The 121,896-nt window shown below is 42.8% G+C and overlaps 2 protein-coding genes across 2 annotated transcripts; one reads left to right on the forward strand and one right to left on the reverse strand.

Annotated features, from left to right (window-relative positions):
- Positions 1–24,099: 24,099 nt before the first annotated feature.
- On the forward strand, positions 24,100–24,844 carry SAYSD1 (SAYSVFN motif domain containing 1). Its single transcript, XM_082480577.1, has 2 exons — positions 24,100–24,271; positions 24,355–24,844. Exons 1-2 carry the CDS (start codon positions 24,110–24,112, stop codon positions 24,643–24,645), a joined length of 453 nt encoding a protein of 150 aa, XP_082336703.1. The 5' UTR covers positions 24,100–24,109; the 3' UTR covers positions 24,646–24,844.
- Positions 24,845–29,427: 4,583 nt separating this feature from the next.
- GLP1R (glucagon like peptide 1 receptor) lies at positions 29,428–121,429 on the reverse strand (the record flags this gene model as incomplete). Its single annotated transcript, XM_082480245.1, has 15 exons — positions 29,428–29,595; positions 34,233–34,274; positions 35,170–35,308; positions 39,136–39,224; positions 39,914–39,983; positions 44,139–44,199; positions 53,066–53,225; positions 54,793–54,946; positions 58,407–58,513; positions 61,133–61,242; positions 89,934–90,044; positions 91,348–91,444; positions 96,909–97,071; positions 116,987–117,101; positions 121,339–121,429. 15 exons carry the CDS (start codon positions 121,427–121,429, stop codon positions 29,428–29,430), a joined length of 1,677 nt encoding a protein of 558 aa, XP_082336371.1.
- Positions 121,430–121,896: the final 467 nt, after the last annotated feature.

Here is a 121,896-nt window from a genome sequence, read left to right on the forward strand (position 1 = left end):
AACGCCGGGTAAGTGTCATGTGTATTTTAGAGCTCAGGAGTGTCGATGAGACATACCTAAGGCCATAAAGTGTGTCAGCAGTGCAGATGAGGATTTAATTTAAGAACCTTTCTGTGACTCACTGTAGTTAACGTGCCGGTAGTGTCAGTCTGTGGGTTCTGTGCGTGAGCCAGGAGTTGCAGTATTATAGAGATTACATCTTTATTGTTCTAAAGCAGCTCTTCCAGGTTGCGTTCATTTTCCTTTCGAGAAGTGGGTATTTTTGAAAGCTTGCTTCTACGTAACTGAAATGGTAACTTTACTTGAAAGGAAGCCCGATTTACAGCCAAAGCAAAACATTAGCTGTTTCAATATCGGCCCTAGAAATTAGACTCCAAAAGGTGAAAATCCACTCTCCTTCTCCCACTGACTGGGCATAGAGAGACAATCTCTTCTCTTTCCCACTGGCCTGTCTGCAGGGATGCCCTGAAACAACTTGTGTTGCTGAACCCCAGAGATGGTCCCCAGTCTTGCGCAGCAGAGCTACGGGTGACATATCCAGAAGGAATCCCTCATCCCACCCTGCGTGTGTGATAATGCAGCCCCAGACCCAACAGGCTCGGCGCTGAGCAGCCTCTTGGCACCAGCACAGGCAGACTCGTTCCCCAAAAGGCCTCTTTGCACTCCAACTCACAAACGCAGCACCCTGCTTTTTCTGGGAAAATGAGGAAAAAAAACCCTTCATTTTATTCTAAAAATGACAGAAACTTCACGCAGAAAAGGTGTCACTTGCTTTACTACCAGCAGCTCAAAGCTGGTAGAATAGAACATAAGGCTCCGTTGTAGCGCTGGGTTATTAGAGTTGTAGCACTATACTGGGACATAAGGTGCTTTTATTGCATGTTTGTATTAAACAGTTGTGTTTCTGTTATTTAAGCTTCCTGACCTCGGAATATGGCTGGGTCTATATTCACAGCCCGGACTTAAGTACATGTGACTATGGCTATGATTTTTTTTTTTTAACAAGTACACTTGAGATTCCTTCAGTCTCTCTTTCAGAATTCTAGGTAGAAGGAAAAATTTGCTGAAAGAGATATATGGGGTGGGTGGGTGGGATTTTTAATTTAAAATTTTAAAATTTAAAATTTTTTAATTTTCCAATCGGATATTACTTTTTCCTCCATTTTTCCTTCACCACCTGTTGCTAAATGAAACTTAGAGCTCAAAAATCTAGAGGTAGGTTTTTGTAGCTGAACATCTTGTTTAAAGGCTATTTCTTTGAGTGAAGTAATAATGCCAACTAGTGGTCAGATCCTTCATAGAGAAGAGGCTTGGTATTCTGGCAGCCCCCCCCATTTTAATAAAAATATATGTAAATCATAACAGCTTTTATGACACTCTCACTAGTCAGCTTTCTGATAGGGAAAAGATTGTATTTATTGATTTTGTTTAACAAGGCATTGCAATTAGTAATATAAAAAGTATATCATTAGATCAATGATGTGTTGTCCTTTGACCATGCGTTAATACAATATTATGCTTTTCATTCTTTTCAAAATTAATGCATCCCTCTCATAATCTGATCACCTGTACTAACAGTTGCAAAACCAAAGAAAGGAGTATCTTTTATCTCCATCCTGTTTCACAACAGTATCTGGATTCTCCTCTCCTCAACTATAGATGTGCAGTGAGGCTTCAATAACCCACTCTGGCCGGTAATTGAAAGTGCATGGTTATTCTAACAACAAAGGATATTCTTCCACAATCACTGGAATTTTTTTTTCTTTCCCCTCCCTAACTCAGTCTTAGTTTTGAATGTATATTACCATATCAGAGTTCATAAGGTGCTGTGCCACAAGTTGCCTTTTTTTTTTCCTCGTGTTGCTTAAGGACTCTTCTTGTATCGAGATATGTAGGTTTCGGGATGCACACATAAATATTATTGGCTATAATCTCGATATCAGTATCTAAATATAAATATCATCTGTATGTATTAAAGAGGTAAGACCGTAAAGCAGCTATTTGGGGGTGAATTTTAGGGTTTGGGGTTTTTTTTGCTATCAAAACTGTGTCCTTCCTATAGCGTTCATCTAGAACCCAGTTGTTTCAGAAAACTCATGTGCTGATTATCAAGGCAAGTTCACTAGATAATATAGGAAAAGGCACAGATCAGGAAGACACCTCTCCGAGTTCTACAAACTGGTTAAAATTAGCGTATCTTTTTACTTTGCATCAGTTAGATGTTTTCAGAGTCGGCAGTCTGTAGGTGCTGTGTCTTCAGTATCCACAGTTCTCTTGATGCGCAGGATTTCTAGTGGCAGTCTGATGTTGCACTCTACTCTTTTAGTGTCTGACTATGGGAGACATTCCATGGTGTTTCTCCTAGAAATTGGCTTGACTACCTGACTTTTGAAAAGCAAGCTTTCCACATGTTATCACATATTTATAATTATTAATTTTGCATTCCTAACTATTTTGAGCATATCTATGCTATTCATCCTGTTTCATGGCTTCTGCACATAACAGTGACCTTATATGTTCTATGAAGTCAGCTAGTTTGTGTGTGCCTCTTATGCCTTATAAATACAAGTTACCTGTATTTTATTGTATCCAAAGGCTAGTCCAATGCACTTCTCTGATGCTCAGTGAGTTTTGGATCAACTCCTTGATCTCACGTGTTTAGCTGTGATGCTGAGACTGGGAGCTCTGATCTGCTTTGGGCCACAGAAAAACGTGGACCACGCTAAAAGGAAATATTTGGGGGCTGATTTTGATTTTCACTAAAGCTCCAAATCTTTCTTCCCCTTTTGGCAGGCTTTGGTAAATGCTGTCCTCTCCTGCCATGGAATAACCCAGACAGAAATTTTCCCTCTCCTTCCTGCAGCATCAGGAACTAAAGCCTGCTCTCTGTGGCTGTGAAGTTGTACAGTTACTGCTTATGGCACTGCTGAGTGTCGGCACTGTATGAGCATCCTTATCCAATGTGGTCTTTATGATCTGCTTTCACTCCCTGACAGATAAATACTGAGCTTTGGAGTTCAGTGTTTCAGACATCATATACTCCAAGGCAATCCTGAAGTTTCTTATGTGTTTTGGAGGAATGTGGGGATATGCCACATGCTCTGGCTCTTCTGCACCCTCACAGGGTTTCTAGGTTTCATTCTTCTGACTCCACACTCTGAGGTCTTGATTTTTCTCCTCCTACCTTGCTCGTTCAGTGCTGGCAAACCCGGAGGCCACAATTATGGCAGCCACAGCTCGTTCATGTATTTTTTAACCTGTGACTACTCTGAAGATCATTTACTAACAACCTTCACGGAAACAGCGTTCTAGCATTACTGCTGAATTCGGAAGTCCTCTGTGTTGGTAGTTGCTCAGCTATCTTCAGATCTGGGTTTTTTTGCTTTTTTTTCCCCTTGACTCCAAGCTCCACGGTTTGCATATTGCTTTTATTCTTCAATTTTGTTTTGTTTTGTTTTGTTTTAATTTTAGCTCAGAGACATCAAACACTGACTGCATTTCTGGATATATGTATTCCCTGCTTTCTTGCCCTTTGTAGCCTGAAGGCAGCCTAAGTTCATTATTAAACTATGGGCAAGATGGGAAAAGAGAACTGTTTGCTCCGTGAACCATTAACCATTAACTATGTCTCTGTTTGTTTATTTTTACTAAGGGAGGCAGGGGAAAAATTAATAACATCTGTCTCTCACCTGTATTGATACATGGGTTTTATGGAGGGGGGAAGCTAGAGAAGAGAGAAAGATGCAGCCATTGCTTTCTGTGATCTTTTCCACCTCTAGTCCTGGAGAAAGGATTCCAGAATTTATTTTTCCCACCCTGTTTTTTTCTCCCCTCTCCCCTGACCTTGCGTTACCAGCAAGTTTGAAGGCAAGGAGGAGGGAGTAGAAAGACGAAGCAGTTGTCGATCCACCACCCTTCTCCCCATCGCAGCCTTTCCTCTTCCCTTCCTGGCAGAAGAATGCTGCTTTCTTGCTTTTGGGGTTTCTCAGTTGCTAGGAATTCAAAATATTTGTGGCTTTTTAAAAAATAATTTTGGAAATTGCGTCAGTGCTGAGGCCCTGGGGCTGGAAATGCCAAGCGTTACCGAAGTGGAATACTTGGCAGCCCAGCATGGCACCGTGCGATGGGAGACGAACCTGGGGCAAGAGGAGCCACGCACCAAGGGTAGAAGGGCCCCCAGCCACTTCTGAGTCAGAGTCAGGCAGAGCAGCAGTGTCCTGATTGCAGAGGGTTGGTTGGCTGCTGCTGGAGCTAACATTTGTCCTTCACAAGAAGCAGCCCACACACAGATCTCAGTGGCAGAGGGAAACCAGAGACTCCATGGAGAGGTGAGCAGATAAGGAGCAGAAACATTTGCCTGGTAGGAAGAAAAGGCATTCCTGAAGAAGGACCAAAGCTGAGGGAGATCCAACTAGCCTTAACCTGTCATGCTTCCTCCTTTCAAGACCACTGTTTGCCACGGGAACCTGGGCAAATGCAACAACTTCCCCCCACACACACCCCACCCCGTACAAAACTGTCCTACCTAGCAGATTCAGAAATGAATGATGAGCACAGCCAGGACACAAGGAGACTTGTCACAGGACAAAGAGCTCCTCACTGGGACATAAGTGGAAAAAAACCAGAGGTGTTGTCCCTCCCTCACATAGGCATAAACAGGCAACTCTGTGGAGTAACACACAAACCAAGGGAATCCTGCCATCTCTAGGGAAGGCTTAAGACGTTAAAATTCCTGTTTGCTTTGGCATGTGAAGGAAATACTGTTTGTTGTTTTAAAACCTCTATTTCAGTAATGCCAGCAGAAGAAATTTACAAATCGCATGTACAATAATGAGGAGGGTAGTGTCTGTGCGTGTGCCATCTATGAGAAAGAATGTGGAGGGTTCGAATATGCCCTAGCCGTCTGCTGTAAATACCCAAGTTTGTTAACGTAGTGCTCTTTACAACATATTAATCGTTCGGCTGTTTTGTTTCTCCTCCAGAATTTGCATGCCTGTTGTCAGCAGAAATTACTCTTCAATCGTGAAGACCCCCTTTATTCTCTAAGGAAATAACTTTACATTGTCAAGAAATTCTACTCCAGCAGAGTGGAGACTGCGTTTTTTTTCTCCCTTCATGCAATGGTCCCACTGCTTCGCTCCTCAGCATTGCCTGGTATTCTGAGAAAGTTTGGCTAAACCTCCACAGGATTAGTCACTTTCAGTGGTGGAAAAATGTTCAAGGATATACTCACAGATATTGCTCAGTACCATTTTGCAACAATATACATGAAGGAATTCTCCTGTCGCCATCATAATGCCTTACAACTAACACCAGGCCGCTGCAGTGCAGTTGTTCATACGTAGCTCTGGGGAAATTTTTATGGCCTGTGTTGCAAGCTTCTCAAAATCCAAACCAGAAATTTCTCCTGTTGATTCAGTTGGCCCCTGATGGCTTGCTTCATTCTGTTCCCAAGGAATTGGGGGTCCAAGGCCCCATTTCCTTCTGTCCAGAGTTGGAGCTCATATGTGACGCACGTAGGACAGCCTGGGCTGTGGTTCTCCAGGTGCCTTGGAGATCGCAAGTGTAATGCAGTCTTGAGGGAGATGGGGGATACCCTGCTCTGACCCCTTCCTTGCCAGGCATTTGCTTAGAGGAATGCTGACCTGGCCAAAGTCTTCTGCCCTACTTCTTCCTCTAGGCAAATTCCCTTCTCTACTCTCCACTCCTATGATGAATTAGGGCCAGATACCTGGACTACAGAGGCTTTTCTTGATAAATATGACTACCCTACATCCTCTTCCTCACCTCACTATTTTCTTTTGAAAACTATTTGTTCTGATTCCTGAGCTTTGATTCCTTCCTTTTATCCTGCAAGGACAGCCAAGAAAGGGGGAGGCTTTGGCTGACCACCCAGCTACAGAGGAAGGGTATGGCAGATACAGGCACATCACTAAAGCTGAGCAGGAAAAACTAAAAAGCTGCAGCAGGTTTGGTCATCGAAGGCGGGGACATAGGTGGGAAAAGAGTTGCAGGTAAGCGGGAGTGTGAGTATGGGGTGAGCTGGAAGAGAATTTGGGAACAGGATAGAGGATTGGGGGTGAGGGGAGAAGTGATAAGAGGGTGGTAAGAGGCTCCAGGGTGGGTTGCGGGGTCAGGACTAAGAATTTGAAAGAGAGGAGAGAGAGGAGAGCATCTCCTCATTAAACCGAGGAGATGCTCGTGAATGGGAGAGGCTGAAGGCACTGTGGTTAACTTATGGGACATTTGAGAAAAGGGGAAGTGGGGTATTTGAAACAGGAGTAGTGAGAAGGTATTTGGGATTGGAGGAAAGCTGGAAGGAAAGAGGGTGGTGAGGACAAAGGAAGGAGCTGTAGAGTGAATGCAGTTAAGTCATTTGAGCTGTTAGTGGGTCACTGCAGTGCAAGGAGGTGAGGGATATGATGTCTGGGTCAGAAGAGGGAAAGCATTGGGAACTTGGAGTGTGCGTCAGAGGCAGAATAGGTCAGAAGGATGCTCAACACTGCAGGACCCTCTGACTCAGGAGGTACTGTGATTACCAATGGCAATTTTTGTCCCTACTCATCCCCTCGTCTCACCCAGACAGGACTCAGGAACAAGAGACACCCAGACCCACTTCCTTACCTCTCCGCTCTGCCCCTTCCACTTGCTCAGATCAGCAGGAGACACCTCTGAAACCCTTCCACCATCCTCACCTTCTCTCCTACTCCCAAGTCATAGAGGTGGCACACCAAGCAACGCAGCGGAAACTCAAACTCATAGAATCCAAAGTTCTCGGTGCTTCCCGTTCCCTGCAAGGGGAATGTTTGACCTTGGGCTGACTGCTTCTTTGAGGTAAACTTGGGCTTTGGACACATCTTCAAACATGCACAGCACAGTTCTGAATTGTAACAATGGCCTCAATCACAATTTCTTGTTTCTAAATATAAACTGCGGTAGTGGGAGATGACGGCAACTTCATCAAGGTTTCTGTACATTCCCTTATTGTTTGCCATTACTGCAGATGCAACGCTACATCAAAAACCACTACACTCCTATTTTCAGTTTAAATGTTTTTTATTCACAAAGTCTGAGTGTGTTTTAATGAGTCTGTAAAATGAATTCTACAGAAATTATTGAATGCCATGTGAAATCCAAAAAATTGCAAACACGGCCTACTAATTTACTATCAGGTAATGTGAGAGAATATCATCATGACCTGGCAAAAGCTATTAATATATGATAATTCTTTTAAACTACTATACGCATCTTACAACCAGAAACAAGCACTGTGCATTGTTTTAAAGGAATCTGTATTCGTCTTCAGTGGGGTGATCTGTTAGAAACATCTACTAAAAATTGGATAGGAAAAAAAGTCTGTGTATATGCATGCCCCAACAACTATAAACTCTTCTTGAAAAACAATGTTTCCCTTGCCAGGGGACTAGACAGTTCCCATGTGGGCTGTACCTACAGACATTGCTGTGACTATATCCTTAGGCTAGTTTTAATATTTCTGTTTGTTTCAATTATGTTTCAATACTGGAAATTTTAAATAGGTAATTTGTAAAAGTAGAGCAAGAAAGTGAATAAAACATGAAACGTTTTATTTGAGAAGCTTAGCCTGTGAACGTGGCCTGTAAGCAAGCAGCTGTGGAGTTGTCGGTGTCGTATAAAGAGGAATACAAACTCCCTGGAAGAATGTTGATGAAAAATGGCGGAGATGTGTTTACGTCACCTCAGTAAAGTACATCTGCAGGTAAAGTAATAGGAAAAATTGCAAACTTTTTTTCCAGGGCTCAGAGCACAAAAATAAAGGTTTGCCTTCAGGTGGTATGTGATTATCCAGAGTAAGAAACTCTCTGGTGGGACTCAATTAATACAGCAGCCTGAGGTCCATCTTGTTGATCTTTCATTTTTTTTTTAACAAACTGTTAAGGTTCATGTATCCTCTTGGCCTTGACTACTTGCCCTAACCGGTACTCTGTTAAATAAAATATCATCCAGGACCGAAAAAAAATTTGAAGGTTGTACTGTAGTTATATCTATGACATACAATTTAACTTCCTAAACAACTCAGGCAAGAGATCTACTTTTTTGTTTGTTTGTTTGTTTTAGAGTAAAGAGCAAACCTATGGAGAATTTATCTAATCAATGCAGTGGTAAATAAAAATAAGGAAAACCAAACAATTTCACCTGCAGATGAATTTCAAGATTATTTGTCCCTCTTCAATGGATGTCCTTTTGTCTACTGAGGATGTTCAGGCTCATGTTTTGTACTAAATCCATTCCCTGCATTAAACCCAGTTTCACGTACTAATGATACTAATTAATCTTCTGTTGCCTTTTTATAGAATCCTCCAATTCAAGATCTTTGTGTTAGTGTAACAATCTTTTGTGCTTCCGGTGTCCCACAGTAAGCTGTTGTTGGAATCCAGAACAAGGGACTGAAGCTCTCGATCCAACACTGTTATATGGCAAAATTACTGAATATTTATGTGCTGGTATCTACCCAAACGCATACTGATCCATTTACCTTCCAAATATTTGAAAAGCAACCAAATTCAGGTCTGCAGGCAGGTCAGGGCCCTGCTCAAAGTCGGGGCCCTGTGAGTTCCAGGAAAACACTTGCTGACTTCATGTGTCCTAATCCCCAGAGAAACACCTATCTGGAGCTTTTGGGATAGCGGATACAAGTGAAAACACACATCACTAAGGTAATAAGCATCCTGCTCCGGTGAGAAACGTGGATTGGGAAAAATCTTCACTTTTAAAAATGTTTCTATTTTTAAGTTTTTGCAAAGTAAAACATGGAAAAACTTAAGCTTTTCTTGCCAAATTCTGTCCTGATATGCACAAACATGACTTTCATTGACCTTTTGAGGAAGATCTTTGGACTTCATTGAGCATAGCACAGAATAGCATAGGCTTGGAGTAGGAAAGTTAAGTAACTAACAGGGACTTCAAGATACTTATTACCAAGTCAGAAGTACTTGATGAGCAAAAAATGGCCAGTTATCTCAACATTGGGGTGTAGAATAGATAAAGACACAGTAAAACATATAAATCAGCAGGATCAACGCAACATCACAAAGCCAAAGAAATAGGAAAATGATGGGGAAAGGTCAACAAAACCAGAAACATCAGGAAGGTAACAAAAGATGTGACAAAGAAGGGTTGAAAACTGTCTGTGAAGACAAAGTAGGACTTTTATAATTATGTCAGGAACAAAAGGTCTGTGAGAGACTTCTTGAGCCAAGGGGAAGTTGTTCATGGATGTGCTAGACAGTGCTGGGAAACAGAGCAGTTTCTTCACCTCAGCATTCACCAGGAAGAAAAGAGAAAAACCTGCCAGAACCAAAAAGACGCTTTGCAAAGCAGAAAATGGAAAGTGACTGAAAACTAAGTCTGCCCACTGCAGCTAGCAGAAAAGTATAACGGCTCAGCAGAGTGGTCCCAGGACAGCTGGCATCCTCCCTCACTCCTCCAAAAGGTAAAGATGGCAAGCGGTGACAGGCAGACTGGCAACAGCCAACTGCAATATCTGTATTGCCCCAGCACAGTATGGGTCATACTCAAAAAGCAGCTCTTTCTTCCCTGTCTCCATGCATGGTGTGCATGGGTTTTGGTGAGGGGTTTTTTTTTTGGTTTGGGAGGTTTTTTGTCTCCGTGTATGCTTGTGTGTGTGTGCAAAGCCTTTGTATTTAACTTTAATTGAAGTCTTCTGCTTGCTTTCCTTATGGTCTCCCCTTTGTTTAGGATGTTGTCTTGCTCTTACTCAGGCAGCACAGTGTGCTCAGCAAATGTTGGATTTTACACTCAGGGCCAGCAACCCCATTTGTCTAGGCTCTGTGGTTACCCAAAAGCTCCGGGGCTCAAATAAACATGGTTATGTTACATTTATAAATAAAGCTATGCATGACTAACTTGTGCATCTGATGGGAGAAAATAAGGTGACGCTTGAGGTTGCAAAGCTCATAGTCACAAATTGAACAGGGTTAATGAAATTGCACAGGGCAAGAGAGTTTATTGCTACTGCTGCTCCTGGACCATCATCCATGAAGAACATGATAACAGAATACTCTATTTATCCATGGGATAGATATAGTTCAGGCATGCAAAAAGGGCACCTTTTCTTCTGCTTGTATGCTAACCCTCATTTGGAGAAAGCACTGGTAGCCATTAGCACAGAGGCAAACAATAATTAAGTGCGAAGAGGATGCTGCAGTCACTAGCCCCTTCTTGCCGGCAGAAGGTAAAGCAAAGGTATTAAAGCTGCCATTAGCATGACCCATGCAGGATGTGCTTCTGGTCACTAGATACCCTCTTCCTGACCAAATCTAAAGTCTGTTAAATCTGTAAACCACTTCATTGCATGACTTACCAAAAATTTCCCCTTTATTTCATAATTGAGCTGGTCAAACTTCAGTTTCTGATTATTAACTCTTTGGTTAGCAAGGCCAGACTCAAAAGAAAGGGGCCAAATGGACTCCTTGTATGCATTGTAAACATCTTTTCCCTGGAAATTAGATCAAGATCCTTCAACTCTTGTAATCTAAATTGTGGCTCTTTGACACTTGTTTGGCAACTGAGAAGGGCAGGATTCAAAACAGCGTCATAGAGGTGAAAGGCTACATATCCTGTTAGTGGGAAAACTTTCATCTACAAACGCAATGGTATTTGTCAAGAGGCTAGAGAAGATCTGACATCAGGAAAAGCCTTTGTGAAGTCCACCACAGTAACAGAAATGTATTCACCTTGATTTAAAGCATTCTTTTTACAGTGAAAACTAAAATTGGAGCAAGACTGGGTTATAACTTAAATGCAGGAACTGGGACAAATAACAATTTATATGAGGAAATGGAGGAGCCACAGGGATTGGGTTCCGAGGCAAACTTGTCTTGTGAAAAGTGTATGAAGTTAAGCAATGGTCAAATAAGGCAGGGATTTTTTGTTGTGTTTTTAATATTGCCTTTAAAAAAAATTATTTAAAAAAAAAAGCGGAAGTACAAGACTGCATGACATTCAGGAAAGGCTTGCTTGCAATTAATATACTGAAGAAACTGCTAAACAGTTTATCCCTGTGAAAGTATTGCCTCTAGGATGTTGTTAAGATCAGGAAAAATGTGGATTATTGATTACCTTGCATGTGAATCAAACCTGCAGGAATGCAGGAATGAATATCTAATATAGTTGATCCTGTTTGACTTGGGACATTTTCTGAATTTTTGTTCTTGAAACAATTCACTTTTAATAAAGAGTTACTGGTTTTGTTCTGTGTTGTTTTTTTTTTTTTTTTTTTTTCCTTCCATGCTCTGCTTTTCTCTTGTAGAACAATAAGAACACAACTAAATTGCAGTCTGGTGAGGACTTCTCTCAAGAAGGCTGAGCTGCTGCACCTTGAATGCTAAGGAGCTGGAGAAGAGGAACAAATTGCATCCTTCCCAGTGTTACTTGGTGGGTACCAAACAACTGCATAGTCATTCTGCCCCTCCTTTCTACTCGGCTCCAGCAGTAGCTGGGAGGTTGTATGTGCGCAAAAGGAGGCCAGGCAGTCTGCTGAACTTTGCTTTTTTAGTCTGAAATCATAGCCTTCCTGCTCCATTGAACAGAGATGGTTGGGAGTTCCTGGAGCAATTTTCCAAATAAAAGATGCTTTCTTTGTAATCCAAATATATTGCAAGAATGTTTCAGCAGAAGATGTTTCCTGTAGTGGGGTAATTCAGATTAACATGCTGAGAGAGACCTGCAGATAAACAGGGGCTGGGTAGAAACAGACTGCGTCACTGTGTCCCATGAGGTGACACAGTAGCACTAAAGCAGAGGTCACAGTCTCTGGTAAAGCTGCCCATTGGAATCAAGTGCTTGCCCTGAATCAAGCAGGGCTGGGATTTGAATGAGAGGTCTTTCTTGGTTTATTTTCTTTCTTTTCCCATGTAAATGCCCTCATTATTTTGAGGCAATTCTTTTGCTTTGTTTTCACCAAAAATAATCTCACCTTCCATTTAAAAAAAAAATAATTGATTTTGTCCCCATATGGAAAATGTCTACGAGATCAGAAATCTCATATTTTTTTTTTACTAAGCTCTAGTGCTAGCAGTATTACAAATGTGGAGCAGAAGGACATCAATGTTTGGGTCTTTATTAATTGTAGGTATTTTTAAATGAAATAATAACACCACCGGAACACCAAGAACTGCCTCAACCTTGCTCCCCTCTTTGGCCTCTAGCTCTTTTCCTAGGGATGGTCTTACCATATGTAGCATATCTTGACTAAATGAGCTGAACATGGAAACCTCCACATATTTGACAACTTGCGTGTGGGACAGCATCACTGGAGGAACATCACACCAGAGCGTTCCTCTGCAGGTTTTGGGGATGCTTTCAATGAGAAAGTCTCCAAGCTCTCCCTTCTCCCTGTTTTGTAGTTCTGAAAAAGTAAAGCATTTGCTGCAACTTGCCTTCCTCGCATCTTCCTGAAGTTCCAGAAGCGTTTAATCTTTAGCAACTAGTCCAGGACCTATACAATTGAAGGCCCTCAGGGTTCTGTCCCCACCTACCCACCACCACCAGCAGATTGACTCCAGGTCTGCCCTGCAGATGTATGGGGGCCCTGGTGGAGAAGGGCGCGTTCACCCGGGTGGAGAGGAGCCCGGGAAACGCTTCCTCTCCCAATAACGCCATTTTGCTACCACCTAGTGGACACAAGCAGGTGTGATAAACCAGACTTTTGTAGAGACGTTGACGTCCGAGACAAGGAAAAGATGTGGAGAACAGCGTACAGAAATTTCCCCTGATTTTGCTTTGCGGTTCCTGGGCCCTGACCCTGCTGCTGGTCCATGGTGCAGCGCAGGCAACCCAAGGCAGAGCTGCGGCATGCTCTCATCTGAGATCTGCCTGCCATGATGCTACGGCTCCTTCATTTGGTGTTCCTAGGTGCCTGATGCTTGCTTGTGCTTAGCTACTTTGGGGTCATGCATGCTGTAAGACCGCCTGAGATCCCAGAAGGTCCCCAACGCTGTTTATATTGAAGGAAAGACTACAGCTGTCTTCTGACTCTGCACTGGGGTTTCATCAAGAGCTCAGAGGCACGTTTGCTCAATGTCCTGGACCATGATATGAGTGCCACATCACAGAAGATGTCAGTCAGCAATAGCGAAACACTGTAGCAAGTTGTCTGAAGGCCACAGAAGTGTATGTCAAGTCAAGAACCTCGATTTATATGCTGTGAAATGCTGCCTCGGCCTAAAGAGATTACCACCTATCAAATGGAAAGAATATTTTTGTCTTAGGGTGGTTGTATACACCAAAACTGTAAGTGCAATAAAGCATTAACAGAAACAGTAATAATGAAGCACCTAAGTATTGTTAGGTGGAAGTAGCCTTGGCTGTGATCTGCAAATGTGAATTTCATTTTTCTTCAGTCAGCCAAGACTGGAGAAAATGAAAAAAATAGAACAATAGGGGAGGGAATCAACTCACTTGTGAAGTGAGGCTGAGGTGGTAATATGACAACTAAAGACAGACCCCAGTTGCGATAGGTCTGGAGACATGGTGCAAGTTCTTTTGGCTATATAGCCTGCAGGTAATGATGCATAGTAAATACAACTGTAAAGCAGATGCCATTTTGTTCAATCTCCTAGGATTTTTCCACAAATAAACATAGACACTGAATTGAGCCAGCCATATGAGTCTTAGCATTAGGCCTGTACCTTTCACGAGGAACGCTGGGCCAGATACTTGGTAACGTATGCGTACACAGTGCTAGCGATTTTTATTAATTTATTTTTATATAGCTGATACCTGCTGAGAACCTACTTGGTTCTGTCCTGTTGATACTCCATTGGGTTTTTTGTTTTACTGCTTGCTAACAAATCTGAGCAATGACACGAAGCAAAAGCAATGCTGGAACAATTATGTCTTTGTCCTCTCTTAGTAAAAATTCTATTATTTCATGTATATGATCAGTATTTACTTTGCACTTCTCTACTGAAAAGTACTTTTGTTCAAGAAAGTGAACGAGTACTGATACCCAATGTTTTAAAACCACTACCAGCAGAAGAGCTTCTTTCAATGAATACAGGAGAATCTTTCCTAGCACTTCAATTAAAAATGTTGATATTAAACATTAAAAAAAAAAAGGAAAGAGGACAGAATACCAAATTTCCTCTGGAAAGAAAAAGCAATAGTTGGAAAACCTGAAATTGAACTCTGAAATCCATTTAATGAAACAGACATTATATGTACAGGAAGACTTGATCCATTTTTGGCTCAGTACACCATATAAAGTTTCTAAAGGGAAGGATTTCTTGGTATTGGTCCAGAGTTCCCTCTTCAGTATCCCACGGTCTGGAGACACAGATGCTTTTGTGCAGACCACAATTGTATAAATCAAATATATTTCACTCTGTTCGCGCATGTGAGTGAATTAAAAACAACTTGAGATCTATCAGCTCAGTTCCACAGCAAATAGGTCCACCTCCATAAATACATAATGAAAGAGTCTCTGTATATGTGATTTTATTTTTACTTTATAACTTATTTACCCCAGAACCACAAACATATCTCCATCATGGAAGGGAAATGGGAATTTGAGAGAGAGGGAGCGTATATTCATCTAATGTAATGTAAATTGTACTTCAGTCCCTAATCCTGGAATTAAATCCCTTCAGGCCTCTGTAGTCAATACACAAATATGTCTTTGGGAGATCAGTGTCAGAATTGGCTGTGTCTGCAGCAGGGAAAAAGGGAGATGTAAACTCAACTCGTATTGCGCTGCTTTCCAATGTTAGCTCTATGAATTACAGAAGTGAAGATTAAAGCTGTCTAGCTCTTGGGCTCGTCAGTCAGAAGGTGGGTTTTTGAAAGCTTATGTTGAAATTCAGTGTGCACGTGAGAAAACCCCCACGTATTGAAAGAGAAGGTACGTTTTGAAAGGTGCCTCTTATCTCACATAAGCAGATGGCACAGATTTAAAATTTCAGTTCTATTTAGATCCCAAAAGATAAACTAATCTGAATTGTGAAATACTACAGAAATTTACAGAACAATAAAATAGAAATAAATCACAAGGCAGTCACAGTCTGTCTAACATGAATTAAAATTTACGAACCAAATATTCTGGAGGCTTTTTTCCAGGCAAGCTAAAACTACTGAGATTAATACAAAAATCTTTAACGTAATCACCTATAACGACAGCAGAGGGTGCTACCATTTCTCCTTCAGTTCCTGGTGTCATGACTGAGCCCGTGGCTCTGTTACCCCTTGTGTTGTTACTCTCAAGAATCTTGAAAAACTAATTCTGAAATTCAGTGGAAGTTATCTAGAAGGGACTTAGAGACCATGGGTGGAGGAAGAACATACACACTGGTATGTATTTAAGGCCAGAACTCGACTTCTAAATGTGAAGGCTCTACAACAAGCATTTTGATTTTACAAAACTAAAATGCAGAGATTTTTGCTGTTGTCTGTTTCTTTTTTCTCTAGAAACATAAATGTCAGACCTTTTAATCTGTAAATATTTCTTATGAAGGCCACTTAGTCATCCTCTGGAAGAACTGACAAAAGAACGTATTGCATCCTTTGCTGCCCTCTGAGATAAACAAATGACCTAGAAACAATCCTCAGTCTTTTCTGCCATCTGAAATCTCTACTTAACCAGTACATACAAAGCGTGGTTTCCTTGGATTTGGGCTTTTTCTGCCTTCCTTTCAAAGCTTGATTGCTCAAAGCGTGACCTGTGAGGTCCCAGTCAAGTGAAGTACTTAAACTCTGGTTGAGTTTGACTGAAGAGACAGCCCAGGCATGAAGTTACATGCTGAACTTGCTGCAATGCTGTGTCCTTCAGGGTCAGCCCAAAAATGCCAAAACACAGCATAAGGTTTCTAAACCCACCAGAGGTGGGATGAGCCGTCCACATGCCCACCCCTTACTGCACTAGAACCAGCCAGACCCAGTTTTGAACTTTTCTTGTCCTAAATTTAGAGACTCAGCCCCACTCCAGGTTCTCTTTACAATGCAATATGTCAGAAGCTAACCTTGGTTAGGTCTTAATTGTCCTCTTAATGTAATTTATCTTATTTTAAAACCCTGTATACATAAGGTACAAAATTTGTGGGGAATACTTACGGTATAATAAATAGAATAAATTGGCTCGATTTGTCACTGTAAAAAAAAAAAAGTTACAAAGTTTTTATTGTTGTGTTGGTTTGTTTTTAAGGGAAATAATGCGAAACAATTTTGTGTGAAGCCCGCAGGTCTCATCAAGCAGATAGCAAGGTATGAGCTCATTTCGGTCCCTCAGGAGATGTAATCCCAACCTCAGTGTAGCCCTTGCAAAGTTCCCACTGCCTTCCGTGGGGTCAGGATTTCACATCGCAGGGTCTCATCAGTTCAGGAAAGCTGAGGGTCTGGCTTGGTGTCTCCATTTCTCTCAGACCCACTGGACTGTCTCCGTCCTCACCTCTGCTGTTCTCACAGGAATTGCCTTGTTCTTCTCTCCTACCTGTGTGTTCATCTAGTCCCACCCTACTGGGCTTTACACCTGAGATACTGTGTCTTGATTGCTAACCAGAGGAGACTGCTGCTTGATGCGGTGCTTGCTGTTGTTCTGCAAAAAGAACTGTGTTTTTCTGGGCTCGCAGTCAGCCCCAAGCCAGAGAAATAACTTCAAGAGAAAGTGGTAACTGGTGGAAGACTGAGGATGTTCCACTTCTGAGGATGTCAGAGGTAGGCTTCTGCATTATGTATCGGATTTTGGAGTACCGAATAGATTTTTTTTTGCAAGTCAGGGTTGGCAATGTGTTTAATGCAAAGAGTTATTAACCTGTTTCAATAGGCAAAGTTGCCTTTTACTAGCTTTCAGCAATTAGTAAAGGCTATCCTGTGAGTCTTTTGCAGATTTAGGATTTTCTTAGACCTTGCTTCTCTTTTCTCATTTTGCCTCACATAGGCTTTGCTTCCAGATCTGTATTCCATTTATTAGAACAAATATTGGCATTAAAAAATACTCTGTCTGTGAATTATACCCTATTAAATTTAACCTACAAAGCAAGGAACTCAGATTCCTAAGAGCTCTCTACCACTATTGCACCTTTTACTGTGTTTGTATCTGTTTAGGTTTCCGTGTTTTCTTTACAATCATGAAGATAAATTTGTTGGTATATTCTTACTGAATTAAAAGTCAACATTTAGGAGGTAAAATCCAAAATAGCATGTAATTACCTAGAGTGGGGCTGAAAGTTCAATTAGACCCTTACACACAGATCAGTTGTGCTCTGGACTCTGACTTGATCCAAAATGACAGTTAGGAGATGCTAGATGAATAGAGGAGGTGCAGTCACCTAAACAAGGGTGAGGGACTTTGACAGAATTTAGATTGCATGGCTGCAATCCAAGACAGCCATATACAAACTCTTTGCCCTGGTGATTAGCTAGGCTTTGTCCAGAAATCTTTCTTGGTGGCTCCTGTGTCTACAAAAGTGCTGCTGTCTTAACTGAGAAGAGCATCTGCATGTCCTATTTTCTATAAAATTAATTTGGGATTCTCAAACTACTCGTTCTTAGGGTTGGTATGTTGCTCTGGTATATGGCTGAGATATCTGACAGCTCTGGATTCAGCACAGAGCATTAAAAAGTAATCACCATTTCCAGCAGAAAATGAATGAGTACTTGGGGAACTTTGTACTGGTGGTGATGCCCACATTTTGTATGACAGTGTAACAGCTGAAGTATTTCCCCACCGAACTCCAGGTTTTTCACAGCTGATTCTGATGATGCCCCAGCCTTGACTCATTGCATTGGTGGGATATAAAGCTTTCTGCTCCTGCCTTCCTCCCAGGGTTCACAAACACATAAAAATTCCTCCTGTAACTGACAGATGAATTTAGGGATTAAATTCATTACTGGTGTAACTGGTTTATATTTGTGTGTGCCATCCACTAATTTCTTTCACTAGTGGACCTCGACACAACATTACTGAGGGCAGCTTAGAGCTCAAAGCCTCTGTTGCAATGACAGTCAGTTATTTGTATGACTGTAGCAGAGTTTGGGAAGAAGTAGTTGGTATATCATATGTTTAAATAGCGATTTGGAAAAATGTTTTCTTAGGTCATACTGAAAGGCTGAAGTTCCCTCGGTGGACTGGCTAGTTTATCCCCGTCTTTGAGAAGGCTAGGGAAGGCTGTACCCCTAACCTTTGTCATCTGTCAGCTGTGATCTGGCTGAGCAATTTCACTTCTGGTGGCAATCATCATAAATATTCCAAAATCCAGTGTAGGCGTTGGGGCTGAGAGGACACGATGATGATGAGAAATTGGCAAAAAGAGTAAACTGATAGTATTTCCGTACAATGTGACAATTTGTCAGAAGTAATAGTACAGACTTTTGTCCCGTGGAGATATACATGTGCAACTATTTTATTTGAGGTAAGCTCATTTCTTTCATGTCAAGCCAAGGAGGAATAGGACTGCCATGATCTCTCTCTCATTCATCTTGCATTCTGCTGAATAATTTGTGGGAATTAAGAAATAGCACTAAGCCCTAATGCCTGGTATATCTATCTCAGGGGTACAGGTGCAGTCTCACCCCCATTTGGATTGTTTATAGGCAAATTATATTTATCAGCAAGAGCCTGAGGCTCCAACCAGCTGGCTGGAATGCACATTGCCAACTGTGATCATGGGTCGGTGCTCCTGGATGATGATTTGCTCTATTATACAGGACAGAGATGTGAAGGCACGAGAAAAGGTTGTTTCTGGGCATTCTGCTCCTCTAAAAATGAAAACGGTCAGTGCTTTGCTGCCCTTTGTGGTTTTGTGGAAGTGGCTGTATAAAACTGGCAATCACTGGGAACATTAAAGTTTATGGTGTGCTCTTAATGAAAGGCTTCTGAAGACTGAGCGTGTACATGCGTAAGGGGGTAATGTATTCCACTTTTTTCTTCCTCACTCTTTATTCACCTTCTAGCATATAGCATTTTCTATATTTTAAACTCCAATGGATTTGAGGGAAATACATGTGGAAGCAGAACTCAGGTGTTAAAGGTGTTCTCTGGCATTCTCTTTACTTCATTTTCCCTGTCTGTAACATGGGCGAAACGCTGTTACAACACCTAGTTATGGACTGTTGTGGTTAGGTGCTATGCAAACCTAGAATAAAAAAATATTCACTCCAAGCCCAAAGAGCTTTATGTATTTGCAACCTCACAAAAGTGCTCTGATTGATAGTTGATTTATAAAGTATTAAAAAAAAAAAAAAGTTCTGAAAAAAGTAGACTGGTTAAACTCAGCATAACAATGTTGACACATAGGAGAGACAAATCAGTGTTCCTTTCACTTAAGTTATAGGGAATTTTAGGTGGCAGCTGCATTTTTTCCCTCTCTATCTGTATGATAAAAATCAAAAGGCAGTATTTTGATCTTTTGAAGTTTTAGAACTTCAGGCCCGGTTTTCAGAACTTTGAATTTTGAATCAGATCAGTTATGAATATGGAAAAACAATCCCAGCTAGGATGCTCATTGGGTGTTATCTTCTAAATGTAATAAAATAGCTTATCTCCCTTTTCTATTACAATGATTTCACTAAATATCTGACATTTACAGCTGACATTATACTAGTGAAGGATATTTACTGTGTTCTTTTCCTCAAATGGAAGTTTCCCATGAAATGATAAAGAACGTTTCAGAGTTGTGACAGAAATATTAATAATTCTGCTTTGCCCATGTTTTAATGTGTTTAAAAGCAGAGCATTTCAGCATATAAAGCAGTAACATAAGTGCTAGTATCTCAGCACCTTTTAGCATGCACTGGTGAATATACAAATATACGCATTTTGAGACCACACAAATGTGAAAATTTGCAATTCATAACCTTAACTAGTTCAATAAAAAGACAGACAAAACATTTCCTTTATGTCTAAAGGTAAAGTACCCTGATGCTGCTATTTTAGGAAGGAAAATAATTGATCCTTTTTTCACAAAGAAAGCATCTCTTCTCTGCCATTTAGAACTGATTAGTAAATGGATATGCAGAAAGCTCTGTATGGAATCAGACAAGTATGAGTCTGTGCACTTCAATCTATTTTATACATGTTCTCCAAGACCTCAACAACTAAAGCTAATGTTCCCTTAGCTCCATTGAATTAATTAAGCTAGGTCGTTATATTAATGATAGGTTGCCCTTCTGTCTGCATTTATGGCACTTAGCAAGTCAGTGTGTGTGTGGATGCTTATCTCATGAAGGAGAAAACTCCTGTCAATGAATTAGATTAATCCATCAAGAGAATTAATATGACTTGATTACTGTTGATATCTGAAAAAGCCGGCATGTACAAACAGATATCTGCAGCTGCAGGGAGTGAGGAAGAACACTCCAAACCACTGAGCAAAGCCCTGAGCCTAGGCTATTGAATAAAGAGGCTGCTGACGCCAAGACGTGGTGGTGGGATGCTGATGTGATAAATGCAGAGGGTGCCACGGGATCTGAATGTTGCTATCAATGCTTAGCTTAACTCGGTTGGGTTGGTATTTTGCCACAAACAGATCTAACGCCTTCTGTCATGTAAAAATATTTCCCCAAATCAGTTTACAGTTCTCTTGCTTCCTTAAGGAGCATGAAAGAGCAGAGACACTTGAAAATTAATCAAGAAAAACTCTGCAGTCACCCCCCCAAAATAAAAATTTAATAGCACTTCGGACATGGCTTTGATAGTTTTCTTCTTTTGTCATTTTTTTTAGCAGTTACTTCATCTCCTTCAGGTGTCTTGCTGATGGAGTGCCATATCCAAGGTTGCTAATGGTTTGGAAGATCCCAAGTACCGAAAAAGTAGTCTTAAGCCGGTGATAATTGACTGAGAGCAGAATGCAAAGTTTCTCCTGTGTCATAATATTAAAATATAAAGAAAAGTTGATAGCTGGGATAAAGGACAAAGTTTCAAAATTGCTTAAGTGGAAATATATAAAGAACAACAGGTTTTCTTCTTGGCAGAAAGAAACATACATGTGGGCTTCTTTGTATTATAGACATGACAATTATGATTTAGCATGAAACCAAGTTAAAAAAATCACAAGTTTTCAAAGTGATCTTAATGCTGCCTCCCAAAAGTTGATGGGCAGTTCCTGAATTTCAGTTATCAAGAATGAAGTATTAGAAACCTATTAATACCACCCAACATTTTTAATTAATCATTTACTTAGCTGCAGCAAAGGGGAGAAAGACTTGGCTCATAGGCTCACATCTACAAAAAGACTATATTTGATTTGTTTTTCTCATGCATAGTAAGAAAGGCATGAAGAGACTCAAGAGTCCCAAAGAAGTGATCTCCCAACCACTGGCTGGGGGTCCAAAGGTTTGGCTTGGTGAACTGTCCAGGACCTTTTAAGCACTGGAGTAAGAAACAAATTGTCCAGATGATTTGCTAAACAAACGAAAAAAAAACTGTCTATTCAACAGAGCTGTTTGTTTATACACAGGATATGTTGAAGTCATTTAAGACTTTATGGATACAAATTTGTTTAGGTATTTGTCTGCAGTGTAACACTCATTTACAGATGAGGTTACTGTAGTGCACTTAGGCTTCGAAGGCATGGTTCAAGGCAGTCTTTTATGTGTTTCCTAACAATACATGGCACTATAGGTAGCCCACCACAGCCATAAAATAGTTATTTGGATACACAATAGCAAATACTTACTAAACCCGGTACATTTTGAATAAAATCTGATAGCACGTGAAGCACTGGGTGCACCTTGCAAAGGTGGTATTAAGCTCAGGTATAACCATTAGTTTGACTAATGATGCGTACAGAACATAACGTGGATTTATCCAGCACTTCTTGGAGAAGCCGTTTGCATGGACAGTAGTACAAAAGGAAGGAAAAAAATCAAACTGAAATAATGTCCTATGCAGGCTATCTTAAAACATTTTGGACTGTTATTTCAAAATCAAATTTCCACAAATAAAGAGAAAAATGTCATTCACTGTGGCACTTTTCGCAAAGTTGGAAGGTTAAAAGAAAGTTATTTTGTAACCAAGCATAAAATAGGCATTTGAAAAATGATTTAGCTGGAAAAAATTGTATTTTTTCCACATTAAGATAACTTAAGAACACCCAAATTGATTTTTATTAGACTTCTCATATTCACTTCTGAGCTGACACATGCATGAGATATTCAGCCCTAAAGGTCACTTCTGAGAAAGCTATAAGTAACTGGAAACAGCACTGCAAGATGAAATGATGTCTCATCACTAACTATTACTGCTAGAGAGTGATAAATATTTTAATCCTGAGGCTAAGAGCCGGCTCCTGTAAATAAATTTCTATTTCTCAACTGTACCAATTGCTGAAAGATGATGTGACAGAGCTGGCTTTCCTGATTTTAATTTTGTGTTTAAAGAGAAGGTGGGATGGCCTGACCCAGTTTTAGCAGACATCCGTGCCGAGGGAAGCTGGCAAGGCCCACCGGCCTGCATTTGAGGGAGCCCACCGTGTGCTTCTCCACAGCCGGGAGCAGGTGGTGCAGGGAGAGCCCCGGCTCCTCTTGCCCCACCAAGAGTGGGGCCTGCTGGCCATCCCCAGCATTGGTGCCCTCCTCCTCCATGCCGCCCCTGCCCAGGCTGCTCAGCGCTTCTCTAAAATGTTACAGTGTTGGTGGATAAGGGAAGAGCACCTGATGTCATCTACCTGGACTTGTCCAAAGCATTTGACACTGTCCCACACGACATCCTTATCTCTAAATTGGAGAGACATGGATTTTACAGGTGGAACACTCGGTGGATAAGGAACTGGCTGGATGGCCACACTCAAAGAGTTGCGGTCAACAGCTCAATGTCCAAGTGGTGACCAATGATGAGTGGTGTTCCTCAGGGGTCAATATTGGGACCAGCACTATTTGACAACTTTGCTGGTGACATGGACAGTGGGGCTGAGTGCACCCTCAGCAAGTTTGCCGACGACACCAAGCTGTGTGGTGCAGTTGACATGCTGGAGGAAAGGGACGCCATGCAGAGGGACCTGGACAGGCTTGGGAGGTGGGCCCATTCAAACCTCATGAGGTTCAACAAGGCCAAGTGCAAGGTCCTGCATGTGGGCTGGGGCAATCCCAAGCACAAATACAGGCTGGGCAGAGAATGGATTGAGAGCAGCCCTGAGGAGAAGGGCTTGGAGGTGTTGATGGATGAGCGGGCAATGTGCGCTTGCAGCCCAGAAGGCCACCTGTATCCTGGGCTGCATCAAAAGCAGTGTGGCTAGCAGGTTGAGGGAGGGGATTCTGCCCCTCTGCTCTGCTCTGGTGAGACCCCACCTGGAGTACTGTGTCCAGTTCTGGGGCCCACAACATAGGAAGGACGTGGACCTGTTGGAGTGTGTCCAGAGGAGGGTCATGAAGATGATCAGAGGGCTGGAGCACCTCTCCTGTGAGGACAGGCTGAGAGATTTGGGGTTGTTCAGCCTGGAGAGGAGTAGGCTCCAGGGAGACCTTACAGCCACCTTGCAGTACTTAAAGGGGGCCTACAGGAAAGATGGGGAGGGACTCTTTATCAGGGAGTGTACTGATAAGACGAAGGGTTACGGTATTAAACTGAAAGAAGGTAGATTTAGATTAGGTATCAGGAAGAAATTCTTTACTGTGAGGGTGGTGAGACACTGGAACAGGCTGCCCAGGGAACTTGTGGAGGCCCCATCCTTGGAAGTGTTCAAGGCCAGGCTGGATGGGGCTTTGAGCAATCTGGTCTAGCGGGAGGTGTCCCGGCCCATGGCAGGGGGGTTGAAACTAATGATCTTCCAACCCAAACCTTCTATGAGTCTATGGTTCTATGATTCCATGAACATGGCGACTCGAAGGCCTAACACAAATGTTGCTAGTCACCCCGGCTGCAAACGTTTCATTCACCCTCCCCAGGCTTTGGTCATCCCATGCTTTATTCTCTCCCTCCCCTTTCTTTCCTGGTGTCAACATTAGTCGCTGAGGTTTAAACAGGAAAAACCGCACCCGCGCCTCAGCCCCTCCACCCACTCGGGCCGGCCCGCAGGGCGGCGCGCGCGGCCCGGCAACGCTCTCCGGCCCCGCCCCCTCGCCCCGCCGTCAGAGGCGCGGCCCGGCCACCGACCCGCCTTTGCGCAGGCGCGGGGCGGCCATGTCGGCCGCCGTGGAGCGGCGGTTGGCTGAGTTCCGCGCCGGCCGCCGCAGCGCCGCTTTCTCGCCGCGCCCCGCGGAGCCGCCGGGAAAGGCCGCGGCTCCGGAGGCCGCCGAGGAACAGCGGGCCGCCGTGGCGGCGGGCCCGGGCTGCAGCGCTGAGGTGAGCACCGAGGTGGGGCGGGACGGGGCCCGTGTGGCGGTGTGTCGGTGCCTGACCGCCACGTCTCGCTGCTACCTCCACAGGCCCGTCCCGGCGGGGCGGCGGCTCCGGTGTGGGCGCGACCGCTGCTGCTGAAGGTGCTGCTGTGGGCGGTGCTGCTGGCGCTGTTCGCGGAGCTGGAGCTGGGGCTGCCCTACTTCGTCCTCTCCCTCCTCTACTGGATGTACGCCGGCACCCGCGGCCCCGCCGAGCGGCGGCGGGGCGAGCTCAGCGCCTACTCTGTCTTCAACCCCGGCTGCGCCTCCATCGCCGGGACGCTGACGGCCGAGCAGCTGGAGCGGGAGCTGTATTACCGGCCCGCCGCCGGCAGGTAGCGACCGGCCCGGCGGGGACGGCCGCTTTGCGGGGCGGCCCCCGGCCACCACCTCCGCCCCTCCGGACCACGGACCCGAGGAAGGGCTGGGGGAGGAGGAGGAGGAGAAGGGGGTTATTTCTATGCAAAACGCCGCTTGCGCCTTAACTCCTGGCCCGGTTTGCTCGGGCGTGGTCCGGTCCCGAATAAAGCCGTAGCAAAGCGGGCGCTGTGGTCTCGTTTCCTGGGGGGCCGGGGCCGGGCAGCAAACCCGCGGGCAGCTGGTTTCGCCGCTGTAGCAGCGGCACCCAGAGGTACGGCCTTTCCCACAGCTGTAGCTGTCAACTTGTCAGCTGGTGCATTTCAGCTCCTGCTGAGCTTTGCCACGAGTGGGTAAGAGGACGGTCGGTGTTTGATAACCCCTTTATAAAGTAGAATGGCCAACTGCTTGCCTTCCAACCACTGGCTAGAATCCTCTCTCTGAAGAAAAGACATGAGAAAAAGACTATCTGTATAGCTGAAATAGGCAGCTGCTGCTGTTTGCACTCACGTGTTGTATCTAACAAGGACATCTGATTTTGATTCAAGTTCCCCGTTCACTTCATATTACAGCTCTCATAGTTTGCGGTGTAAGCAAAAAAGATTTATTATTCCTGGCAGGTAATACACATTTTTCTCTAACCATCATTTTGAAAAAGATTAGGGTGAGTGTGCAGCAGACATGGAAATGCAAGAGGCCCTCAGGCAGAAGGGGATATGGCCTGTCATTAGATTCAGTCCCTCTAGCACAGCGCAGCTGACAACACTTCTCACCATCATCCCACACACTGTCAGGTATACTTCTTGTATGATCCACTGGTATTTTCAATATATAGATCATTGCATTAAAACAAATCATTAATTCATAGTGAAAAGCAGCTGATAGAGCTTATACCTATGAAGACTGAGGTGTGAAGAAAAGTCACAAATTGTTGTTTCAAATCCCGTTTCGTTATGCCTTTTCTAATTTAAGTTACACAGGGTACTCAGGCTTGACTTACTCAATGTTCCATAATGGTTAGGGAAACAAAAGGAAGCGTCTTTTATTGAATTTAATTGGACTGGAAAGAGAATAGTAGATTAAAGCACAAGTAATGTGTTTAATGTTCCTAAGCATCTCTCAGTAGCTCTCCACAGCACTCTCTTAGCTTCTAGTGTTGGTCTCTCGTATAAATTCCAGCAGAATTTTTGGATTTGCACACATTCCACCATCCTTTGGTAAAAACCCCTCAGAGTTCTCACTGATTCCTTCTGACTCTATGCAAATAACAGGCTGCATTTTGGTTTTTCTTAACATAGCCTCTGCAAGTTCAAAGGCCTTTTTGTGGCAGACACAGAGTTGCAAATATATCTTCTTTTGGAGAACCATGAACTGCGAGTCTTCCCGTTCTTATAAAGTGTTCTTCTAATTTCAGAGTTAGAAGTAGTCAGGTGATAGTTAAAGTAAATACATGAGTAAGTGACAGAATTTTGTGAGTTGAAACTTTATTCACAAGGATAAAAACAAACATAACTAATGTTTACAGGGAGTTGATAATCTGACATCTTAACAGTTAGATTCTGTGGGTGTTTTTTAAAACAAGGAAATACGTGCAAATAAATATTAAATATAAGGTAACATCCATGAAATTATAAAACTTTACAGCAGCAATGCTAGAAATGAAGTTCATTTGCTATAAACTCTAGTTACGTTATGTCCAGGTGAATTTATAGACTCTTCTATTTAATGCTTCTTGAAAAAAATTACCACAATAAGTGAGCATGAAGCTGAAAGGCACAAGAAATAAAAATTCACACACTTCATCTGTTCCAGTGCTTTGTGTTGCTTTGCTTATTTCATGCTACTAAAATAAATGCACATTATAAATTCAACAAAGGCTTATAAAAGGTTTTACTAAAGTAGATAAAGTATGATGGAGAAATTGGTGTTTAGGCCTTGCTGAAAGTACTTCTCAAAATACGCAGTTACTGTAATTCCGCTTTGGAGGCAATTACTTTCACTGAGTTGTTCCCTCAGTACTTAGAGGGGATTTACAAAGGTTTGAAGGAGTGAGAGCTTAATCAGAGAGGAAAAAAAAATTCCACTATAACCCTCTGCTTGGCTAAGATCTCACTTTGTCATCTTATTTTTCTCTTGGATTCTAACAAGGCAGAAGTTACAAAGGTAAGTTTGACATCCGGTGCTGGAGCTGTTCTCATGGGCCCAAAGCGCTCAGTTCTTAAGTGACAAAGGAGGGGCAAAAAGAGCCGAGTAACTCAAAAGCATATCAAACTGTTGCAAGAATCTTGTGACAGCAACTAAGTACAGGTTTATTACTATACATGTAAATACTCTTTATTCCTATGTCTGCCCTCTTTTATTTGTTACATACAGTTTTCCAGCATAATAGTGAGTTGAAATACCTCCGTAACTTCCTAGTGTCATAGCAAAACTATAATCTTGCTAACATCTGCCGAAGTAGCAGAAACTTTTTTTTTTCCAGGTTTGCACACAACTAAGCAGGGCCCTGGAAAACTAGCACCCACTCTTGAATATTCATGAGTGAAACGATTCCCTCCAGTGTGCATTATCATACAGCTGTAAATTTCATCTGTCATCATGCTGCCTGTTCACCAACCGGCGACTAACTATCAGTCTTTTCCTATTCAGAGCACTTAAGGGTAGATGTTTAAACAGAAACATCAAGCGTACTCTTTATGTATAGGAGGCTAATTAATTAACTTGCAGGACAGCAGTTAACATACAAACGTAGTAGTCAGGTATTGTATTGATGGTGACACGACACAGAAGCTAGTTATTAAATTTACAGAAGAACCTGAGGTGTTTCATTCCAAGGTCAGCTCTGCAACTGATGTTAGGAAGGCACGGCCTGGAAGCGGGCTGTGTAGAAGCCAGCATGCTTAGTGTACATAAGCCAGCCTGAGAACTGTGGTGGATTTCTACAAACATGTCTGACTTCCCCCCTGGAGCTCAATTACAAGCATTATAGCAGAAGAAGGTAACCCATCCTCTCTAATTCAATTCTAACCTGATGATTGTAAAACTAATCCACCCTGTTGGCAATTTGGATTCTAATACAATGATTAAATAATGCCATGCAAAGCAATCTAGCTTCAGGCAGGAAAGATGCTGAATTACATCCCAGAATATCCATCCAGTCCCCTTTCTTGGCAATGGGGGATGTGAACGCAACCGCAAAGAGACTTGAAAACTTTTTTTTTTTTCTCTCTCTCTGCAGTCTAACTGCTACGCCATGGAAGTTAGTGATTACAAGGCGGCTATGGACAGGGATATTCTCAGGGCTAGTCTTTGGCACCTTGCCTCTTTGTTGTATAGGGAGCCCGACTAACAGCTAAGTAAAGATATGTAAAGCTTGTTACTAAGTGATGTAATGCATCACGTCCTGCTTGTAAAGGTACCTCTCCTTTTTCTCCCCCAGCAACTCTTGTAAACATCAGGGAGGGTAACAGACAATGAGCAGTGTAGACGCGTTCACTGCAAGAGCCCTCGCAGTTTGAAACAGAGAAAATACCATTGAGTTTAGGATAGTTGTTTGGGGTGGATATTTTTTGAAACCTGCTGACGGCGGGCAGGCTGTGGAGGCGAAGGAAGAGGAGGAGGAGGAGGAGGAGGAGGAGGAGGGCAGCGCGCCCCGGGCGGGGCGGGGGTCGGGAGCTGTCCGCCGTGCTGAACCCGCAGCCTGCCGGAGAGCCGCCCTTCCGCCAGCCCGGGCGCGGCAGCCTGCGGGCACCTCTCGTCGGGAGAACACGAACAAGGCTGGAGGAGGAACAAAAGCGAGCCCAGGCTGTGAACTACCGAATCTTCTCCAAATAGGCGAAGGCTGGTAAGACCAGCTGTGGCCGCAAGCTGGCTTCTGTGTGTTTGCACCCACAAGAAGTAGAGTATAGCTTAGAATGAAAATACCCTCTTGAAGTGCAAGTCATAATCCCATCCCTGTTAACACCTGCGTGCCAGAGGCAGAGTACCATATAAAAACAGAAGAGCTGTGCATTTGCATTCACCTGTGTATTCAGCCCCATCCATGATACAGAGATAACACGCACCTATTAATAGCAGAAGAGGCCCCTACCAGATACTGGTTTTGGTTTGGTTTTTTTTTTTTTTTTTTTTTCAAGTGAAGCTTAAAAAGAGCATTCAGAAATGTACACCATGCTACCTGCTGTATTGATAGACCTTCAGGATGCTGTTACTTCACCTACCCAGAAAAGAGGTAAGCATATTTTCAACTTTAGCTTTAGGAAACTCTTACTACAAAACTGATTCTTCCCTAAAACACAAGTTATGTCCCAACTAAGTTCTTTATTTCTAAAACTGGTGATAGCACCTTACCTTATCCCCATAAAAGTCTAAATGTATTTTTTGGCAATAATCATATTCTGTATCCTTGTAATTTAATCAGTTGATCACTCAGCTCGCCCACTCAACAGTAATAAGCCATTGACCCTGTGGTTTCAGACTGGATCAATGCTATGCTTAAGTTTTGGACACCTGGAGGCCTTGTGTGCAAATAGGAAGAAAGTCTTAACTTACTTTAGATGTGATAAATTTTTCCTCTGATGTGTTGATTACATTAGCAGATTGCTTTCCCTAGAAACCTTTGTCCAACAGCCTGCAGGCAATGAGTAGCATATGCTTAAGTTTCTTGCTGGAGATGGCATACTTAAGCCACTTGCTTGGGTATTTAAGGGTTTTCAGGTATATTATACAGTTCATTGTTCTCAGTCTGATTCACCTGCAGAAGCCTTAGCTGAATGTGGCCTGACAAGTGGCAGCATAGACACTACTGCCTACTGTGCCTCCACTACTGATGCTGTTGGCTGGACACTTCAGAGGTTTCATACTGCTGTCTCTCTGGACATACAAATGTTCCAATCTCCAGCGCTCCCAGCTTTTCCGAAACTCCATCTGAACCTAACAGAAGCAAAGAAAGAAAACAAAAGGAATGAATGTAGAACTAATCAAGACCTTTAAGTGACTCCACTAGAAAAGTGCAAGGAAAAATAAAGACACCAAACTACTGAGAAAAGCTGGCAATGCTTTAAACCTGCAATATTATTGCTTCAAATTATCCATTTATCTTATTAGTCCATTGTAGGGTATTCTATATTTAAAACAATGACACCATTTACTTTCACTTGTAGAAATACAGCTCTTCTATGCACCAAGAAATCTTATCTTCATTATTTTATTCTAAATTGTATTCAGCTGCAATACTGAATGTACTCTATGCTCTACCACTACTAACAATCAAGTTGATTTTGCTTATCAGCTATGAAATGACTGAAAAGACTGGCTTCCTGCTCAATACTGTCACCACAGGTATCCTTAAGAGTTCCATTTTAACTTCTGGTTTGATTTAAACAGCATTATGTCTTGGATTATTTTTGTTCTTTGAATATTTACATTTTTTTTATTCCATACAAAAATGAAGATTAATTCAGAATTGAAAAACCAACAATTAAGCAAGTTAAAGACTATACCTTCCCCCCTCTTTCTAGATAACAGTTATAATCTCTCGTTCCAGATACTAGTTTTTTTTAAAGTTACAAAATATGCTCATCCAGTCACAGATTCTGGATTAAACTGTGTAACCCCTATACTCATTTGGAAGTTTATCCAGAGTCTTGTAATTGCTGCACAAGCAAGAACACAATTTAGATCTTCCTGTTCCATGGGCAAAGTTCTTAGCACTTGACTGAAGTAAGAACCTCCATTAGCTTTTAACACATAAGGCAGAGGACATAAAATTGAACCTTTTTTACCCTATTTAGAAAAAAGCAGGAGTGCAACTACAGCAATCAATTCATTATGGTGCGTACTTCAGCCTGGAAGTAACTTCAGTGTAGGTGGGTCACTCAAGTGAGCCTTCTCCGAAGGCTCTTTTTCTTTCCTTTTAGGGTCTGGTAGTGACCACCAAGAGACTAAATAGGTTGATGGTAGTTCCTGCACAGGCCTGTCATCATACCCACACTGCTGAAACCTTCATGCTCTGAGGGAGACTTCCTAAGGAACCAGGTGCTGTATGTCTGTCTTCTCTGCTTGTTCATTGAGAAATACTGAATCTGGGAGGCAGCCCTAAAAAAGGTGCAAAGCCTTACAGAACCAATTGTCTTCCCTTGGTGGTTACCTCTAGCAGTGCTTGTCAGCTCTGGGCTACAGCCCTTGCACTGAATACTGTCCTGGTTGGAACCAACTGCATCTCTGCATTTCTGACAATGGAATCTGTCCCTCCAGTATCACAACCAAATGGGACGGAAGAAAAGATGCTGAGGTAGAAGCTTGCATTTTAGTGTGATAACTGTGGGTTGTGTCAAAAGCTGCACAGAGACACCAGAAAAAGACAGTGTGTCTGGGACAGCTTGGCATAGAAGAATGAAGAAGAACATCTTGATAAAGACAGAAAAGGAAGCAGGGACCATACTGTCCGCAGGGTAAGAACTGACCGTATTACCACCCCAGTACTTGGTACCTTCTGTGGGCATGGAAAACAGCTGGTTTAATAGGCAGCACTGGGAAAAAGCAGTTGTAGACATTTACAAGCAGATCCTGAAAGAAGGCATGAATGTACTTACTGACAGAGTAAGTCAATGAGCAATAGAAACGGGTATCTTAGAATCAGTCAAAAAGAGGAAATGAGTCTTCAATCTGGCTGGACATGACATGCTGTATCCTAGAGCTATGATACAAATAGCCTGCAAGATTGAGATGAAGCGAATGGAAAGACCCGAACAAAAAACTATATCAGAGATGATGACTTAGGAATGGATCTAGATGACAGAATATTAGTTTTCTCTCCAGAGGTTAGGGAAAGGGTAAAGGGCAGTTTTGCTGTCTGTGTTGAATTGAGTTTTTGCCTAGACAGCTGTGAATATATGACCGAGGGAATAGGTTAAGGTTTATTTTGTAAAGAGGCAGTTCTTGAGCACAGAAGTAGATCTACAGATCTTTCAGCAAAATAATTAGCCTAGTAACTTCCATGTGTGGGTAAGATTAACCAGAAATAAGCTATACAGGGAAAAGGGAACCAAGAACAAAGCTCCCACGAGAAAGGGGAAGAAGGAAATTTTTGATGTAGAATATTTTAAAAGAGAAAATGAAGAGGCATGAGAACTTAAAAAGATGGTCATGGAGGTTAAAGGTGGAGAAGACTTTTCACAGAGAGCAGCTGACTGAACTTAATGCAGCTAATGGGCAAGGATGTTGAGAGTGTGCCAATGAATTTGGAGTCTGATGACAAAAAAGTTCAACTTTGGAAAAATAACATCTCAACAAATCATAGTGAAAGGAAAGCAGGTCTGAAATTGGGTTGAATGGAGCTGGTGGAGGAGTTCAATGGATAGTCTGTATATAGAATGAAAAGAAAGAAAAGACGATTGGGCAGCAATTAAAAAAATTCAGGAGTCCTGGAGTCAGGAGAGATTCTTTTAAGGTAGGATTCAGTGAAATGTACTTCTATTGTGATAGGAAGGAGGCAAAAAGGAGAAGCAAGAGTACAGAGAATGAAACTTCATTCAGCTTAAAGTAATTCTGGAGGAAAGCAGCAACATTTCTGGTTAGAGTATTTCTTGTAGAAAGCAACACTAACTACAGAAAACCTGATCATATTAAGCCCAGTTTATTTTTCAGAGAATACTGGTGATAACAGGCAATCTGATGAGACCCTGCCACTTGCCTCAGAGCATTATCAGAGAAAAAAACAGAATCTTTCAGGTGAAACATGACTGAACATATTTTAATGTTCCTCCATAAGTAGATACTACAAATGGACAGTAATATAACTTCTAGCTTTGTTTCTACTCTTGAAGGCACCAGGACTTGCAAAAATCCTTTTCGTGCTGTATGGTTGAGGAAAAAGAAAAGGAGTCAGTGAGTGTCACAGACAAAAATAAAAATATAGACCATATAGCAAACAAGGGTAGGCTTCAGGCACATATAGTCTGTCAGAAGAAAAACAGTTTGAAAACCAAGAATTTCGCATATCATTTAGGAAAGAAATAGAAAGGACTTGACCTAATCAAATGCTTTACATGAATTTATTTCATGGATGCTGATGACTGGGCTTGACAAAATCTTTCTCCCTTCTTTTAACAGGAGTTGGAAGGAGCAAAATAATTCATTCTATATTGTCTGTCAGCTTTCTGTGAAGCTGAGCTCATTGTGGTTAGATTTTACATTACGTTACAAAGGCAAGAGAACTATAGCAACAAGAGATTTGGAGGACCCCTTACAAATGTAGATAGGCTACTTCACAGGAAGTTCCCTCAAATGAAAGAAGCCTACCAGTTTCAGGGTTTGGAATAAAGTTTGGGCTATGGCGTAACTTTGCCGTTGTATCACATGGAGGAAATTATTGGGCATTACTCATGAGATGCCTGGCTGGAGCTGCAGAGGGGATGTATGAGCAAAGGCCAAAGAGAATCAGAAGAACTACACGATGCACCAGCAGACAGTAATGCATTTCAGACCTGTAAAGCTGTGCAAGGGATTTGAAATGAAAATTCTCTAATTCATGCTTGAGCAAAGCCTGCTGCTACCCACCTCTGACTTTTGTAAGCAGTACAATTAACACATTCACTTAAACAAAATCTTACCCACAAGCTACAAAAGTGAAAAGTCTCCTGCAGGGCTTATGTCAGGATGCCTGCTGCTTTTCTGTTGACTCCAGCCTGGCTATAATGACACAAGTAGAACATTTTTCCACTGATTCCAATTCCTTGATGAGGCCTATCTCTCAATAGGTGACCCCGAATTACTATGTCAGGTTTAAAAGTAGATTTAGCACACGTGTAAAACACATTGGTGTGCATTAAGCTTAATAATGCGATGCCAAATTAGTAGTGTTTGCTTCCCTTGCAAACCTGGCTGCTGAATGAATAATAGTAACCACTTGGAAGGTAATGTGAGAGATTCCTGCAACACAGAAACAGAACAATACTCTTTCCCCCAACAGGGCTGGGATTCAGCAGAAGCCATAGAAGATGCTACTTGCAATCAGTTAACTCCTGGCTACATTTCTTCTGGGCCTGTGGGAGACCTCACCACTCCATTAAGTTCAGTTTGAAGGGGAGCACGATGAGGTCCTTCAAGTAGCTGGGCCACGGGAAAACCAAATGAAACCAAACTGCGTGGGCATTAGCCAAGAGGACTCTACAACCTCACCAGCCAGTTGAGCTGAGCTCTCAGAATAACACGACCTCTACTCCCACATCCACCGAAAAAAAGCAAGTAAGAAACACTATGAGACAGATTAAGAAGAGCAGCTATAATTCTTAACAAAAGAAAAGCTCCAGCAGTGCAAACTACACAATTTTGAGCAAGACAACTTGCAAGATTTCACGTCTACAAATAGTGGCCCTAAATTATACTGCCCGAATTCCCTCCAACAACATTTGTCTGAGGAGTCATTCTGTGTAGCTGTACAGAGGAGAGTCTGTAACAAAAGTAAAAGTCCTGAACAAGAACAATTTAGCAGTTCAAGACCATTTTCCATTTCCTTTCCCTATAGTGGATGTTGATAAGGCAAATTGGAACACTAGTGTCTTTCTTACCTCATTATTGATGAAACAGTAGAGAATTGCAACCATCAGCCCCTGAAATCAACAAAAACCAGAAGAGCAGTGAGCAGAGCAGTTCCCCTGCTTTGCCAAACAAACTTGCAGAGTGCTAGAGGCTCCACACTGGCACGGTGAGAGAAAACCAAGGTGGAGACAATCTGTGGTTCCCAACAGGTCTGATAGCAGAGGAGAGGTTTGACCAAACTATGTCTCAAAGCACGTGATCTTAGGGGAAAGCAAGTACTGTTTTCTTCAACTTGTTATTTTTTTTCTAAAGATTCCTTTCCCCTTCTTTTTCCTTACCTGGTTTCTAGTTATAAGCACTTTGTAAGGAAACAATTCCCAGTGATCTCAAATAGACCTCTGTGCTTGATAAACAGGGAATGAGTGGGTGAGCAGGGAAGCTAGAAGAATAATGATTCTCTTAGACAAGGAGACTCTTTTGAAATGGTCTTACCTAAGGTAACAGCTAAATAAAAATCACAGTAAACCTACATCCTCCTCACATGCAGTTACAGCTGTAGACAGCTACCTCTCACGGCACAGATTTTCCAAGGAGCATCAAAAACACTAGAGAAAGCACAACATTTGCTTTCAGCAATGCCATTATATAATTACAGGAAATCACAGGCAATTTCATTATTGCCTTGAGGTGTCCCATAGGAAGTAGATATTAATACGTGGATAGGAATACCAGTTTATTGCAGTAAATTTAAGACATTGAAAATAAGAGTAGGGGATACTAACATCTAAGTTGGCTATTAAAATTTAGTCCTCATACATTCCCTTCCACTGCCATAATCCTGTAATACCCAGTGCTAAATTGAGAAATATAAAGAACAGGGAACATGCAATGAATAAGAGAGAAAGCAGGTCCCCAAACAGCAGTTAAGAAAATATCTTATCCACATACGCACAGCGTAAGCGCTACCTGGAAAGAAGCAAAGGAGAGTTCAGTAAAAAGCTTCACAAAGCGCAGCATCCCTCTGGCATGCTCATCAGTAATAAAGGCAAAGATGACCTCATGGGTCCCCAGCAGCGGGATCAGAGTCAACGTAGACTTGGCCAGCCTAAGATCACAAAGAAAGAAAAAAAAAGACAATGCCACTGAGTAGATCATTGCCGATCCCAATGGTCACTGGGAGTCACTGTTTCTGCATTCTGCTTCTGACACGCTCTCAACTTTGGTAAGTGACTCCACCGCTTTATGTTGCAGGGTCCTCCTCCAGAGGCTGCAGAAAAAAAAAGTAAAATAAAAATCCTCAAAATAACATTAGTAGGTTCCAACATGTTTTAACTACCCCTGCCACTGCACTGCAGACCACTTCCTGCTGTGAGCAAAGCTCTGTATTTAGCGGTTGGACGCATTTCACCTGGAAAAGCTTCTTCCAAACTCAGGAGCAGTTCATGTGCTTTCTTGAACCCAAGATATCTTCTTGTGTATCTGTTTCCCCACCTATAAGTGGGAAAGCTTAGCAAAACCTACCTTGTTGACGGCCTGAAAAAATAATCAATTAATTGCTGGAATCTTTTAAAAATAACTTGGCAAAGGGGGAAGTACTTGCTATTCCTTCCCACCTCTGTGGTGTGTTAAGTCTGTAAAACATTGTAACTAACCATAACCGCAGAACACTTTGTCAAAGCAGTTAAACTGTCTTAAAGTGAATGATGACTCCATGGTTTAAACAGCAAATTCAAAGACACAGCTAGCAAAGGAAAAAAGACAAACCAACCTGAAATAAAACATTTTTCACCAGTGAGAGAGCAATGCTCAGGGATACAACCACAGGAAAACATTCACAAAAATGGTCCTTAACTCTCTTTTGATAGACATACATGCTAGCCACCCAACAGGATAATGAAAGATGCCTGAGTCTCACATAGGGCTACCCTGGGCCTCAGAACCTACCAAACATCTCACAAAAATCTGTCTTGAGACAATTCAGTAGATACAAAATCACTCAACTAGCAGGGCTGCCAGTACTTCATAGATCTTGTGTGCCCTAGGGCTGTTGGCTGCTATTCTGAATCATGTAATCATTCAGGTTGGAAGGGACCTCTGGAAATCTCTGGTCCAAGTCCAGTTCACAGCAGGTTACTCAGGGCTGCGTCCAGCCAAGGTTTGAATATCTCCAAGGTCCTCCACAGCCCCTCTGGGCCTCTCTTCCAGCGTCAGACCACTCTCACTGTGATTTTTTTTTTTTTCACCTCTGACACGCAATTGAAATTTCTCTTGCTACAACTTGTGACCTCTGCCCCTTGTCCTTTCATTGTGCACCTCTGAAAAGACTCCAGCTCCATCTTCTGTATAACCACCACTAGGTAGCTGAAGACTGTAATTAAATCCTTGCTTAGTCTTCTGTTCTTCAGACTGAATAAACCCAGTTTTCAGCACCTCCTTCTATGTCACCTGGTCCAGCCCCTGAACTAGCTTGGTGCAAAACTGAGGCAAATCCCAAGGGGTTGGAGGGGCAGGACACAATGTCTTTCTGTACCTGGACACAGAAGCAGTGTCGCAAGTGCTGAATGGAGGGGATCAGTCACTTTCCTTGACTTTCTGGCTACGCTCTTGCTAGTGCGGCCCAGTATACGGACAGCCTACGCTGTCACAGGGGCACACTGCTGAATCATGTTCAACCTGTTGTCCTGCAGCATCCCTGGGTCTTCTGTAAAGTTGCTTTCTACCCAGTCAGCGCCCGTCCTGTACTGCTGGGTGGGGTTATTATATACCAAGTGCAAGGCTCCTCATCCACTGACCTGCCACCGTCCTTGGTACACAAGGACCGAGGGATGGCAGATCAAAGCAACTATTGAAATTAAACAGTTTACACATACAGGCAAGCAGAAATATATACGCCTGGTGGACCTAGATGGATCGTTGCACTGTGGGGTAGGGAGCTTGTTTAAATGAGCACCTTACCAGCAACTCTTGTGATGGAGGCCCTGCTCCACCACCACTTGCCTGAGATAGAGGTAGAAGCAGGAAGCTGATGCTGAATTGGCTCTGGAGACACTGCCTGGCTAAAAAAAAGGGAGTTGTGTAGGTGTACAGCAAACCTCTAGTTTATTTAATGAATGCTAATTGTTCTAGATGGGATAGTTGGAGAGCTCTGCATTAAACAGGAAGCCACCCAAAATCCTATGAAAAAGCTTCCTGGGTAATTAAGACCTCCCTAAAGAAAATCCTTTCCCTAAGTAAGGGAGAAGTTTCTTCACAACTCCACTCCAGCCCTTCAACAGAGAAAGGATTTGCTGCCATACCATACCGAACAGTGAGCTCTCTTTTTGTCAACTGAATGGGCAACAGGAGAGAGACAGAGGAAAGACTGGCCTGAGGGCAAAACACTCTTCTTTCCATACACGAACTATCTAAACTAGTGGCTTTCTAGGGCACCTAGACCAGTCCTTGTTTAAAAGAACACTTTCCAACATGGCAGTTCTGTCTTCCCTCCACTTAAAATCTTTCCCAGTCTTTTTGAGCAGAAAAAAAAAAGGCGGGGAGGAGGATTCTGATTCAGGAATCTCTGGCTACTGGTCTTGTTATCAGATGCACACCAATGAACTGAACTCTTTTGGGTAAAAGACCTCCCCCCCAAGGCTTCGGGCTATAAAAACTAACCTCCATAAGGACATCCAAGACTATAGTCTTTCTGTGAAGAAGGCTCTGCTGGGTAAATCCTTTCCTGATGAAGCCTTTCTGTTTACACAGCAGATTCTTGAACGTGAAACATGAAGAAATGAACAAACATGCACCTCAGAAATGGCTCAGCTGCATCAAACCTTGCTGCTGCTCGCAGAAGTCACGAGGGCAAGGGCTTTCTCCCTTGACAGGGTAACTTTGCAGTCAGATTTTTAAATGGCTTCAAGCTATCAGAGCTGGAAAATCCTTCCCTTTCCACCCCAGCAAATTTTACCCTGGCAAATAAAGGTCACGCGTATTCAAAATGACAGTAGGCATGAAAGCAAAGCCTACACCTCACTAAAAGGAGTCCTTTTCTCTGTTTTGAGCTCTAAACACACATTATGATTTCCGAAATTTCACGGAAGGTAAAGAAGGTAGGTAACATAGAAGGCAACTCTAAACTCAGATGAGAACACACCACAACACATGCTGTGTCTAGCTTAGAAGGCTGCAGCAGTGAAATACTCAACTTCAAACTAGCAAAGTCAACCATCAGGAGCAGCCTGGCTACCACAGCATGCAGGCTCCCCACTGTTTAATTCACCCTATTGCTAACTTGTTATTTCTACATTATTTTTCAGACTGCAATACAGAAATATTCTCCAAGACGCAGAAATGAAAGATGTGACCGTCAATCTTAGCAAGGTGATTAAATAACAGAAAGAATACACACACGGACAGCGTGAAGCCTGCAAAAATAAAAATTGAACACTACTGTGGTAAATCTGACATGTCTCTTGAAACATCATATGCATTCAAGATTGAAAGTTTGTCCCAGTAACAACTGGAAAGAAGAACAAGGAGCAATACTTAAAATGTCCCCCCGTCTTGATCTTCACTGAAGTTAAAAGCTTTATTTCCATCACTCATGTTTTTTTCAAATTATGTGAAGTACTTGCATGTGCTGCAAGTATTTAAAAAATAGCTGCTTAATTAATATTCATCCAGTATTATGAAGGCTGTAAAGAGATGAACTCAGAGATCAAGCCTTCTGTTTATCTAGAACATAGGTATAACACCTGCCCTGGCTTCACCAGAAGGCTTCTCTGGGGACCGATTGTCCAAGCAGTCATACCAATGTGTGACACCACACCTGTGCATTACTCAAGGCCTGTGATCTTCAATCACCTTTGTCAATACACTACTTTTCACCTACCTCCTTGTCTACTTCCATTTTGAGAGGCACAGAAAGTGTCAGACCACTAAACGACATACCTGCATTTTATGTCAGTTTTGCACATCAAATTAGCCTGTAGTTTGGAGATGATGATGCATATAACTCTGATAAAGATCAGGAAATTTACCTGGAAAAAATGAAAGATGGATCTATATCATCATCAAAGAACACATGTGCGTAAGGGTTTAAACCAGCTGGTTTATGGATGCACGTGTAGGTCCCTGTGCATCCTGCTACTCTGCAGGTGCAGAATTTGCCATGGAATTCAACTCCTTGCTAAGGAATTGTGCTCTGAATACACCCCCTGTGAATGCACAAACACAGGCAGCTCACTAAACAAATAGGGGAGCTTCCCTACATCTCTGGGGAGTGAGACACAGTAAAGGTGGGGGCTGTCCCATTTGCCTCGTCTGGAGGTCTAAGACTGCCACAATATCGTGGCTGCAGAACATGGCATTTCTCCACAATGCCACATAATTTGTACCTGGACAATTATCTTCTGCCTCCCTGTACTACCTGTCGCAGCTTTCCCCGTGCCGTTAACTGGCTTGCTGCGGCATGCTGTGTTGTTCTCTCGTACTGCCACTGCAACAGCATGTGGCCAAATTAAACAAACAAAACGCTAGTTGGGAATTCCAGTGACAGAAACCAATTTGGCTTCACAAAATCACATTTCTAAATGAAAATGTCAATACCCTCAAAGGTTATTTAGCCTTTGGACATACACAACAGCCACGTGCACATCTGCTGTCTGCACTACATCATGTCCTGTTCTCATGGAAGTCTGTCAGTTTGCCGCACACGCCCCATACTCACCCCAATGGCGATGAGAATGGGCAGTCTGATGATCAGCCAGTAATTCATGTTATAGTTTCTGGTCCAGCAACTAGGCAGACGGCAAAAAGAGGGAGCCAAGAAGAAAAAGTTTCAGTACGTTACTAAAATCTCTCGCTTTTCATTCGGTGACAGCAATGCAGATGGAAAACAATATTGAGGACTAGATACCAGGAAAGCACATCACATGCTGACATGGAAACAGATGCATTGCTTCTTAGAAACACTGAATGCTTTGTGCTATTGCAGCTATCATAATCCAACTGGATACTACTCGGCTGCCTTTCTTGCCCACTAATGGATAGCTCTCCTCCACAATTTGCTATGAATTATCATCAGTTAATTGTGAAGATTCACTGCATTAAAACCAAGGTCAAATTTGTCATGTGGCTGAAAGGAGAAGGGGGGAAGCTGAGTCAGAACTTTCCTGTGTGGTTCCTATCCTCCTCTTTCCGCATTATTTTTTATTACTTTTCAGTCTCCAGTGTCAGGTCATCTTATTATTTAACTGTTTGTCAGTTCCTTATCCCATTACCTACCATAACTTTTATCAATATTTAGACCATTCATCTATTTTATTTGTCCGTACTTTCAAAAAGGACCTACTAATTTCAACTAGGAGAAAAAGGCAACTAAGGCAGCAAACTCCAGTTCCTTCAGTGCATATATGTAGGTTTCAGGCCCAAAAGGAGTTTTAAAAGTTATAAGCGAGTAAAATCAAAGACGGGAGCAATAGTTCCCGACTTCTGTTGGCCAGCTGTGCCCTCTGCCGAGACAGTAACATGCTGCAGGCAAGATAATACTTCATTCTCCCCGTAAGTCTCACTTTAGCTTTCTAAATTCCTATGTCCTTGAGCAATACTGGAGAACAATCACAAGAAAAGCGATGCCTGAAAGCCACGGTTTGGGATCTCTGGTTCAAAGTGAACTTTACGCTGGGAGGTTTGTACATCTGGTTCTTTTAGGCCCCACCCTGGCCGCAGCCAGCCACCCCCGACTGTATGATGGCCCATGCGAGTGCCCAATGGCCCAGGCGCTGGGGCAGTGTTCACATGCCACTTCGCTTGTTGCTGCAGCGACGGCGTTCTTAATATTTCTATGAAGTAACTTTGTTAGCCTCCTGCCATATTGCTCAGCGTTACTCAAAAGCAACAGTCTTTAGGAAAGCCAGCAGGTTTCTGAGCTACGCAGGCTGTGCAACATAAACTATGAAAGAGGACTACAGAAAACATAGGTTCCTTCACAAAACGAGTTGCTCTTCGTCTCCAAATCTCATCTGCCAAAACATATATACGCTCAGTTTTCCTCAAGTTTTCTCAACGGGCCTATGAAACTTCAGTTAGGGTGATGTCGGTGGAGAGTAAACCCTCCTCAACCTTGTAGTGGGACAGTCAGCTTGGGAGAACCTAGCAAACTGTGCAGTACGTGGTAGGGATCCGGGCTACACCACCACACCCGCAAGCGCTCACATAGTGGAGAGGAAGGTGAAGCAGCTTGGCTGCAGCAACTCTGTGTTCCCCTGCAGGTACCACACGCCCAAGAAGGGCTCAGGATTCCATTTTTCCTTTCAATTTCAGTTCGGTGCATATAACAAGCAGATTATTGCAACCTGCGGCTCCACAACCTACGATGCAATTGCATTTTAGATACCGGAGAAGAAAGGTGTGTGTATTGTATGCAGTCAGCATACCTGAGGTGGAATCTGAGTAACAGAAGAACTTAATTGGTACGCGTGACTGTGAGCTTTCAAAATTAATTTTGTTCAAACCTCTCAAGACCAGTGGGATAATAGGCATGGCTGGAAGCGGAGTTCTAATTTTCTGACTAGCTGCGGTGGAAGCAGAGGCAATTTTAAAGTTCCTGATAATGACAGAGGCTAAGATGATTCTTTACATCAACTCTGCTACATTTCGGTGTGTATTAATTTGCTTCCTGTGGCACAGAACGGTTTTCGCTACTTTTAAATTTATACAAATATGTGCAATAAAACTGCCATTAGAGCCCAATTAAAGCGTCACGGCTATTAAAGTGTCCAGAAAATAAAATTGATAGATCTGTATGATTTCTTGTCCATTTGTGCTTTCTGGGATTGCCACACTGATAAATACACCAACATCTATTGTGTTTGGGATCTATCCCGGCAGTTTACTCAGCATCACTCAGAAAACGCTCGGCAACTAATAGCCTCAGAGCCGTGAATGGAGAATTGGTCCTGTGAAACAAACACTACTGGGAAGTCTCTGCCTTTGTTTACCAACCTGGTATTCTTTTTCTAAAAATGAAAATGCTAAACACTGAATTTTTACCTTGAAGAGGTACAGCTGAACGGCTCAATTTTTTTAAAAAGATTGTAGGCTGACTGTCTTGCTCCCATAATTAATTGTAGATAGAAACAAAGATGTATAAGCATCAGCTCTTTAGGCACAGTCTAATAACTAAGAAGCGCAGCTTGCCTTTAATTGCATTTATAGTGTAGACAAATTCTTTTTCAATAGCTCACTTTTTAAAACAGCAACTGCTTTCTAAAGGAGTTTACACTTGCACACGTAGGGAAAGAAGAAGCCACTCTGCCAGTAAGTCTTGCAGGCTTCAGTCCTTCATTCAAACGGCTACGTTCGCAGGACTGCTTCAAATTCCCAGCCACGACCACGTTTACTTCCAGTTATTCCTCACAGCCAGGGAAGTAGTTAAAGTCACAAATGAAATTTACAGCCTGCTGCACATCCATGGTGACAGCACTATGGCAAACAGCATGAAAGATATCCCTAGCTGCTCCAGCAAATGCCCGCCCAAGGCAAGAAATTTTGCCTTTCAGAGAAGCTGCTGCACATGGTTATTTATTGCTGTATTTTACAAATATTTATACAAGATTTAGAAAATTCAATAAGGTGCAAAATTGCCCCTTTTAAGGTCTGCTGAAGGCAGTGAGTGACAGTTTTCCTTAATAGAAAACATAAATCAGCTCTAAGCATAACGTAGAAGGCTCAGCATGAGCACTTTGAATACGTTTTCTACATCAATGGGAAGATATGCCCATGGAACGTCGCCTGTTCAGAGGCTGCATGTTCTCTACACCTATTCTGATAATTTCAACAACACTCACAATACATCAGTACGGCCACAATCTTGCTACAGAATATTATCAAGTCAACCCGCAAAAGGAAAGTCAGAAAATCCTAACGTTGCTTAAGCCAGAAAAGGCAGCTATGACCGAACTGGTTCAGTACAATGAAAGACACTTAAAAAAAAAAAAAAAAAAGGACAGTTCTTAATACTCATGAACCCCAGAAAAAAAGTCTGGGGGTGGCTCTGACTATGCTGAATTTTCACATTGCAGCATCTCTTTAGCAAGGATTGTGTCGGAGGGGAGAGGGGGGCTCTACAAAAGCGCTGGCTGAGTTGTTTGGAAATTAGGTAAGAGGAAGGCCCAATAAACAGTACATTAAGAATAAAAAGGAAATAGCATCAAGTTATTCATTTCATCACAAAGAAAGCTACCCAAATATTTCCAGGCAGTCACTGTCACTAAGAAGAAGAAGCCACTTTCCTCCTTTTTTTTTTTTTTTTTTAAAAAACAACAACCTACAACGCTATTTGGTACATAAAGCATATGCAATTTTTCAGAACAGCCACTATGGTAAAAGCGGACAAAAAGCGTTTTGTGTTTTGCAGCAGTTTTGTGTGTGGTATACTTGACTTCAGCAAGACTAACGTAAGCAGAGAGAGAACATGCCTTTATTTTAAGATGATCTAAATAATGGAAGCTTAAACAAGAACAGGCAATCACATCTCTGCTGCTAGGCATAAGCTAACCACTACAAATCGCAGGCAGAATCCCGTGGGAGGTTTTTGGCTTCCTCTGAAGCATAACTGACAAGGCTACCGCCAAAGGCAGAGTATCAGGAGCGGTCTTGGTTGAGTATGATGACTTCTACTCTTGATACTGTAACTACAGGAAAACAAAACATACCTTTCCTTGACCTGCAAAAGGATAGATCCATTCAGACATGCAGAAAATTCTGATCAGAAGGAAACACATGCCCCTTTCTGAAATGTTATGCAAGACCTTCAGACAAAACAGAAGCAATTATGTGAGGTTTCAGCACATTGCCAAAGCGAACCACACTGAACAGAAAGCAAACAACGACCTGCCGGTGCACACATACAGCACAAATGAGATAGCTAGAAAAATCAGAACTAAACTAACCCCTCATCTTCATAAAGGTACTTGACAGTTCCCCAGAGGATAACAAACAGCATTGGCACACCTGGGAAGAGAGGAGACAAGGTTGACACTGACATTAAGAGACAGGGAAAAGCAGAGAGAAGGATAAACCCCCCACATAATGATGAGCAACGTAATTAACTGGTGGCAGGGTTGCAGCTCCTACCCAGTGCAGATGGCTGTCAGTGGTGGGAGGAGGAATTTAACCTGCAGGTAACTAATGCATGTAACTCATTTTGCCTAAGCCCCCCACCTAGCCTAAAAGGCAGGAAAAATGAACAACAGACCACCGCCCCCATACTTGGCACATACCAACTTGTCCATGGAAAGTTTCACAGAGGGGCCAAGGGAACAAAATTTCTGGAAGCTCTGCTAGCCTCTATACTCATGCTAGAGAGGAGCGCAGTGTGCTCTGACTCAAACCTTTGCCTGTGGGTCAGCTACCCTGTGTTCAGGCAGCACCAGGCTCAGGCCGTCTGTTGGCATCAGGGCTGGAGCACAGTCAGCCCCACGTAGCCCCGATGGCAAAGGGGAGCGTGGGCACACGACACGTAGCAAATGTGCTCAGGGCTCCCCCACAGAGAAGTCCCAATTTTGGGCTGCAGTATTGGCATGGATTTGAGTGGCTGCAGCAAAGACATCGGATGCATCTGGTCTTGAGAAGAGGCTTGGTCCTACGCTTACCTGAAAGTCCACGTGCTATGGTTGGCCATCGTAAAGGGAACCAAGGGAAGAGAGAAAAGCCAAAAAAGCTGGCAGTCATTACTTGCTTTACAACCTCAAAGGCTCTCAAACTAATTTCTTTCATTTATGAAATGTCTACGTCTCAAAAAATAAATTTTAAGGTGCCTCTACCAACCAATACTCAACACAGGGAATGCCAAAAAAGCCCACAAGGAAGGAAAGCAGGTTGAGACTCAATGAGCAGGATGAGGAATTTCTGCCTAAGGATGGATAAAGATGGTCTAATGCCTCTGTGTACCTCCTTGGATAGTGTTGGATGCTATATGTACATTGTATAGGAAGGGCAACATTTAGTGTGCTTTGTTATTGCATTCTTAAGAACCAATATGGTAAGGGACCATAAGAAGATGGGTGTGCAGCAGTAAGCACTGCACATGGCAAATACACAATTCTTGACAGCAGGAGCCACAGGGAAATCAGTGATTTCTTTTTTCAGACTCTTGCACTCTGAAAAACTATAAGTAGTATCTGTAGTGGGTATTACCAATAAAAACCTTCTCCCTTTTTGTACTTGTGATTTAGGCCAAACCAGCCATCGGGCAAGTGACACATACTCCCCCTTACTCCTCTTCAGAGAGAGAGGGACAGAAGAGGGGAAAAAAGAGACTTATGAGTTTAGAAGGAACTAAACTACTTTAATGAAATATTAATAATAAAATAAAAAGAAAATAATGAAATATATACAAAACCGTATCAAGCTCCCAGGATGACAATCACGACACTGGCAGTCACTGGGAAAGTCCCAGACTGGACTCAGTGACAGATGGGAACTGGATTCTGGATCTGCATTCAGGATCAGGATCAAAGGCAGACGAACAGAATCCTCCTTGGACATGAGGCAGATGGGATGGAATACCCCGATGGTCAGTTTTGGGTCACCTGTCCTGTCCGCTCCCCCCCACAGGTGGGACCCCTTACGCTTCTCTGCTTCTGACCCTCTAACGGCGCAAATAATAAAGTTAGCTGCCCTTGGGTGTTATAGCAATAAGTATAAGCAGGAGCCTCTCTGCATACCATGCCTGGGCATCAGCTATAAACAATTGGCCTTATCACTCTGAGAGCAAACAGTGTTTGCAAAAGATGCTGCCAAATTCAGTAGTTAGAAGAGGCCTAGCTAAGAAGCAGTTACTGAACAAGATTGAGCCTGTTTTACTTCAAACCAGGACAGTACTGTATTTCTTTCTCTACTACCAGAACAGCTGAATACTACAGACACAAAAGACCAATTAATCTCCTCAATTAGTTAAAAAAAAAGAAGGGAGAATAAAGAGCAGCAAGAAAAAATACCAATAATTAGAATAATAGCAAAGATAATGAATTCAGTAGAGATTATTGGGGCAAGAAGTTGAACGTGTTCCATAGATGTACCTGATGCTAAGAGTACACAATATTTTGGGAGCAAAGTTACCGAGAACTCCGTGCTGCTTTGATAGCAGTGCAAGAGATTAAGAACAGGCTCATTGCAAATCACTTCCAAACACAAATGAGCCTTTGATTCACAGAAACTAATTATAGTTTGTATTATTCCTTTCTTGACTTTGCTGAGAATTAAGACATCTTAATGTGAAAGTTACAGGATAAGGCACAAACACTGAGAGCACAAAGGCTGTATGTCAGCGGAGGGAACGGATATATCAAGTAGTAACGATAATGATTTGTGGATACCTCCATCTTCTGGATACATCAGAAATCTCTCTGTACTTAATCACATTATTTGACATTTGAATTGAGAATCTGTTATTACTATTGTATTTCAAAAGAGCCTAGCGAGAGAGAGGCTGGTATTATTGAACTGCATCAGCATATCCTGGTATGTAAATATTATACAAATTAGTAGGCAGCATGTACAAGGTGACTTGTTCAACATCCTCTGCTCATTCCTGCTTGTGATGCAGGCCGCTGGTGCCTTGGTCTTGCAACATCATCATTCATATTATTTTCCATGTTAGCAATGCACATTTTAATCTGAGACACCAAGACTTAACAGCGCAATGTGTACATGTAAGCTTGGAACGTCAGTGCAAATTCTACGTGGATACCATCTGGCAACTACCGAATTCACAGTCTTGTACCCTAAGAAATGGGTGGTGCCAAAAACTGCCTGGAACACGCTGCCAGCAGATGGGAATGCATCCAGTTTTTCAAAGCCCTAGTTAAGATCTAAAGAGAAGACTGCCCCGAGAACATTCCCTAATCCACCTTAAGTCTGTAGAAGTAACCCACAACAGCAAAAGAGTAAGTCTGCAGCATCTCTGCAATAATTGTAGTTTACAAGGATCACTGAGACTCTCCATAGATTAATTTACAATCTCGACACTTAATTAATCTGCATTAACTGGCACAAATGCAAATATTCTGGTTACTTCACTCAGTCAAGAGAAATTTGGCTGACTTGAGCAGGCAGTGGAAACAAATTGTATAGAGCTCCTTGAATAAACTCTACAGATGGTTACCGTTCATTAACAGAATCAGCATTGTATTCCAGTCCTGGGCTTCCAACACGCAGCTCTTTTGAGGCATTTGAGTTTCAGTCATACACCTCTTTCTCCTGCTGCTGCTAATCAAAGAGTATAATATATCTGAGAAAAAAAATGCACCCATTTATAGGTTGGACTTGTTTAAGATATAGGCTGAACTCTTTCTGGTTTTGGAAAGCTCCAAGATTGATCTTTTCCTAGATTAACGGACCACAGAAAGGTCTCTGAATTCTGGAAATGGTAACGCCTGCTTTTGGCTGTACTGCATCACTGCTGAAGATGCCAGAAACTGCAACAGCCTGCTCATAATAGCCTCTGCCATTTTCTTTCTTGCAGGCTGATAAGTGACCAAAAATCTTTGAACACTACATGGTGATTATGAAATCTGTTGAGTGTACTAGGAAATAAGCATGCCAACTCCTCAGCTAAAAAAGTTCAACTTGAAACGACAGGGCATTTGAATTATAGGCTGCAATAATAATATATATTATAGATGATGAGAAAGGGAATGGCCAAATCAATATCTTAACACCCCGCTGCATAAATAGGCAGCACAACCTACTTATTTTCACTCTAGCTTACATATTCTACACCTGGCCAGGTGTCCGCATAGCAAAAAAAAAAAAAAAAAAAAAGTTGAAAAAACAGACCTTACCCAGAATGATAACATCACAGGAACCACCATTTGGTTGACATTTTCACAATGCTCCACTGTCCCTAGTGAGCGGAGAGGACAGCAATGTGTGTTGCTGCTAATGGAAGCTACCATGTCCTGGTAACAGCATGTAGAAATCACTCTCTCCGTTTAATGGGTCTGAGATATTTTGGTAATAGAACAGAAAAGCTCAGGGTTGTTCTGGAGTCCACTAAGTAGCAGTTACCATGAAAAGTGTCACCAGGTGGTGCTGTTCCATACCGCCTTTCCTTCTTTCCCTTACCTCGATGTTCAAGCAAGTTTTCATTCTTACAGACACACGATATTTTTAGCTTTGCATTGTACATAAAAACAATTTCAGGGGAGAAAGATGTACGAGGAGCAAGAGAGGCTCCCCTCATCCTCACCTGCTGATTAGAAATTCTTCCTGAAGTAAATTGGTCTCTGTAGGACCAGAGCACTGCCATCCTGCCAAGACCCGTAAATAAGGACACTTTCTGAATACAGCATTTTAGGACAGATGAGTTTGCATATAAGCTCCTATTTCAGATTTAACCTGACATCACTGATTTCCACGCGGTGAGAAGTTCAACCTCTGAGATAATCAGGCACACAAACCAGAAGGACACTACTGCTGTCAGAAGAACTCTGACCCTCCCCTTTCTCTCAGAAACCATCCCGGATGGTCTGACTTGATCAACTGCTTGATGTATGAATGCAAGAAGGACGTGACAAGGAACTGAAAGAAGTGACAAATAAATACGTCTAGGTGTAGAAAGAGTAAGAGCACTGAAGATGTGAGAAGAAAAGTTGAAATATTTTTATTTCTAAAAAAGAAAAAGCACAAGAGTTGAATCCAGAAGACAGAGCAAAGAGAATTAAGAATACCTCCTGACAAATGTGTTTCCTACCAGGATCAGTGTGGACTCAAACCCAATTTTCATGTCCTTGTCTGAAAAACAGTTTTTATTTGAAAACAGACAAGAAATGGTTAGTGCAATGAATGCATCCTGTTGCTGCAGAGTTCATACTGGGCTTCAGAAGGAGGTTTCTTACTACCTCTGTTCCAGTCAGATCTTCCTGGCAATCAGGATGGAGATTGCCACCCTAGCTAGACTTCCTGCCTTTAATAGCTTCATTCCCTCAAAGTATTCTTCCTTAGAGCAAGTTTGGATTGCCAAGGGTTGGAAGGAGGGGAATTTATTTTTTATGGCAGTTTCCCTGCTGCAAGTGCAGCTGGGTGTAAAATTGCCATAGAAGCTCAGAGAACGTTTAGCTTTTTATTAACATTTTCTTCTTAGCCTTTAGTGCTGAAAATTTTCTCCTCCTGTCATTCTTCCCGCCTGGATGTCGCACACAGTCACTGTGGGATGTTGCTGTTATTTCCCTATTCCTCCCTCCTTCCCTCTTGTGAATGCGAACAGGTCCTTCTTCCACTAAAAGCTGCTCCAAGATGCATACTGCAGCGTTACAATATAAACCCCTCTTCTCCGGAGACTGCCTCGTACAGCGCCGCCACAGCTGCCTGAAGTCAACGTCAAGCTCAGCCACTCTTCACTTGGGCTCAGACGCGATGAACAGTCAGTCGGTGTCCCCAACACCAGCAACAGCTTTCTTTTTTTCTGCAAGTGATAATGACTATCTGAATCAACATCCTGTTTAGCTGCGGTTGTGCTGACCTCCAGACTGAAGGGAACAACTCATCTACCTGCTCTGCCATTAGCCTATTAAGAATTTTGTTTGTTGATGCTGTTAGTGTTTCTGCCTTTTTTGTTTTTTCTTCTCTCCCCCATCAGCTTTGAAAATGGCATAAACCATTGTTTTTGCAGTAAGATGTGTGAACTCGGGGTTGACACAAATGTATGAAAGTCCGCTTTTACAAAGAAAAAGAAGACATAAGCAAGGCATTTTCTACATTAAATGAAATAGGAAAAATTTAACACTGCCATCTCAAAGCCTAGCGCGGCGTGAAATCTTGGCAAGGAAGTGGCCATTACAGGAATAAAGTGACCTTACAAGTAATCAGGAAGGTTTATAGAATCCTATCGATATACATGATGTCGATATAAACAACTCCCAGTTTGTAAAACTACATTAGTTTCCCGAGGCTTATCAAGATTTTATAACTTTTCTAGCTTTTTCAAAGGACAATAACATGAGATAAACAGTTTTTTTTCCCCTTATAAAACAATTCAACAGCAAAGAATAATTACTCATCTAAACTGATACTAAATGGGGTACTGTCTAATAACATCAAGAACTGACCTGAAATTATCATATAGCAAAAACATATTTGAGAAATATTTATTAATTTTTCTTTACACTCCTCACTGTTTGCTAACAGTTCCTAGGAAGACACAGACTAAGTATGGTATCTTTTGCATGTTTCTATTTGAAAAGCAGGTTTACCTTTTCCATGTTTTGAATCGAGATGAAACGATCGTGTTAGACATAAAATGGGAGAAGTATTTTTTTTTTGTCACACAATTACGTGGACTTTTTCCCCTGTTATAACAAAATATAGCACTATTTAATATAGCAGTTTAAAAGCTTAGAGAGAAATAGGTATGGGGACATTTCTCCCTATTTGAAAGCTCACCCTTACATTACAATTTTCCTTGGGATTACCTGAGGGAATAATTTGCTCTAGTTTCTTGTTTGTTCTGTGACCTGTTGTTCCTCGAAAGAAGGGGAACAGGGCGAACATCATGACCAAGAGTATGTGCAAACACTCAGGTGGACAAAAAACTTGAGGAGAATACACAGTTTTATTCATATGTACATTTGAGAGAAGTACAAGTGCAAACATATGTGATCGCACGGGGGATTGCAGAAGCTATTCAGACAGCAAAAGCAATACCATATGGTCTGTTAGTAGAAATAACAACATGAAATGACTAACGCCCACTAAGTTTCTGAACAGTGCATATATCAAATTTTAAAACATACGTATTCATCAATTGTTGAGTAATGAACAAGTTAAATTATCCCGTAAGAGGACAATTCATTAACAGAACAAAGGGTCAGGGTATCAAATCAGCTCTGACAATCAAATAGATATTTATTTTTTGATCCAGCTTTATTTTTACAGTTGATGAACTATTTCAAAGGGTGGGACTCTCGGCTCAAACAAGAACCTACTGCCTCTCTGAAGCCTCGGCGCTCTGCTGAGGCTGTCATGCTGTTCGTCGCATGCTGAGCATTCCATGCAGCAGAAAGGCACCTGGTGAGGGACATAAGCCACCAAAAAATGGAATCAACATTGAAGAAGCAAGAAAGAGTGGAAAAAAGAAATCTTCACCTTTTTCCACCTGTTAGAGACGAAATTGTTATCTGGTATAACTAACCTGGGAGCACTGAAATAGCAGATGCTTCTGCATTTGAAGATGGTGAACCGTTGGCAAGGTTTGCACATGCAGCCATGGCTGGAACAGCAAGAAACTGGACAGATGAGGATTGAATGGCACAGGCAGAGCTCTTCTAGGAAGCTCAGATGAAACCCATGTATCCAGTGTGAAGTTCTGGCACTACTACTCTTTTCCGCAAATTCATCCAGAAATTCAACATACAGTAGCAAAACTTCCATTGTAAAGGAAAAAAAATATAACAGCTTTTGCTGTTTCTGCTTTTGCAGCAGACAAACTGTAACTAGAAGTGATTCAGATCAAAACCATCCTAACCCTTATAAAACAACACAATACCCACAGGATTTGGCTAGATACAATTTTGCTCTAATTTCTTTTCCATTTCCCCTCATGACCTCACTCAGCGCTTCAGGATAGCTCACCCATTTTTTTTTTTTTTTAAATTGAGGGTACGCCTATTCATAAAATATGATTAAAACATACATGGTTCAAATGTTATACAAGATGCTGTTGCTTTTGCGGCATGTCCTATATAAAACAATAATGGAAGACAGATCTTAACTCAAACTCTCCAGCAGGAAACTGCTAATATTTGCATTTATTTATTCCCATCAATATGCCAGAAAGCCTTTGCACCTCATATATCGCTGTTGAGTAGAACTGGGTAATTCACAGTAAGCCATTTATACGCATTTTGCCAGTGAACTAATTTGCTAGAATATTCACAGTTGGCAAATCCATAGAGAAAGAAGGACAGTCAAAGCAATTTAAATTTCAAACTAGTATCTGTGAAAGCACTTGCAGTATTTCCTTGGATTTACTTTCAGCTTTTCAAAAGTCACCTGATTTCCACCAAAAGGTGAGGGGGGGGAGAGGAGAGGAAGGGAGAGAATGCAACAAAAGCACACAAGAGAGCATTCCAAAAATAGTATTAATCCTGAACAGTAATACATTTTCAGGCTAACTGGACAGTGAAAGACTCGAAGCTTTAGCATTTCTACAGAAGGCAACTCTGGCTCAACCAACTGATTTCAAAGCATCACACAGTCCTTAATCTCAAGAACACACATGCCCACGGCACGTGCACCCTGACCACTCTTCTGCCCAACAATCATTACTCGGCCTGCTCTGCCCACATAACGAGCCTGACAACTCCCTGCTAGCCATCCCTTGCTCACCAGCCCCTCTGCATCCCCGGAGCTCATGCTGCCACCGTTTCTCTGCTGTTACCCTTGACCAGATACGAGGTATCGCCGCTATTTTGCGCCACGAGTAGTTAACGCATCTTTGAGTGCAATGGGGAACCTATCAGGAGATGAAGCAGGGCAGTCCAGGAAAGCCCACGCTCTCCTGGAACCACCCCACACATCTTTTGTATTTGGAAGCCGACGTCTTGCTGGGAAAGTACCATGCGGCTGCCATCGGCTTGGGGAGTTTCTGCGGTGCTGCACATTACGTACCCACAGCTTCGATGCCGCAAAGCATCCGGGAGCCGCGCTGGCCCAGCACCCTCCAGCTCAAACAAGGCAAGGGATCGGGAACAAAAAGGGATGGGGGAGTGCAGGACCTGAACTGGGCAGCACTATGACAGACAGACAACGTTTCTTCCTATTATACCATCTGCCAGTGCAGGCAGCCACGGGCAGACATACAGAAAGATCAACTTACCCCAGCCAATGCAGAGATAAAGCCGAAAAATTCTCTGCTCAGAAAAGACTGAAAGTACCAGCAGCGTGTACAGGTACATGCCTTCCACCAGCAACCAGTAGTAGTTTGCAGCCACACAATACTGCATCATCACAAAGACCAAGCGGCAGCTGAGCGACTCCTGCGACAGAAGAAAGGACAGCCCAAATGAATGCAATAGGGGCTGAGAATCAAAGGATGCTAACCCAAAAGGCTGGTTCTATCTGCTGCTTTCACGTGCTCCTCAAAGCAACGCTCGCCAAATTAATCGCATTTGAGTACTGAAGGGACAGAAGGCAGCAATAGGTGCTATACACAGCAGATAGCTGCTTTCAGCAGCATTCCTCCTTTAAAAAAAAAAAAGAAAAATTACGTGTTCTGCATTTTCCTCTCAATAAGCAATGAATTATAATTTGAAAAGCACACCACAAAGATGAAAAGAAGAGCAAGTGAAAGGTACTGTATCAAGTGCAGTCAGTGAATTTTTTCACTTCCCCAGATATTCTATTCTGCAGCTGAGAATTTCTCTATTAAAGAGCAAATAGTGGATGACATAATGTTGACTGTTTTCCAAAGCAAAAGATCTTTGCTAGAACAGCAATATTGCCCGGTGCATCACATTTAAGTGCAAAAATCTCTCTTGGCTGGTAAATTACAGAGAGGTGGTCAGCAGGGCTTTAGATAAGTATGAAACTTGATTACCTAATTAATATATCCATCAGATCTGATGAAACCACTATTGGATAAACCATGTGTGAAAGCATAAAGCCTAGTTTTTTTCTGAAAGGAGGGAATGACTGACAATCCAATGCCAACGTTTCCAAACCATTTAAGATATGTATTACAGTATTATTTTCTGCCAATTGATAACATTGCAGATGAGAAGAAATCAACCATCATATGAGATTCGCTATGTGGTATTAGTGCTTAAGCCTTAGGCAGGTTGTCAGAAAAGGATGGGTCCTAAGCATGCATCAGAAAACACAACCTTTATGACCACAACCCTGTATTGCAGCAGCAAACACTGTCCCCATGTTCCAGAATCAGGATAGCTACACAAATAATGAAAATCCTTTTCTTTGAAGATTAAAGTACATTTTGTATTTCAGATCTGAAGGGGGAAAGGCATGCTTTCATCATATTCACAAGAGAGTTGTATATCCTCTCCTTCAATTAGAAGTATTTAATTAGCCTGTTCCTCCAAAGCTTTTCTAAATGCTTTCAAATTTGCATTTTAATCAGATGCTTCCCTTTTTTCTGTCATTAACAGATTATAAAGATCTCCAAGAACGACCAACTAATTTGGTCATTGTACAAGATAGACAGTCCTATCACAAAAGGCGCTGGCTTAGGGAAACGAATGCCCTCTCATCACTGCTACAAGAAATGAACCTGCAGCATGGGAAGAAGATATGGGCATTTGTAGGCATATCAAAAATCCACCCCTTCGTGTTTCCCCTGTCTAGTAGGAGCAAACTTCCCATGGGCAGAGACACTTGCCATGGCATCAGCTACTTGTCTGTGTCAAGCCCGGGCTGGCACAACCACAACCACATACATTGTGCTACAAGTTTCGGCGAAACCTTGTGGACTGAAGAACAGCATTTTGTACAACCCTTGTTGTACAAAACGAAACTACCTGCGGTCACGCGAACACACCGCAGTGATGACTCCAATATCTTGAGAATCACCGCAGTGCCTGCCCCTACCTGGAAGGAGATAAGCCCTTCCCACTGGTGCTCTTGCGTGGCTGTGCTGTACATCCACTTCACCACTGAGTCTTTAATGAAGACAGATATAGCCCGGAGGATAAAAGAGGTGAAGAGGTTCAGGTGAATATAATTCCTCGTGCAATGCAGATGTCTGTAAAAAGGAAGAACCAGTCATGATCCACTAGCTATGTAAAAGCTGCAACATCACAGATCGGACTGAGGGAGGGAACAATGAGCCCTGTTGGAAATCAGGAGGTACGAGAGGAAACCCCATAACTTGAGAATGGCTGTAGGCATTTCAAACTGTCTTTGGGAAGAAATCAGTATCAAGGAAAAGGCATTCAAAACTTCAGCCCTAAGTGTGAATGTTTGGGGGAAGGAAGAAGAACAGCACGTAAAGAAAAAAATATTTTAAAAGTGTAAAAATAAAGTCATTTTCAGAAGACACATCTGAAAGGACTAAAAAAGTCAAGTTTCACATAATGCTGAATCTAATCTCTTTGAACTGACCCAAATGTCACTGCACAGGTTTACCTTGGCAAGGCTCAGGAACTGGTGTGCAGTACAGCTTCTGGCTGTGCTCAAGCCCACAGTGAAAAAACATCCACCTGTAAATTACCGCTTTGACAACAAGAAAAAAAAAAATTGCCTCCTGGGGGAATTGTAAATACTTGCCGTAGAACTAAAAGGAACAGAATTTTCACCTCTGCATTCAGAATTGAAAACAACAACAAAAAAAAAAAAAAGAAAAAAAATCCTCTTGAATTTCAGCAGCCAGCTGCAAAGACAATAAAATCGCTACTTGTCAAAAAAAAAAAGAATGTTAAGGGACAGCAAAAGAAACTGCAGTCGTGTAAATGGCATCCAACTGCAGAGTGCTGCCAATGTTTTACCAGGCTCATCCACAAACTTTTTTCTTCCCGTACTGCAGGGTACACACTTTGCTTCAAAGGAAGTTACACTGGGTATGATTCTTTTTTGCTGCTAAAAGATACAGGTAACATATGATAAACAGCAATTGTTCCAGCAAGAGTTTCAGTGAACTTATGCTTTAAATGTCTATTTTAACTGCTCTATAAATTTGAGTAGAAAAATAGACTCGGTCTGAAAGTTAAGAGTTTTGCACCAAATAGGAAGGAGAACTTTTTTTCATGGGTCAAATAGAATTTTTTGCATCACTTTTAAGTCATAGTTTATTTCAAAACTTACCTATGGTTAATATTTATTTTCCCTTAACTCAAAATGTATCTGTTGCTACCCTTCAGAACTGCTACAAATTTAAATCTGATTGCAAAATTATGCAAATGAGCCAATTGAAGAAAATAGGTTGCAAGCAGTTACTGAGTATTTCTGCTACAGGCAATGCAAGTTATTCAAATTGTTTCAGTCATGAAGTTATGGACCTAATTCAGCTTCCATCACTGCAATTACAGACTTTTCTTCCATTTCTTTCGGAGGATGCAAAATTGGACACTAGAGATATATTGTTTCCTCTGTTGTATCATTATTAAAAACAAATATAAAGGTTATTCTGTAGTCTAAAAACTTAAAAAGGCCTTCCTGTTACAAAAGTGGAGAACATTAGCATTTTGGTGCCACTGAATTAAATTTCAATCTGCATTTGTTGAAGTTGCACAGCTACTGGGGAGAGGACACAAGTAGAGGTTCCAGTCAGAATCCAGCCATTGCAATCCACATAGGAGTAGATGTCATGTATTTCATGAAATCCAGGACCAAGTTGTCTCCAGATAAACAATTTAGACAGGAAAGCACAAAATTGTTTGACGGCATAGTTGTAACAAGGCTCTTCACCCCCTGTTACATCTCTGAAACCTCGTTTTTCAAAATCAGAAGCACACACTCGTGTACACTTCCGTGCTTCACAGCTAAAGGAAAAAATACTAAAGCATCTCTCTACAAAAGTCAAGGCATCAAAATGTCCTCTCTCCTACCAGTCCTCAGTGACAAACTCGCCCTTTGTTCCCTGCCAAAAACATGCACATCCTTTCTTTTTCAAAAAGTATGTGGTTGCACTCTGTGACCTTTACATTTGGGCTGCTAAGGTTATGACACTCAAAAAAGTGTCATTGATGGGTGAAACAAGGAGAAAGCACTTATTCTGGGAGAGGTCTGGAGACTTCAAGACCATCTGGTGCTTTGTCAGATGAGTCCCAAAGTTGCACAGGTACAACACGTGCACAATCATCATGTGGTATTCACAGAGTGTGAGCATGTCTCCGCATTTCTGTAGTCATTTTAAACCTTCTTTGAGATGGCCAGCCTATGCTCCTCCACTGGTAGGAGAAGCGATAATACAATGCTAAAAGGTGTGGTACATTATTAGAAGGCTTGGGTCATTTTAGTTTTGGAAATTAGAAGCTAAAAGGCATGACTTATCTTTTCAAATATGTAAGGGGTATAAACACTTAGGAGGGAAGAAAGGAGAGGGACCGGCATGCTAACAGAGAGTACTGGCACCAGAGCAAACCATCATTAACTGGCAATGATAATTCTTTAGTCAGGGAAGAAAGTTTCTCAAGCAGTGAAGGTACCTGACATGATTTCAAATAAGAGTATCAGGAGATTAAAAACTATACTTTTTGGGGAAGCAGCCCCGTCAGCGTTTAAGAAGGATGATGAGCCCTGGCTATGCACAGCAGCAGGGAGCACAACTTTATGGCAGAGGGACTTCTTTCCCACAACAGAGCAGCACCACATCTCTGCATTTTCTAAATATCAGTCTCCTGCGCTCAGTACCCCCAAACTGCAGGAAAGCCTGGCTGGAATCAAGACACCTCTTGCATTTACAGAGGAAAAAATACATCTCTTTGTTGGAGTCCAAAGTTGTTTTCTTTTTTCTTTTCTTCTTCTTTTTTTTTTTTTTTTTTTTTTTTTAACCAAACCTACACAGTGTAGCATTGGCATGTGCAACCAATAGTCTCTTAATTTTGATGCACTCCATGCAATTTGTTGGTGCCTCCCTGGATGAACCCAGTATGCCAGTCTGATTGGGTGACAGCAATTCATTTCACAGAAAGTTTCCAAGTTTCAAAATTAGGTTCCCTTCTATATTGCAAAATAAATACAAATTTCTGAAAGTGCTCCAAAAAGAGAAATTGTATCAAAAATCAATTTCTGCATTGAAATATACCCTGCACGTGAGGGCTAGGAAATAGGCCAGACTGAGCTTTATGCTCTGTGCAATTCCAAGCACGGCAAGATGAAAACTTCTGTCCTAAATATCCTCTCACACCCAGCTAGCGCCCCATCTGCAAAGCGACAACATGAACGAATGCTGGAATCTCTCTCTTTTTCCATCTCTTCCAGTGGAAATTTCATTGAAAGAAAAAATATTACAACAACATATTTCAACTGCTAAAAAGAATCTGTTCCACACATTCATACTGGTAACACTGCAAAAATTCAGGAATTTTACTTGCATTTTGAGAAGAAATCACTGTAGGAACACAGAAATGATATAAGATGGAGAAATAACAAGGTGATAGAAGAATGGGGGGAAAAATAATCAAATGTTTCTATCGAAGTCTGGTACTATCATATAGATAAACATAACACCTTTTCTCCACTCTCTTCAGAGTTTCGCCAGTTACCTGAATCCAAGAAGAATGGCAGTTGCTATTACAAGAGCAGAGAAGGAAAGAGCATATCCGATGGTGTATATGATGGACAAATTCAGGAGCTGTTCTTCTGGTGCATCCTGAGAGCATATAAAGGAAAAAAAAAATAGATAAAAAAAAAGAGGGAGGGGGGAACAGACAGAGCTCACGGGCTTCAGTTCTTTTCTCTCAGCTGCTTTCTAACTTTTCTTAATGATAACCAGAAGTTATTCTCCTACTTTCAAGTTTAAATGCATATATCAAATCAGTCTTCCACTTGTTGTATGTTCTGAAGAAATAAAAATTTAATCTTAATTCCCCAGCTGCTCCCAGGTGTTCACTCAAACGGTTGGGCTTTGCAGCCAGGCTAGAAAATAGATAATGTGACATTATTTCATAATAAAATTGGAGAGGCATAAACTACCACACAAGCGAGTCTCAAACAGATGGCAGGAAGCACAAACACAACTCAACCCTGCAGTAAAAATGGCAAAGCTGATGTTTTCAGACTTGAACGCTTAAATCAAGTCTCCTTACTGCTGCAACAAGGGGGGTCCTTTGGCTACATCTATACTTAGAAATCTAACAAGCCAGGTCCCATTTGTTGACACTGAGGCAAAGCATGCCTTGTATTCATATAACTAAACTCTTTTCTGCCCCCTAATAGTCTCTCTTCTGCCCCAATTATGCAAGCTCCTGGTACCAAACCATAGCCCAGCACCATCTCATGAGCTAGGTGTTACACCGCTGCCTGGGAGGGAGGGAGGGAGCCGACGCGGGCCAGGGCAGGAGGGATGCTCACACCTCCCCGACAGTCCCGGGCTGTGGCTCTCTCCAGGTTCACTGTTGAAGACGCAACCACTGAGACCCTTGCCTGAAAGCGCTGGCCAAAATCTTTAGGGAGAAGTATCTGAAAAGTTACTGGCAACACAGGCTTATTGCTCAGGTTCTGAAGCACATTCATATTCTGGTTCATTTCTAAGCATGTATCTTTGTCTAAATAGACTCAGGCATTTTACTTCCCTTCTTCAAGCTGCTAATTCTGCAATTGACTCCCAAGACCTGTGCTCTACAGAGGAATATACTCCTTGTACTTCAGAAATAAGTACAGCTATTCAAATGTACTTTGCACAGGCAGGAGGATTTAAGATGAACATACAGGCTGTTCCTCAGGGATTTGCTAGGTTAATGGTTTAAAAGGAATGATATGAGAGCTGCCTTATGAAAAGAAAAGAAAAATCTCTTCAGTATCAAAGCTCAGGCAAACTATTCAGACCTGAATATTTAAAACATCTACGTAGATCAAAACAACATCACACACTTAACGTGAACGACGTTATTTTATAAGGATTCACTCACAAACCCTTTGGATCTTGTTTTAGCAACAGTTGTAGCATAATACACGGCAAACTTATCAAAACAACCTCTTGTTCTCATGTACAAGATGCATAAAACAAAGTAAGTTATTAGGGGGCTTTATATACATTAGCTGGAAAACCAACCAATGCTGTTCACTTTTCAGGGAGTGACACTGTGCATGCAGGGCTTCAGAATCCAGATCAGTTCATGGAAACTTAGAGGCAGGTGACAAATGACCATGTGTTACCATTAGGTATCTCTCTCCTTGGCACGTCTCAACACAGGTCTAGAAGAAACCATAATGGCAAACAAGGGAAAGTCAAATGACTAGGCTTACACTTGAGATAACACGCCCTGCTACGATATTCCAGAACGTGGAAGGGACAAGGAATAAGGCTGCAAATGAAAGAATAAAGTTAAATCTAGCATATCTGGAGAATCAGAAACTCTCTCTTGTCCCATCTCCTTCTAGTTCGCAGCCATCTATTCCTTCTGAAGAACAAGGCACCGAGCAACGGGAACTCCAGAGGACACAGATCCTGCAGCGCTTGGGCATGTCATATACTTGAACTGTTTTGGCTAGGTATGTACCAGTTCCCAGTACCCTGGGACTGAGAGAGCGCACTCAATTTACGTGAGGGAAAGCATCGCCCTTGGAGGCTCACAGCAGTAACGGTATCACGTGTCATGGGAACGCACACCCTGCACTAGCTGACGCCAATGGCTGACAAAAATCCCCTGGAAATCCCTACGCTCTCCTTCATTCCGTGCCAGGTGTCTCAGCTCCCTGCAGAGCATAAAGCACTAGGGCAAGAAAATAACACTGACTAGCCTAATTCCACTGCCCGCAGCAAATCGAGGTAAAAAGACAAAACACCCCAAACAAACAAAAAGCAGGGGCTGCCCCCTGCCGAAAGGTGAAAAGCAAATATCCTTCAGTTCAGTTCATCTTAATCACCTTAATAGCTGCTAACAAGACAGAGAGAACAAACTGTCAATTCACGGTAATGATGTGCCAATGGAAGAAAAGACAAAGGAATAACATTAGGTCACTCAGCGGGTTGGGGTGGGCTGCAGGTGAGCCCCCTGCACTGCGCCGCAACTGGGACTACCTGGTTCGCTTCTCTCGGCTCTTTCACGGGCATTTAAACCTGCTCTCCTCTACCCTGCGCACCCCCTTTGTTGAAGGGGAGAGGCCCGATGTCCCTTTTAGCGTTGGGCTCACTGAAGTGAAGCACCCAGAAGGAGTTGGTAACCATTACTCTGACAGGACAAAGACATGTGGGCATCAATGACTGTATTTTTCTCTCTTCTATTTTGTCCTAAACAACAACAGCAGAATAAGAGACCAAAACTCTTACCTGGTCAGAGGCCTCGCACTCAGACAGGTTCCTCCAGGGCAGGGTCGAATTCTCCTTCAGCAGCCACGTCCCCTCCGGGGTGCAAAACCGGTACACCTGCCCGTGCAGCACTGCCGGGAGCAAAACGAGCCACAGGGTTAACGGGAGGAGAAGCCGGCGCAGAGCCGCCTGAGGCTGGGAGCAACTTTTCTTCCCCACCCATCGCTCTCCTGGCCGGTGAGGGGAAGCCACAGTGTTGCTGGAGAAGTGCTTTGCCCGCTCCCTGCCTGCGGCAGACGCTGCTGCTGGTCCGCAGGGCCAGCGACCAGCTTGGGAGGACACGGCCGCAGAGGGATCAGGCAGAGCATCCTCCTGGACAACTGCTAACCCTACAGCAGCAACAATAGTCTGAAATAGTTGCTGCCATCTTTATGTGGATTTTACAATATGGAGAAATTCCAGTTCACCGAAACTCTAGTTTCGGAGATGTTAAGCCGCAGCTACAAAGTTCACAGGGAAAAAACGGCACGCAAAGAGTGCTTTATCTTTTCTAAGATCATGCAGACCCAGAGACAGAGAAGCCTCAGAACAGGTATGCTAACACAGGCTCCCCAAAACATAAAGGCTTATACAAACATCTGTGCTACAAAATCAAGCCGTAAATCTTTGTCTAAACTACTCATGTACTCTTTTTATTCCTTCTGTCGTGTTTGAATAACAAAACCAGCGACAAATAAAATGCCTTTCCAAAGCAGCTCGCATCTTGGTCTTGTAAAAGCAGGTACGATGAAATGGTTCCTAATAAAATCATATGAGACTGAAGCACCAAAATAAAAGTACGAAGGGGAAAGAGCACTCAGCCATAGAGCATCAAAAGAAACCCTCTCTCTGGTGTCTGGAGCACTGGGGAAGCCTAACAACTTTTACTGCTGTACCTAAGCAACCTGGAGGTGCCCCTGTATCAGGGCATAGCTAGACATCGTTAATGTTGGCTGCTTTACAAAGTTTCTTACTAATCACATTTCTGACCCAGAAAACTGACCTATTCTACGTTATGAAGCTACACCTCAGAAAGCAGTGCCGGGACAATCGCTCAAACCAGGGTGAGCCTCTGCCAAGGCAATGTTCAGAAACAGACACAGTGTTTTGAGGTATGAGAAGCTGAGTTAGGAGAATTCAGTTCTACGCAGGTATCAAAATACCTCTCGATTACAGGTTTTGCTGAAACCCAGCCTTGCCTGCTGCAACCTCATCCTGTTGTCAGCTCCCTCATTACTGCAAACCAGAACTCGTTAGAATTTGGCATTTCTGTTCAGTGGGAAAATATTAAAACTTATTTGAAATTATAACAACCCAGTAGGCTATTTGCATACTAGTTGACATCTGGTAATTTGTTTGATAATTGTCAGCGGTAGACTAGTAGTAGGTACTCTAAGCAAAGAATGATCTTTTAAAAAATAATATAGACATTCACATTCTAATAAGCCATTTCTAATGAGTAGGCTAAATGGCATTGGTAGGCATAGTCTATTTGCTTTTGTAATTGGTGTGCTGAATAAACCAGTAAGAGATAATATAAAGTTATCCAAGATGATAAGAAAATTAAGTTATGCCTCGTGGAGGTTTTTCCTTACTATTACAGATATCTGTTGGCAAAAGTTTACACAAAAACAGAAGGAGAGATTAGATCAGCACATGCAACATATACATTCACGTCCATTAACTGCTTATGAACATTTTGTCACCTGCTTCCATTATCTACAGTCAGCGCCAACCACTTCCTTGGGTCGGGATGTCGCTACAACATTAAGGATATCTCACCCCATGGAGGGTAGCAAGTAGGAAAGCATCATTCCCCGCCTGCCTTCCCTCAGCCCCCCAAATTAATAGACAGCAAATTAAAGTAATCAATACAAAACATCTATGAAAAGGCAGCTCTAGGAATCAGGAATCAGTAAATACTACGTATTAGAAGCCAATAAAGCTGAAGTCCAGGGGGTTAAAGTCCAGAGGGTCACAGGACTCAGAAACTCACTCTGACTGTCAATGCATGAGCTGCAATCAAGAAGCATTACAAGACAAAGTTATTATTGTTATTATTGTTATATCTCACACAAAAAGAAATTTCACAATAGTCCTGAAAAAAAAAACAAACAGAAAAACTTGCTAAAGGAAAATTGATTTTTTTTTTAAACATTATTTCACATTCTCTGAAATTGTGATTTCCCCCCCCTCCCCCCAGTATTTCTTACTGTCAGGGTCTAATTGTGATGAAATCTTAGCCTCAGTGTATTTATCTTCTCTCCAAATCATAGGGACACATTTTTAATTTTCTTTTTATTGATAACACTACTTTTGAAATAATGAGGAAAATCTATTGTGCACTGAAACCTGGCATATATTGGAGAATGAGAGAGTTTACAGTAAACGAAACATGAAATTTGCCATCAGACAGAAAGACAAGGCAATTCATTTAGATATGAAGAAAAACAAATGTAACCCTATTACACTGGAAAGGAGAATTCTTGCCACATCTAGGAGTCACAAACCCTCAAACTCGACTGACAGCTTTTATGGACCTCTGGGTAGCCACAAGCCAGCTGCACCAGGTTGTTGTAGCCTCACCACTTGCCAAAACAGTGGTGGTCAGTGCAGGACACAGAGACACCTAAAGACCAACTGGGCTGCCTGTACTCAGGCAGAGCCTTAAGAAGCAACAAGAATGAATCAAACCAAAAATCCAAACAGATGAGACCATATATGAGAGCATGGGAGCGTATACATGTCTGGTCTACAGAACCATTTATCAAGCAAAATGCTTATGAGATAGAAAAAGTTAAAAAAGAAAACAGATTTTAAGGCAGCGTTGAGATTCTGATTGATATATGGAGAGATGCTCATGGAAGACCCAAGAGAACGCACAAACCACAACATGAAGAGAGCACAGGGCTGATGTCCTGGAGGCAGCCAGCCATTCTCAGGAATGGGAAAACAAGTCTCACTGTTGTGGAAATATTTTCACTTATGTGTCGAACACTACAGAACTCACGCAAACATCAGCAGAGGTTTACTGTAGGGGCCCTGAAGGGCTGGGCACATCCGACACCAGCATTTTGTAGGACTTGGGAGACACCAGCCCATGAGGTGGTGGCATCTCAGCATGCTCAGTCACAGAAGCCCCCCAGAAAGGAAGCCCAGAGCCTCAGTCCCATGAGCCCCAGCCTTAATGCGGCACCACTGCTGCGGGATGCACCTTTGGAGCAGACCTCTCCTGAACTGCATCATCCTGCACCCACTCCTGGTTCCTCTCAGTTCCCTAGAAGCACAAGGCAAACAGCTTCCATCTACTCATGCTCTGGGCACCAGGCTCCATCACAGGCAGCTGCCTGCTACTGCCCAAACACAAGAAAAAGGCTGTCAATGACTGACAGCTCAGAAGAGGTGTTACCTTAACTGAACGCTCTTCCCTGGTCTTGCCTCACTGAAGAGAGGGATAGAGAACGATCTCAATGCCAGAAACTCTGTGCTGGCACATCTCCAAAATAACCCAGAAAAACCTGAAGTGGAGACTTTAGATCTTTTTTGTTTCATATACAAGCTTGTCATGATTTCAGCTGGGATGGAGTTAATTTTCTTGCTAGCAGCTGCTGTAGTGCTACATTTTGGATTTGGGATGAGAAACAGTGATGCTAGCACACTAATATTTTTGGTTGTTGCTAGGCAGTCAAGGCCTTTTCTGCTCCTCACGCCGCCCTGCCAATGAGCAGGCTGGGAGGGCACAAGAAGTTGGGAGGAGACACAGCTGGGACAACTGACTCCAACTGACCAAAGGGATATTCCATGCCATATGACGTCATGCGCAGTATATAAAGCCGGGGAAAAAAGAAGGAAGGGGGGTTGGACACATTTGGAGTGATGGCGTGTGATGGAGCCCTGCTTTCCTGGGGATGGCTCAACACCTGCCTGCCGATGGGAAGCAGTGAATAATTTCCTTTCCTGCGCACTTTGCTTGCGTGCACAGCTTTTGCTTTACTAATTAAACGGTCTTTATCTCAACCCACAAGTTTTTCCTCGCTTTTACTCTTCTGATTCTCTCCCCCATCACAACTGGGGGGAGCGAGCAAGTGGCCGCGTGGTCCTAGCTGCCAGCTAGGGTTAAACCACGACAAAGCTAAATTCTCATCTTTGCTTATTGAAAGCAGTTCCAACTAATTTCACAGGGATCCACTGGCTTTTAATCAGGGATGTTTTGATCCAAGCACTGCAAGTATCATATCATTCATACTGCTTAGGGGAAAGCATGTGGTTTGCATTAAAGCTACCTACAAGTGTTCTTAAAATCATTTTTTCACATGGACTCTTTATGACTCCTTCTCTGCACAGCTGGTCATGGCTTAGGGTGGCAAAGATCTTCAACCTCCTAAAATGGATAAAGGGATAATATTCGTACACATTCTCTCTTTGCTATGGGCCTGATCCAAAGCTCACCAGGAATCTCATTTCCTTCAGCTTTCATATGAAGCCGCTGCTGAAAAGAAAAAAATCAGTTATTAATACATGCGGAGACAAACTAACAATGACATGCTTGGAGGTTGCCCGTGTGCTATGACAGAAAGAAGGCACACACATGGCTTCCCCCTCAACCGCTGAGCAGTTTCAGCTTCTTGCTTGCAGGTGGTTTAGTCAGAGGTGATTCACTTTTGCCTGTGCCTGAATTCTGCGGAGTGACTCAGGCCCTCTTACCTTTAATGCAGTGCAAATACCAAACATACAAGGATCAGCTTCAGTTCTAACAGACCAGCATGATGAACAATCTCTTTTGAAGGTTCGAGTGGGTTGCTGTCTCCTTGTTATCCTACAATATCTTTTTCCTGCCTTGTAATGCCTTTTGTTACCATATAGTCAATGTTTCAAATCACACTGATTATTACATTCTAGAATTGGCTATCATCCTCTGCAAACAAACAAACAAATAATAAGATCTACAGCCAGTGCATAGGGAGTCTGATTTTATTTAACCTGTAAGCTAAACGCGTTCACTCACAAAGTCTTGCAACCTTTGGAACAGCAGCTTAAAGAAGCCAGTTTATTTGAATAGTGTCAATCTCACTTAATTAGAATTACATGTTAAAACATGGATTGATGCCCCAAACTTGGTCTCTGTAAACTGATAAAAGACAGAGAGGAGAGCCCAAGAGTTAGCACTGAAGTTAATAACATCTATCTAGTTTTCTGATGAGCCTGTAAATCAAATCAAATACTATATCTAGCTAAACACTTTTATACATGGAGAAAATATGTTATCACATGGGCAGGAGGCTCACAAACATTTCCTTATTAGCCCCCCCCTTTTACTAGAAATAAAACCAAATTAAATGATTTCTCTGCTTAAAACGACCAACCTGATCTGCATTTTACAACATCAGGGTGTCAAAGTCAGTGTGAGATTACTCACCCAACTGTCCCTGAGGATAAAGTGGAACATTATTCATTGTAAAAACAAATTACAGTATGTTCTATCCAATCAATTCTATTTAGGCAGAGAGACGAGAGAATGAGAAAAAGAACAAGAGAGACCACAGTTTTGTCTAGCTGCTGTGTGTCAAGTATTATAGACCTCTCTTCTGTCAATGCCTCTTCTCTATTTCCAGCAGGGGAAATGTTTTGGAAAAAGTAACAATTTTCTCAATAAAACAGGAACTTTGCAGTATGAGAGCATCACAACGGTCTTCGAAGCAGACTGGTTTGTTCCTGAAATGAGCAACTTGCCCTCTGAAGGGGACAACAATTTATCAGGACTTAGGAGGTTACAACCCCATCAGCAGCTCTGTTCAGTTATCACTTGGCGTGACCGGGGCACTGCTCCTGGAAGGAGCCACTCTCGGGCTATAAAAGCTGCTGCGTAAGTGGCACTCAGCCCCAATCCTGGTGCTGCTTACAACAAAGACATCCTGAACCCAGGAGTCGTGCACTCGCCCATGAGCGCGCCCCTGGAAGTAGGATACCAAGGAGCAGCCTGATCACGGAGCCTCTGGGGAGCAGGAGGAGCTCCAGCCTGCACTACTGTCCAAGAATCACATTTATCAAAATGGGCATTTATGCTGGGCTCACTGCCACATCGTCCGAAATTATATTACCTCAACAGGCAGTTTAACTACGAGTACTTTATTTAGTGTCCCTTCCCACTATTCCTCCTCCCTCATAGCGTATTAGTCATCCAAACTCCTTTCCTTTAGCAATGATAAAAAAAAAAATCCAAACCTGAAAAAGAACTACGCCTTACATTTTGCCTTGAAGGCAGAAAGGTTGGTGGTCACTTCAAATGCTGGCAGCAGGAAGAAAGTCATTTTCCATTATATTCTATAGTTTAGGTGAGAGGTGGGGAAACAGATCTGAACATCCCCATCACTAGCTCCTAGCCTGAGAGATCTAAGAATCCCTCCAGGCTCTTCCAGTAGAAAAAATAACTACCGCAAAGAAGAAGAGTGACAAGAGAAAAGAGTCACACATCCACAGTCCTACCAAGAGATGGATGTGAACTTATGCGGACCCAACAGATACCCTTATGTGGTGGGAGAGGAGATCCAATTAAGTGAGTGCAGGCCACCCCACAGGCTGCACAAGCCCACCCTGCGTGCCCTGGAAATCCTCAGTGCCCGAATCCTGTGCTTTGCTATCAACATCACAAAGCCAGAGACTCTGCATACGGAGGTGACGCTGTCCGGCATCACCCAAGGGATATTACGTGCATATAAATTCTATTTTTAAATATTCATTTTGGAATGAAATTATCACAGTAAAACTAAACATTTGAGAATTAGGAAGAGTTAAGCTAAAGCTATTTGTGTGGGTTTTAGTTCCACCCGGTAACACTGTTTCTGCATACACAGCCATACATTTTTTTCCAAGAGAATCCACTGTTTCATTCAGGATAGAGGGAAATAATTTAATGGGAAATTATTCATCCTTACCACTGTGAGATGTCAAATCATATTTAAGCATGCTGAACCAAGTCTTTTCCAAACACAGCATTTTCTTATTTCTATGGTCTATCCAAAGACCACCAATTCAGCTCCCCAATGAACACCGAGTGCTATTATCTCATATGTGTACACAGATAACCGGAAGCATAAAAAGCATATTCTAGTCACACAGTAAAGCCAGATTCATACAATAAAGAAAATCACGCAGCCACAAAATTTATTCTGCGTGGGCATTCAGTTCTCTTAGTGCAGAGACCATCCTTGCCAGCTCTGCAATACCTTGCCTCCCTCAACAAACTCCCACAGTTAACGAGGCAATGATCCTGCAGAGGGGAGCCCCTTTACTACATATCTCACAAGCGGATCCATTCTGTATAGTGAAGGAATAAGAGAGCTGTGGAAAAGTGGCAGAACATAGCTTCATAATTAAAAACTGCTTGCATAATGGTGGCCAATAAAGGTTGTGTGAGCAAAGCAGACCATGCCAAATCACAAAGCATTCATTAAGTTGTAACCTTATACATCATTGGGTAGGAGTTATTATCTCATAAACATTTAAAATGTCTTCCTGAAAAACAATACCGTTTGTTAACAAAGAGTATTACCCTAAAAGGAGCTATACTCTCCAGGTATTTCAGCTGAGTAATTTGTATTGAGAAAAAGCTGCATTAACTATGCAAGACCACACTTGAACCCTAACAGAGCTTTTTGAAATAGACTTTAAAAAACAACTCATAAAAATGCACGTATGTATGTGTGCATTAGGTTTAATAGAGAGTGTTTATGAACTATAAAAAAGATATGTGAATTAATGTAATAAAAGAAGCCTGTTTATGAAAAACAAGTATTTATGATAATGGTACAGCTTTGCGAAGGTTTGGTGAGATACCAAAAAGGACCATTAAAAATTTTGTTCAGAATCAATAAAAGTGGGTTGGAATAAATTTATTGCAACAACAAACGTGATTGGAAGTTTAATGCATAATAAACTTGTAAAAACCATGCTAAGAGGTTTTGTGTTTTAAAGTTATTGGATCAGTTAGTTAATGTAATTAATAGAAGACATCTCATTAACGGATGTTAAAATGAAGCAAAAAAATATGCAATAAAAAGTTTTCTTAAAAGGCTACAAAAGACACAACTAAAGTCATCCCAGGGCAGAGGAAGGGATCTATTTTACTATGCTGATGCTCCAAAGAGTTACAAAAATAAGCAAAAAAACCCAACCCAAAATAAACAAACAAAACATGCAGACAGTGAAAGAAAAACAAGCTAAAAGAAAAGGAAACAATTAGGCAAATCATTAGCATAATGCTTGCTGAGCTAAAGCAAGGAAAAACAACTTTGAGAAAGACCAACAGATAACTAGTATGTTAAATACAGGTAGCTAGGAGGGAGAGGGAGGTACACATGCAAATAAACACCAGTCGTTTGATGCAGCTTCTGAGCAAAACAAGAAGCTCCAGAAGATGCAGGCTAAAAACAATGCCAGGTGCTGCAACAAACTGCCAACCTTTGGCAATAGGGAAATTAGAGGTATTTAATTATCCTCAGAAACAATGGTATAAAAACCCAATGGTTCAATAATACTAATTTATCATCTCTCACTAGACAGTTATAAAGATAAGCCAAAAAATCCTGAACAACTGGGAGCTTTCAGCACAGGCAGCTACAAAACATATCATAAAAAGGAACCCAAGCCATCAAACCTCATTTAGAGATTACAATAATTCCACAGGTATTACCCACTATCTACAGAAAGTAAAGGAAGCGGACACTTCAAAGCAGAGCGAATACAATGAAGCATCTCATGCATTTCAAAGAGCGAAGACATACATTTTTATTGAGCAAGCTGTGCACTCTGGCATTGGCTAAAGGCTTATTACCTCTGTATACATGAGCTAAAGCATCTGAAGCTGTAAAGAAAAATTATATCAACTGGTAAAGGCTTTCCTACAGACATCACTCTTCTACTCTCTGTAGACCTGGCATTATGGGTATAAGCTGCATCTACACGATAAGAAGTAGCACTACGCAACAAAACCCCAAGCCCAGCTAGCTCAGGTGTAAGAAGAATTACAGCCCTTGATTCTACTGCTCAGGACACTGCCCTGTGCCACATCAATATAGCCACGTGCTTTGCCAATGGATTTCTCTAAGTAGAGAAATCCATTGGCAAAGCACGTGGCTTTGCCAGGGGATAGCGATTTTGAGTTTCAAGCTCCATAGCATATACATCCTAAGGCTAACATTTCTCTGCCTTCCTCTCCCAAACCCATCCTCTTCTCTCTGCCTCCTCTGCCCCTCTGTCTTTTTAGCTATTGTCACAGTGTTCTTCTTTCTCCCCTACTTGCATTCCCCTCCTTGGTTCTCCTCTTCAGCTTTATTCCTCCAACCCTCCCTGTTGCTGCAATGCTTACTTCTATGCTGCATGATCTACCTGCCCACTGCTGACCCTTCCTCTTCACCCTGCACTTTCCTGTTCCTCTCTCTCAGTTCCTATTCTGACATGCCGTTCTCCAAAACCACTGGAATTAAACAAAATAGCAACCTGACTCCAGCCCCTTGCATCTCCTTTGTCGCCAATCCATTCCTCAGCCCTTCTCATCACACCACAGCACCTCCTCCTGCTCCAGCCAAGCAGTGAGGAGGGGTGAAATCAATGAAGCGCTTCTGCTCTCCAGTCTGGAGCCTACTGTGGCCAGCAAGGGCACAAGAAGTCCCGCTCAGCCTGTGCACCAAAACCACATCTAGCCCAATAGTCACGCAGGATTTCAGGAGAAAGGACCACCGCTCTGCTCTCATGTGGCCTCTGGAGACTGTAGGCACAAACTCTAGAAGTCTAGGGAGCACACATAAGAATTCACACCCATGAGCAGCAAGAGGCTTATCACTAATAACCACAGGAGCCATCTTCCTCATCCACATGCTGAAATCACAGAATCACAGAATGGTTTAGGTTGGAAGGGACCTTGAAGATCATCTAGTTCCAACCCCCCTGCCGTAGGCAGGTACACCTCCCACTAGACCAGGTTGCTCAAAGCCCCATCCAGTCTGGTCTTGAACACCTCCAGGCATGAGGCTTCCACAACCTCTCTGGGCAACCTGTTCCACTGCCTCGCCACCCGCACAGTCAACAATTTCTTCCTAGTATCTAATCTAAATCTACCTTCTTTCAGTTTAAAACTGTTGCCCCTCATCCTATCACTACACTCCCTGATAAAGAGTCCCTTCCCATCTTTCCTGTAGGCCTCCTTTAAGTACCAGGAGACTGCTATAAGGTCTGCCTGGCGCCTACTCTTCTCTAGGCTGAACAACCCCAACTCTCTCAGCCTGTCCTCACAGGAGAGGTGCTCCAGCCCTCTGATCATCTTCGCGGCCCTCCTCTGGAGTCTCTCCAACAGGTCCATGTCTTTCCTATGTTGGGGGCTCCAGAGCTGGACACAGTATTCCAGGTGGGGTCTCACCAGAGTGAAGTAGAGAGGCAGAATCAACTCCCTTGACCTGCTGGCCACACTTCTCTTGATGCAGCCCAGGATGAGGTTGGCTTTCTGGGCTGCAAGTGTGCATTGACAGCTCATGGTGAGCTTCTCGTCCGCCAACACCCCCAAGTCCTTCTCCTCAGGGCTGCTCTCAGTCCATTCTCCACCCAGTCTGTATTTGTGCTTGGGATTGCCCTGACCCACAGGGACAAATGCAAAACAAGGTTTTGGCAAAATGTTCTTGAAAAACAACAGTCTTAAAATAGACTTCTATTGTGTTGAATGTCAGGCAAAGTTCTGCAAACCTATCAGCTACTAAACACAAGCTCTTACAAATAATAACAAGAGCACCAAGTGCTTTTATTATGGAAAGCATCATCTTTCCTGTCAATAATTACTGGAAGCCACTAAAGCTGCAGAGTTATGTCTGGATTTACCTTTCCATTACAAAGCCAATCTTTACACTGATCTCTGATTCTTACTCTACAAAGTTGGGACCTACCCTGATCTAAAAATTAGGAACTCCTGCACCATTCTATTGGTAATCTTCCCCAAGTTTTCTATTCCATTTTTGTTTCCAGTTTTCACTGCTTGAAAGGTATTTGGATGGACACACAATCCTTTCGACTTAAACTTGTCTTTTCCTGCCAAGGTGCAATCCTTCCTTGAATATCCACTGCCAACACTAACTCACATTTTTAAGAAGTTAGAGAGGCCCACTGCCATTCATCAGCCACTCAAAGGCAAGGTTTTCCACATTTTTACACATGCTTTCATTCTGCTTAAAAGAAATTGTTGATGCCCTGCTTCATTAAGCTCCAGGACAATTATCAGGCAGGTTTTGCGTGTGGAAGCCAGTTTTTTTGCTTTCAGAGGAAATATGCTGATGAGCACTTGATCCTTTTCTTGCTTAATTCATTTCTGCTCATTCCAATTGTCAAAAAGTAAATTAGTTCCAGAAAGGTCAGATGAGCCTGGCCAGGCGCCAACCACCACTATCATTATTATTGTCATTGAACTAGTCATGTACCCAGGTTCTCTCATAAACATGCTGCCCAGAAAAACTTTGTTCTTATTCAAAGAAAAGTTAAAGCAATGTATGGGAATCCTAATAGTCAACATTTGGAGCGTGCTTGAGGAGATTTAGACATACTTTCAAAATTCATAGCAGGGCCCTGGGTGTCTCAGGGCAAATCTAGTCTATTACAGAAACCTCTCACAGGGAAAGTTACCAGCAAAACCAGTGAGTGGAAAAGGGTAATACTGCAAAATAAATAAAACTGTGTACCTGGTTAACAAGTGCAATCATTGCATAGGTTAGCACGTTTTCAAGTTAAACTTGCATTTGTGAAATAGGCATGAAAGGGAGGATGTTCTATCATTAAACTGCTTGCATGCAGACACCTTTTAAGTCAGTCCACACTTTTTTGCATAACTATTCTGTCAAATGAAAACATTGCAAAAAATTCAAATTCAGAGCAAACACAGAGCTAATAACTTCAAGAGGTATAGAGTGTGATTCACCTTTACAGAAAGTATTTACACTTCCATAGATATATAAGAAGGTTGAGTTGTGTCTTCACCCAAATGCAATTGAGGATCCTGGGTGAAAACAGCACTCTTTAAGCTCACTATCGCACCAGAAGCGTATTTGGTATGTAAGAGAACACACATAGGGTGGATGCGAGAGGAACTTTTCCCATCACACAAAGATGAACTGCCAGGGATTCCTGAAAAAGGGAGGAGGAAGCGTACTGTAGGTGATATAGCTCTTCTAGCAAGTTCCTCTCCACGTATGCTGGTTTAAGATCAGGTATTCATGTTTTATCCCATCTTTGGAACTCGGGAAAATAAAAAAAGAGAAATCAATACTTTACTAATCAGCAACATTTAAGTAAGCCAGAAAGATAATAACCTGTTTTCAGCAATGCATTTAATTATGTAGCACACAAGTACTATGTTTATTCAGGCCCTTAATTAGTTCAATTTACTCTTTGCATGCTGTCATTAAAAACTGCAAGTTCTTAAGTGTGAGCAACACGAAGAAAGATTTGAGGTCCCTACATTTAACAGAGTATACCAGTACTGCAAAGAAATAAAAGTGGGCGGATAATAGGTACTTCAGTTATGCAAGACCTGTAACGCGAGCGTAGACCAAAGTTAAGGTCATTGGTGACCTCAAACACCTCTGTTGGAAGCTAAGCTACCTGCTAGAGTAGCAAGGGCAAGGCACAGAGGTAGTCCAGTAGCTTCCTTGCAGCTGGGTGTAGCAGTGTTTGTTTCACACTGAAATATCTTATTCACAGTCAGATCAGCTGGGGGCAACTCCTCAAGCTGTCGCAGACCTAGGCTCAGCTGTCTCTGCAGAGGTGTGCCTTGATATCCTTGACATCACATCTCAAGGAATGACTTTAACAAAACAAACCCGCTATACAGTTACAGCTGAAAAATTACTGGAAAACATGCAGTCCTGCCAACTACTCTAACTCCCACAGACGCAGTCACAGCAAGTTGAAATCCTACAGCGAGGCCGTCCAGCTTTTATGCTATGTCCAGCAATGCAGAAAAGTAAATTTCTCCTAGAGGTGACCAGATATCTACCTGACATATGAACAACACGTAGCTGCTCCCATCACCCATATATGCACCTCAGTGTCCAGCCACATGCAAAGTCTCCTTCTGTTTCTATCAGACATTTAATGAAGAATGTCCATCGTGTTCTGGCTGCAGCAGAAGCGGAATCGGATCATATAGCTCTTCATTGTCCCTAAAGGAAATCACATATCTCACCCCAGCTGAAAGTTTATAAGCCACTGCTCTGTTGCACGTACCTCAATCTGAAGTTAACCAGCAATTTAAAAAAAGAATATAATTATTTCTTTAAACAAATAGAACTGATAAAATGGAGAATGGCATTGCCACACGGTCCACAATAGATGCATGTTAATAATATCTATCTGTTAATGATTTTTAAAAATTATTTCTTCCAACAATCCCTGTATCTACCCTTGAGATGAGCAGCATATGTTCTAGAGTTCTCTGCTGTACTACCAGATGGGGACTAACAAACAGAGGCAGAGGTGAACTTGAAAGACTCGGGGGGTTTATTATTTTTTTTAAGCAAACCAAGATTGCCAATTAGTTTGAGACAGCTTTTAGTGCAAGGAAGTATAAATTTTGAATTGCTTATGGGTTAGCAAATGCAAAGCAACATCTTTTTCCCCTGAAAAAAGGTCACACCCCCTTTCCAGCATCATGGAGAGCTTTCTGGAAACTTGGTTTTATTAGGGCAGAGAAGGGAAGAAATGTAATAAATGTCTAATCACCTTCACTGTATCCAATATTTGAAGTGAAATTTATTTTCTTGCAAGTTAAAAGACAAACAGGTAGTTTAGCTATATGCTCACGTAGCCATCTGCTAACTATCTTGGTTTTAAGAAGATCTCAAACTATGGAACTGGATGATTAAACAAAAAGTGAGAGAGATTAAACCGGACAAGGCTGAACCAAATGTTCCAGCCATGCATATACTTCAAAACCCCCTGAAAGAAAACTCTCACACAAACATCTGCTTCCTCAGCTGTAAAGCTTTCTGTGGACTCCTCTAGAAAGCAACATTTATTGTCTCCTTTGGTCTGCCTCGCACAGGTGACAGTGGCATTTCACTGCCCCAGCATCATGACCCATAGGAGGTCTCACAACCAAAAGCGAATATGGTCTTTCTCTTTCTGCTTTTTGCTTGTGACACTTTGTCCCCAAACTCCCTCCCCAATCTGAGCCTGAACAGTGCCCAAACACAGGCAACCTTGGGGAGAAGAAGAAGGACAGGAGAGTGGATTTAATCCTGCAGCACAGCAGATGCCCCTGGAGTGCAGCTGCTTGGACATCAGCCCTCCATGACCACGCTTGATGGGGGAGAGGGGGGACATTAAATCACTTTTAGGAAAAAACTGGCTGCAGGAGCTTTTCCAGTGTCCTGCAGGTGGTGGACCCAGGAGACTGGTGGCACCATGCTGCTCATGGGACAACACCTGAGCAAGACTTACAGATAGATGGTCAGTTATATCACTCCCCCAACCCCAAACCAGCACTTATCACCAGCCTGCTCCCCACCACACTGCTGCCTGCCCAGTCCAGGACCACTCTGCTGTGGGGAGGACATTACACTACAGGCCACCCCCCCACCAGTCAATGACCCAAAATCCGGGCCAAGGCAGAAGTCTACTTGTAATCCTCTCTCACCTGGGTCGCAGTATGGCACATCACAGACCCAAAGCACTTGTGGCAACACCTTGGCAAACGTGACAAGGCTCTCTTTCCTTTTGCAGCCCTTCTCCTTGGTGGGCACAAACAACCACAGACGAATCTTTCAGATTCCAAACAAAATCAGTTTCAACACTTACGCTTCTGCTGCCTTGTGTAGCAGGGAATAGGATCTGCAGTATTACTGTGCATGATGCCATCATAACTGCATAAGTCTATAATCACAGCTTTTTGGGAGGGAAGACGCCACACAGGGGGGAAGAATTAGGGCTTGCTACGTACATGATTTAAACAGTAGCCAGGACTAAGCTAGACACTAATGCAGGGTGGGGACTGTGCAGACAATTTCCATCATCTCTGTTACACCACAAGAAGGTTTACCTATATCTCATAGCCCTAGGGAAATTCCTTTTAAAAAGCATAAAATTCTCATGGTCATACTACTAACCTCCGGCACTTGGCAGTTCTCAGGTAATGCCCCATTTGCACCCAAAGCCTCACACAGAGCCCACATTTACCTAAAGATGCTGTCAGGAAAAACAGTTCTGTCATCAGAGAGGGAATGGAGAGTGCTGGAAAAAAGGTCTCAAATGTAGGTTACAGGGGGGATTGGGAAAGAGCTGACCTGAATGTGCCCTTCCACCGAAAGGCACTCTGGAGCATCAACCCTGGTCTACGGCTTCTGCATTACCGTGTCCCCATGTGAAGCTCGGTTCATGCAGTCTCTGTGACTGGCAAAACCATTGCGCCATGTACAGCTGTGGTCCCAGATTGCCACAACACCCCTTCAATTTATTAGATTTAATAAGACACTGACTGCATCTCTAGTAGCCAGAGGCAGCCACAAAGTTACTATCAGAGATCATCTGATACTACTGCTGGGTTATTCTGCCACCAGAGAGACTTTCAGGTCTTTCACGTTACAGGTTGAAAAGCTATGTTGTTTCCAGGGGTCCCCAGGCTGTGCTTTGCCTGGTCTGCTGGGAGAGCATAGGAGCAGGTGTCACCATTGCGACATATAATGTAGTAAAGAGAAAATAATATAGAAAATAAAGTGAATTATAAGAGACAAGTGATTCAAGCAAAGGTGAATGACAATGGAAGTTATTAGTTAAACAAAGGAAAGGATTTTAAACTAGGAGAAAGGCGATTCTAGTGAGCATGGGGAATTACAAAGCATTGAGGCCTCATGGTCAACAGCAGTTAAAGGCACACAAGCCATCTGGCCCTTTACCTGGCACAAGAAACATTCCAGATTTAACGAGAGCTTGATAGTTCAGGAGTCCTCCAATGGCCTATGCATGGTCATATTGGAAGAATTCATAGGAGGTACAGACAAATCATCAGGTCTTATGTCTCCATCCAGGACTGAAGAGAATCCAACGCACACCTGGAGCACAGCTTCTAGTTTAGTCTCCTCCAAAGAAACAGACCCCAAACCTGCTCAACCTAACTCAGTCACAGTAAATAGGACAATCAGGGGGTTGCTTCAAAATTCACTACAATGCCAGAGCAAGTTCCCAATACAGATACAGACCAGCAGACAGTCAAGCCAATTCAGGTGTCAGACACCTCAAAGCCAGAGACAGGTCCTAAGCCGAAACAAAAGCATTCAAAGAGTTCAGAAGATTTTGAGTGCAGATCTAAGTAACGGCCACACCTGTATTAACCCAAATTTGCAGCCAGCCTTTGTGCAGCCCAGTGCATATAGGAGCAACTGATGTGGCTACTGTTCACATAACTTTTGTCTGAAACTAGTACCCCTGGAAGGTTTTTTAATTAAAAAGGATTTAGTGCCATTAAACAATAAAATATCAGAACCCCAGAGGGGGCATAATTGCAAGATGAATTGTGCAGCTCCATGGTTTCCAAATCCACATGGTGTTACTGGCAGCTGGCCTTCAATTATAAGAAGGTAACAAGAAAAAGCACACAGCCAGTGACAGTGAGCTGAGGTGCACGCTGTCCCTTAAAGGAATACTGCTCCCCTTGGAGGTTTCTGCACTGAGTGGACTTTGAGACAGCTGCTGCCCAAGTATAATTCATGGTCATCTCACTGACTGCAATGTGGATAGCAAAACGTGCAAAGTTTACCTGGTGACAACTTCAGTGCTACCAGAAACTGAGTAAGTTTTCCGGGTGTTCACTGAAGGCGACGTTTGGCCCAAGACACGAGAGACATATGGGAACAAGAGCTTCAACTCAGGCAGCCAGAAGTATGTGAAATTTGCTTTCAATAAGCTTTGGCCATGGTCCAAAATCTGTGCTGGAAACTTCACTGAACAAATCCTTCCAGCAATAACCTCCCTTCTACTACTTCAACATCTCCCCATAAGGACCTGCCCAATGGTGGGAGTTGCATAAGAACAAACAGAAGCAAAACAAAGAGGTGGAGTGAAATAGCCCATACAGGCTTGAAATTGCTGTAGTTTGCTGTTTCAAAGATGCGTAGTCAGGCTATTAGAAAGATAAATACAATCTTTTCTTAGCAAAAGCTTTGGGGGCTTTTTTGAGGGGGGAGGTGGAGGGGGAAGGCAGGGAAGCAAGGCACAGCAGAAATTAAGCATGCATTTGTTTTGATAATTGAGATGTTTTCAACTTCATGGTTTCAAAGCACTTCAAAACACCACTTTGAAACACAAGAAATCTTCCCAAAGAGAAAGTTTATGAATTTCACCTATGTAATCATTAACAGAACGCTCGTGTCCACGAAAATTTGATTCCTCTCCACCTGTTTACCCCATTGCCACTGCTTCTCGTCATTCCAAAGAGCTTCCCCCGCCCCGTGCACAAAGCTATTTTATATAGCACTAGAGGGACACAGATAACTTCATGAAGTACCATGTGGTTACAAGCCCAGCAGTGATTGGGCTCCTCATTTTCTACGACACCAGACCCCTGCACTGTGCTGTAAGACACAGTAGCCACCTATTTCTCATTCCAGTGACAATGGTTTAGCTTGCATTGAAAAGGAGGCTACTCTAAACCTCAGTTCCTTTGGCTTCAGTGTGATACCGAGTACCCAAATGTGGGGACTGAGGCAAAAGATGGGTTAAGTGTGGTAGAACGAATAGGGAGGAATAAGCAGCTGCAGCACTGTTTTGGCAGACGAGGAAGTTGTGTGAAGCTTCTCCCTAGATAAGGAGGTGCTGCTCACAAGGAGGAGAGATTCCCTTTTCGGTGGGAACGTGATCTTTTAGAGTAGGCGATAGTGTAAACAAATAAAGTAGAAAATTACTGGCCTTGGTAGAAAAGTATATAAAGAGCACGCTTGCTTAATAAAGCTGATTTCGATCCTGCATATCAGAGTCTGTGTCTTTCAATCCCCCACAAATGACACCTGAACAGGGACCTGACATTTCACTTCACCCAGGGCTATAATAGCAGCATCCCTCTGACTGGGGCAGAGCCCGGCTGAACTTGGATCGCTGAAAGGAACCAGCATCGTGCATGACTAATTACCTACCCCTGGATGGAGGTAAGCAGCTGGGGACTATGGGGAATGATATTTCCCAGGAGCAGAGAACCGTAGTGAACATAACACAGAAAATATTGAAGCAACACGGGAAAACCATACCCCTCCAAGATTTCAAAATGCTGTTAATGTGGGCTTGGTCAAACTGCCCGGGGATTGATTCCGGTTCTATCTATGATCCCAAAACCTGAGACCAGATAGGGGTCAAACTCTGGGACTCGGCAGCCCGGTCTGACAAAACAGCGGTGGGGTTGCTCTCTGCATAGCAGACGATGTTTGAGACCTTGAAACAGCATACTCAAAAGCCCGGAGAACAGTCTGAGACCCCTCCCAACCCCCCGTTGGATTCAGTGTCAGCCGATGCTGTGGTGAGGGCTGTGGGAGATCAGGGGTTGCCTGCAGATGACCCTTTCCATCCCAGGCCAGTCAATCCTAAGCAGGAGCCGGATTTGCTTCCCCCTGATCCCCATGATATGCAGGACTTGGTCCGCGATGTAAAAAGGGGAGGCACTTCGCCAACCAGTGTCACTCCAGGTTTGACAAGGACGGCAGGCCGCTTCAGCCGTCGGGTCAGGGAAACCACGGGGCCAGTATGCAGAGGGGGTGCACGACGACACAAGCCACCCTCCCTCGCTCCTGGCAGCCCCAGCCTCTATGCCCAAGCCAGCGGAAGCGCCGGAATGGACCTGGGCTCCGCAGTCACAGTAACACTTTTTGATACAACCGTTACCCTGATCCCTATGGGGGTTAAGGGACCGTTGGGCAAAGGACTGAGCACCCTCCTTCTCGGCGACACGCCAGGGACTGTTTGCATTGCCTGGTGTTATTGATGAGGACTTTACCAGGGAGATTCAAATTATGGTATGGACTCCTACTCCTCCGTGTCAGATTCCTGAAGGCTCACGTATTGCACAGTTGGTGCCTTTTCGGAGCCAGGTGCCGCGATGTCTGGAGGATGCTCACAGAGACGGTTGTTTCGGTTCCACGGGGCCCACGCAGATCACATGGGCCCAGACGGTCTCCACATGATGCCCCTCCTACTGTTGTAACCTCTGTCACTCCACCCATCAAAATGAGATAACACTGGAAGGAATTATTGATATGGGTGCAGATGTTACCGTCATCTCTACAACAGCTTGGCCTCCCTCGTAGCCAGCCACCAGGGCGGCTGCCCCCGTTTCTGGTATTGCAGGGGCCAGTTCTCCCATTGCAGAGTCAGCACAACATTCTGATTACAGGCCTGGAGGGGCAAGTGGCAACTGTAAAGCCATTCTTCCTCACTAGCCCAGTCACTCTATGGGGCAGAGATTGCTTGTCACAATGGGGCCTCCACCTCCGGTCGGATTTTATATCATTTGGCAATCAGATGCTGACGCTCCCTGGCAACAGGATGTCCAAATAGTCCACAGCTCCCCTCAAATTGGCGGCAGTAGTCCATGCCTTTCGCCAATGGCCAACAGATCTCAACATTGTCACTGACTGAGTCTATGCTGCTGGCCTGGTCAGCGAACAGAATCTGCCTTTTTAAAGGAGGCCGCCAATCCTCAATTGTTTACTCTTATGAGAGAATTGTTGTTTTTATTGAATTGGCGGCTGGGCAAATATTTTATCATGCATGTGCGGTCCCATACTAACCTTCCAGGCCCCATTGCTGAAGGCAACGCACAGGCGGATCTGGTGGCGGGCCCAGTTGTAGTCTCAAACACATTTGAGTAAGCTTGTTTGTCACATGAATTTTTTCATCAAACTGCTAAGTTTTCTATATCCAAGGAACAGGCTCAAGCCATTGTTGCTTCCTGTCCAGACTGCCAGCAAGTGACACCGGCTGTCCCCATTGGCGTTAATCCCCCAAGGTCTGTCAGCTCTAGAACTTTGGCAGACAGACGTTACCCATGTTCCAGATTTCAACAGGCTGAAAAATGCGCATGTGTAGGTGGACACATTTTCGGCACATATTTTTGCCTCTTGTCATACAGGCGAGCGAGCTAGAGATGTAGTTTGGCATCTAACAGCCGCCTTTGCGGCGTTGGGTGTCCTGTGACGCATTAAGACCAGTAACGGGCCTGGCTATACAGCCCGTGAGACAGCATGCTTTTACCAGGTGTGGTGGGTTTCCCATGTTACAGGTATCCCCCATTCTCCTACTGGCCAAGCCATCATGAAACAGGCCTATGGGATGCTCAAAGCCATGTTGCAAAACCAAAAAGGGAGAACGGCCCTAGGCACACCGCCAGAACATTTAGCAAAAGTACTATATGTGTTGAATTTTTTAAATGGATGGGCGGATGGAGAGTTGGCCATGATAAAACCTCTCTGCAAGCAGTCTCTCCACGGGAGAAAGCACAGGTGATGATCAAAAATACGATTAACCAATGGGAAGGTCCGTACCAGCTGATAACTTGGGGTCGAGGATATGTTTGTGTCTCCACAGATACTGGACAAAGATGGGTCCCAGCAAGATGGATCTGACTGTCACTGCAGTCATCCTCGTCACCATGATGACAACAGAACCAGGAGATGGTATACAGATCCCACCGGCACCCAAGGAAAACATCTGGGTAACTTTGGCAAACAAGACCGGCCAGGACACCTGTGCCTTTCACTGGCTAGCCCAGGAAAGCTCTTTTTGACATATCTAGTCGGTGTCCCAGCAGACAATTGGCCAAGGCACAAACAAGCAACGCATTTCAGAAACTCATCGGCTTTGGCTGATAACTGGGATGGGTGAGCTCCTTACTTGCCACCCCTGCCCCATGAGCCACAGGAGATTGAACTCCTAGGCTCAATCAAAATGGATAGCTGTCTAGTTTTTATGTACACTGGCCAGAATCAATCTATAGCGCAGAATGTTAATTCTTCTCTGTCGATATATAGAAATGACACGGCCTGGTGCAACTATACCAGTAGTAACGTCTCCCGCTCCAGCAATGTGCCTTTACAGCTCCCGCAGAGGGTCTTCTTTATCTGTGGTGATCAAGCTTGGGGAGGTATACCCTCATGTATGAGGGGAGGGCCCTGTAGTCTGGGAAGACTTATGCTGTTGACCCCAAATACATCAATGATTCTGAATTTTACAAAATATCAGCAACGCCCCAAACAATCAGCCCACGCCTTTCAGAGTGAATGCAACAATAATGTGGAGTTCTGGAGTAAAGGGGAGATACTTATGGCCTCTATACTTGCACCAGGAGTTGCTGCTTCACAAGCGTTAGCCACATTGAATAAATTAGGGTGTTGGCTTACCAAACAGAGCAATGCCACGTCGCTGGCTCTATCTAGCTTATTAATGAATGTAGATTCAGTTAGACATGCTACTTTGCAGAACCACACAGCAATAGATTTTTTGCTATTAGCCCATGGCTACGGATACAGTGCTAATTGTTCAACAAAACAAAAAAGAGGGAGATGTGGGGACTGAGGCAAAAGATGGGTTAAGTGTGGTAGAACGAATAGGGAGGAATAAGCAGCTGCAGCACTGTTTTGGTAGACGAGGAAGTTGTGTGAAGCTACTCCCTAGATAAGGAGGTGCTGCTCACAAGGAGGAGAGATTCCCTTTTCGGTGGGAATGTGATCTTTTAGAGTAGGCGATGGCGTAAACAAATAAAGTAGAAAATTACTGGCCTTGATAGAAAAGTATATAAAGAGCACGCTTGCTTAATAAAGCTGATTTCGATCCTGCATATCAGAGTCTGTGGTCTTTCAATCCGCCACACCCAAATATGTACAATATCCTTATTTCATGATTTCTTGTTGAGTTAGGGTAATATTATAAAGACCAATATACTTGAAGTAGATAAATGCTAATACAGCCACAATCACACCAATCAGGAAATGGATCTGCATGGAGGGGGAGAAGACTCAAAGGAATGAGGAAACCCCCCACATTTCAGTTGGGTGAAGTTCCCAATCTATTTTGCTGCACAGCTACACAAATGTTGAGTTTATTTAGCAATTAGATGGAAAAAAGGCAGCAGTGAAGAGCCACTGAAGAAACACGTAATAAACCAGCCTTTAGGCCACATCCCAAAAGGGCACTGATAACTCAATGCCCATTACTTCAGTGTGAGCTATAAAATAAAATTCCTCTAAAAATTCACTTTTAATTTACTTGCCTGTCGCAAAGCAAGTCTGTAGCAGTACAGGGATACATGGTTTCGAACATAAAATCTTAGTCTGAGGTTGCAATCTTTCTTCTAACCAATTATCACAGACACATTCCCAGCCTTCAGAGAATCCATCCTTGCAGACAGCATACCAATACTGTGTTTGGCAGGGATGCTTACACACACACACTAGGTAACACAACAAGAAAAAGTCTCAGGCTCAGCATTTCCAAAGAGATCCAACACACAAGCAGGACAATATTGATCGTCTCTGCTGTACTTTATAGGCCACCTTAGCAAGCGGCACTTTCAAAAAGGGCAGAAGACAAACGTTGCCATCACATGCTGAGTGATGCTGTGAGACAAAACCTTGCAACTGCACTCATTGTTTTGCACAAAAGACCTGCAGGCCCATCCTCTGTGGATTGGTCTTGTGAAAGACTGGTCTTGAGTCTCCATATGCACACAAGTCTGAATAAACACAGCGCTGAGAACACCACTTCTACGCCCAGGTTTTTCAATGAACAGATTCCCATCTCCCTACAGTTGCTCTTGTACCTTAAGATAAATGAGCAATCCGAAGACCTGGAGAAAGCATTACTGCTGAGTCCACCCCGACAACGCAGGCAGTGATTGCAAAGCTGCCACATTACAGAAGCAAGAAGAAAGTTACTACACCTCAGTGAGCACCTCTGTGGCAGCAAGTAGAGACAAGAACCTGCTAACACCATGTGGGGTTCAACTAGTGACACAGCACATACCTGCTGAGCAGGTAAAGAGTTCTCCATATCATTGTTGGCTTGCCACTCTGCTGGACACCCTTCTGAGCTACATCTGCTGTTGAGATTTGCAGAAGGGCAGGCTCAAGACTGACAGCCACTAGGATAGACACAAACAAGAATAAGAGCTGTTAAGAGTATAAGGTTTGCAAAACCTGCAATTGATGAAGGAATGTTCCAGCATTACAAACTCTTCCCATGCAAATTCTCTCCTATTCTGGCTGACACCAGTGGAAATTTGTAACACCTGACAGTAACTAGTTACTGAGACTTATCACATTAAAAAAAAAATAACAGAAACAGAGAACCACAAAACAGCCAAGACTGGATAGGGAGTCTGGAGATTTCCTAGTGCAACACCCTGCTCAGAGCAGGGTGAAGTAGGGGAAGTTGCTCAGGTCCACATCCAGTCAAGCTTTGACTATCTTCAAGGACAGACTCCCAAACTTCTCTGGGTCAACTGTTCCAGGTGTTTGACCAACCTCACAGTAAAATAATTGTGTTTAAAGAAATTTCCTGTATTTCAATTTGTGACAATACACATTGATAAGATCCCCAAGTCTTTCCTTCTCCAGGCTGAAGAATACCAGCTCTCTCAGCCTCATCTTATGAGGGACACTCCCATCCCTTAATAATCTTTATGGTCATTTTCTGGACTTGCTACTGTATGTCCATACGTGTCTCATACTGGGGAGCCCAGAACTGGACAGAGCACTCCAGATGTATCTCACAGTAGTGGGAAAGGATCATCCCCTCAAGCTGCCTGTGATGCTCTTCCTAAAACAGCCCAAGAACCTGACAGCGTTCTTTGTCTCAAGGACACATTGCTGCTCCTGCTGAGCTTGATATCCACCAGGACCTCCAGGGCCTTTTCTGCCAAGTCGCCTTCCAGCCAGTCAGTACTGGTGCATGCAGTCCTTTTGCAGAACTTCACAGGATTCCTCTCAGCCCATTTCTTCAGCCTCTCAAGTTCCTTCTGAATGGCAGCACAATCATGTGGTGTTTCAGCCACTCCCCCCAGTTTTGTATGGTCTGCAAACTTGCTGAAGGTGCACTCGGTCTCATCACCCAGATCATTAATAAAGATGTTAAACAGTATTTGCCTTAGTACCAGTCCCTGGGTACACCACTAGGGATTGATTTCCAACTGGGCTTTGCACTACTGACCACAAGCCTGTATGCCCAGCAGCTCAGCCAGTTTTCAGTTTCTCTCATTGTTCATTTGTCTAATCCACACTTCATCAGTTTGTCAATCAGAATGTTGTGGGAGACAATGTCAAAAGCCTTACTGCAGTCAAGATAAACAACAACATCTGCTCTCCCCTTATCTACTGAGCTAGTCATCTCATCATAGAAGGCTATCAGGTTGGTCAAGCATGATTTCACCTTCACAAATCCATGCTGACCACTCCCAATCGCCTTCTTGTCCTTTATGTGTTTGGAATCAGTTTCCAGGATTTACTCCATTCACCTTCCTGGGGACTTATACGAGGCCAATCACCTATAGTTCCCCAGATTCTCCTCCTTGCGCTTCTTGAAGACAGTGGTGATGATTGCTTTCTACCAGTCCCCAGAAATCTCCCTCAATTACCATGACCTTTCAAAGATAATCAAGTGGCCTGACAATGGCATCAACCAGTTCATTCAGCACTTGTTAGTACATCCCACCAAGTCCCACAGACTTGTGTGCATCCCGCTTAAGTGTTCCATAATCTGATCCTCCTCCACCAAGTGGAAATTCCCCTCGCTCCAGACTTTATCACTGATCTTAGAGGCCTGGGATTGATGAAGGCAATTTTTACCAGTAAAGGCCATGGCAAAGAAGGCAGCAAGTACCTCAAGTGATTTCCCCATCCTTTGTCACAAGATCCTCCTGCCCCACTGAGCAGTGGTTCTAAATTTTCTCTCATACCCATTTAGAAGCCCTTTTTGTTGCCCTTCACATCACTTGTCAGATTCTGAGTGGGCTTTGGCTTTGATCAGCATTTCTATATGCCTCCTGGCTCACCTGTTGCTGCTTCCAACTCTTCTTAGGAAAATGGCCAGGTCCTAGAGAGATTTGCACTCAATGCTTGCTCCATTTCAGTACCCTGTCACAAGCAGTATTCAGTTTCAAGTGTTTCAATTTATTCCCCAGGGGATTTCTGGAGGCATGGGGTGAAGCTGCCCAGCAAAGTGAGGCATGGGGTGAAGCTGCCCAGTGTTTTTACGCACTGAAAAACCTGACCTCTAATCAAAGAAATGAGTAAGCTTGGCTGAAGCACTTCATACTTAATGATGACCTTCACTAAACATGTTTCAAAGGTACTTCCCAAACAAGGTCTCGTCTTTTCATTTTCTCCATTTTCATCAGGTGAAGAGACGGAAGCCCTGTGGTGCTAAAATCTATTTCAAGTTCCAAGTAGGGGGCTAAACAAGAACAAGTAATAAGCATGCTTTAGTGATTACTGTAAATCACAGGGATGTCCAATTTCCTATTGCTCTAGATCCTCCATTATAAAGATGTTACCTCTTCATCGTGGCAGCCCATTAGCATTCACTTTGAACATGACTCCACAAGACATCACGAAATAATATCAGGTCATGGTAATTCAGGCTCCTAAATTGCGTACCTGGCACCAATACAATCTTCTTGTTTTATATTAGACAGTGAAAGGCCTCCTTGTTCCATTCTTATTCCTCACTGATAAAACAGAGATGGAGGTATATGCACAGTATGCACAACAAATATGCACGTCCAGAGATCTAATGACTTTCTGAAGTACTTTTGCCATCCTCCCTAGCAAGGGGTTATACAAAATGCTGTTATTCTTTTCACTGAAACAAACAGTTTTCAGGATAATTTATTTTTAAAAAAACCTTATTTCCAAAAGTATGAAAGATATTGCGCATTCCAGTAATTTATTAATCTGCAGTACTGTGTTAAACCTTGGCTCTCTCCAGCAGTGATGTTTCAAGAGCAGTTGGAAGTCAAATAACTGTGTCCAGGGTCTTAAAGATTGCAAGCAAACAGGTTTAGAGGAAAGTAGTTTAATCCTGTGAAGAGTTTTAAATACCCAGAAAGATTAGCATTATTGGAAAAAATTCTGCAGCACCCAATAATTTTATGTCAATTAATTGTGAGGTTAATATTAATTTCATACATTTATAAAAGCTTGTTTACCCATTCTAAAAACATAACATTTTTATTAATAATCCAAAGAGGATTAGCAAACAGCATTTTATCTTCAGAGGTTATCAAATTGGCAGTTGCTACCAAGACAGTTGATGTAATACAAAAGATGTGCAGAAGTTAGAAATATGGATGCAGTAGCGTAATATTCACCCAGTAGAATACAGAGCGATACCCACCTCCCCCTCCCCTGATGTAAGTCACCCCAACATCGATGTTCAGCACAAACAAGACAGCAATAAAACTGCCAAGGCATGCAGGTCACTCTGGAAAGCAGGCAAGGCAGAAGAGGTAACCAAGTGGCAGCAGGACCCCGGGGGCAGAAAGAGCAGAGCAGATGATCTCCCCCCTACACACCACAGATGTCCCTAACCACTAAGCACACCATAATGTTGGTTCCCACCTCTTCCCTTGAAACCCTAGTATAAAAGATGCACCAAGTTAAAGTGAAAATAGCAACCCAGACTCAACAACTTTGTTTTAGGGACTTACCTCCGAGACAAGCATAAAGCTAGCCAGAAAGTTAAAGGGCTGTGATAGTTGACCTGGCATTTCCCCCCTTCATCACCAAATGTGTACATTTCCAAGCATCTCTCCTACTCAACAGTAAGAACCATTAAGTGCTACAGCAGGTTACCCAAGTGTCTGGGTGTCTGTGTCTAGGAGGTGGCAGGGGGAAGACTGCAGCACGGCCTCTGTGAGGAGAGGAGCTGCCCTGTGCTGGACACGGCTGGTTCCAACGGACCCACCGCAGGGCATGGCTGAGATGCTGCCACCTCAGGGGAAACGTATGTAAAAAAAGGACCAAACACTGCCTGGCAGCGAGGGGTGAGGAGAAAAAAAAAAAAAAAAAAAAAAAAAAAGTGTGAGAAACAGCCCTACAAGCATTGAGGTCAGAGAAGATAGGGGAGGAGGTGCTGCAGGCACCAGGGCAGAGCCTTCCTTGCAGCCCCTGGAGATACCATGGTGGATGTGATGAGTTGACCTTAAGCAGCTGCCAAATGTCCAACCAGCCACTTCCCCCCCCCCCCCCCCCAACAGGATAAGGGAGAAAATAAGATGGAAAAAATTGTTGGTCAGGATGAAGACAGTAACTGGGAAAGGTAACGGGCAAAACTAGGACTGGATATTTCCAGAGAGGGAAATTATTGTGGGGAATCTTTTGCGGTTGTAAAGCAGTGACAAGGGGTGGAGTTTTATTGTGTGTGTAAATTGTCCACTTTTGTCAGTGTTGTGATGACATTTTGATTTTGGTGTGAGGATTTCCCACACACATACCGCCCACCACCTCTTCAACATAACAACAGTTTAATAAGGAAAGCAAAAGCTGCATGTGCAAAACAAAGCAAAATAAGGAATTTATTCACTGCTTCCCAACAGCAGGCAAATGTTTAAGCCACTTCTTGGAAAGCAGGGCCTCAGCATGCGTAACCATTACTCCCAGTCTCCTGCAGACCCCCAGCATACTGGCCTTGGGCAGGGCATGGGCTGGAGAGTTCTGATGCTGTGCAAGCAGTGTTCAGCAACAGCCAAACCACTGGTGCATTATCAACACTTCTACCCACAACTACAAAGAACAGCCCCATATGGGCTGCTGTGAAGAAAGTTACCTCCATCCCAGCCAGACCCAGTACAGTCTCCACCCCTTATTCCATCCCATTTGCCTCATGTCTAAGTACCGCATTATCCAACGCATCCAAGTATCCTCTGACCATCCCATCCCATTCCTTTTCTTTCTCATTCCTGAAATCCCTTCGTACCAACATTTACTCCACGCTTAAACTATATTTACGTCCAGCAGTCAGATCTACACGTCCTCATTAACCATTACCTTCTGTCCCTTAACAAGGGCCAAAGCCAATTCACCACACCAAGGTAGCTAGTTAATAAACTGTTTCACTTAGACTTCAAAACGTAGAACAAAGAACAAGCTGTACAAGTCACTGGTTTCAAAGACAGAATGCTAGATTAAGTGATCTAATACAACATTGCCTTCAAGTGGTATCAAATGTACATGTACGTAAGAGCGTAAAATCTAAAGGTGACATTCAGTCCTTCAGAGAAAAAAAAAAAAAAAAAGTCTTTGCAACTACTGACACCACCTTCATCTTGCAGCATTATGACAAACAATTTATCTCAGGAAGCAGCACAACACACTTCCGCTTTAGATTTTTTTGTCTCTATCTACTACAGGACGACCTACCACCTAGCTTTGCTACTTTTATCTCAGTTTTCAAACTACACCATTATTATTGTTGGACAGTCTTCAACAAGCACCACAGTACTATTTTATTAAGTCACAACTATTCAAGCAGCAAAACCAGATGACAGCACAAAAAAAAAAATCCAAACTAAACGCAACCCTTAAGAACAGTCTCTTCTCTCATTTTCATTTTCTCTTGTGAAACAGAGATAAAGGGTGTATCATACTGAGCCCCATTCCTACTTTTATGTTGCAGAGAACTGACTGCACCTGTAGCCATTTAAGACAATTTTATCCTTGCTAAGCCCGTGCAAGGAAAACAAGGTTGGTTTAACACTGTGCCTATAAGGAAAGGCCCTTACCTGCATTAGCCCAGGGGAGATACCAGGGGCAGCTGACATTCACATAGGTGCCGGGCAGTCCGTCCGGCCAGCAGGCGTAGTTGTCAAACGTTCTGTTGCAGAACTTGCCTTCTGCAGAGAGATGGAAGGGAGGGTCATGCCACTGCCTTGTATTAATACTGCAAGGAGGAAAAGACTGAAGAGTAGCAGATAAAAGGAAACACGGACATTTAAGCCGTAACAGCATCATGCAATTAAGCTTTGATGTGGGGATAAGCGAGATTTATTTGTCCAAAGGAGTTTATCCCCACCCAACAAGAAACTGTTGTTTCAGAGGGAAATTGAAGAATAGATTAGGGTCTTTGACTAAATTAAGGCAAAAGAAAGGTAAATCAACACTGATCTATTCCCATCTTTTCTCTACGTGTCTCAGTTTAATTTAAAATCATTTTTGCTATGAATACCATAGATAATCATTCCTGAGAATGGTTCACAGTCATGAAGTTGGAAAGTCTAGCCTAATATATAGATCCATCAACAAAATACCCACACACAACCATCACTTTGCATTACAGCTTAATCAACATGAGAATACTTCAACTTCAGATTTATTAAACTGTCATTCTTAGAGGGCAGCACTCAACCGCTCAACAGGATAATGGAGCGGAGGGAGACGAATGTTTCCCTGCCATTGTTGGCATCAGCTACTGCTCTCACACTGCCATAATAATGTAGTTAAGAAAAGGAAAATTAACAGTTTTGAAATAATTCTTCACAGATACAACTTTAGACCCATCTTATCTTTCCCAGTATGTCACAAAAGCCCTGAAGCATAGAAGAGGCCACACTGTGTCCAGTTGTGAGTGTCATTGACAAGTCACCAGTGTCCTCTAAACACCATGATGCTGGCACATCGCAGCTGCTCTCAGCACATTACAGTAGCTCAACTGCTAAGACAAGCTGCATTCTCATTTTCTTTTCACTAAGGCACTTTTTTTTTTTTTTTAAAGCCATTTCAGCATATTACAATGCTCAAAATAATTTATACCAACTTTAAGGCCCACAAGCTGCTAGGTGAATGTGAGCAGCCTGGTCCCAGATTCCCTGACAACTGTATGCTCTCTCAACCTCGACCCCTAAAAATGTTTCAGGGGTGCTACATTAGCGTGCTGCTTCGACATGCTACAGCCACCATTTGCCACTGCAAAACACTCTGGACCTAAAGACTAACATCTTTACAATGAAATCATTCTATAAAATGCTTCCTCAGCAGAGGGAAAAGTCCCACAGAGAGCAGGAGGAAGCAAATGGGATAAAGAAGAAATGGACTGGAAAGTAAGATGAAGAAGTATTTTCAAGTTCATAATCACTCCTTTGCTACTATTATCACGCATTTTAAAAATTAATACATCCTCTCCCTACCAAGCAGGCTTACCTGCCGCGATGGGGGGTGCCTCATACAAGTATTTCAGGCACTGGAGCTGATACTCCTTCCACTTCTGCATAACTCCAGAGAGGGACCCATCTGAACTCTGAAAGAGAAATCATGAGCGTCAGACATTGCAGGGATTTAAACTGTGTGTTTTTCATGCAGACCAAGCAGGTGACCGTGAAAATGACTACCACAAGCCAGAACATCACTGTTTATCAATAAAGGGTACAAGATGCCGCTATGGGTTTGCCTGATTGCAGCCAAAGAAATCCCTTCCCTATTTGTACCACAAGGAACTGAAAAGACCCACAAACAACTACACCGTGTCCTCACCGAAACCCAAGCTGAGCTAGCCTTGCTCTCTTGAATGTGTCCCAGTTGTATGATTTATTACCTCATGAAAAGACAGGGACAGCGGCAAGTCCTTTTAGGATAGGTTTTCTTTCCAACAGCAGTATTTCTGCTATCCCATAAATGAGATCAAGTTAATTCACTGTATTCAGTGAATATTTCCCCAAGCATTCTTCCAGAACGTGGACGAAAGCTTTCCCAACTCTGCTTTTCTTCCACGAACAACAGCTTTTCCCTGCATCCAGCATACTTCTCCCAAAACCACAGAAAGAGCGGGGACCTCCTTTTTTTTTTTTTTTTTTTTTTTTTTTTTTTTTTTTTTTGCACAGTTCGAGAGGCTGCAGGTTCCACCATCGGCTACCCCAAGTACCGAGGGGGCAGGGGAAGAGTATGTACAAACTCTGTCTGAGCACAGAGAAGATTAGCTGTTATTAAACTGCAAAATCCAGCGCTGGCTCAGCCCGAGCAGATGCCTCACCTGGCTCACAGAGGCCCGGCTCACTCACTGCACTGAAGTAAAGAGTCGTCAGTCCTTTTCTCCCCTCTTTGCATTTGTATAAACTCAATTACAAATGTCAGGATTAGCAGGCTGGAAGCGATCAATAACGCAGCTAACTCTGCGTTCTTTTTCCAGAGAAAGGCCCAGCATGGATGTCTCAGACATACGATCAACAGCACGAACCTAATGGCACAACACACTAAGGCGGAGTGGAGGAAAATTCATTTAATCCTAGCTGTCAATCAGTTTATTAAGTGAAGCACGAGGGTTAATAATCCTTGTCATTTTACCCTCACAGCTTCAACTGCTAGTTTTTATTTTCCATTTGTGCTTCTAAGCCTTTTTTGTATTGTTAGAAAGCAGGGCACGGGAAGGATTGTTTTAAACCTATACCGCTGCATTCCAGGTAAGCCGACCTGAATGCTTTTCACTACAACCAATGTGACTAAAATTTAGACACCAGGGCAGTCACCTCGGTTTAAAAGAACAGAAGTCGAACTGGCTGTGTTGGACTACAGACCTCTCAAGTCCTCTTCTCTCACATCCTTCCAATTAAAAAGAAAGTATTTGAAAAAACACAAAACACCATATGCATCATGCTTCTGCCTGGATTAAGCCACTACGTTTCATTACAAAGACGCTCTTGTACACGTGATGAGAAGTATAACATTTAGTAGATACCTGTGTTGTGTTTCAAGAATAATTGCCTATATTTACACGCAACTTCAGTGTAGCTAGGGCCTCACGGCCATAATTTTAGAAGAATTTATCCAGCTCCCCCTGAAGTCAAAACAAGCACATGCCTGTGCATCTTTGAAACTCTGACCCTTGTCTGCCTGATTTAAATCATCTTATCTATGCCAATAAATGCTGCCAAAGCCTGTCTGTGCTAAAGTCCCTTGTGTAAAACGAATGCATCCTACTGAGTTTTAACTCCATGTGCCTATGAAAACACACAAACCTGTAGCGTAGTGATCTACGCTCAACATACTTGAAAACATCATCCCCTAAATTAGGTCTACAGGTGCACATAGAGAAACACATAACCAGCAACTCTAAAACTAAAATGCCAGATCTACAGATTGATGTAGGCTGAATAAAGATAGATGACTGGAGTACAGGGAGAGGGAACAACTTTCAAACCCAAGTTTCTCTCGGGCAGTCTTTAAAAAGTAACTTTCCATTTATGCATTGTTTAAAAAGATCTTCATTTTACAAGGGTGGTCGTTGAAGTTTTACAGGACTGTTTCACCACCCTCTCATCACCAGGTTAATACTTTAATAAATTAATTAAAAGCAACATTTTCAGGATGAACTCTTAAATTATGATTCAGCATAATTTCAGAAGCTACTAAGTGTCACACATCTTCCCCAAAAGTAACTATTGAACATGCATGCAGATGACCACATCAAGTTAATCCAAATTCAGCTTTTAAAATCATTACAAGATAAAGGTGCATGCAGAGTTTCATTTAGACACAAGACTCTACCTTTTAAAATATCCTAAAGCTGCTTGCACTAAGGAAAATTAGCTCTTTTGGAGTCAGAAAGTCTTCAAGTATTTTCTTCTAAATCAATTTTTTCATCTATTGCCTTCATGAATGCAAGAATAACCAGCTTTAATTACAGCTTAGGAAAAAGCAAGACTCTATCCCTCCATTTAATGAAAAAGCAGAAACTTTCTACTTATATTGGTTTCTCATAATGTGAGAAGACAACTCTAACAAGGACATTAGCAAACTACAAGAGTAAAATAATTAGACACACCTTTTTGCGGGGTGACTGATTTGGTAGACACTGTTATATTCTCTATAGTCTGTTACGATAAGACAATCAAATATAAATCCCAAGACTACACAATTTGTTCTCTCTATGCAACAGTTTACTCTGGTTCAGCTAAATACCACACTTTGTTACCAATTTGACTTAAGTTTTATTTTAATACATGCTAATTCTAATTTCCCAGAGATTTTGACCCACGTGAACAAGAATCACAAGTTTTACAGTCCCACAGATTTACAATGTGAGTAGTTATTCAAATAAGAGATACTGCACTTTCTTGAAAAGTGATTTAATTCCTTCTGCAACATCAAAGAACTAAACGCGCATATACGACAAGAAGGTTACTGCGTCGGTACCCAAGATTTGCGGCAAATTGTGAAAGTCCAAATAGCTTTATTAAAACCACAGGACTATAATTTTTGTTGCTAAAAGCACTGGTCCTTGCATTTTAGTTGTGGGTTTGGTGGTTGTGTTTTGTTTTTTTTTTTTTTTTATTTTGTTCACCCTCCCCAGTTATACTGAACCATGGGAGGAAAAACAGTAGTAGTTTTGCTATGGTGAATATATATCATAGAAGAATAGTGGAGGAGAAGAGGATGAAAACATAGCTGACCGGTTAAGATGGAGGAGTCAGAAGGCAAGGATGGATGAAGGACATTAAGGAGGTGAGTAACGGTGCCACCTAAGTAGCATAAAACAGATGCAGAAAAATCAAGACAGGCAAAGGCACAGAGACTGGGAGCCTTTCAGTGGATGTATATCATTAAGTGTAATTAATCTTTAGTGATAAATTAGCTCATTCAACAATCTGAAGACAGAATTCCTTAACAAATCCTTAACACCTTTACAGGAAAGCCTCTTTCTATAGCCATCATTTGTCTTCATAGGCACTACTGTAAAAGGAAGCATTTTAATCCCTTTTCAACATGTATGAAACTGTTCCTGCTGTGACAAAACCTTCCAACCCAAACTATTCTGATTCCATCAAAAACGGCATCCACAAAGATCCAAGGTGATCAATGCTACAAAAGCACTATTCTAATACCGTGAAATCTGAGCACACAGAGCATAAACCTGCAGGGGGCTCAGCCCAGACAAAACGCAGCATGAAACGGCATCATTCAGAATGGAAGGGAGAATTGTCAGAGCTTCAGAAGCAGTTGGTGAATCCTGGGGTTATCTTCTTCCTTCTTCCCCCATCACCATATAAAAGGTCTTCTATGCAACAGAATGAGAAATTCCTCCTTACATTTGTATTTCTTATGTCTCTGCTTGTCTGTGTTTAAATAGGAACACTTACGTTACAGCTTTTTCAAGCTTTTCAGGATAATAAGCAAGACTCAACTTGCTGCTAAAGGCTCACATATAACGTTACAACCACCGGGACCTCCAAAATGCTAATCTTAGTCTTCAAAAGCAAAAGCTAGGCAACCTGGCATTGAACCACACTTTGCTATGGCCTTGGTACTCTTCCCTCAGACAGTAAGCATGACATATCTACCTCGTGAGAGGAGGATTCAGATTACATTTACTGCCTTTTATCTCAGAAGCACCAGCGAGTTACTTTTAAACTTTGCTGCCCTTTTCGAAAAGTCCAATGCGACACATTATTTCAAGGCTCTTCTGCCTAGGATCAGCACAGCAACTAAGTCCAAGATAGGGGAAGATTGCACATCACCGGTTTTACGCTCATTCCGACTTGACATTCTTTCCTGTATACCACGGATCTTATGAAATCATCTGTTACGTCAGCATAAGCTATAGGTCTGCATCAATACAAGCCAACTCAGAGTGGAACTAAGCTGACCACCAAGCAGGTTTATTTAATTCACAGCGTGGATATAAGCTTGAATTTACGAGACAGGTTTGTCCTCAGCTTACAACCCAAATGGGGCACAGCACAACACTGCTACCCCTGAAAGCTTTGCTGTGACCCAATATCACCTTGCATTTATTGGGAAAAGATTCCTCCTGTCCAAGAAAGATTGATTTCCAGGTTTCAAACTTAAATGAATTAATTTGTGTGGGGCTTTAAATACAGTCACCTTCCTGCAAGCACTTTCCCATCTAACAAGACGCTTCGGCTTGCCACAGCGGCACCTCTGGGAGCAGTTTAAAAACCAAGGCTGTAGCACAGCACCACTCTGCAATAGGGCTAGCTGCTCACTGAACAAACTTCTCTCCCCCTGCAATCGGTCATCCCTTTTCTCCACTTCTAACGTGAAGTAAATGTGAAAGCATATGAATGGCAGGATGCTCTTACTACCTCCCTAAGATCATCAGTCAAGATCCAATTTCGCAATAGTTACTATAAATTTGTCAAAAAAGTCCTGTAAATGTTCATGCTCCAACCACCGGTTTGTAAGAACAGTTATGTTTCTTTAACTGTTGCAGAAAAAACCCAACACTAAGTAAAAACACCCAACATTGAACTTCATATTAATATGAGTCCTTTGACCCACTGTTCACCCCATGACAAACTAATCCTGGTGAGGATCAGTCCTTCAAGTACAATGCTTCTTGAAAACCAAAAAAGATTCTGGAAATACGTTAGCATGGGAGCAAGCTTTATTGTTCAAACGGCTCCCCTAAAGAGATGGGATTTAATCTGATTTTATAACTACTTAGTTCAACTTCTGTGTAATGAGCTAATCTGAATCCATTATAGGAAACATCTCCAACAGTCCAGTTACTGTCCTTTAAGTACTGAAGGTATGCCAAAGGAGGCGGTACATTTAAAAAATGACAGTGCTGCCTCTACTATAAATAGTACAAAAGAAGTATTATTGAAGATACCTGAGCAATACCATTTCCAAAGACCATAAAATGAGATCATACTTTAGGAGGGCTGACCACCCCCAGATCTCCCCGTTTATGGCATTCTCTTCCCATATTATGTTGCCCAGTACAGACTTTAATGTAGTCATCTGACATTATGCGAGACCAAGCGACCCTTTGAGGCAAAGTCATCATTCTTGGTCCCTTCTGAAGGGCCGTTTGACTGATCAGATGATATAACATTAATTATGCTCCCCAAGTCATATTTTACAAGATACTCCATCAGCAGTTGGATCACTCTGGACAAATCCCTTACCCTTTAGAAAAAACAAACAGGGGATCAAAACAACTTTTCTTTCAGAGAAGAGTCTATTGCCAGCTTCTAGGAGCTTTTCCTGTAAACACTTCTGTTCCTTAGTTACTAATGAACCAATGACTTCAGTAGCTCGAGAGTGCCAGAAAAAGAAACCTTTCAGCGTCCTCCCTGCTAGTGAAAAGCAGCAAATGAGCTCCCCCAAAAGGGGCTACTGGATTCAGTGAGAAACTCCCTGGCAACATCTGCCAGCGGAGTTTCCTCTTCAGCTGCAGCAGCTTAGCTCTTACAATGAGACCTTCAAGGAAAACAAAAAGTCGCAGGACTTCGATAACGGCAGGTCTTGAAAACAGTGTTTCACCAGCTGTCTAACCATGGAGACCCCTCTATTCTGTCGCCGGTTTAAGACTTCAAGGTTGCACAACATCAAGCTTTTGAACTCAGAGCTGCACGAGCAAGCTCTCATCAGGCACTCACATCCGATCGATGCACAGAAGAGTCGCTTCTCCACTGCCTGTCTCTTCAGAGCTGCTCAGCCCAGACTAACAGCGCACCTCCAGTCCTGAACAGTAACACTGGGCTTTCAATGACGTCCCAAAACACACAAAATCCCCCCCCATTACATTTCATCCTCTGCCTGAGCAGCTTCAAAACAGTATTTCAGCCCATCCAAAGAGCATCCTGAAAGAACAAACACCGCTCCTGTCAAAGACAAGAATATGTATAAAAATACCTGTGTGGAAGGGTTTTTTTTTGTTTGTTTGGGGTTTTGGTGGTGTTTGTTGTTCTTCTTTTGTTTGTTTGACTGAAATCGGAGGACGAATCTCAGGATTTCTGTGTCTCAGCTGAAAATAAACACTGCACCCATGGTGCCACATCCTGGCCCGCCTGCCCTTGTGCCTTTGTCATGCCTCTTTTGCACACCTGCACAGCTTCAGAAGGAAGGGTTGGCTGTGCTCAATCCCAGAGCAGCCTATACTAGCACAGGGCACCAGCCACCAGCACCCCTTCTCCCCTCATTCTTAAGAGTTGTTCTTGCTAGATTAAGGAAAAAAGGATAAGCATACACATCTCCTAAAGAAGGTTTGGAAATGCTTCTGCCCAGAGTGCCAAATAAGACATTTTACAGAAAGACGACAAAACTGACTTGAGGCACATTCCTGCTCTCAGTACTTCTGTTGACTAGGTACAGGCAGCTCCCAGTTCAGCTGACTTATTGTTTCTTAAGTCGTTCCAAACATATAAGCTGTCTGAACAGGCAGGAGAATTCCACCCTGACCACAAGGGTTTCCACTCTGGGCCCAAACATCCCAGGTCTGTCCTGGGACGTTTCATCTGTGCTTTCAAACTGACCAGTTTTCTCTTCCCATGCCTGAAATTTTTGTTTTGACAAGGTGCACTTCAATGGGAATAATATCTCTTGGCCCCTAGCATTTTCTGGATCAAGGCAAAGTATTTGGCATTCAGAGGCACAGATGTCAAAGCAAACATTTTCAACACCTAAATCAACTTGCGTAACATACAGCCTCAAAATCAAGGCAATAAAGTACAGCCTAATATTTCAGCATGCTACAAAATTAAGCATAATCTTCTAGAGACATAAATAAATAAAATCAAACTCCTGTAGGCCAGGTAGCATAGACTGAAAATGCGTTACAAACCTGTGCTCCAGGGGTTATTCTACTGTTTCTGTCTTCAATGATGGACAGACCTGGGACGAGAACAGTTACCTGCAAAGTTTTTCAGCTCCATGAAGAGCATTCCCAGCCTGGAAAGAGGTTTCCTCTTTGGTCATTGTAGGGCCCATGAATCCATATGCTTACAGTTGAAGCAGACACATACTTAGATTGACAGCTGTTGTTACCAGAATATGTATTTTCATTACAGTGTCTTTCATCCGTTCTGGTAAATGTTGCTGTCAAGGATGCACTACATGAGCCAGTCGTAAACATGACAGGAGAAACTACTGAGCAACTATGCAGAGAGATAGAAGGAAAAAGCAAATTTCAAAAGTAACTAACTCCCGAACTCTTGGAGAGCAGAAAACAATCCCACAATTTCAGTGGGAGACACACTGTGCCAGCACTGATGAGAATTAAATGATCATAAGGCTCCTGTAGAAGGAGATTTTACTTTGCATTGCAAATCTAGACACACGCTTTGTGAAGTGCTCTTTAGAAGAGGACTGTCATTGATGCAGTTATAAAACAGAGCAAGCAAACCGGCAGAATAAAGAGTGTAAATTGTATTTTTAGACAGATACAAAAGGTGTAGCACTAGAAACACTATGGAAGGAACAAAGGCAAAGTTGAGCAGTGTTGTGGGAGCAGGGCAAGCTACAAAGCTGAAGATGAGAGAAGTGCTTTAGATCTACCCTCACACATTTTAGAAACAAAACGTAGCCTATGCTACTGGAAGGAGAACTCAGCATTTCATTAAAAATGTCATAATAACATAGAATAGTTTGGATTGGAAGGGACCTTAAGGATCACCTAGTTCTAATCCCCCTGCCATGGGCAGGGACATCTTTCACTAGATCAGGTTGCTCAAAGCCCCATCCAGCCTGGCCTTGAACGCTACCAGGGATGGGGCCTCCACAACTTCCCTGGGCAACCTGTTCCAGTGGCTCACCATCCTCATACTAAATAATTTTTTCCTAACTAATATAAATCTATCCTTTTTCAGTTTAAAACCATTACCCCTTGTCTTATCTCACTACAAGCCCTAGTAAAAAGTCTCTCTCCATCTTTCTTATAAGCCCCCTCTAAGTATTGAAAGTCCACAATAAGGTCTCCCCAAAGCCTTCTCTCCTCCAGACTGAGCTACCCCAGCACCCTCAGCCTTTCTTCATAAGAGGGATGTTCTAGCTCTCAGATCATTTTCATGGCCCTCCTCTGGATCCACCCTAACAGGTCCACATCTTTCTTGTGCTGGGCACCCAGAGCTGGAAGCAGTACTCCAGGTGGGTTTCATGAGAGCAGAGTAGAGGGGGAGAATCCCCTCCCTTGACCTGTTGGCCACCCTTTCTTTTTAAGTGGCCCAGGATATGGTTGGCTTTCTGGGCTGCAAGTGCACATTGCCAGCTCACGTCAAATTTTTCATCCACCAGTACCCCCAAGTCCTCCTCTGCAGGGCTGCTCTCAATCAATTCATTACCCAGTCTGTACTGATACTGATGATCACCCTGATCCAGGTTCAGGACCTTGGTCTTGGCCTTGTTGAACTTTATGAGGTTCACACAGGCCTGTCAAGGTCCCTCTGGATGGCATCCCTTCCCTCAAGCAAATCAACTGCACCACTCTGCTTAGTGTCACCTGCAAACTTGCCAAGGGTGCGCTCAATCCCACTACGTCATTAATAAAGATATTTAACAGTACCAGTCCCAATACAGACCCGAGGGACACTGCTATGTACTATCACAATGGAGTACAGGGACAGTGAGGGACATATAGGGCTGAAAAAGCAGGAGATTTAGGAATTCAGATGCCTGATCACAGGCACCTGCTGTTCCTCTCAACACGCACAAGGGCCTTGCTTTGTCTCCTCCCACAGCTGCAGAGCGGTGCAGGTTTCCCCTGCACTTTACATGGCATCTGTCAGTTCCATACAGGGTCTTGAATACCGTAGCAGCACTAGATGCCTGCATTTGGGCAACTGACTCATCTTGAAGGTCTCTGAGCTCCTGAAGCAAAACAAAGCAAAGAACATCTGTCAAAGCTGGATTTCTGGCTGCTCCTGCTGTGGTTTAAAATGCAATTACTTAAGCTGGTTTCTATGATATATTGAACCAAGCGCATTTAAACAGATCTGTTTCTTAAACTTGTAACTGACTGGTTTCTCTGTAACAGTCAGCAATAGCCCAGTCCCAGAGCTGGCTGAGTGAAGAGACAGACAGAGCCTGCAGTCCCACAGAGCCAGAGAATTGCAACATTTGAGTTTTCAAGCACACACACATAAAAAAAATAAAGAGGATTTTGAAAAAAAAAAAAAAAAAAACAAACCAAACAAAAAACAACCCCAAAAGTAATCTTCTTGATAACCCCAGGGACTGAGAGAACATCACTTTGTTGTAAATAACCTGTATTTTCACTAGGCAAGAAAAGCTCTAAATCTTTTCACCTTTCACACCAAAGCGTCCCAAGGGAGTTAAGTTCCCCCCAACTTTTCAAATGACTATTTAACAGTCACTCTTCTTAAAGAGCCACCGTGCTGCATCAGAAGGCAAGGTGTAGAGAGTTTTTCGCAGGATCACAAATCCTATAGCAGCGTAAACCTGGTCACCAGTTTGTCATCCCACCCCTGCAATCCCTCCAATAAGCTTAATAACAAGAAAGAACCCCAACTAAATCAGACACATTAACCTTCACAGACCTTTCTCTCACTGAATGCATTTCCATTTACACTTTTTAATTTTTAAACAAACTTAGTTCTCCAGCTAAAAAAAGATTTGACAGAAAAAAACATCACCACACACAAAACAAAACATTCCAGTGTATGGGTAGTGCATCTGCCGTTGTATAGAGAGCGCTAGAGAAAATGCAATCAAATCTGTACGGCTTCCGCAGTTCTAGTTAAGAGCAGTAGTTTATTTGTATTTTAACTAATGTGAATTACCTCCCTCAGCAGCTCATTGTCACAGTGGCTCAAGTTCTGCTGTCCCATTATCTGCCGTATTGCTGTGTCCCGCCTACCCATCCCCTTGCCAAGACAGTTATATGTAGCGCCTTCGCAAATTGCTAGTGTTTTCATCAACAGCTATGACACATTTGAGAACAGAGCATACAAGAGAAGTTCTGCCAGTGAAGCTCATTCTCCAGACGTCATCTGTTTTCCTTCCAAATACTAAATAAAAGGCAACACAGAGGTACACCTTTGCATAACACAATGACAGGACAGAACCCCTACAACAATATCATTGCAGTATTGCATCGTATACCGTAGAGTTCACATTTACTTGGTTGGATGCAGTGTGGTGTTTTACAGCCCGCGTATAACCTTACACTTCTCGGCATTCAACCTACACGGCTGCCAAGTGTTATATTCCAAGGGCTTGATTTGTCAAGAGCAAGACAGGAGCAATGTTGCATAAAGGCTACAATCTTAACGCAGCCCAATATGGAGAAACATGAAAATGAACAAAACAAAAACAAACAAACAAAAAGAAGAGTAATAGGACAAACTAAAAACGTGTGCTGAGATGCCACCCAGGGACTGCACTCTGATCATGTCAATACACACAGGTTGACAAACGAGGACCAAATCAACATGCGCGAAGATAAGCCCACATTGGGTGATCATTTTATTTCATCCAAAGTTTCAGGGGAAGATCTTGCAGTCCCTGGACATCAAAATCAATAGGGAGGCACAAGCTAGAAGAAAAAAAAAACAAACAAAAAAAAAACGGTACCACATTTTACTGCAGCAGTGTTTTTAGAGCGGTGCTCCTAGGCAGAGGGAGCCAGATAACATTACCACTTCCAGAGGCCACCCAAACATGGAACTTGCATTCCTGCCTCCATTCCACCTCCCACGTCCTTTTCCTTCTACTTTCTTTTAAAACAGAACTTAGAAGAGTTCACCTTCCCTATACATGGCTGCTTTTTTTTTTTTTTTTTTTTGGCTATGCTCCTGAAAGCCTCTAAGCAGAGAGGCAATTTAAAGCATCATCTTAACTTGACAACAGCCTGCTGCATTTGTGAGGGCTCGGTAGCTAATGCTGTACGGTCATCTTTCTCCAGAAGTGATGGTACAAGCAAGGGTCAACAGCAGATAGGAGTGCACTACAATGTTTGCTTTCACTTCTGCAAAGTTTTACATCTGCTTTTATTCGCAGAGGCCAATTCAGCTTCCTTGAAGGCAAAAATAGAACAGCTCCAACCTAAAACCTAAATTTTCTGCTTTCTCATTCTCTGAGGGCACTCATCACCCTGTCTTCTACAACAATTAAAGTTACAATCAGACAGAACTTACCTAATTGAAGGACACAGGAATGAAAGCCACTAAAACCAGAAAGAAGCCTTCATTAACACATTCATTGAAATTAGCTTTTTCCTCCCTTTTTTTTTTTTTTTTTGTATTTTTGATATAGGACTGATTCTTTTAGAGCTTTCCATATGACTAAACAGGCTGAAGACATTGAAATCAAGGAGTTCCAAACAGTTCTTAGCTGGTTCAGTATTTCATCATAACCATGTTATGTTACCACCTTTGATTCAAATGATTTGGAAGATCAGTAACATTTTCTCCTTCTCCCCCTTTACACAAGTAAAAGCACTTGTCACACTTATCCAGAATAGATTACTTCCCATTTTTCTTACAGTCCCTCTCAGCCAGGGAAGCAGACTAGAGAAAGACAGGCAAGTCAAGTTGAATCACAGACTTTCCTTACTCTAGGACTGCAAAGCAACTTGTGAACCACGCTACTACTATAGGAATCAGATCAGACTTTTCCTCAAATCTGAATTAGTCTACCACAATACCTCTTTCAAAAAGACCGCTCTAGTTTCATTTCAGAAGGACAGCAGAATGAAATTATTTCGAGAGATGCCAAGTGGTACAGTAAGCAAATGGGTGACCAAGACACAATCAGACTCTGGGAGTTCTTTCTTCTCCCAGTTCCCCAAGAAGATGATGATAATGTCAATTCTCTGAAGTTAGTACCATGACAGCCGCGTGTGTAGATGACACAGAAGTTAATAAAATTAAAAATCCTACTGTAAACTTAATCCTGAGATCTTGCTTCCGTACACCCTTCTCTTGAGCTCAGAAGATTTTGTAGTTTAAGAATTTTAATAGAAAAACAATCCTCAAACATTTCTTTCAGTAGTCAATATCAGGCCAGTTTATCAGACATTCTACACCATGAGTCTCTCAAACAACAGAACAGCAATTTTCCCAATTCCCTCTCCGAGTATTTTGATTGGGCAAGAACTAAATTGAGCAAGCTGCCTGCAACCCATTTCAGTATCACACATACATCAACTCCCTGTTCTCGCTATTCCTCTACACTCTTGCCTCCATTGCATTAACCTTACATACATACTATTCAGATACTAATTCACTCCCTCTTCTGCCCATAGATCTTGGCACAAGTTGAATCTGTAGCAAAGGGTCTACGCATTAGTTCTGCAAGGCAATCCCACGTGCTACCATGCTTCTGCCTCCCAACAGCAGCAGAAGAGAGGAACTCGGATGCAAGATGTACCTCTAGTTTTTCAGAAGTTTATCCCTCCCCCATCTTCAGGCCACTTCTAGCAGGCTTTGATCTTCCTCAGTTGGAGTCTCACAACATAATGTTCCCGATATGTGGGAAAACAGTGGATTTTCTTCATTCAGAGTCCTTACCAGCCCCAGGGTCAGATCATATTCCTTTACTTCTGGCAGACATCACAGCCTTCAGCCCTGCAACTCTGCTGTGGCAACGGCCAAAGACAGTCAAAACTCTTCATGGAAATCAGCCTGCCTCCCCTCAGCCCTTCTTTCCTTTCCATACTCTCGTAGAGGTATATGGAGCTAAAGAGGTTTACGGCTTGCGCTACAGGGGCAAGAACTGCAACTGTGCTGATGTTAAAGCTGAGTGAACTTAGATTTCTTCCCAACCTTCTTTGGGGACACTTTCAAAACAACGGGGAAATGTGAGCAATGGAGGCAGATCGCCATTCAGGCAGCAAGCGCATCGGTTTTCAGAGAGGGGATAAAGCCCAAGGGCAGGGTGAAACAAGTTCATAAGCCAAGCAAACAAAAACATGCGGAGAGCTTCTCAAGAAAGCTGTCCAGCCTGGACAAATGGAAACACAGAAGCAAGAGCTGCTCCTCCAGTCAAGTCTCTAACCTTTGTCAAAATGAGTATTTTGAGTTGTGCACAAAGCTTCCCCTCCCCCAGCTCCAATTCTCAAAGCACCGAGGGAAGCAGTGACCATGCAGTAATAAAGCTGAAAATGGATAGGTCACTTAAAGAAATTAAAATCATTCCATTAGTTCCATGTTAGTAGTTTCACAGCCACATATTTCCCATCTGACACTAACCTTAAATCAAGCAGCACTTGTAGGAACAGAATAGATTCACAGAGAAGAGGCTAGAGAAAAAACTTGGGAACTTAAAGCCACTGCTGTTTATTTGACATGTGTTTTCTGAGGAAAAGTTTGTTCTCTGAACTAACTTGCTCTGCAAAGGATTTTTACGTGTTACATCTCAGTTCATCCTTCAGACATACTTCTGGAGCAGAGTCATTTTACAGCATAACTGTCAGCATTTAAAGCAGCATAAACCAGCACTGCTGTTGAAAGAAGTGGTTTCTCTGTCCCCAGAGAAAGGCTGTGATTTCCTCCCCCACGCCTCGCCCCCCTCTTCTCCTTATGCCACCATAAGCACGCGTGCCATCACACTGTGAGCCGGACAGGCAAACTCTCCAGAGTAAAATTAAACAGACAAAATGTTTGAGAGGATAAGAGGTGCTGTGAAGCGGAGAAAAAAGCAACGGCTCACAGCGAGGCATAAGAATGACTTTAATTATCCACCATCTTAGAACTAAGAAAAGCCTAAAATGAAGCCCACTACTTGTATAAAAACATTAAGCTAGGAGTCGAATGTTTATTACTCACAAAGAAGCAAAGACTTGAGGACCTCCACTATTGGAGAACCAGCCTTTAAGGTCTCTTCATCTATGCTCGTTACTAGACAGCTCATGATTTTTCACCTTTTGCTGCTAGGAATGGTACATTGCAACCACGATGACCTTGAGGCCAGAAGGACCCATGATAATAATCTCATCCATTTCCTGCATAGAACCTTCTAGAGCCTCACATTGACTTCTCCATCCACCTCACACCTGCTACCTTAACCAGAAAATACCACTCAGACACACATCTAATCTTGGCTTGAAGATTCCAAGTGACAAAGAATCCACTGCACCCTTCAGCAAGCTGCTACTGTGGTTAATTACCCTCAGTATTGAATTCTGCACTTCTAGTTTGAGTTGAATTAACCGTGCAAATAAGTTTCCTTAAAAGGAATTACTTGCAAAACATGAAGGATGTCACAACAGTTTTAATTAACAAAATGGGGCTGATGTAACGAAAATACACCTGATTCAATTTTCCCTAAATAACAGGTTAGCTAGTAATTGTGATGTTAGATGATTTTTCTGCCTTTTTACAACACTGTTGGGTGAGTATCAGATTAAAAAGCCAATAGTTACCAGTGAAAGAAAACACAAATTGAGTTTTTCATAGTATTGCTACCATATGGCACCGTGCCATCACCCTGCTCTGGAGCCCTGCAGAGGGGAGGCCAGACTCCACCACCCCGCCGCTATTAAGACTGAGTTGGTTTCTGACAAAGAAGCCAGTTGTCTTTAGCCCCAGCTGCCACCAACTTTTCAGGTACTTTAACCTTCATCAGCATTTTTTAAACTGTTGGTTTGTACCTGTTCCCATCAGCTTCCTTACCTTTTTGTTATACATTATCGCTGGAGTTATTTTAGCCATCACTTCCATTTCTTACAACAATGGTTTAAGTTGTTACAGAAGATGACGACAACAGCTGGAGGTATTTGGGACACTATCAGAATCTCAAACACCTCAAAGTTAAAAGTATTTGTACTTTTATATGATGATTTTTTCCTTTGACATAATTTTTACTCTTTCAGCTGTGCAGCTGCAGATGGTAACTTACATTTCTTTCTGCTTTTCCACTTAGAAGAGGGAATGGATTGGGTAAACAAGTCAAAATCTGTAGATGGAAGTGCTGCAGTATCAGGGCTGTATATCACATCTGCTTCTAGAGATTGGTAAAAGCTTTCATGCCCGACTACCTTGTTCAAAAAATAAGTCTGTTCCTCACAGCTAGCAAGGTAGCACACTGATATACCACAGACAACAGCTCCTCTTCTACCTCAGGCCCCTTTTTCCTTTAGCAGCATAGATTTTTGAGGACAGAAAGTTCACTGAAACGTTTAAATTTAAAGTAGGCAACCTAGCCACTGTACGGGAGAGTTCTGCACAAACATCACACCAGCCACACATGCACGTGTGTGGATACACACCCACTCCTCTTACACCCTTCCAAAGCCCCCAGAGAATACAGCATTACACGGCTCTTGCCTTTTTCCTTTCTTGCCGTCTTCTTCCTCTCCCTCTTACTGAGTGTAGGTGGAGTCTAGGAAGGTATGACTCAAAGCACAGGACCGTAAGTGGATTCACAGGTGGGAAGCATTAATAGCCCTATTCACCTCCTAACTTTAATAACTGGATTCTGTCCAAATTTGTCAGCCTTATTATCTTCCTTTCTTATACATACACCCACATGTAATGCTGAAATTCAGTTTTACTTTCTATGTTACGAAAACGCAGCAAATCTCAACCTTAAGATTAATATCTCCAAAGCTGTCCGAAATGCTCTCGCAGTTTTATTAGACGAGCACCTTTTAAAAGAAACTCACTACCATAGATTCTCTCTCCACATGTTATTACTCTGTCACACCTAGCTCTCAAAAGGCTGAAAGCCATCATCGATATTCCTTTAAAACAGACCATCAACAAAACACACAAAATAAACCACGTTATTCTTTATCACCAAGTAATAAAATCACAAGTTTTAAACGCTATGAAGGCTTAGTCAGTAGATCACATAGACCTTTAAGATTGACACAGGATATATACACATTGTAGAACATGCTGCAATTAAGATTTTAGCTAGCGAGCCAAACGTTCTTGATACCCACACAGAATTCTAAGGGCTAAGTGGAAAGTAAAGGAAAGGAGAGAAAGGTCAGCTTTGATTATATTTTTAAAGCCCATAGCTAAAATCAGGCTAGAATGGTACATGAAAAGCACTGTGCTCCAACAACCTGCAGCAAAAGCTTCTGTTCAGGTCATTGTAAGGTGCATTCTCCTCCTTTACAACAACCAAGATTTATTCAGATCCTGTGAATAATGTTTTGCGCTTGCAAACCTCTCTCAACATCCTTTACACAACAGTTTCCAATTATTAAAATAAGCGAGTCATGAATTCATTAAAGTTTCATCCTTTGCGCTTCCTATCTCCAAGATAAAGACTCATGTAGCTATATAGAATGCTTAAAAAAAAAATATGGAAAAAAGAAAAAAGGACATTTTTATTAGCTTTTCAAAACCGAAAGAAACACCAACGCTCACCATCACAACCCAGCAAGGCCCGAGTTGAGTACAGGATCTCACTAGGCTGATCACTACATAAACAAGTGTTTTAGGAGAGGAAAAAAAAAAAAAAAAAAGAAATAAAGAAATCCTAAAAACCTCAGTCTTACCTGGAGTTGTTCAGACGTGTCCATTTTATGGAATTCAAGGAAAGAAACAACACAACCGAAAAAGGCAGTAACTCACTCTACGGAGGACAGGAAGACAACTCTGGCCAGAGCTGGGACGCGCTCCCTGGAGGAGCCCGTTACATGAGCAGCCTGAGCAACCGGACAAACACAGAGCAGACTGGCCAGCTCGTCTGCTTTGTTTCTACCAAAACTTTTAACGGAAAGGACACTAACCCGCAGAACATTTCACTTGTCAGATTACTTGGACCAGAAATGGTCAAAATCATAAGGCGCCGGGGTGGAGGCAGAGACAGATGAGAGGGAAATGAAGGCTAAAAAAGAAAGTGATTTAGTTAAGACCAATGCAGGCTGACACTTTCCGTTCCCAACTGTTCAAATAGTTTATTTTCCAGTTTGGACCATAAAACTAAATAAAAGATGAGCATTGCAAAATAATCGCAAAACAGTTTGCTCGCAATGGTATTGGAAGTTGAATATTTCCATGTCGGCTGCCTGTCATCCCATACTGACAGTGTTCCAAGCTTGCTACAAATTTGCTATGAAGTTATCTTCTCATTTCCCAGTGATACAGTCTGCTGCCCATGCTGCCTTTCAAGAAACACTTTTCTTCTGTGCTGATCCCAGCTGTCCATTGAGCAGGATACAGACACTTTGAACAGTGTAATAAATCTGTTTATTTCCAGAGCTTGATTTTGCTCCAAATATTTCCAGCATGACAAAAATAGGAGAAAGAGGGAAGAATAAGAACAGCTATAAATTAAGAACGAACCAAAAAGCTCCAGAGGCCATAAAGTAGCATCAACATAAAGATCATCATCTCAGATGTAATTTGGGGACAAGAGAAAGTATTTGGAATTCAGAGTTTTTATGCAAGTTCTTCCTAGCACACTAACTGGAAATTTAGTTTCTCTTGATCGGCCGGTACACAGGCTCTCTCCCGCTCCCCTTCTCTGAAGTACAGGCAAATTAAGGAATTACTTGAACGTATGAATTTTCTCTACAGCTTTATTTAAGCACTATGCCAAGCAGCTCAGATAGAATGGCAAAGTCAAGATTAAAGAGGACCGTATGTGCTTCTGTTGAAGAAAAACTATAGAGTATTTTCAAAGAGGACAACACACAAGGGAAGATTAAAGCCAGGCTGCGAACCGAGTTGCTGAACCCGCGGAGAACTCGACAAGCAAAGGGCAATAGAAGGGACAGGCATGAAGGAAACTAATTATCAAAAGCTTGTGCAAATAGAAAGTTAACCTCATGAACTATAAAGGATGTTTACATTAGCTTTGTTCTCTCAATATTACAGCCTTTAGGCTCCCTAAGTAGTATGGGTATCACCGACTGACAGCTTAGTTTGTTATTAAGTGCCTGGCTCTAAAGAGTATACTGTTTAATAATACAAATAGTCTCATTGATTAAGATGTCTACTGTGAAGCTGTAACCCCTCCTCCTCCCCAATCAATTATACAGAAACTGAGAACATTTTCAGAAAAACACAAGCCTTCAACCCTGACTTGATATAAAGAGGGATTTGTACTCTACTGCTTCCTGTAGCTATTGCAGCTATTTCCAAGGCACCTATCAGATTAGTATCCAAGCACACAGACTCGGTAAATTAAGTGCACACAGAAGAAAGCTCTTCAGTACTGCTCCTTCCCGAAAACAGGTATTTTTGGAAGGGGTCATCTTACTGCACAGATTATAGCAAAGTGCACGTGTGGTCATCCTACTTTGTTATTAATAGTGACAACCGCTCCTACTTTCTATGTAAAATGCAAGATGACACTGTAACCCATTTCCCTATTCAGTAATTAAAACATGCTCATAGGCATGTTAAGCACCTAACTCAATCTCCCTAAAATGAAGAGAGTAAAATTTCAAACTTTAACTCTTTCTGTGCAAGATAGTCAAGGGAAAAAAGCAAACACACACTCCCTCCCCCCCTCTTCAAGCTTGGGCATTATTTGTCATCTATCAGCCACAAGATGTTCCACCAGAATTGCATAGGGACCACAGCGACATTGAACACAAATCTTGAGCCACCTCTGTTTCTTCTCTTACCTGACTATTCCACTCCCTGTTCCTAGAAAAACACATTTATCTGAGAGCACAGATGAAAAAAAGAAAACTCCACCAAAGAACAGCTTGTGAGTGAGTCACTAGTTTCAGTTTGGCCAGACTCCTCGCCACAAAGAGCCACTGTCTGGGATGGCACATCTCCTTTGATTGCTCAGGCTAACCACGAACACTACAGCAACAACACGGACAGTTTGTTACCCACCTTCTCCTCCTTTCCTGTGTACAGGAGTCACAGCCTCGTCCCCAGAGAGGACCCCAACTACTTTTTGTAGCCGAAAGAAGGTCCTTCCCACCCATTCCCTCACAGACCTTCCAGTTTTCTGTTGAAAATAAGAAACATTTTATCCTGAAGAGGTCTTGAAAGAGCTTCCTCACAATACACTCCCCCATCCTGTTCCCCCCAGCCCCAGTCTCTATTATCTTCCCTCTGGGAAAAGAAAGAACATCTTGGGAGATCACTATAAAGGTCCAAACAAGAGACCGTTCACATTTGGAAAGCCTGTGACACCCGTTTGCCAAAACCAAGCAGAAGTAACGAGAACTGTACTAACTCAGGGCTTCTTTTACAGAAATCTATCAGGGTACAACTGTAACAGCTTCCTCTAGAATTAATATGTAGGGGAAGAGATTAATCCATGCAACCATGTGCCCATTTCCCTACTCATATAATGTTTCATTGCTGGTGCAATCACATAAAGGCCTACCTGAGTCAAATCAGGTGATTGCAAGTCTGCTGTATGGAGATTTATTAGAGCTTTGCATCCTGAAAAAAAGTTTTGGGTGGTGAAATACCACTTGTAAACTCAGGTCCTAGCTAATTAAGAAGGATGAAGGATGGCAGAGCGGGGAAGAAGGTAGGAGTGCGGAGAAAGATTAGAGCTTCCCTGAATTGTTAGAGGATGTCCCAACACTCATTTACTGTAAGCAGCAAGGAAGTAGGAAAAGAGATTAGGAAATACAGAGCTCTTTGGCTGCTCCACGTGGATGCTATAGCAATAAATATAAGCAAGAGCCTCTCTGCATACCATGCCTGGGCATCAGCTATAAACAATTGGTCTTATCACTCTGAGAGAGTGAACACTGTGCACAATATGCAGTTAATTTCAGTAGTTAGAAAGGGCCCAGCTAAGAAGCGAAGTTACTGAACAAAATTGGTTCTGTTTTACCTCAAACCAGGACACATACAAGTAAATACATTTTTCTGTCATGGGGCCAGCTCTAGGTGGCCCTGCTTGAGCAAGGATGCTGGACCAGATGACCTCCAGAGGTCCCTTCCAACCTCAGCCAGTCGTATCTCAGGGCTGGAATCACAATGTAGCTTAGATACCAATTGTTTTGGTGTAAGAAACCAAGAAACGCAGTTTCAAACCCCAGCTTTGTTTCCTGCAATTTATAACCACCTCTAGTATTGCAAGGCTATTAAGAGTTCAAACTATAAAGCTAACTTTCTTTTATCCTTATCATCAGTAACAGAATCAGTTTTATTCTAGAAAGCTTTAATAGCCTCATTCATTACCACCAGGTGTCTTAAGCCCCAAAGAGCAATGAGCAAATCCAGAGCATACCAAAGTATTCTACAGATAAACTTGCATTAGAAGGTATCCTTTAAGGAACAATAGCTGCCCCTTACAAGTCCATGGGGAGCTAAACTGAATAAGACTGGATGCAGGGTTTTTTCTTCATTTGCTTGTTTTCTAAAAAGTTTCCTGTGTCAACTTTAGCTAGATTCAACTAATAAACAACACAGCACTGCCGAGATACTGGCTTAAAGTGCATCTCTCAACACCAAACGTTCTGGAACCTAGTTTTCCAAAATACTGCTTGAATAGGATGTTTCTGGAACCTAGTTTTCCAAAATACTGCTTGAATAGGATGTTTCTGACCACCTTTATACCTGAATTTAGAGAAATCGTACGTATTGGGGACTTGGGGCTTTTTGAAAGAAGTCCACTACAAATAAAAATGTATTTGATGTGCAATTTATAACTACGCAGTGGCACTTAAAACAGCATGTAATAGCTTCCTGTCTTTTTGTCTTTTTTTTTTTCCCCCAGAGCGTACTCTGCTTGCAGTGTCACCGAGTTTAAAAGGAATGGGATCTTTTTGTTATTCTTAGAATGATGCATTTCAAATGGTACTTGATGAATTTTTCTTCATTAAGAAACAGTAAAGGAGAAGGGTACTAAATTAGAGGACACCACAGCATCTGACAAAAGCAAAGACCAATAGCTATTTCAAATAATTCAGATCAAATATTATACCCATCTCAAGGGATAGAAAATAAAAGCATCCTACTTTCTGTATAACCAGCTTTGTATAGGAGAATATTTTTATTTGGGAAGAATGGGACTGAAGGAGGAAGATGGGGACTGACCTAACCGAGTATCACTGATGGAGTGATACAGGGCTATATCTGTTATTTGTAAGCCACACACAGCTGTACCAATATCCACAACACTTTTAAAGGTGACTTACGTGGAAGCGTAGGGGGTTTTCCAGGGTCTGACTCTTTCCACAACAGCAGTAGCACCTCTAGTGATATTAGGGCATATGAGGTAGGCTGTTAAGTTCCTAGATGTTGGTGTCCCCTTCAAACTTTGTGCTTCCTACTCAATTTCACCTGCTGAAACCGAGAGAAAAATTCAAGCGTTGATACCCAGATTCTCACCCTGTCCAAAAGGGGCAGAATTTGGGGTTTTGGACACAAAATTCAGCACGATCAGTCTGTAGAGGAATCACAGTCAGCCATAAAGGTAATGGGCTTTTGGACTTCCCAAACCAGACAGGTACCTTGCCCTATTCCAGCTCCCAAGGGGCTCACTGGAACCGAGTCTGAACATCACAAAGATCAAATCAGGATGAGTAAATTCCTTCATTTCATAAAGTACTAACTTGATTAGGATATTCTGTAACTTATAAGCCAAATCTTTTGAAAGCTTCCTGCTTTTCCCCCTCCAATTCAGCATAGAGACACTTGATGCTTGCCAATGCTTCTGTACACCCAACGCTTTCTGTATGTCGAAGTGTCTTACAGCAACTCTTCAGTAGCTTCTCTACAGCACTCTAGACACGCCAGAGGAGCAAACAAAGTTACCAATTTCCATCTTGAAGAAAAACTATGAAAAGGCTACTGCATTGCCAGGAGTCTACACATGTCAGGAAATTAATCTTATAATACAAGCCCTCGGATATCAGGCACGTCACTCTCTCCCAGAAGGTTTGAAATAATACTAGCTTTTCACACCACAGTTGAATAGTTAAATTAACCCCATACTTCAAAATTTCTACCAAGCACCTGCAGAAGCAGAAACCTAGACCAGAAACGCCCTCCAAAGGGAGCAAGGCTTCTGCTGTTACTTTACCTGCAATAGTTCTACGTCTCCTTTACAGGAGGGAGGAAAAAAAAACCTCTGCTGGGATGCTGACAGCTCATATGGCATGCTGTGCCTAGGATTTATCTTCCACTCAACAGAAAGCTAAGAAAGAGCTGAATATCCCAGAAGGATGCAAGACAAAAGTCAAGAGAAGGGTAGTCTAATGTCTCCAACGCCTCCCCAAAGATGGGGCTTTCGAGGTGAACTGCAGCACAGCATACAGTCTTCAGCCACATCCACCACGACTCCTGTGAACACGCACATCAGATACTTTCTTGTATGCTTTGTATGTGCATATGTGGCCTCAAATCTAACAACCAACTTAAAAACAGAGTCTCTCACAGACCCTTTGTCCTTTCTTCTCTCCATTAAAAGCCGACTATATCACCTTGAAAAAAATAAAAGATTTGGTGATGAGATCTCTGCAATTGCAGGGACATACCATACCCTCTCACCTACTATCCTCCTAATGCCTTATACAGTGACAGCAAACTTCAAAGAAAAAACCCTGATGTTCAGTAATGCTGCGGAAGTTCAGTTTTGGTTTAGGGTGGATTTTTTGGTTTTGTCTTTTTGAAGCGGGGTGGTGGGTTTTGCCACCCATCAAGGTAACAAGGTAATCCTCTGATTTATTTGCTCTAAGAGATTTTTTAGAGGACTGAGTCACACTTGCTGCAGTTCAGAAGTCATCTACTTGCCATCCCTCCATTATTCCCCCCAGTCACACCCTACATTGTCATGCAGTCCAATTACACTCGTTTTATTAGGGTTTTTTCAGATGCCGAGAAAGACTGAACTGATTAAAGATGAGGAAACGCAAAGTGCGACTCAATCTGAAAAACAAACTCTTTGAAACTTAGCTGCAAAGAGTTAAGCTGCAATGAAACAACTGGAACATGCTTTGAGGCAAAAAACATCTTTGAGTCTTCAGAATGAAACAATATGTAAGGATGAACATCGCGTCCAGGAGATCCAGGTCAATACCACAAGCAGCGTTGGTACCTATAGAGCAGAAAGGGAGTAGGAATATTAGCAATTGGAAGAATAAGACAGTTGTTTCCTATAGGAAAGAAACGTACAAAAGTTTGTTGCTAGCAGAATTCAGAGGAAAAGTAAGATTGATGCTACATATCCTGAAATATCCCGAGTTTGGTTTTAAGAGGTAAAATCCACGCACTCCTTTGGAAGGAGTTTTGTACATCTCCCTTGATTATCAGAGCTTAGTAGACAGCATGGTCAAGACTGGTTATGGCATCAGCTGCCATTCAACTTGCTTCAACAGACAAAACGCGCTCACAAGGAGCTGGACCACCTTCCAAAGCACCAGAGAAACACCCGTTATGAAGCGAGCCAGAGCACTGAGGAGGCAGCTCTTCCGGGAGCTGAGCTTCTTGCCTCCGTTTGGCTTATCCATGTGTAAGAGCAAGTCACAGTCTAAACTACTCAACGCTGCCCCAAAAACACGCTCTCATGTAGGAGGACTGTTCTATAAGCTTCTGCCAAGCACCGAAGGTGCACTCAGTGCAAAAGTCTCGGTGGCCACCATTCTTCCCTCTCAGAGAAGGATATATGCGAGAGCACTGTTTTCCCTTGAGCTTTTCCCTTAGGTTGGTCACAGAAGTGTTTTGGCTTCCCTGATGCTAGGCCTTTTAGGATGGCTCATTTTTCAGACTGACATGCTGAGCAGCACCAGAACTGCAGACGTCAGAGGGGCTACCAAAACGTCCTAGTCAGGAATGCGAGTCTTAAAGAGAACAAGACTTCAGCAATTGTTCTACGCAGATACATCCATACGCACACCCCTCCTTGTTTGCCCTGAAGATATTACGTCTAACAAATTGGCAAGAAACTGCTTCATGGGGGCGGGGGTGGAAGCAGTGCAGTTTTATAGACAGGGCAGGAGAAAAATCAGTCTGAACAGTGATAAGAGGCACGAGTGGGTGAGCAGACAAACTGCCCCAAGTATAACAACGTTTAGATGGCGAGCTAACTTATGCTCACTTGCCCTTTTAGGAAACAGGAGGTTGTGAAGAAGGCAGGACACCAAAAGAGCCACAAGCTTCTCAATTGTTCTCAAGGAGTTCACAGTCTCACATTTGCAGCAGGTTCTTCCACACAGATCTTGACGCTTTAGCTACTTCCAAGGCACAATCAGAAAGCAGGTTCACTTTCTTGAACTTCTCCCGTAGTGCAGCAGAAAGAATGCACAGGAGTAGCAACAGAGCCAGGAAAAGGGCAGCAGCAGACAACAGCTAAAACCACATCAAGACAAGAATTCAGCTTTCAAAAATTGTCCCAAAGGCATCAAAGAAGGCACTAGGAGAGTGGCAGGGTACGTGCACAAGTGACACAAGGCAAGAACAGAATAGGGGAATGTAGATGAGCTCAATGGACAGAGGAACACAAGGCAGAAAAATACGGTGCCTGTGAAAGCCAGCATAAAACAATTTAGGAAAAAGATGGCGAGAAGGTGAACTAACAATGAAATGCAATCAATTGCAAGAAAAATAGCAGTCAATACCAGACTGCACTAAGACAGCAATCCATTAACAATCAATTATAGTGAAACAGCAATAAGATGTAGTCAGTAAAACGACCAACTGAAGGAACTATTCTTTTCCACGTGTTTGAACTACAGTTTCCTCTAGCCAATTACCACTTTTAATTGTTCATTAAATGAAATTAAGCCTGTGTCTATTCTATACATAGCTGCAGTATTAATGAAACTATTAAGAACCATAGTTGAACCTGGGGTGAGGGGTTGCTCACAAGGCTCTCACATCAGCATTTGGGAAAGAGATTCTTATGCTATCGCATCTGCACTTCACAAGCTGTATCAATTCATTCACATACATCGGAGGGCAGGGGCTGTTGCTTGTTTCTTTAAGAAGATAAGACCATAAAGATTAAGGGGAAGATAACTGGTGGAAATCCACTCATTCTCCACCACAAAGATCTGCCACACTGTATCCCAGGAACATTGTAAGGCTTCCGGAAGCCCTGATAAAACTGCAGGGAGTTTCCCTTCACATGGGTCTGCGTTCATGGCAGTAAGAGTAGTCATCTACTTTCCTTCAGCAGTGGAAGGGGTGGACTTTCCATGCTTATTATTACAAACCACAGATGATGATGATGCAACTTTGCCTGGAGATTCTCCTCATACCTGTGAAGATCGACACACATTTCATAAGCTCCTCCACCTTCACACTGTAGGATTACTGAAATGCAGCAGACCGTAAGCCAGCGTACTTGCAATTTGTAAATATCACTTTCCAATACTGAACAAAAAGAAGCAGAGAACAGTATTCAGCCACCAGCAGCAAACCTACATTCATCTATCCTAAGTTCAAATTTGCTACGTTTTGTATAGAACTATGACATTGGAAGGGGCTACCTTCCATTTGGCAAGCTAGAGATCTCTAGATACCATTTACCTTATCCCTCTTCTGATGGGAAGCATTCGATGCAAGCACTAAACTTGGTCATTTTTTGGGTAGCTAGGTTAGGAAGCTTTAAGTCAATTAAAGGAGTTCCTGCACAATGTTTTAATTCAGCCTCACAAGAAAACAACATTGTAGGGCTTAAATAGAAGGTCTTTTATCTACTAAGCAGACAACTTTTTTCCATAGCAAAGACATCTGCTATTGTGTAAACTTACTTTTGTTAAGACACAAACTAATAGAACTGATGCACTGCGCCAAGGAAACTTGAGCAGACAGCCTTGACGGTAGTACATACACTGGTTTACCACAGCAAAAGAAATACAAAAGCTTTTAATGAAACAAGTCAAATGCAAAGATAATAGCTTTCATTTCACTACAGCATTGCAGAAGGAAACAATCAGTTTTCCAAAGGACCGCTCCAAGTTATAAACTAGCGGAGGCCCTGTGAGTTCAGAGATAACAGCTCCTCCCGGTTTGTCCTCTCAAGTAACTGGTGATCAATCAATGCAGCAAATTAAAGCTCAGTTAGTTTGACAGGCTAACAGAAACAGGATATGATACAATAACTTTAAAAATCTCTGTGACAGCCAGCAGACAATGTTTAGGCTTTATGTATCAGGCCCAGTTTCACTGAACTTTATTGCAGCTTCAGAGCTACAACTTTTGAAGGGCCGGAGTTTTAGTTATGCCGAGCTCTTCCTCTGTCGCTTTGAGACTATGAGTTTTCCTTCTCACAGAAGAGAGCTACAGGTGCGTCACTGCCCATACAGCCATGAAACATGCCCTTCTGGGCCCAGAGGTATCTGCCTATGCTTTACCTCAAAATACTCTTGTCCAAAGTCTTTCACACAGCTGCCTAGTTGGGGGGTGTGTGTGTGTGTGCAGTAATGGCACTAGAAATATGGGGAAAGGTAGAAAGATTGGACAACTGTTTCACTAACTTAAACTTGTCTGGATCAGACAATGTGAAGATCCAAGTCATTGTTCTGCTGTGTGAAATAAATACAGTCCTCTCCTTTGGCCCTTGGAGATTTGAGACGGTAGCCTGAAATGTGTCTCCTCCCACCCTTAAGTTTGGGATATTATAACAAATAATTAAGTATCTTCTTTTGAGCATGTATAATCAGATTTGCTGGGTTAGTGCATCTGGTTTTATAGCACACACACGGTTACTAGCTTTATAGAGTTTCTAGAAAATTAGAGTTGCTTCTTAAAAAAAAGCAAACAACAAAAAAGACATTGTTTTCTGAATACATAAAGGTGTTAGTCATTTGGGATGCCAAATTCATCTGTATTAATTTAGGTGATTGTACTATTAAGCAATTTAAAGTTTTACGCCATATTAATATAGTCATGAATGTAAGCGGCCTGCAAATAATAAGTTTTGAAGAACCTGGCGATATTCCTGGGAAAGGAGCCCATTACCTAGAAGCCAGCCAAGTATCCTTTGATAATAACTACAGCAAGGTGGCACAGTGTCAGGCCTTGTCTCTTCATCCTTTCCTCCACTGCTTTCTATACTACTGCCACTATGTGCCGCTGAGACTTGACTAGCAAGAACGCAGGCAATAAGAAAGCCAGCTCCATGCAAGCTTTTGGGAGCAGGAAACAGAGAAAGAAAAAGAATAATGCAGAACTTCCAGCCAACCTAAGCATGGAGGGAAGGGGTTTTGCCCAGGTGAAGACCCAAGTAATCAAAATGCAGTCCAAGCCCCCATCCTTGCTTCTGCATGGAGTCACTAGTTTCCAGGTCACTTTTCGATTTGTTTTTCAGCCAAGCTCAATAGCAATTTTCCTACCATAATGACTTCTAACGAACACAAATCTACAGGACAGTGGTGGTCAGGAACCTTAGTTCAGTTCTCTCAGCATTAGGGCACACAACAGAAGACACAAAGTCAAAATACACATGGTCCTGGCAAGCTTGTGGCAGGAGTACAGCAGACTAGAAGCATTCGAAACCACCCCCTCACATCGCATCTTTCCATCACAGATTATCAGGATTCAAACATAGCGGTCTCTGAGACAAACACCTGATCCTGCATACCCACAGTTAACGAAGCAGGTGCTGCAGAAGTAGAAGCAGCAGCCGAAGGCTTCAGAAGGCTGAGCAAGTAGCAGTAACTATATGCACCCCCAACACCTGCAACCCCACAAGCTATGCTGACTGCTGCTTTGGAAAACTGTATCTAAATAAGCCTAAATAACACAATAGTAATTAAGAGAGCACCAACATATATACTTAAGCACTCATACACTCTAATTAATGGAAGCATTGATATTGATGCGAGTACTATTCTATTCCCACAAAAGAGCACTTCAGAAATAAGAGCTGAGGAGAGCAAGAGATCTGCAGCCTTTCCACTGAATTCAACTGTGTGTGTTTCCACCCAGGAGCCTGTATTACTCACATTCCAGCCTGAGGAACAAAAGCACCGGGGTAGTTTGAAGAGCAGAACCCCCAATTAAGAACAGCAGCTCAGCTCCTGTCTGCTCTTCCCAGCAATTTAAGCTACTTTCTTCAAGGTTATCTTATCAAACCTTTGAGCCTAAGTACGACATCAAAAACTGGGATCCAAGAGAGAACCGGATGGTAGGGAACCGGCAGCCTGCTGTGTGTCAGCTCTGTCAGCAGCAGGGCATTGCTGCTCAATGCCAAGCAGGCAAAGGACACAGGCTTGTCATTAGTAATAAGCGTCTGCAATGCAGCCATGTGCTACCAGCTCTTGGTCATTTTACTACTCTCAATGCAGTAAGAAAGATCTAGGCACTTACTAAACAATTTCTAGTCACCCTGTGTTTAAGATGATGACAAGTACGAAGCACCACCTCAAATAAAAACTCTGGATTTAATTTTTTTTTCCCTTCTCAGCTTCCTCTTCTCTTTCTCACTTGTTTTGAGGAGAGAGAGGAAAGGACAAGGTAAAAGAGCAGTCAGAGCACCAACAAAATAATTCCTCCCCCAACTCTCTATCAAATCGTTCTACCTTCCTCTCACACCTGTTGCCCATTTAAACCAGAAGACCTTGCAGCTGACTGCTATCACCTGGATTTTACTATTCACTGCTAAACAGTCCTATTTTCAGTTTACTTTAAATATTACCTATAACACTAGTCTGAACGGAACCTGAGAAAAGACTCCCAACAGCAACCGTCCCACACTTTTGTATACTTAGGACTGACCAAAGTATTTTGTATGTTTTCTCAGCATACAACAAGCCCAATCACTGCTCTAGACAAGTTGTCAGATAAGACCCTCTAGTGTCAGAAGAGGCTATAAAAGTACACGTTTTACTGCAAGACTGAAGTCAAAGGGCGATCATAGCACTGAGAATAGAGAAACCTCTTTCTTCTCACCTCCCCCCAGTTCTGTGCCAGCTAAAGACGACCCCTTTGCTTGGAAAGGTACCTCACTTTGGTTCTCTGCCTCTGACAGCCCCATCATTAGTTTGCTCAGTGGTACAAGCTCAAGCCACTCAGTGCCTTATCCTGTCAAATAACCCTGTCAAATAACGAAGGCCTCCATGCATGGAGGCTCCCCAGCCTCTCTGGAGCCCCATTTCAGTATTTGATCCTCTTCACGACAAAGATTTTCCTGAGTGGAATTTTCCCCGATGCAACTTGTGCCTGTTGCTCCTTGAAGGGCCTAATGCCCATAACAATGAAAAACAAACCCGCAAAAAACCCCCCACACCAACCCAGAAGCCAATACCTAAGACAACCCTACAGGCTTAGGCCTAGTTGGGAACTAAACAGATTATCTTAGCGCTGTTCTTTCTGTATAGATCAGTAACCTCAAAAACTTTTAGCAGCTGAAAAGAAGCTGCACAGACAGTAAACTTGGTCCATCATCAGCTTTGCTTTCCCTCCCTTCCCCTCCGCAGCCCGCAACCTCAGGTTCAAGTCTACCCTTGCTCTCCCTCCTACCATCACCTCCACCCTCGTCTCTCCCCCTCCCCAACCCCACCAAACCGCAGTTACCCCTCCCTGCCCATCGCCCCTTCCCCTCTTCCCCACCGCCCCCCGTTGCTCTTCACAACGAACGGGGACTTCGTCTTCCCACCCCTCGCACCGCCTGTGCGCTGCGCGGCCCCGCTCCTGCCGGAGCAACCTCCTCCCGAGCCCGCCGCGGCTCCGGGCTCTCCCGCCACACAGCTCGGCATGGACGGCAGCTCCACGGCGCCCACGGCTCCCCGTGAAAAGAAGAGAGGAAACCCACCGGCCCCGCTTGTTCCACCCGGCCGCTGCCAGCGGCAGCGTGCGGGTAACTCCCCCGGCGTTGCGGGGACAGCCGCCCGCGGCCGAGCCTGCCCGTCCTCCCCGGCTGGGGTTTCAGAAAAGGGGGTTCCCCCCTTCCCCCTCCCCCGAGCCGACTCTACACCCCACCGCCACCACCCCGCTCCGGTCTTCCCGCGGCACCGAGTTTGTTTGACATTACCAACGGTCAGGTTATTTCACGAGATGGGGAGGGGGAAGCGCTACCTCGAAGGCAACATCCCCGCAGCAGCAGCGGTGGTGTCTCCGCTTCTTACCTCCCCTCAGACCCAAACTCTCCCCTCCGGGACCCCTCCGCGGGGGCGCACGCCACGGGCGCGGGAGCGGCGCGGCGCACCAACCCCGCGGCCGCTTG

This window comes from Vanellus vanellus (assembly GCF_965231255.1).
Source record: "Vanellus vanellus genome assembly, chromosome: 3".
NCBI classification, from domain to species: Eukaryota; Metazoa; Chordata; class Aves; order Charadriiformes; family Charadriidae; genus Vanellus; species Vanellus vanellus.

Coding starts and splice junctions, on each gene's coding strand:
- SAYSD1 (XM_082480577.1), top strand. CDS start 24,110: ATGTCGGCCGCCGTGGAGCGGCGGTTGGCTGAGTTCCGCGCCGGCCGC. Junction 24,272..24,354: donor GCCCGGGCTGCAGCGCTGAG/GTGAGCACCGAG, acceptor CTACCTCCACAG/GCCCGTCCCGGCGGGGCGGC.